The 121,896-nt window shown below is 51.7% G+C and overlaps 1 protein-coding gene across 35 annotated transcripts; it reads right to left on the bottom strand.

The window, feature by feature from the left end:
• Positions 1-2,273: 2,273 nt before the first annotated feature.
• Positions 2,274-118,157, bottom strand: EHMT1 (euchromatic histone lysine methyltransferase 1). 35 transcript variants are annotated; one of them, XM_040531917.1, is made up of 29 exons: positions 98,778-98,913; positions 98,520-98,628; positions 64,269-64,356; positions 53,615-54,171; positions 50,937-50,978; positions 43,605-43,863; positions 42,127-42,263; positions 41,060-41,248; positions 40,339-40,419; positions 38,154-38,274; positions 36,363-36,494; positions 34,281-34,426; positions 31,487-31,630; positions 29,724-29,950; positions 28,810-28,974; positions 28,218-28,300; positions 26,860-26,966; positions 24,835-24,957; positions 22,742-22,843; positions 21,936-22,040; positions 19,114-19,268; positions 18,176-18,343; positions 17,651-17,795; positions 16,580-16,657; positions 15,305-15,420; positions 12,902-12,988; positions 8,412-8,490; positions 5,131-5,306; positions 2,274-3,821 (listed from the first exon to the last, which is right to left on the bottom strand). In XM_040531917.1, exons 3-29 carry the CDS (start codon positions 64,312-64,314, stop codon positions 3,638-3,640), a joined length of 3,954 nt encoding a protein of 1,317 aa, XP_040387851.1. In that variant the 5' UTR covers positions 64,315-64,356; positions 98,520-98,628; positions 98,778-98,913; the 3' UTR covers positions 2,274-3,637. The 35 variants fall into 35 exon arrangements, with proteins under 35 accessions (XP_040387851.1, XP_040387846.1, XP_040387860.1 ...); XM_040531912.1 differs by lacking the exons at positions 98,520-98,628; positions 98,778-98,913 and adding an exon at positions 118,067-118,157; XM_040531926.1 differs by lacking the exons at positions 98,520-98,628; positions 98,778-98,913 and adding an exon at positions 118,067-118,155 and having other exon boundaries at positions 43,686-43,863.
• Between the last annotated feature and the right edge of the window lie 3,739 nt (positions 118,158-121,896).

Raw genomic sequence — 121,896 nt, 5'->3', positions numbered from 1 at the left:
GTGGAAATTCAAAATTTGGAATTGCTGCAGGAACCCAATAAATCCCCAATAAATCAGACGAGGATGGAACTGGCCCTTCCACATCTCCCTGCCCACAGGCATCGCCGGCTCAGGCCCCAGTGGCGTGACAAAACCAGGAAAAATTCCTACTAAAATCCCAGCCAGTGCTGCCCTGACGGGCATCAAATGCCTGCATTTACCGTGTGGAGCCTTGTGCAGGCTCCGGGACCGGCGGAGCCCCCGAACGCCGGCATTCCCCATGCCCTTCCCCAGGAAGATAACGGATTTGGGGACGTAACACTCAGAGACTGGATTTCTCCAGGGGTTTTCCAGCTCTCACCTTCAATTAAAGCCAATTATTTTCATTATGTTTAATTATACAATATCAGAACGTGTTATTGTAATTAGTGTTGGCCCACAATTAAACGGGCTCCACATTGGGCACGTCGGTGTCTGTGGGGTCCTGCCCGGCTCCCCTGGGAGCTGCGGCCAGCTCCTGCGGCAGCCCTGGAAGTCCAAAACTGCAAACCCAGGATTTCTTGTCCAGCAAAGCCCATGGACGATGCGTTTTATTGACCAACCGCCCTCCAGCCTCCAGACTTTGATGATTTAGGGATTTTTTACCTTTTCCACAAGCAAGCAAAACCGTCCAGAGGAATGGGGATAACGGCGAAGCAGGAGCGTCGGGGGAGGTCGGAGCCACTGGAGACATCCCCAAAGTCTCGGTGCAACGCAGGGAAAAGCACTGTGGGAGCTCCCTCTCCTGGTCCACACCTCGGGAAGGGCTTTTCCACGGGACCTGGGTGCAAGGGAAATGCTGCAAGAAACCCTCATGGTGCATCCTAACCCAACAGCCCCAAACATCCCTGCTCGCTGCTTGGACATGGTGCTTGGCAAAGCCACGTCCCAGGGTGGGGGGCAAAATTTGGGAGGTGAGAAATGGGCACAGCACCACCCCACCTCGCCCCGGGGTGCAGCACTGCTCCATCTCCCATCTAAAGAAGCCCCAAAAGCAGCAACTTTGCAAGCTGAGACTTTCCCAAAGCAGTCAGCAGATGGGGACAGGGACGGGGACAGGGGTGGGGACAGGGGCCCTGTGGGCTCTCCACCCACGGGGCTTTGCACTTCAACGCCTGGAGCAGGTTTGGCAGCAGCCGCTCTGCCCGGCTCCAGGCGGGAGGACGAGGGGACGTCGAAGCTTTGGGGTGACAACGGCTCCTTCTGAAACCTCCCCCCCCCCCCCACCAGCTCCTCCCTGTCCTCAGGTGGAACAAATATTTGACGGATGTTTTTATGAGCCATTGAGTGCGCGTCGCTTGGAGGGCTCAGTACCTTTTGAAGCCGCAGATTTGGGGAGGCAGAGCGCGGTGGCCGTGCTAAGGCACCTGGCGAGCTGCCAGCAGGCTCAGGGGCAGCATCCCATGGACCACGGGGCACCCGGTGGCACCGCAGGATGGCCAAACCTTCCAGAAACAGCCCCGAGAGGCCGCGCAAAGCCTTGGGATTCCTCCCAGCTCCAGGAAACGACCAGGGGGTTGTGAATAAACCAGAAAGTCCCCAAACTTAACCCAAAGCAAAGGCGGGCGCACACTGGCTCCCACCTGAGCTGACGGTGCTGCTGGGGCTCTGCTACCTTGGGCCAGGGCAGGAGGAGGGGGCGGCACTGCCCACCCCCAGGGAGAGCCCAGGATCCCCAACAGCTTGGGATTTCAAGATAACAAAAAATTTAAAAACAAACCAACCAACCAACAAAGCCACCCAGGCAGCTGAGCTTACTTTTTACTGGCTTACTTTTTTACTATCTTTTTTCTGAGAGTATCTTTTTTGTTTTTTCACTCGCTTTCATCTTTTCCCTTTCAGGCCCAAGGATGGGAAATGCAGCCCCAGCGCCAAGGGCTCAGGACCCCCGGCCCCACACTCTGGGACAAGCCCCCACGTGCTGGCAGCGCTGCAGGCAAACAGAGGCCGAACTCATTTTAAAGCACTTTTTTTTTTTTTTTATTGATTTCATTGAAAACAGAACAAGAAAATGATCAGAGCCAAAAGGCTGCTCCTTTAAAACTGTCAAAAACATTAACAGAAAAAAATAATAATAATAAACATGACGGCATTATGAATGTTCTAGAAGAGATGAACAAAAAAAACTGTTACTGCACTAATTACAGTATTTAAAGATATATGCAAAAAAAAAATTAAGATAATGACCTGCCCAGCCACCACACAAAAGGTGATGGCAAATTTATTCACACTACAATACTAACAATTTAAAAAAAGTTTTGTGTTTTTTCCTGCATTTTATACTAAAATCACTTTGTTCTTTTTATACAATTGATAGTTTATATTCACGTGGTGAGCAAAAATCACACCAGAATCAGCACCGTTTTGTTTTGTGGTTTCTTTTTGTTGTTTTGTGTTTTTTTGTGTTTTTTTTGTGTTTTTTTTTGTTTTTTTTTTTCTTTTTTTAATGCTAGTCCCCGATGTTTCAGTAATGGTAAAAAATAAATCAGTTTATTGAAACCTCATAGCATGTGGCTTAAAAATTAATCGAAGGTGCCCAGCGTTGAGCAAAGTGATGGGAACGGACGAGCTGGTGGCATCCGGGATCTTCTCGCTGCGACATGTCCTGTCTGCTGCTCACCCCAGCCGGCAGACGCGAGTCGAGGTTCTCTATAATATATATATCATCCGCTTTATCTTTAAAAAAGAAAACTGATTTTCTTAAGAAGTTAGTGTCTTGTACAATCCCCTTCAACCTTCCCTCTCCACAACTGTTAATGCGGCAGGAGAGGGAGATCCTTCCACCGACGAAGCGAACACTGAAACTGTAACGCGGCCAAGGGCGCAGCCGGGAGCTGGTTCTAACGGAGACAGCCTGAACGGGAGCAGGGCCTGAGGGACGTCTCTGGTCGGCTCGGGAGAGACGGGGACCGAAGGGGGTTAAGTACTGTGGATTTCGTCTCATCAGAAGAGGGAAAAAAAAAAAAAAAGCCGGTGGATTTGGTAACAAGGAGGCATGGGTTAGAAATGCCCTCTAGCTCCAAGGGAAAGGCCCCACCGCAACGTCCTGCGAGATGCGGCAGAAATTCGAGGTGGTTTTTTTAAAAAACAAGAATAAACCCCAAACTAACCAACGAAACCAAGCAGCAGACCCTGCCCCGGGGCTGTGCCAAGACAAGTGGCCGCCAGCACCTCCCTCCCCCTCCCCGCTCCCCCCGGCTTTTAGAAAGAAAGTCCCATCAAGTACTCAAAGTTTATTACAAGTGAACTGGAGATGACTTGGCATGAGCGATCCATTCAATTAACAATATTCGGAGGACGGGCAGCTCTCCCTTGGCTCTGACAACACTTAGCACATTAAGAGACGGAGGCCGGGACAGCTTGCATGGAAAAAAAACGCAACAGCCACCCCTCGGCACGCACTGTAAAAACCAGCAGCTTTCCAGGACCGGGGAGGGGAGAACAACGCCACGGAGGTGGGATTTGCTTTCACTTATTCCTCAAGTAACAGTCGGTGGCACAGCCCTAAGTGTCACGAACCCTTGGCTTTCCTTGAGCGGGTTTTCTCTCTTTAAATGGAAATTCAGACAGTATGTGAATCTATAGGGTTAAAACAAGTCAGTCTCTGGGGAGCGGAGCCTCAAAAGGGGCCGGCTGCTGTGGCAGAGCTGGTGTCGGGGAGCCCGTTTTCCTGCGTGTCCTGGGACGAGGTGCTCGCCTGCCGCTGGGCCAGCGCTGAGCTCGAGTGTTTGCACTTGGGTGAACCGCACTGACAGCTGAAGAACTTGCCTTTGATGTCCCAGAACCTGTCGCCGTAGTCGAAGCTGCAAGAGAGAGACAGAAAACGGGGTCACTGCAATGTGCAATGAAGGAACGATCGGCAGCAAAAGGGGTCGTGCACCTGCACCAGAAGCTGGGGTTGGCAGCACCTGGGGCAATTCAGTGTCAGGGGATGCTGCGCTGCAGGACCCCAGGGACCCTGGGGACACGGCTGGGCAAGCAAACACGGGAGCAGCAGAGCTTTTGGCCCTCTGCAGAGGAAGGTGTTTGAGAGGGAAAAATTCAGGTGCCTAGCTCTGTGCAGAACCTCCCCATCACACCCAGAGACTACCCTGGGCCAAATCCACGGAGTTCTGTTTTCTGTTTCAGTCCCACTGCTGGATAAAGCCACCCAGGGCTTGTTTACTGAGCAGAGCTGACCGCAACACTTCCTAGCCAAAAACACGGGGAAATTCCCACAGTGAAGACCAGAATGGTGAACAAGATGGGGACAGGCAGGCTGTGGGGCCTGTCCCTGGGGGAAACGCTGCAAAAAGGGCCTATGAGGCCTGTTAATACACTGCGTTCATCCTCCCACACGTGGGAAACAGGAGAAGCAGAGGGGTCTGGGCTCTGAGCACAGCCCCACCGTGATGGTGCACATCACCTCTGAACCATCCCTGCCCATGGGGCGCAGACAGAGCCTTCAGCCCCTCTTCTGCTCATCCCTCCGAAGGTCACAATCGAAGAGAAATGCTGTGGGAAGGGGAGTTACTAGGTACCACCAAAATAGCAGAAGAAACGGCAAGAGTACAGAGCAGAGTGACTGATGTCACTTAATTTGGAGGAAACCCTAGTGCTCAAAACACCGGTCAGGACACCTTGTGGGTTTCTGTGCTATCTCAGCACAGCTCCTAGGACTCCAGGGCACACACATGGAGCAACAGCTTCACAAGACCGGCATCTTGGGCCACCACATATTCCTTGGCACAGTCCCGGTGCTTGGCACCAGGGCAGCGTCTGTCCCATCCTGCCAGGACAGAGGCAGCGAAGGAACAGCCTAGGGAGGGCTGCGTTCCTCCCTCCTAAAGGCACCAACCCCAGTGACCTCCCGCTGGAGGAGTTACACTCACTGCTGGCCTGCACAGTGCTCCAAAATCCACGTAGGTGGGAAGCCAGGGACATACTGCAGCAGGCAACGGAGATGTCCAAGAGAGGACCCCCCTCCCTGCCTCCTTCAGACCGACACGCGTGACCAGTGCCAGTACTCTGAACCCTTTTAAACCCACGTGCAATGTGCTCCAGCCCCTGGGCTGAGCTGCGGCTCTTCGGGCAGCTCTGTCCCTCGGGCAGCCACCCCCGGGCGGTACCTACCCGATTTCTTCTCCGGCTTCTATGTGCCTCGTGCTGAAGAAGGCGATCCTGGGAAAGCGGAGGTCCTGATGCGACATGAAGACCCGCACCGGGATGAGGTTTGGCTCGCAGAGGTGGTTTATGAAGCGGCTGATATTGCCGTAGAAACGGGCATCTATGCAGTACACCTCTCCATCCTGGAGGGAGAAAGGTTGCACGTTCTGTTAGGTGATGTTGGGTTTGGTATTATTCCTGCTACTTGCTTAACCAACGACCAAAGTCCTGGCCCGTCCACTGATACTCTGGAGAGCTTCAAGAAGAATGACCAAGACAGGCTCAAAAGGACTAAACGCATCCTTTTACGTTCAACGGTACCCTGAAAATAGTTTTCTGCACAGCACTGTGCCCCAACAAGCCCAAAGACCTTCTAAAAATGCTCCTGACACTGGCTGGCACATCGGCTCTGCACAGAGCTGCTCTGCTGAAGCCCCAGTTTGGTGCGGTGGGGTTTATGCTCTGTGCAGACAAACAACTTATGGGTAAAAGCCACTGGACAGGGGAACAGGCATCTGTTCTGTCCCCTAATTGAATGCAACAGCGAGGAAACACAAAGCCAGAGCCTAGAGAAAATAGTTTTTTGCAGATAAAAGTGAAAGTGAGAACACAAATCCCCTTTCCATAGGGCCCAGACAGCAGTAATATTTTGTTTTCCACGAAAATAAAAGAACCCCCCTCAGGGCTTTTTTATTCCAGCAGAGAATGACTGTGCAAAGCAGCTACTTTAATTACAGGAGCTAATTTCAGTTGCAAAGAGGCCAAAAGCAAAAGGATCCATTAGCAGTGCTCAAACTCCCTTTTGGGCAAGCACCTTGCAATCTTTAATGGATGAGCTGGGTCAGATCATACCGCCCGACTGGTGCAGGAGCCCAGGGAAGATGTCCCAGTGCCTGGAGAGGCGTCACCCCCACGGTCCCACACCACACGGAGTGCTCCAAGCTCTGATTTCAGGCAAAAGTAATTCTCAGCACTGCTTTCATCCACGGAAACGCCACCTTCGTTTGGCAAGGACAACATCACCCACTGCTACCCTGAGTGACTGTCTGGAAAGATCTGAGCTCTCCGCCACACGAAGTCGAGATGTGTTGCTTGAGAACGGAGCCAGCTGCCTTGAGCAGCACAGGCGGCATCCTCACTGCGGCGCTGCTGACGGGGACAAGTCCCAGAGCAAACCGCGTCCCACCTTGCTACAAGTTACACGAGTGTCGGAGTCGCATGGTGGCAGGTAGAGAGGAAAAGCAGAATCATGACCTGCTCGGGCGGATGGGGCTCCTTGTCAACAGAGCAGGCAGACTGTAGGGCCGTGCACAAGTCTGTGTTCGCCTCTTACAAGATCTTCAGTGCTTAAAGAGGAAGGGAATTTTGATTTCAAATGGCTTTCAGTGATTGTCAGCAGAGATGCAAAAGGTTCCCAGTCGGGCACGAGTCCACACGTGGCTTTTTGCTGGCTCGCTCAGCGGCCAGGTGGGGCACCTGGTGCACCTCAGGGCAGCGATCCCACCGGTGTGTCGGTGTCACCAGGAGTGGGGTCAGCAGTTGTGTGGAAAGGCAATTCAGGACACAGTGAACGGGAAGGCTCTGGGGTTTCTCAGAAGGGCGAAGCCCCGGGAAAGCCCTTCTCGCCTGCAGCAGTGCTCAGCTCTGACCGCAGCCTCTCCCAGGTGGAGTGCAGCAGGGCTACGCGCATGCACGGGACTGCAGAAGGTGGGCCTGCCCGTGGGAAGGGGTGGCTTAACCCCAACAGAAAGCAACCACAGCAGCTAAAACTCGGCCTCATCTTTCCCAGAAATAGCATGTCTCTTCCAGCTCTCTAGTACAAAGAAAGCTCCCTCTTTCATCTGTGGAAACCCAGAGAGCACCTATTGTGCTGTCTTCCTCCCTGGAAGCCCCGAAATGGCAGCAAGGCTTGGCTGTTCGATCCCTGCCCTCTGTCAGACACGGGAAGGGACATGACTGCAGGGCCTGGCACGCTGAATGATTCACCTCGCACAAGTGACAACTCAAGAACAAGGACATCAGAAATGATGTCCCCATCCCGTTCTTCCACTTCAGCTCATGCCCCACCCAGGCCACTCCTCCAGGGCACAACGGGACCCCGAGGCTGCCCTCCCAGGGCTTGCACCCGTAGCACGTCTGGGCGCTCGGGAGGCAACGGGACCTGCAGGGCTCTGCCCTGCCCTCCCTGCTCTGCCTCGGGACTCTTTGAGCGATCCCTCACGAGCGGTGCCTGTAACACAGACGCTCCACTCTGAAGACGTGGTCTCTGAAAAAAGACCACATGCTTGCTCCTGTACTTAAGTCTCCCTCCTTGCTTTACAAAGATAAACTCCAGTTGTTCTCCCTCGAGGCTGCCAGCCAGGGGCTAACCTCAAGGCCAGGCAAGGCCCAGGCAGTCTCGTGCTCATGAACGCACAAAGCAGCGTTAAGTCCCCACTGCTCTTTCATTTTTTAATTACAATTTGACCCCTATGTTTTCAGACAGACTACAAGATTCACACTTACCTTTTTTCAGCTGTTGAATGTCTGTCACTTTTTAAAAATAATAATAAAGCCAAACTTCTTTGTCACTAGGTGAGGACAGACACAAGACAAAGGCTATTTTACAACTTTCCTTGGGAGCCACCCCACTCTCCTGAGTCACCAGCTTACCTTTCTCCTCCTCTCCTTTCCCAAGGGAAGTCTGAAGTGACAGCTGCTTAAAAGCTTTAGATCGCACTTTTCAGAACAAGATTTCTGCTATGAGCCCTCTGCAGAGCAGTGCAGGACAACCAGCAGCAGAACAAGCCTCAAGTCCCTGCCAGGGGATCTGACGGATCCCTTTGTAAGTGAATGGCACCTTTTTCAGCCTTCCAGCTCATGCATCAACATCTTTTTATGAAGAGCTTACAGAGCTGCCAATCAACCCTGCCGCAAGCCTGCACACTCCTGTGCACACACCTGCGTACTAACAGCCGTACAGCTGAACTCAGGACGTCCGAAGTTTTAACAGGGGAGCATCTTGCATTAACAGCCCCTGCGGGCAGCACGTAACACGGTGGCCTGGAACTGCTGGGCTCTGTTACCATTTTAATGAACCCTAAAGCCTTACGCCTTATATTCTGAACAAAACCCAGGGCGGAAGCAGCCCTCCTCTTTGCAGGCTTTCAGACCGTGCTGTACATCAAGACAGAGACAAATAATCCCTCTGCTCTTTTGGAGGAGCAAGACCTTGGGCTTGTCTCACGAGGCCCCTTCAGATACAGTACCTTGTTATCAAGGTCGAAGAGGTAGGAGTCCTCTTCACGGACGTCTGCCTCGGAATCGGATATCAGCTCACCAACGTACCTGCAGGCAAACAGCAAGGCAGGAATAAGACACTCATGCAACCATAAGCTTGGTTTCACCACCCCTTTCTGGTAAGAGGGGAAGGAGGAAGGGATGCAGCCCAGCACTGATCACAACCCATAGCCCTAGGGTCATTTCAGATCCACTCAGGCAAAAGGAGCTTTAACAACTGAAAGCAGCTAAAATCTGGCTCCAAGCCCAGTCTTTTCAGGGCAACAGTTTTAATAATAAAAATGGAGTTTTGTTTCCAACTAAATTTACTTTCCCAAGGACTATGTTTTGTTTTGCAATCTCCTTTGTTGGCCAAGATCGAGACATTAATCCAACTCTCCTTATGTTCACTGTCAGACGCACGTCCTGGCTCTCCTGTACAATACTGTAATGTTTGTGTTGTTTACATCCCAGTGTAAAAGGTTTGTTTCTGTTCTTCATTTTCCAGGGTATTTTGGCTGATTACATATGCTACATACCTGTGAAGGTCTTGTTTTAAGAGTCTTAGGTCTAATCTAACCTGTCAGAATCCCTGGAAGGATGTAGGCTTCTTTCTCATCCTTCTCAGACTAGGATAAACCAGAGCTATGATCTCAGTAACAACCACATGTTGTAAAAACAGGCACAAGGTAGCTTTCAGTCAGGCCCTCCAAGCACCACAAAACACATGCTCCTTGGCCTGGCTTGCTGAGAAGGACTAAACATCCATGCCACCTTCCACGCTCTGGCCAGATGCTGGTTTTGATGCAAAATCCCGAGTCACAGCAGCCCCTGCTGCCCCTGTGTTCGCTCATCTGTCTTCCAACCTGTGACACTTCCTGACCTGAGCAGCTTGCCGTCCAAACAAGAGACCCCAGAGGAGAGAAATTGGGCCAGAGGAAGGAATAGAAGAAATCAACGGCACAGTAGATTCTGGTACCAAAGCCTTCCCAGCCATTACCACAACACTACGGAGTTATAAGCTAAGGACTCACAAAACAAATATTCTTCGTATCATCAACAGACGCTTCCATGATCAGCACTCTAACAGCTTTCCTCCGCAGCTTTCAAGGCATTTTAGAAATGTTAACCAACCATATCCACTTCCCCCTGTGGCTCCAGGCAGCATTTAACTCCTGGGCTCGGGAAGAGGAAAGCCACAAAACATTAACCCGGGGCGGACCCACGCGCTCGGTGACAAGGGAGCCTTTGGCTGCCGTTCCCAAATCTGAGCAGCCTGGCAAAGCTGCTCCGCCAGACCAGGAGGCTGCTGCGGCCGTGTGTGCTCCTGTTGTTCGCCCCCACTGCATCTTGTTATTTATTAAGCGCTCCCGCAAGGCTGCAGCATTACTGGAAACCACACACTCACCGGTGACCCGAAGCAATAGGAAGATTATGGCCAGGGAAAGAGAGAAATTGCTGTAGCGTGGCACAGTAGCCAGCAGCAGCTAAGAAACAGCTGAATAATGCTGCACGGAGAGGAACTGCGCTCAGTGACAGCCACTTCAGGTCTACAAGTCAGTGAAACAAAATAAAAACCAATCTAATTAAAAATTGCTGTTTCCATGTTCCTTTACAGACCATTCCTGTAACTCCTCTCCTTTGCAGGACTGCTCACCAATACAAACTGTTCCCTAATTCCCCTGGTCTAAACAAAGACATTTAACATGCTGATGGCAAGTAACTACATCTCAGAGCTGCACGCTGCCACTCCTCGCCACAAGATCAGAGCACACCGTGCAAAAACCACGAGCAACGATGAGTCCCTAGCACAAGCTGCGGCGTTTCCAGGGGGTGTGGGAGATGGGACGGGGCGCCTGGGGCGCCTCTGGCTGAAGGTGTGGCTGCCATACCTGGCTCGATTCAGATAACATCCTATTAGAGCATCATGTTTTGTACAGGAATTAAGTATTTGGAAACCATATAATGGACACACACCAAAAGGAAAACACCAGAACCTTGGAAGAACCTCTGGTTTCTGCATCCCACTAATTCCAAGCCTCTCCAAGGGAAGTCCTTAATCCACCGTGCCACCTCCAGCGTGAGCAGTTACACTACTGAACAAAGAAGCCTGAACAGAGCAGCTTCAAAACAACCCACAGCAACTGTACTAGCAGCAGCAGGTTCTGAGGAGCAGCAAATTCTGGGGTTCAGGAGGAATCTGCATGGAGCACGTGGTGGACTTCCCCAGCTTACAGGCGTGGAAGAGCCCAGAGCGCGCCCCCTCTGCCCTGGAACCCGGCAGGGCAGGCACAGGGCAGCTCTGCCGCATCTCCCTCGCCAGGTTGCTGCTCAGGACCTCGCTGAAGGTACCGAGGGGGCTGGAGGGCAGCAGCAGCAGGGTCTGCAGCAGCTGCTCCCCAGCTGCCACCCCGAGGTGACTGCGGAGGGGCTGGCTGGTCACCGCGCTGGCAGAGCCTTGCTCCCAGCTGCTTCCGAACGCTGCTGAGTGCTTCCTACAGAAGCGAGTGCTGCGTGCTGCCAGAGTCTGCAAGCAGAAACGGGAAGGGAAATCATGTTTTGAGTGGTCACACAGAAAAGCAGAAAGCACAGAGCAGGCTGCAAACTAGTATGTGTGTAAGAAAGGCATTTACACGCAGAAAGAGTCTGCACGGCACCAGAGCCTGGAAGAGTTTTGCAAAATAAAACCATTGGGAGAACTATTCCATGCTCCCCGTGTGGGCATACATGAAAAAATATGGAATAAAAGTCCTTCTCATGCCAATACAATTAGCAACCTTCCAAAGCAGAGGAATAAGCCCAGCACAAATTGACCACCCAGTCAGGGCACTGCTCCAGGCAGCCGATGCAAAATGCAAAATGCTCTTCCACTGAGCTCATCCAGGGAGCTGCTGTGTGCAAGCAGCCCCCGAGCACCGCAGGCACTGGGGCTTCTTGGCCAGAGGTGAGGAAAAGAAGGAACAAAGTCTAAAGGGCTGCACACGCAGAATTAGAGAAGAGGAGATTAGGGCAGCTGGCTTGAGGAAGGGCAATGGAAGAGACTGGAGTTGGTGAGTTGTGCAAATAACGTGTGTGAGAGAGAGTGACGGGGACAAGGAGGAACTTGCATGGGCAAGACGTGAATTAGTTCAGCTGTTTAGTATGCAGCTCATTTAGATAACGAAGAAGATAGTGCCTACCACTGAAACAGCCCCAGCAGCTCCTGGCAAGTGTGGAGGAAGAGTTAAGTGCGACTGTGGTATCTGAACCCCACCAGCTCTGACGCGCTCTCCATTGCGCCTGTCTGTGTTAATTATAATTACACCGCTGCGCAGAGCTGCCCCGTCTCCCCGGGCTGCCTGTTTACCACTGCTTATTTCTCTCGTGGATTAACATTCCAGCAGGATTTGGTAAAGTCGGTGCCTTTATTCTTTAGAAATTTGCTCGCAGGCTCTGGATCATCTCTGGGTGCTTAACCAAAACACAGAGACCTTTGGTACTCAACAGGAAGCCCCACCTGAGGACAGACTTGAAACACTCCCCCACAAACAGCAGAGTTTTAAGAAACTCTGGAGGAAAAAAAAAAAGGGAAAAAAAAAACTCTGGAAAAAAAAAAAAAAAAAAACATTTCAGCATTTGGCAGCTCCTGGATGCCTGGAGTCTGCCTGGATGAAACACTTTGTTGATTTACTGCAGATTTTTCTTTTCCTTTATTTGTTTAAATTCTGCAATAATCTTCATCAATCCCCTGCCCAATCCTATACAGCATCAACAAGTAGCTCTAAAAAACCCTAGCAAGCATTTTCATGAAGGTCAAGAGTCCGGTCTTATTTAGAAGATCTTAGCTCACTAGTACCATAATGAAAAAAACACTTTCCAAAATATTTAATAAAGTACATGTATCACTTTAGAGTCTAAAAACTGTGGGGTTCAGCAGCAGTTTTTTCACTTGACATAAATCTCAACTTTTTTGTTCCCAAGTACTTTTATTGAATCAGGTCCTAAACTTATACTTAACGCCAAGTGCTTTACTGTGCTGCTGAATCAGACTAAAGCCAGAGCTGTGACCCTGGGAAACCTCTTGGGAAGTCAGTACTGAAACAGAAAATGATCCGATTTAAAAGTTGTTCCGAATTCCCACAACCTTAAACATCCCATATATACATCCCATATGAACAGGCGATTCACTTCCAGCATGACCCAAATCTGTTTTTTCCCCATTGCTCAAGTGTCACAGGGATAACAGAGCCCCTGACAACAAGCTCACCACAGATCCCAGCAAGATGCAGAGGGGTAGAGAAAGCTCCACGCTGCAAGGAAAGGGACAAACGGAGCAGGAAATGGGATCAGGAAGCCTCGTAGCGAGGGTGAGCGATTCTGCTCTGTGCCAATTTGATTTGCATGAAAACCTCTCCTCAAAAGAGGAGCGAGTGCAAGCCATGCCAGCCCTTGGGAAGTGACGCGTTTGCGTGAGCTAACAAAAGCTGAGCGAATAACTTACTCGCACACAAAGGTTCCCAGTGGAATGTCTTGCATCGTTCGCACACCCCAGCCCATTTTTTGTGTCCGGTAGAGCTGCAACCGCGTCCTGGAGAAGAAGAAACAAAACCGTATCAATGGCAGCACTGAGCAGAAAGGCAACAGATTTTTTTTTGCAGAGGGAAGAACAAAAAAAAATTGCAACCTTCAATCAGCAGCAACTCAACGACGGTTTTGGTGTTTGATCCACCAGTTCTCACGCTGGTGCCACTACGTGCGTGCTCCGCTCCCAGTGCTGCTCCAAGCCGGAGGACAGACACCGGGGGGGCACTGCCTGGGGACCAGGAACGGGTGCCCACCACCCCCTCTCCCTGCCCAGCTGTAGCTGGTGAGGCGCACACCTGGTGCCTGGACGCATTCAGGACTGGGGAGGAGGGCACGGGACTGGACGCTCGGCGTGGTTACACCGCTGAGGACTCGCACGCGGGATCCCAGAATCCCACCACCTGAATTTCTTTCCCTTTCACGCACACACCTGGCGCTTGGGGGAAGGCAGGGAAGCTGGAAAGGGACTTAAGGTTCTGAAGGGAGGGGTGCTGCAGGGGGAGGCAGGGAGCTTACAGTGAATTAAGAGCACCCTGAGCTAAGTGCTCTGATCCCTTTGCCCTCTGCTGAGGCCAGTGCATTTAGCTGCTCCATCATATCCAACTCCCTGGATGAAAGACAAGGAAGAAAACGCTGCAACCTGAAACTTCTTGGTGTAATAGCTGCTCTGTGGAATTTTACTGATGGAGTTTATAGGCAGAGAAACAATGCTGTAAGTCATTCTGCCTCCTGCTCAGCCAGAACTTGAGTTAAGTGCAGGATGAACAATCTCCAGGGCTAGGGAACGCTCTCTCTCCCCCCAAGGGAACCAAACCCCACTCTCAGCAATGCTGTTATCGGAATAAAGAGAAATCCGATGCTCACCTTAACTTCACCCTGTTGCTTTTTCCAGTATTTCTCTCCTCTTCCCCCCACCCATCCCCTCTTTGCACTGTCAGCTCAAACCACGCTTCCTCTCCAGGGCCGATCATTTTCTCGTATTTGTTCACAGCTCCCGGAGCCTTAACCAGGAGCAAAACAGGACGTCAAGAGGACAACTACTCTCATAAACTGGCTATAGCGCTGCATTGCAGGCTCGAGGAAGATCCCCTCTGTGTTGCCTCATTCATCATGGTACGACAGAGCTGAGCTCAGGTTAGGGATCTGCTTACTGGGGCCAATGCCAGCAGCAGTGGGACCACGGCTTCACTCTGAGCTGGGTCAGCCTGCCAGACAGGAACATACGTACTGCCTTGCAGAGTTCACTTGGAGCAAAACTGATAAGGAAACACTGAAAATGAAAGGGGAGCACCCATGTGCCAAGCTGAAGACCAAACAGCAGCAGTTTTACACATTTTCTCTGCAGGGACCTCAAGCACAGCTCTGCCAAGCACCCGACCTCGCCATAGCTTCCCAACAGAGCCACGCTCCCAGGCTCCTGGTTGTGTTTCCAACCCTTCCTGTCTTTCAGAGAAACACCTGAGCGTGCAAGAAAGCAGCAGCATCAGATCTAGCTGTATAGCTCCTAAGTAAACACCCACGTAGACACTGGAGCTCTGGAGTTTGGCAGGGAAAACCACAGAGGAGTAAAGTTCTGTGGAAACGCATCCAGCCTTTTCCTTGCTTATTTTTAATGTTGCAAAATGTCCTTGGAAATACGAAGCCCACAAAAAGTGTTATCAGCACCATAAAAAAAATGCAGAAGTCTTCTTCCAGTGGCATTCCTTAGAAGTTTGTCCCGATACATTCAGTACAGTGGCAAACTTCTCCAAAGCAGAGGCGCAATGCAAAACATTTTAATATTTAGTCTGGCACCAAAGCCATAACAGCCTAATCTGCAGCACTGAAGCCAACAGGTATTCAAATATCCAATTCAGGGGGAGTCAGGCCAATAACTGCGAAACCTTAAGCAGCCAAGTTTGTGCATACTGGCCTGTATCTGTAATGTAAACAGCTAGCTTACAAGTTCTTCTAAATGCAGGCTTTGCGTTTTCTGTTGCCGTTATTTTTTTCAGAGCTCTCTACCTGAGAAGATACATCCAGGCTGCTCATGCACAAGCAATTTGTATGTTTTATGGTCAGGCTGACGAAAGAACAGCGCAGTTCCCACATGACGGGGCAGAGGCAGGGCACAAACCAGTCTGCTGCTGCTTCATTCCCACCGGCAGTGTGGAGGAACCCACTGTGCCTCCCACCGTCACGTGGTGGCACCTGCCCCACCTCTCTTTCACCCCTGGAAGCCCTGGCTTTTGTGGGTTCGCAGGCAGAGCTGAGGCTGGGAGGGCTCTGTGGTTTGGGGGTGTTTTTGCCGTGACAGCTGCGTGTGGATCCTCCTTCTCACCTGAGCCCATTCTGCACCACCCGGTTCCTACAGGTCCGCCAGCACGAGCACGCGTGGTTACACTCAAAGATCAGCGGCGGCTCGGCCATGTTGAACTCAGGCAGGAGTCGGCCGTCCTGAAGAGGAGATGCATTGAAGACTGGGTTAGTTTTCTGTTTCTGTGACCCCTCCAAACCAGAGGCAGGCCCAGAGCAGAATTTCCCCGAGTACAAAATGGGCCAGACAACCCCAGCACGGAGGTATGCCCCGACCTCCCCCAAAATAACCTCAGACCTCAACTTCTGCAGAGGCTTTCCTCCTCCCTGAGAGTGGCACACAAGCCGCTATCACAAACAGCTGACGAACAGCAAAAAAAACACCTAGATTTTTGCTGCCTGGCATCACCCTATGCACCACCAACAAAAAACTATTTTACAGTGCTGTGCAAAAAATGGTGTGCATCATCATTTTGCAGTGCTGGAGGGGAGAAGCAGATGCTTTGTCTATCCCTGGAATAAAGCCTAAACTTCCAGATTATAAGGCCAGTACACCCAAGTTCTAAACCACATTATCTTCCCAAATAACTCTCCCAAAAAAGCTACAATTCAATTATCTACCAACCATATAGGATTAAGAAAGCGATAGAGGCAGTTCATCATATTTAACAAATTTAGCTTTTATGGCTTTAAAGATGTAATCACCTATTAATGTGTAAATAAAATGGCTACAAAGCAAAGAAAGATGCCAATGTTCCCCCTGGGAGAAACTTGCAGAGATTCGCAGAACTTCTGATCTTAGCAGAACCTGTCCAAATATTAACCTCAACACCTCCCTGGAGGATTGAAGCGTACTTACCCAAAACAAACCAAGCTTCTGGCAACGCTGAAGTTAAAACATATTTACTTTGCCTTCATCCAGAAGGATCGTGATAAATAAAGGCAGGCAAAATCCCTCTACTACCCTCCCCCGTTTACATATTACAGCATTTTCTATGTTGCTCTGAGATGGAAGCTGATTTCACGCATGGATTTCTAAATGCTATCACATGGGTATAATTAATGGCTCAGCTGGCATGACAGCAACACAAACAAATAACAACAGAAAAGCTTCCCTGAGTACACATTTTGTTATTATCACATATGCCTCAAAGCTGAGACTGCAACTTTAGGCATTTTAAAGTAAAAATTAGAGGAGCTGTGCAAGAAACTGTTTTTAGGTACTATTAGAAATTCTGAATTTTGCCAAATTCAGCTAGCCAACACTCATCTAACCAGATACGAAGTTCTGCGTCCTCACCTTATCATACCAGCAGCGCATACTGAGTTGGCCACACATGCAGTTACTGGAGGAGCAGTCGTCTATACATACACAATACTGAAAGAGAAGCAAAAGGGGTCAACTCCAAGCCACTCTCATGTAAGTGAAAGAGCAACTTCTGCAGCTGGGCCAGAGAGGAAACCACAAGGCTTCACCTCCTGCCTGTTGCTGGAGTGCCTCCCAAGCACTTCCAAAAGAGGCCCTTGCTGCAGCTCGTTAGCCAGAAAGATAACCAGACTCATCAGTTCAGTGGAATGTTTACTCAGTTCCTTATTTCTAAGTACAATGAACATCAAAGGACTCCGGCTTGCAGAAGAAGATCCATAATGAGCCATGTTACTAACCTTCCTCTGGACCTTATGAGCGGTACTCCACGCTTGAGGACAAGGAAAGCTCTGAGAAGGGACCAGAGCTGGGGATGACACGACGATATTTCTCAGTCCTCCCCTGCTGCATGCCTCTCCCCACACGGGTGCTCCAGCTGGCTGCTTCCCCAGCACACCCCCAGCCAGCGTGGTCCCACCACCGGCTGCTGCACAGCGGGGCTTGGCCTGGGGAAGTTCCCTTCAACCATCCACGAGCTGCACCTGGAGAGGAGTCACCCTCTCTCAACGCTTCCCCTCCTCTGCTTCACAAGCCAGCCTTTTGAGGACATCCAGTATCACAATTAAAGGCCTTGGCCTGGGTGCTGCAGTCACTAGAAGACAGCACGAGGAAGGGCTCCCAACAGCTCACTGCCTCTCCAGAGCCAGAACAGAGGCAATGGATAAAGGGGAGCTGCATCAGGCAGCACCAGACGGCTGATGCTGCAGTGCACAGCCGAACGCAGAGGTTAGAGTAAGTCTAGGAAAGGACAAAAAGCAGAATCCTGTCCCCTAGAGCAAGAGCTGGAATCCAGGACTACAGCTTTAGCTTGGATTTGATGACAACGGTAGGACGAGATATTCCCATTCTGAATGCAAAACCTGTGCTGTGGCGCAGCGCACTGCAACGTCTCTAAGTGCACACACTAGGACAGGAAAAAACACAGGGACACACACAGTCCCTCACCTGTAAATGAGTGATGTTTCTATCGATGTCCATTGGGGATGTGACACAGTTCTGCGAAACGTATTTGTAGTTGCTAGGACAAGGCTCACTGTCCACTGAATTGACGCAGGGAATCGGGATCCTCTCGTAACCCCGGGCAATGTCTCTGTCAGAGGCAGAAAGAATTGTCACAGAATAAAAGCTCCCCCGAACAAGGGGACATTCAAATGACATCCTGGGGCAGAATTACTGTCTTTGATCACTGAGCATTCAAAGCCTGAACGCAATTCAGACTAGAACAGAGTTCATTTCTTTCCACTCTCCCTTATAGATTGTTCTTTGTGCATGCGAATATTTCCATTTGGAAGGATGAATTTACAAGCCCCAATCAGCATGTGTTTAATTCCCGCTAAGCTCAAACTGACCTTCGCACCAGTTTAGAAAGCTAAGCATGCACTTAGAGCCCTTTCTCAAACCAGACCTCCAGCCTCCCCCTCGCCAGGGCTGTATTTCACAACCACCAAGCAAAGCCAGCCAGATTCTCACCTGCTCACTACCTTCTCTATCTGGACGGGCTTGTCAGTCGACGATTCTCTAAGAGTCTTGTTCATCTGTAGAGCCACCCAGACCTGAGAGTTAAGGCTGGAGCACTGGAGTGGAGTCTCACCCTCCTTGTTCTTTAAAGTGACATCCGAGCCACGGGAAAGAAATAGACTGCAAAACAGCAAGAAAGGATAAGCATCCCCCAGAGAAGCTGCGCAAAGGGAAAAGGAACTGAATCACGTCTCCAGCCAGCCCTTACGGGACAAGGTAAAATCTGTAGCAGTGAATAATCACCTGAGTTTTCTTTATTAAGCATGGTTCAGTGAATCCTTCTACACGAAGGCGCTGGCAGAAGCCACAGACTGGAGCTCTGGGCAAATCTTGCCTTGCTCCAGGCATGACAAGCGCCTTGCTGGTAGCCAGCCTGACTTCAGGCAGGCTGGAAACTCTCTCTGGCAGGGAAAGACAAGGGGAGGGAAGAGTAGGATGGAAATGCAAGAGTCCCATGGGAAACTGGTATTGGACTTGGCCCCTGTTTACATTCACCAGCTTTTGGTGAGGACACATACTGAATTTATTCCTAGCAGCGCCTAAACGAAACAAAAGCCCCGTTACTCTACTATGCCACAAAAAAAGCTTTGATCGAGGATGCCCGACCCCTTTGTGCTGAGAAGCCCATGCTGAGCAAAGCCCCTCAAGCCTTCTGCCCAAGACTCCAGGACTACCCCATGTTTTGTGACCTTTTTTACAACAGCTCTGGCAGCAGCTAGTATTTCAGACCCACCATGCCTAGGAGCAGGGCACCAGAGAAACAAGCCCTCCATCCCAAATTTGGTCTGTGTGTAAAAGCCAAAGGCTGTCCCGAGCTTCCAGCCAGCACCCGGGCAGAAAGGAGCGACCAGGGGAAGGGGGAGAAGTGGCGGGGCTGGAGCCGTACTTACACCACACACTCGTAGCGGTTCTCTCTGGCTGCGATGTGCAGGGGGGAGTCTCCGTGAATATTCACCGCGTGTAGATCACACTTAGCAGCCAGCAGTATCTCCGCAATGTCAACGCAGCCAGAGAAAGCAGCCCAGTGCAAACAAATATTTTCCTCCTGGAGGGGAAGAAAACAGAGCAGAGAGGCTGTTTAGCACATTACAATCCTATTGCTTTGGGACTTCACCATCCTCAGCTCTGCACCTGGGGCATTCAACACGTAGTTCCCTTCTCCTCCCCTGCGCTGCTCATTCTGGCTGGGAGTCCCGAGGCAGGCAGGGGAATCTCTGCGGAGACGAGCAGGGAGTTCTCACTCCAGCCGCCTCCACACGCCGAAGACGGGGAGGCCGCACGCAAAGCGGCCCATCGCCTTCCCTGTGCACGCAGACAAATCGTCTGTCTCTAAGCCACAAAACAATCTGGATCAATCCACGAGAGAGGTGACAGACACGAACAAGCACACTGGAAAAGGCTAGAAGCTGAGCTTCCCCAGCCCAGACACGCAGCAAACCTAGCATGTCTCCCAGGGTTATAAAATGAGAGAGAAGAAGCGTCTGCCGACCCAGAGCAGAGCACAAGCTGTAGGGTATATGAAGGTGCTAGAAAGAGAACCAGGAGACACAGGGAAAGCAATCAATCCGACTTCAGGCATCTCTTAAATACTGTATGTACTCATCTCTCACTAGCTGCACTAGAAATAGCTGAACACTCATCTTTTTGATGGAGGTATTTTAAGCGATGATACTGTTTTCTGTTACAGTGCAATTTGCAGCACACTTTAGAGTCCTTCCCCCTGACAGGCTCTAAAGATGCCGAATACAACAGTGCAATGATAGTAATGATCACCGAACTTTTTTTTTTCAATTAAAAATAAAGCACATCTTTTAGTCATTGCAACTTAACTTAGATGTTCTCTAAAACGAGGAGGCTATTAACATACACCAGGGAGTGGGGAGGCCTCTTTCTGCACAGCTTCTGCCTCCCACCATGGGTAAAACATATAGGAAAACTCCTCAGCACAACACACCGATCTACGAAAAAATTAATCCTGTCGACTGCACACCACACGCCGCCGCTCAGACACTTTACAGACACCTAGATTTGCTGCTTCGCACCGGCTACTGCCTAACAGCAGCGTAATTACAATCAAAAGCGTTTCTCGCCAAGGATGATGTTTCCCAGCACAAGCGACAGCGCTTCTTAATGGCTGCAATCAGGAGACTCTGCGCTGGAGGTACTGTAACGGATATGCCATACATACATCTGCTAAGGGGATATTTTTCTTTTAAGTAAATCGTTGACTGAGACGATTTGATTTTCATCATTTAATGTGTGATCTTGTAGCTGGCAGCCAAAGGCTTCTGTGACAGCTCAGACAAGAGACGGTTTTATTCCGAGTCCGTGCTAGGGCTCCGAGGCCATGCAACAACCCAAAAAGCCCCCGCTCCCACCTCGATTCTTGCTCTTAGGAACAGTATCAGGTCTGGACCTGTCTGGAACAATTTCAGTTACCAAGGAAATGGAGACTCCTACTGAGAAGGGACTTTCAGACTGGGGAAGGTGACACCCTGAGGTGTCACGCTGGGGTCATTCTGCGCTCCATGAGACAACCGTGCCTGCACCTACCCCTGCCAGCACCCAACAGGCACTAGAAGACGTATTTGGGAACACAAATACAAAACGGTGCTTATATCCATTGGAACCAGAAAAGCACTAGCAGCCTTGGACAACAAAACGTGTCACCATGAGGTATGCTAGGGAGTGAGCTGACGGCAGGGTAAGTACTTTGCTGTAACCTCTGTGCGTGCAGGAAGCAGTGAAGCCAGTTGCCCCTCAGTTACTAAACTATCTCACGTCTCCTACACACCAAAGCCTGAAGGAGCCCATCACACCCTGGTTCATACCCAAGCTTGCCTTGCAGGCACTTGTGGGGTTTCAATACCCTAAAGAGAGATGGGAAAAAGTAAGGAATACACTAGTAGTAAGGAATACACTAGTAAGAAAAAAAGGAGTTGTGCTGATTAACAAGCTCCGAGCAGAAGCGTGGATGTAGTCTCCTTTTCCCCCTTCAGTCATCTCCCTCTCCTTTTCTCTTTTTAGTTGAAAATCCCCATGAAAACAGCTGACAGACAGACACACGGGGCCCCCAGAGCGCCCACCTGAGGCGCTGAGCAGCGGAGCCCTTTCCACTCAGGCAGGTTTTACAGAGGTGAAGCAGGCCAAGAGCAAGCTCTGGCACGCTGGCACACTCCGTCCACATTGGTGGCTAGGGGTTTGTTGTGCCTAGGAAAAGCCAGACGTGCAATATTTGCTGGCAGAGTGGCTGCAGCATCTGCCCAATCCATCTGCAGAGCACGAGCATGAGCTCGTGCCCCACAAAAGGCACGCAAGATGCCCCCAACACACACTGGCCCATGAACAACAAGGAGCAGTCAAGTCTGGTCCTGAGGGCGATTGTCCCGGCACGGCATCCAGGTGACAGCAGGACAGACCCAGGCAGACCAGAGGCAGTGATGCACAGAGCTAACTACGCCCTGCAGCACCACGTACAGCATCCTTACAGGCTACATCAGAGGAGCCGGAGGAAAAGAACTGTTTGCCTGCTTGTAAGGCTTCTTCTACAGCGTGGAGGAATATTCTCCCACCAGGCACTCGCCTCCACCTGTGTCAAGGGATCACTGTGCCTTCCGGCACTGAGCCTGAAATCTGTGTTCTTGGGCTCATTTAGTTTTTAAGCAGAGACTGTGAATTAATTCTAAAACCGATTGTCCAGGAGGACCCTCACATTGTCTCGAATGTTGATGTCCGACCCCTTCGCCAGCAGCAGCTTCACCAGCTCGATATGCTTGTACTCAGTGGCCCAGATCATCGGCGTCCAGCCTCCGTCGTCCTGGGGAGGGAACGGAAAGGGTGAGGCATGCAGAAGGGGCAGGACTGTCTCCTGCTGACGTTCACATGCGCCCTGGCAGCCACAGCAGGGTGCACTGCCTGGGAGCCACAGACCCCTTCCCTCCCCACGTAAGCCTCACTGCACTCCTTCAGCCTATGCTGCTGCAGGGAAAGGTCCCTCAGGGTCCTGCAGAGCCCGGCAGGATTCGAACCAATCTGCCTCAGCAAACTCCAGTTTATTTGCAGCTCAGCACAATGCCGATGGATCTCAGGAGGTTCAAACCCAGATGACTGTCCAAAAGGCACAATGAATGCCGAGCTTCTGTGAAAGCTCTTGCAAAAGCTCACAGAAGCTCTGCAATGGCGAGTGCTAGGCTAGACCTGTCCCACAGCAAAACCACACTCCCACCCCTCTCCTAGAGGAGCACAGTTGCACCCTTGCGGAACAGGCTCCTCCAGCAAATTCAGGGTCAAGGAGAAATTGCAAATGGAGATACACACAGGAAAAGTTTCCATGAGGTCAGCGGGGCGAAGGTTCCTGCAGCAGGGCAGAAGGAGATGCCCACGGCACTGCCACCCTGTCACCTTTCTCACATCCTCCCCAGCAGCAGGGCTGCCTTCCAGCAACCAGACAGCACGCTGGCAAGACTCTTGGCCCTGCCCGGAGAAGAGCAGCTTCTGCACCTTGCAGAAGGACCTCACCTGGCAGTTGACATCCATCTTCCCGTTGGACAGGAGGTACTGAACAACATCGTAGTGCCCCTTCTTGGCAGCCAAGTGCAGACACGTGGAGCCCTCCGCATCCTGGACACAAGCACAGAACAAGCACTCAGGGAAGACCCCCTGAAAAGTAGTCTTGTTTCAACCCAAAATATTCTGTTTATACTTTTTTTTTTTTTTTTGCTTTTTCTATTAGCACAGGGCTTAACCCAACACCTGGCAGCAGGGCAAAAGGGGCTGAGAGCCTCCACAGTGACCAAGACCCAGCGTGCCCACAGCCATGTACCGAGACAGGGGATAAAAAACATCAGCGATGGTTGAAAGGAGAAATGCTTTTGGGAGCTGAGAATACAGGGTCTGGTGTAGATGGGCAGGCTGGGGCTGTGAGTCATGACGGAGACACTCCCACACCAACACCGAAAATCTCGTCTGGAGTCTGATTTTTATCAGACGCTTACATCCCAAGAGCTTAGCACACAGCAAGGCCTGGAGAGCAGGAAATAAAGAGGAGGAAATGAAAACCTGACGAGCAGAATGATTCCTTCCTACTACAGAGTTTTCTGATGGACGATTTGCCCTGAACAGAGAACGCAGCACAGGGATGGGGAGCAAGGATGGGAAGCCTCGGGTCAGGGACTGTACCGAGGGGGCTCCCTGGGGCAAAGGAGGGGTTTGCACTCTCCCCTAAAAGCCTGACACATCTGAATAACGCCACGGCCTTCCCCTTAAATCAGTATGAGCCAAGTGCAGCTTCTCCACGGAGAAGCTCTCTACAGAGAGCCAGCATGTTCTAATATAGATTTTCTGCAGTTTTGGAGCGGGGCTGGTACCTTCCGTTACCAGGATCAGCAGCTTCAACCCGGGGTCTGAGAAGCCCCCACCCCTCGCCCTGCAGGCCGGGCACGCTGGGGCACCCCCTCACCAGCTACTTCTTGATTCTGCAGTGAAATGGCTGGAGCTGATTTCCAACTGCAACGTTGCCACTTTCAGAAGATGACTTAATTTAGTGCAAGAAACTAATTAACATAATAAACTAGTCTAGACTTCAGACATGATCTCAGGCTTCTAATTTGCTTTTGCAAGCTCAGGATGTTTTCCTTCCCTTTACCTTTAGGAGCAGGAAACCTCTTTCCTCTCTGACATGAATAAATCAGGTGAGAGACATTTAGACTGCTGCAAGGTGCTCGGGACAGCGGCCACCATGAACCCGCATGAGCCTCCCCTGCCCTTTCCCCGTTCCCAGCTCAGAACCAGCCTCCCAAGGAGCCGTTTAAAGGCTCATGACGGACTGCCGTTCTTATCTTGTACAATCCTCCCAGCCTAGCTAGCTCCTTCACGAAAAGAGCACCCCAGCCCTGCCGTACTCCCCAGCAGCAGGACAGGAGCGAGCCAACGGCTGCAGGCTGTAACAATAAGAAGTTCACATGGGGAGGGTTCCCGTGCTCCAAGCAGAATCTGATTTAAGGGTTTGATAAACGATCTGTATATTTTCCAAGATTGCAAAGCAACCAGAGCATGCTAAAGATGAACAGACAGCTGCATTTTATTGTATTTGTTGAAATTAAGGGGTAGAGAGTTTAAAGACGGGGTCCAATTTTGCCACTGCAGCGTGACTGCGAGAAAGCACACATCAGGCCTTTGGAAATCAAAGCTTCCTCTGTCATTTTTGCTGGCTTTGCAAGCACCTAATTACCAACCCATTTTAAAATGTCACCCCCAAAATCTCATTATTAATTGCCTGGAGAGAAGGAAACTCTGAAATCAAACTTCAAATGCACTGCAGTGGGCTTCTGACAGTAATACTCAGTGGTCTCGTATCTAACCAAATACCCCCACATTTGGTGACATGAAGTGATGTAGTAACAACAGCGTTTCCCCACGTGCACAGAGCCATGACACTGCATCATTAAAATAACACCACCACCAACCAGAGCCTTTCCAAGCCTTTGAGCCCCAGGCAAACAAGTCCATTTCCCCTCTTCCTGGGCACTTCCACCCAAGTCTTAAAACCCCTCATGAAAGAAATAACGGGCAGAGGCTTCTTCGGGAGAAAAGGATAAGGAATAAATTGCTACCTTAGGATCTACTAGCGCTCCAGCCTTGATAAGGTATTTCACAGTTTCCAGGTGGTTGTTTTCCGCTGCTTCCATCAGTGGGGTTCTCTGGTCTTCAGAGCAGGTGTCTATATTCGCACCAGCCTGTTAAGAAGCCAAGGCAAATACAAGGACAACTGTAATCATTACTAGTTAGCAGAGGAAGGATGTGGGAGTAGAGATTTAGTAGCAAGTTGTTCCTGAAATTTGGCCATATTAAGCTTGAGGGAAGGAAAAAAAAAAAAAAAACAGGAAAGAAAGCAGTCAAACTTCACCTGTTTCGGAAAGCAGCACACACTGCTTGCCCTCCCTCTCCTGCCTTCTACAGCCACCAACCAGGGCATAAGGAAGCGAACAGCTGCTGTTAAACAACTCTTGTCACTAATGCTTTTTGTCCTGATGCTTCTTGGATAGCCTGGGTAACAATTCTGAAAAAATCAGCACTCTTCTTTTTCCAGAAGCTTTGTTTTCCCTGTTCTATCATTTTCTCCAGACACGATGAACAGGCAGACAGTGCTTCCCAACACCCTAAGCAGTAGGAACAACTTGCTGATTGCAACAGAGGTGGGAGATGTCAAAAATCCTGGAGACTGGCTGTTTCTGTTGAAGTCAACGGTAACATTTCTACAGATGTCTCTAAGAATTCATTAAGTCCAACACACAGTGCCTTGGACCAAAATCATCTTCTTTTCCAGAACTCTACCGTCCCATGCATCTTGCCTGTTTTAACTCTTCGGTTTAGCTCAGTAATCCACCCAATACTTAAAACCAAAAGAAAATTTGGGAAACAGCACAACTCTTGGCAGATCACGCATGCATATATGCACGAAGCTAAGAGCTGCTTACAGCAGCATCCTGCTGACTCAGCTTCACCTGGCACAAGATGGCCCCATTACTTCTAGGTGCTTCCCACTGAATGTATTTGTTTTGCTTACTTTTAAATAGTGAGAGCGACTCAGACCAGAGAAGAGGTATTTTAAGTTTAACACGCTGGGGACAGTCCCAGCCAAACACTGCACTACTGCAATAGCCAGACATCAGGGAACAGACAAAAATGTGAAGGATCCTGGAAACAAACCAGCCCTTCTGATACTTGATTCGAATTGTTTGTAATATCTTGCAAATTTTGCTCCTTTTACTCCTATGAGTCATTCTGTTGTCTTCACTTGCAGTAACTCGAGTGAAGCTGCACCTTCAAACAGCACTGTGCATGCTGAGACGCAACATCTCAGCGGGCTCGTTTTCAAAGACGTGGCATTGACATTTTCTCAAAAGCTTTTTAAGGTTTACTAGTCACAAAGGGTAACCAAAACACAACCAGTCGCTCAGGACGATGTATGCCAGTACTAAAAATGAAAGCTATAGCTCTTTAAAGGCTTCTGTTTTCTTCACATCATATTACAGGGTTACTCTCACTGAACTGCTATGTCTTCCACCATCTTCCCTCACTCAAATTCATCACAGCCTAAATCTCAGGCAACAGGTGAAACTTGCATCTTTCCTCCTCTTCTTTTCACATACTTGACATTTGCACTGCAAAGCAAAACCCTGCTGCAGTTTCTCAGTTTTTGACAGAAGGGAAGACAGGGTCTGCTAGCTCGCAGGCTCTAGAGCCTACCCACCATCCTTACAGAGAGAAACTTGGCAGCAGCTCGCAGCTCTCCCACAGACTGCCAGTGGTCAGCCTGTGCTGGCACATCTGGCAGCGCACTACGCTGCTGGGTGTGCTCAGGCACACGGGCTCCCACCTGCTCCACGGTGCCCTACATCAAAGCTTCACGTGCTCACTGCCCAGACAGCAAAGCTTATCTGGAGAACAGCCTAGAAAGTCAGCTTCAGTCGTGTCATCTGAGTGTTCACACTACTCTCCGCCACTCCTCCTGCAGCAAACCCTGAAAATTAGGAGGTTTTTCACTGCTGATTTTCAAGCGTGCTTTAGCTGTGTGGGGCAGGAGACCAAAAACTACTGAAAATTGCTTGTACAGAAAAACATAAGTGGAGACAGACCTGAATCAGCATATGGCAGATGTCCACGTGGCCAGACTCAGCGGCAGCATGGAGAGGGGTTCTCTTACTCTGATGCTCCATTTTAAAATTAGGGTCAATTCCATCCACTGAAAAACAGAGCAGAGATGCTTTCAACCACAATTCAGAGATTAGAGAAAAGTGTAACAAGAGCGTCCCCAGCCCATTCTCAGCCCTTCTCATGTCTCACTACGCACGCAAGCCAGAAAGCTCTCGGGGTAGTCCCATGGACATTCGATATGCAACAGCCCTCAAACCAGGCGCTTCAGAAACACCATGGAATATAATACCCTTAAGGCACTCCAATTTCTACACAGGCCATCTCCCTCAGATTCACAATTCCCCATCTCTCACTGCAACAAATACCATCAGAACCACACCAGGATAAAAAGGAAAAAAAAATGCTGCTGTTGTAAACAACAGAGTCAGTACTACCCCGCTTTTTTGTCTCAGGACCACTACTAACAGCACTTGCTATTAGCGATCCTCTTTGCATCCCTGTAAGCACAGGCTGCAAAGTGGATGGAGCTCCTCCAACGAACACGAGCTCAGGATCTGGCCAGAGATTCTCACAGCTGTGCAAAGACTGACAGATGATGATGACAGCCAGACAAAGATGTCTGGGCATGATAACATGTTGCATATGATGAGGCCATAGTTAAATATCAATGAATAACGTTTTGGTGCTATTGAAGACACGAACAATGAAGCTAACCCTTGCTAGGAGAAAAAAGAAGAGTCTGATAATGCAAAAGAACAGAGAGCATCCAAAAATGTACTGCAAAGTACTGGAGTGGAAAGGAAATGATCCCAAGTGAAACACTGTGTCTTCACAGGGGCAGATTCCTCTGGAATATTTGTTGGTAAAAACAACCCCAGCCAGATCTAAGTCAGCTGGTGACACAGTTATGCACCCCCAGAGCAAAGCCCCATGTATTGAAGGTCTCTTCCTTTCTGCTCTCTTGCTGATTGGTCTTAATTTAAACACACTCCCATCTTTTTACCTTTCCCCTGGATGCAAATAAACAGTTATCCCACTGCACGGAGAGGCAAAGTTCTGCTGGACTGGAAAAATCACACACAGGTCATATGGGGGCAGAAACAACTTCTCTGGATAAAACCATGTCCAAATGCAGAAGCAAGCTGGGAGCAAGTCCACATTTTCACAGCCATTTCTGATGACACATTACTTGCAAAAGTGGCTTTCTCCTCCAACACCACTCACAAGGGGCAGTGGGGAATATGACGTGCTGCCATGCTGGGAACTGGACTCTGGCAACTGCCTGGCAGGAGCTGGGAGTACTGCCAGACACGCAATATCCTGGGAAAGAGCCACCTACCCAACATAAGCAGGACTTTCTGCAGCTCTCCTTGCCTTGCAGAGAAGTATAACTGCTTTGGATGGAACCGTAACTTCTTGGGTCTGCAGGAGTGGGGAGAGAGGCAGAATTAGTACTCACTGAAGAACATACCCAGCATTTTACCCCAACCCACACCATGGGCATGACAAAGTCTGTCCCTAGAGTACAGCTCGAGTGCCAGGAATAACCAAGAATATAAACACTCCAGAAGGAGGAGATATTCAAACTTTCAGCTCCAACCATAGCCAGCCTTGTTGTAACAACGGCCATACCTATTTTCATGATGCTAATCAAAAATCCTGGATCTTACTACTGTAAATGGGAACTCCTGGTAGTGACAGCTGAAGTTAGAGGGCCAATGAAAAACTAAATCTTCCAGACAAATCACTACGACATTTAGAGCTATAGCTGCTCTCTTGAATCAGTGGTCTGTTGGGACTAACAATTGATTGGAGTGAATAACAACGTGCAAGGTATTAGTGGCATCAAAATCCAGAGAAGCTAAATCTCAGTATTCTCTACATTAAGCAACTCCGCTGGGAACTGGAAGACACAGAGGCCTTTTTCTTACTTTTCTGAGTCCAGGGCAATCAGGGCACTTTCCAGAGTTTCTTTAACTGGTCCCTGGGTCAGGCTAGTAGTAGGCTTTGGAAAAACTGAAGACCCAGCTAAGTCAAACCCCTCAGCAGCCGAACTTTCTGGCTTGTCTTCCTCTGACAATCGTGTTCCAGTGCCACTGAAGAGAAAAACAAGAGACAGCCAAAGCACAACCATTAAAAATATACAACATTACGTGTATCTTATGCCAAAGAAGGGAAGGGAATGGATTCTAAATCGACAGATAGTGTAAGCAAAATTGAAACACAAACCAATATATCTTACAGCCTTTTTGGTAAGAACTTGCCCTGAAAAGTAGTTTCATTGCCCTATGATTACATTTTGATGTACTCTGTGCAATAACAAACAGAAGAACACGAGGCTGAGTGCACTGCCCTGCTCCCGCAAGCCACGAAAGCCATCGGAACAAGATCAGAACACGTGGGAACTCAGAGCACTGCTCTTCACAGGGATGGCTCCGTTCGTATTTGGTTCTGGTTTGATTTTTGATTCTTCATACCTGGCTCCATTGCTGTAAGTCAGCAGCTGAGGCTAGATACACCATATGAATTTCCCTCTCATTCACCAAACCTGGCAACATCAACTCATTTCACTATTATTTCTTTGCTAACAATAAGAGGAAGGAATCGTATTAACTCCTAAACCCTTTCTATCTTCACAGCCTCTGCCCCAGCTCACCCTGTGGTTGCTGGGCTCCTCTCTGGCACAGTGAAGAGCACAGAATACGCTCGTAAATTCCTGTATTGGAGCTTGGCTTATCAGAGCAGGACCAGAAAATGCTTTGCTCTGCCAGGAGGAGCACAAGCATTCAGATGCAAAGCATGGTCTGGCACAAGGGTTGAGGTTGCCACATGCTCCCAAGCTCACCTCCCTGTCGTGGTGTCAGCCCTTCCCTCCACAGCTGCTGGTTTCTGCTGCTCGTAGGTCAGCGACACTGTTGAGGTCGTGTCTGCTTTTGCTATTGTCACCTCCTTTGCCTTGGAGGCCTCCTCCCCGCAGTGTGGGCAGTAGCTCGTGTCGTTGACCTGGGAGGCACAGCTCTTGTGGAAACGGTGGGAGATGCTGCTCTCAGGCTGACACTCCATGAAAGTGCCCTAAAAAAACCACAGAGGAGATATTCACACCTTGGTCACTACATGCCTTACCCCTTCTACATGCTTCATCCGCAGAGCTCTTAAATACTTCATTCATCACCACTCTTGTCCCTTGCGCTTCCAGTACAGTAAGCAAGCACTGCCACTTTAGAAGAGAACAAAACCAAGGTAATGGGAAAAAACTCACTTGGTTAGGAACTGCAAAGCAAGTTTTTAATTGCACTTGGCAAACAGAACCAGAAAGTCCCATTTTCCAGCTCTTTCCTCTAACACTTGTAAGTTCTTGCTTACGTTTCTAGAAGTGCCAGTGTACTGTAAGGATGCCCCCAAAACTGGAAAAGAAAACTTCAAACCTGTGTGCTGAGCCAGCGTTAAAACTACCTAACAAACCTGCACACGAACCTTTCAAGGAACTACATTAACATAATTAAACCAGCTGTTAATCCCAATGAAACCCAAAGCATGCGACTTCTCTGCTTGGACCAGCCCTGGTTTTATGCTGTTTAACCCCAATAACGTGGCTGACTGCTCATTCAACAGATGTGAGCAACCTTTCCTAAAATTATTTTCTCCTTCCAGCGAAGTCCTCCGAGCTGAACTGATGGTACCCCAGAATTCATCGCTCTATCTTATTACTGCTACCTAAAGCCCTACCGTGCTGTGTTACTAGTGACTGATAACCCAGACAAACACTCCCAGGTTCTCCTTTATGAACTATGACATGTCACTCAGAGATGCAAGAGCATTTAAGGAAAGGTTAGCCGAAGCCCACTCTTCTCCTGAATTCCTGGTCCTCCCAAGAAATCTAATTAACTTTATTTCAGCTTTGCAAAATGTCTTTGAGGGTTTTGAGGATTTTATCTTTTAAATGATCTTTGACTCAGCATGAAAACTCAGGATGGCTCCATTTATTACACTTCCTATAATGTTGAGACTACTGTAGCATCTTTCATTGAGTTATCTTAAAGAACTCTAACATCAGACAATTACGCTGCCCCATCACCCCAGGATGCCCCCAACTGGTGTTTTACCAACAGGGAAATAGGACACTGACATCTTAAAGGACTGGACCAATGCTATTAAAAGCCTCAGTGGCAGAGGTGGCAGAAGCAGCTGGAGATCTCAAACACTGCCTTGTTCAGGTACCATCACTCAGGTTCTCCACCTAAGCCTTCATGAGGGGGCTGGGGGACAGAACCACTTCTTGTGTACGCAGACTCATTTACAAACCAGGCCAATACCGTTTTTGATGTGATTGAGTGTACAGAGGAAGAAAGAACCCTTCTTCCAAAAAATTCCTAAGGCGAGAGACTTCCACCCCTTCGGTAACACCCCTCGGGGTCTCCAGGAAGTTAAAGGTGACAATTGCAGCTACCCTCACACACGTTGCTGTTGAAAACACCATCTGACGTGCTGTGGAACGAGGTGGAGCTTATGCCAGGAAGTCAGTAAACCCCTTTAGGTACATCTCCACCTTCAGCTCTTCCAGCTACTGCGACACGTACCCCGTTCCCTAGATTGAGAGCACGGACTTACTGCAGTGCAAAAGTATCCACAGCCAGGGCAACACTGGTGTTTCACCATCCTCCCTCTATGGTCCTCACACAGCACCAAAAGCTGGACTTTGTTAGACGGGCGCATCAGTTCATACTTAACCACACTGTTTGTGCATCGGCCCAGCTGGAACAGGAGAAATTAAAGGAAATGAAATTACTGGAGACCAAAACACTCTCTGTGCTTGTGCGGAGGAAGATTTTGCACACTGCCTTGATGAGCCCTGGCTTTTTCACAGTAATTCAGATGTGTGCCAGATAGCATTAGCAGTGCAGCAGGAAGCTGTGAAAGCTGCTCTCACAGGAAGAAATGCATCATTTACTAACTAACATGCATGTGGACCAGAGTCGTTCGTTCCTTGCAAGAAAAATCGTAACTGGAAATACGCACCAGCCAAGCAGCCACAGAAGGGGCAGTCCCAGGGGCCTGACTCACACAACACACGCTCTTGTTTTGCCAGGAAGAGCGGGTGTCGGTGACCAAGAGAACAAGACCATACGCACTAAATCTTGTTACTGTTCAAAAGTATAAGTCACAGGAAGATAAAGGGAAAAATAATTGCTCTTCGTTGCCAGCTAAGTTATCGTCTGTACTGGTTCCAGCACTGGCCCCTGCCCAGACCACAGGGATGAACAGCCAGGCTTTCATGAGAGCTCAGCTAAAGTCAGATTTCGAGCATGTTTTCCAAAATATTTTACCAACGTACAACTCTGGGCTTACAAGCTGTCTTCTCTTATACCACACCTTGTTCTGTTAATGACAGCAGGCTCCATAGCTGGCGCTTTTCCCACCGGAGTTACTCACTCTGCTGTGTCAGAAGGACCGGTGCTTCCTCCCTTCTGCTACCCCGGTGCACACGTCTATGACATTTTCACATCCTAGTTACCACCTGCCAGCATGATGTGACAGGGTTTGGGTTCTCTAACTTCCTCTAATAATAACCTTGCTTACCCCAGATGTTTGGCAGAAGACATTTCAGAACTAGAAATATAAACATGCAAGGCTCTTACAAGGAAACATCCCTACCGAAATCTGGGCACGGTTTATTGTGTACTGCCACCATGACCAGACGGGTCGGTAAGGAACACAGTGCGTGCTCATCACTAACAGACTGTCTACCTGAGGATTGATTTGCTGCTTTTTCTCAGCAAAACTAGACTTCTCCTTTTTTTTAAACTACACTTCTCCTACAATCAACATCCCTACAGAAAAAAAGAACAGGTTTTAACCTGAGCTCATGTTTCCCCCTTAGCATCTCAGCCAGCTTACCCAGCTTGCAGCTGCAATGTCTACCTGTGGTTGTGACACCTTGGCAGAGCGACCACTGCTAACACACAGACCCCAGGGGCCGCAGGACAGCACTGTTCCATTGATTTTTACTTAAGAGGGGAGGAAACTTGATTAAGACGGGAAAAGCTGCACTGTCTCTGCAAGGAAGTCCCTGCGTTATTGTGTCACACTATATTATTTGTTAGAAAAGTCTAAAAAGTACAAAATGATTAATTGCTATTTTCCAGCCATTAGAGAGTGCAGAACGCTGCTCATAACTATTTATAACATTATCCAAGGACACGACAGTCTTAAGAACCCACTATTCATACATATAATATCCTTACAACATCTATGAGTCACTTATCCCATTATGAAAAAGAATCTTACATAAAGCATGGCCTTTGTTATTCCTTTCTCTGATTTATCTGGGGAAAGAACTGTCAAACAACCATAGAAACTCTTCTGTATACTTTGTGTTTATTTAGAAACGCTGGAGCCCCCCTCTCTCCCATAAATCTCCAGGGCATTCTCTCCTTAATCCTAATCAACTTTGTCATGCTATTGAAATTCCTTTCTCTACAGGTACTAGCACATACTAACAGTAGTAGAGCTGGGCTGTAAATTTGATTACCCCTTCCTCCCTCCATCCTGGGATCCTCGAGGAGAACCAGGAGTACTCTGACTCCTTGTTCTACTACCAGTAAGTGTCAGAGCACTGCAGCATGGCTGCAGTTCAGCTGAAACTTCCAAGAAACCCAAGTGCCTCCCGGAAAAAGGAGCATCTACTGGGTTTGTTTCCGTCCCGCAGTCTTACTTTTCAGACAGTGGGAGGGAGTCACTTCTGCCACTTACTTCCAAGCCTCCTGGAACCACCAGAGCCCAACCAGCCCAGCTGTGATGACAGAGAGGCATCAGGTGCAACCGTTTCCAGCCAGCCAGACCTGGAGGCTGCGCGGGGCTTCCAGGACATAGGAAGCTTTGTAACAGAAGCCTCTTGGGGGGAGGAGGAAAGAGGAGGGCCAGGGGAGACTGAGCTGGTGGACAGCATGCCAAGTTCCAGAAACTCAAGAGCTGGCCACGGAAAGGTTTGCATCAGCTCCTTCGTAGTCAAGGGAAACCAGCTCCAAGCTTCCCCTGATTGGATTCTCTCACTTTGATGCATGCTGATGTATTTTAGCCCACTTGGCCTGAGGTGTGTCTGTTACATCAACTCGCTCCAGCTACACAGGCCAGGACAAGCAGGAGATCCACCCAGCACCTCTCCAGTTAGCCCTGCAGACTGCACCTGCTCCCTTTCGAGTGGCTTTACCCCAAATGTGTGATAAATGCAGAGTGTTGGAGTGAGATGTTTGCCCTGCCATTCCGGCACACCAGCAGGCTCCCAATCTAGCAGGCTGCGGAGCCTCTGCGTGACCCTGACGCATGCTCCTGGCACGGCTTTGTTTTCTTTCTGTCTCTGTCCTCAGCAGAAAACTCTGCGAGAAGCTGAAAGACAGGCTCCTACCTCGTTATCCACGCTCTCTGTGGCCATGCACTGGTTGTTGGCTAGCGTGGTGATCTCTCTGCTTTTGGGGGTTTCCATTCGACAGCTACAGAGGGGGACTTCCTGGAGACCATCCACTTCCATTGCTTCAGGGCCGTTGGAAAGACCTAGGGTACAGAAGACCAGTAAACGAACTCTGAAGTCACCTTCCAGGAGAAAGGATGCAGCCGTCTTATCAATACCACCCATGTCCTGTAGCATCTTCCCACTCCACACCCTGAAACGCTTTGAAGGCATCATCTAAACCCTGTAGAACAGACCCCTTCTTACACCAGATGGAGTTTGCAGAAGCACACCGTACTTTTCCAAGTCCAGCCACGCTACAGATGACAGTGCTGAATTCAGGACAGTAAGTTAAGAACAGCTTATTCTGAGAAAACCCCAACACGTAAAGCAACGACGAGGTACAGATTTTTATCAGTCTGTCTCTCCTCCACACCTACTCCACAACGCTGTGCTCTGGCACCAGAAAATTTGTAGGAAACCACCTGGAGTTGGAAATTTGTATAGTTAGTGGAGTGATAAATAGGGAAGATCAGGAAAGCACAAACTTCTATTTGCAGGAGCTTATTACACAGACGGGAAAACACAATTCCTGGGACTATTTGGTCTCAGCCAACCAAAAATTATTTTTTTTGGAAAGAGAACAAGCCCGAGAAAAGAAAACAGCAAAATGGTCAGATGTTCTTGCTTTCTCCTCATTTCTTTCTTTCAGATTTTTAACATTTCCAAGCCTCTACAAAGGTGGATAAAGGCTGTGAAGGGGACACAGGGCCGGGTATGGGGACACAGTGTGAATGTTCTTGTGGCCCCTCTGAATTCAGCTCAGTGACTTGGTTACCTGCGACTGCAAAACACTGATCTAATGACACAGGGCTTACTTTTTGTCCTGCACACCTACTTTAATCCTGCATAGTTGTAACATCTCTTGCAAGGTTTTAAACCCTCAAATATTTACCTGCGGTTCACCCTGAAGTGTCCCAAGGTTCCTCTACCCAAGCCTGCTATGGGTTTGAGTCCCAGTCAGAAGGAAGCGTGCTGCTATTTATTCTTCAAAGGACAGTTATTTTGCTGCACAATTTCAGAAACTAACACCACTCCTGAGGGAGATTCCTCTGTAGCTGTCCTGGCAAAAGCAGCGCTCCCCCCTGTTCCTGCCCGTGGCTGCGGCCCTATCAGCTGAGCAGAAACTCCTTTCATCTTGTAAGGAGTTTCCTTTGGCTGACAAGTTGCACGACCAAGCCCTGAGAGGGGATATTTCAAGACATGTAAGCAGAAGGAAAGGCCTTGTAGTTTTCATGTAAAATCCTGCCCAGATATTAAACGTTCAAGAGCTTTTTCTATGACCACAAATCACAAAGCTCATTCCTCGCCTTCCAAGCTGTCACTTTCATGATCTTTTTGACATCCAGAGGCTCCGGTGAAAGCATCCCTTGTCCATCCTGACCCTCCCTTGGTGGTAAACACTCCCACCCATTCTTTGACGTGCCTCTATCAAAAGAGCCAGACAACCTTTGAAAGCAAAAGAGCAGCAGGGGACGGGCAGACAGATCGAGGCCAGCGAGGACGTGCTGGAGCCCAGGTTCAGCACTGGGAACAGCGGCTGCTCGACCCGGGGCCGAGCATCCAGACACCCCCAGCCACCGCTCCCCTGCTTTGCTCCCCAGCCACCAAGGCCGGTCCCCTCCCCACGGTCCCGGGGCTGAACGAGGGGATACGGCGGGCACCTAAATGAGGGGATTTGGGGAGAGGCTAAATATGCATTGCCCAAGGACAGGAGAGGGGGACAGACAGACTGACGCCTCCCTCCTCAGCAGGGTTCTCAAGCCACTCAACTCCACCGCTCCCACCCCAAGCCGGCTCCCGGGGCGAGGACACCCTTACACCCTTGCCCAGCGGCCGGGTGCCTCTCCGGCGAGGCCGCCTTTCGGCTCGGGGTGCTGGCAGCCACCAGGGGGCATCCGGGGCTCCGCTCGCTGCTCGGGCTGAGCCAGCGAACAAAGACCAACATGGGCCATGGCCGGCGTCGGAGCCCGCACTCACCTTCCGCCTGCGAGGAGAGAATTCCCTTCACCCGGAGATCCAAGGAATCCAGAGACACCTCCATGTACTCCATGCTGTTGTCCTGGCCTGACCCCTCTCTGCCTCCCAAAGATGATTTATAGGCTTCAGCACCTAGATTAAAACACGTATATTTACACAGCTAAAAAATAAATAAAAAAATGCGTGCGTGTGGAAAGGCCATATTTAACCACGCAGGCTGGCTGCAGGCTCCTCAGAGGGGCTGGGAGCACAGATGCACATAGAATTATGAAAATGTGACATCTGGGCATATATGGCACAATCGATCTCTCATCTCTTATCTCCTTCCCTGTCTGATCCGACAGATTTTCCACTTCCACTTAGGTAGGTAACAAAGAAAACAAGAAATGAGACCAGTAAGTTCTGCCTCTGAAAGGCACATCTGCCTGCTGCCGTACTGCAACAGCAGCAGAAGCTTAAATGGCACGAGGAAGGGACGAAACCAGGGCTCGGCGCATTCTCCTGTCTCCAACCTGCTGCCAAGGGCTCCAGGTACACTCCGGCCAGGCAGAGCGAGCCGGTGACAAGGCGCAGGGTGAGGAAGACGAGACAGGTGACATTCAGCTTCACGGGAGTGGAAAACATAAAAGCCAAGTCCTGGCTCTAGGCGAACAAAGTGGCTGCTGGAAAGGGATCGCGTGGGGGATCCCTCGCGGCCTTCGTGGGAATTGTCATCTCTTCGCATTCCCTTGGCTTCAGCTCTCTCTCCTGGTTTGCTTCTCCCACCCAGGCTTGGCCAAGAGACTTGTGTTAGCCTGAAAGACTGGCTGCCACCTTTATTTAAGGGACGGAAAAGCAGTCTGCATCTGAAATGAAGAATTACCTATTTGCTGTGAAAGGGATCAATGGCCCCCACTTCCTTTTTAGAAGGGGTTTGCCTCAGGAGGAACAGGAGCACAGTCAGATGAGTGACAAATGCCAGGCACAGCCCAGAGGCTGAAACGTGGTCATTTAGAAAGGAGGCACCAACAAATCTGATGATAAAAAGTGGTCTGTTTGCAAAGAATTAACAAACACAGAATAAACTCTTTGATGGCTATGGATGTGTGAAGCCTTAATAAAGACGCTGAAGGCACAACTTCACTTCAGAGAATGAACATTTTTTTTAAACCTGTCTTGGTACTTTTCCTGAAGATGAAGAATCAGATCCAGCCTGCATCCCCACTCTCCCCATCCCACAGTTTTCAGAAGACAAAGGGCACTGAAAACTTCTCTGGAGTGCTGGGTATCTTCTGAGTGCCAGGTCAAACCAGAATGGCCGCCTGCACTACATCCACACCATGAGATGGGCCAGAGGTTGCTAAATTACACGGCGTGGTGCTTTCAGAATAAGCAACAGCCTGCGCACCGCCTTCAGCTAGACAAACATCCACAAAAAGCAACAGAGCATCACTCTGGGACGGCTCTTTCTTTTCCTTCTGCATCTAACCAAGCCCCCCAAGGTCACAGTTTCCATGAACCATGCGGTCTTTGTTTGATGTTCTGAAATAAGGGGAGCACATGAACAAAAAAACATTTCTCCAGCATGCCAAGGATAAAGTCGCCTTGTATTTAAACTGCTGTAAAAGCGTGGACGTGAGCCTCACATGAGCGTGAGTAAGATACAAGCTCAGACCCTGGTTCACCATGCAGCCTACCCTCAAAAGGATCAAAGAGCTCTGCCTACAGCCCCTGCCTTACGGGCCTCAGGTCCTTACCCCCACCTGGAAGGCTACTTTCTGTGCAATTAAAGAACAAAACACAATCAGTTACCTAGTACACTGCCTTGTTTCTTTTTATTCCTCCGTCTCCTCTTGCGGGTGGGTTTCAGCCATGGGCTGTCCGTCTTTCCTTTCCTCTTCAGCAGCTTCTTCTTGATGCTGGACTCCGAGCTCTGAATAACCAGAGAGGCCACGGGCATGTCAGGCATGTTGGTACCAGCATCCCAGCAGTCCTTTGCACCCATGTGGAAGAGCCCCCACACAGCTTGAGTTGTGTGAAAAGGCCTTAAGGACTGGGGGTTTGAAATCAAGTGGTGCAAAGATGCCTTTATAGCGCCGAAAAGGAAACACAGGCACACATGTGGGTGTATTTCCTGTCATTTCAATAGTGCATGCTTCACTTTCTCTTCCATGTAGGCTCTTACGCCACACTCATCACAGGAGTAGCTGAGCACCTCTGTGCAGCAGGGTAAGTATGCAGTTACACGCACACTTTTAGCTTCTCCCCAGAGAAGTTTTTTTCAAACTAAAATGTTCACATTGCCCCACGGTTGTGCTAGAAAAAAAAAAAAAAAAAAGCCTGTCTTGTACCTAAAAGAGCCAGCTTAACAGGGTTGGGACAGACCTTGGGGAGTTTAACCCTACAACAGCAGACGGGCCCCCTCCCTGAGCAAGGTACTGGGTATCACGTCAGCACAGCCTAATCATGCAGCAATCTTCAGGCATGTATGAATCTAGACAGGGTTTGGGGTTATTGTATGTTTGTTTTAAATGCACGAAATACAGTTGCCTGGGGTGGGTTTTCAAAGTCAACATCAGAACAGGGAACCGGGCACCCCAACCCTGTAACCCAGTGTTACAAGCTCCAGCCATAAAATTCGTGTTCAGACTGAAACAGCCGGCTCCTGAGAGCTAACCGTCTCCCACCGAAGCCTATAAAAAAGCCGCTGCTGCCTTCAACGGAGGCTGGATCAGGCCCTACCTTCATGGCCTACTTCAACAGGAAACCGGTGCTGCACCGTGAGTAGAGCCGGGCAAAGGTGGTGCTGAGCGCTGGCTCCCGGGCAGCTCCGCGGCGCTGTCTGCACTGCCCTGAGGATAACCGTGCCCGAGCACGGGCTCGCCTCTGCCTCGCCACGTGGCTTACAGCGGTTGCGTCACACCGCTCGTGGGTGAGAGGTTTGCGTTTGAGCCAGTCCCTGTCTGGGTTGCTGACTGACTCACCAGATATGAGCACAGCAAAAACCACAGTCTAGGATGTGTAGATATGACTCGGGTGTTCAGACTTGAATGCAAGCTCAACCCTTGGCTTGAGCCAGCACTGCAAACATGCCTTGGCTGCCCTGTGAAAGGCACAGGCCACACAGTCCCTCCTGCCTAGTCCTCTCTGGCTCTCGGAGCGTCAGAGAAGAAGGAACAAGATTCTTCAGAGTTTCACTAATTCATCTGGTATAGTTACTTCTACCTTCAGCCCAAACCATCAAGACAATGAAGTCAATAATTTTCTCAAGGTGACTGAAGAAGTGGGGTGCCTTAAATGCTGGCTCCTCAACTTGAGATGCTGCGAAAAGGGAGCACAATTCTTAAAGTAAAAGGGAGGGTGGGGAGACAGACAACCAGTGAACAGCAATTTCAAAAACAAGAAAGTATCAGGTTACCTTCACCAGCCATCTGAAAAACAAGAAGTAAAAATCACCAACGGCTGGTGAAAATCTTGCTTTAGCACTGTCTGTCTGTGTGCTGTTTGTACACCTCCCCGGTAAGGGCTGCCAGCTCATGTGGTAGTGAGGTGACATGTCAGATAGACGTGAATTTGGGCAGTGGCTGGCCCAACGGATTTGTGAAGAACTCCACCTGGACTCTGAAAATGCAGGCTGAGCTTCAGCTTGTTAAGAAAACACTGCCGGCTCCCACCACTTGCCAAGTCTGCCTCCAAAGAATGTAAGCACCCTTAAATATTTCTACTAACATTCAAACGATTAAAAGCAGTCAACACCTTGTTGAAAACAACAAATAAAAGCCCATTAATTAGCATCAGAAAGCAATTAATTGTATCACAGATCATGGTTAAGCACCTTGTGGAAAACAATACTGTGTGTGTGGGTGGCTCCAGCGAGTGAGTTTTGTCAAAGAGACCTGAAACTACACTGCTGCTCTCTCTTTCTGGCAGCACTGCAAAGGGGAAATTATTATCAGCAGGACAAAGGCTTTCAGATGCATTTAGCAGCCCGGCTTACCAAGTCAGACTCATCTCCATCTTCCTCCTCCTCCACAGACTCTCCAGACTCTTGCTCCTCCTCAGACTCGCCATCATCCATCTGCAGCCACCATTTGCCCAAGAACAGAAAGAGTCAGTCACGTCAGGCCCCCCAGAGCACAGCACCCCCCATCACCCTGCCGCCCATGTGTGCACTAACACCGTTTCCTCTCCAGGACAAGACCTCCAAGGCTGTTAATGCACATCATGGTTCACCCATCAGGATGGTACAAGAGAAAAAAAACAAAAAAAAAAAAACATCCAACTCCAGAAGAAAGTTTTCGAACCAAATATTTCTCTGATTATCCAGAAACAGCCTCATACCTACACTACGCAGCGTGATTTGGGAGAAGTTAACTAAACCAATTTTAGTGCTTTACCGGCCTGTAACAAGCAAGGGTAGGAAGACATCTCTTACTGGTTTGGTGAGTAACATAACTAAGCGTCGTGGGGGTCCTGCACATGCACCAGACCACAGAGCATTACACAGCAAAGCTGAAACAGGAGGGTAGGTGAGGGACTCTCACGGGGGAAAGAGGGAGCAGGAAGTGGTCATCAAAAGCCTCACTTCCACCGCTGAGCTTTCTGCCACCTTGCAGACTAAAAAATCCTAGAAATTGCCTCAACTGACGCCACTCCTATCCCATGGGTGTAAGCAGTGTCCCGTCCCGCTCTAAGTCCTGCACGGGGCATGTGAATACCTTTCTGGCATTGTCTGCATCAGACGCGCTGTCTTTAGAGGTCCTGTTATCATCTGCAGGAAATGCAGCTGCCTGTTCTGCTCCGTGATCATCCTCCTCTTCTAACTCATCAGAGTCTTCCTCTTCAGAGTCTACATCTATGCTTTCCCCATTCACATGAGGGCTGACATCACCTAGGTCCTTTTCACTCTGGAAGTTGTCCAAGCACATGAGCCACAAAGACAACATCAATTCATAGCACAGAGCAGCTGAACCCATCCCAGACCGCCTCTGTGTTAGAAGGCTTACAGCTGCCAGGGGAAAGCTGGCTTGATGTCCCTCCAGAGCTCTTAAACGCTGCCAGCAAAGCCAGCCCCAGCGCCTGCCATGTGCCACCTAACCCTGTCAATCTGGGGAACGAGACACCACGAGGAGTCATTCTAGCCTCATGTGGCTGCACGAGGCGTTACGGGGAGGGCTGCTGGTCAGAAGCTTTCGGCCAGCCCACGCAGCCTCATTTAAACATGGAAGGGCAGCTCCGCCGCGGAATACCAAGGGTGCAACGAAGGTTTCTAGGGAATGCAAAGGGACGTTAAACCAGAGTGAGGAATTTTTTACCCCGCTCCATGAAACCGTAGTGCTCAAAGACCAAAACTTCAGGGCCCAAACTGCAGCAAAAGCAGAAGCTGATCAGGAGGGAATCCTAGTCTAAGGTCTGTTTTTAAGTAACTGCTTGTTTTGCCTTCCAGCCTCAAGCAACGCTAGGCAGCAACCTTGAGGACTCCAAAACAGAAAGGTTACCGCACAGCGTAGGCTTGAAAACTCTCCAGTTCCACAGCACTCACAGGACAGAAAGGAAACATTCACTGGAAATGTTTAAGAGCTGGTATCTGAACAGCCACCCTCAAAAAGCCATTTTCAAAGCAGCGAGGCTGCTGCGAGCAGGATGCTGTCACCAGAGAGATGCAGACTCAGAACAGAAGATGCTGGCGACAGCGAGCCAGCATGTTCCCACACCTACCCATGGGGTTGGTGTGCCAGGACAAGGGGCCAGGACAAGTGCCCAGAAGGCTCAGCGCACCCCTCACCTTGGCACCCGCAGAGGAATGAGTTATGCTCTTAAACATCTCAATCATTGTTCTCTGTTTTAACACTTTGGTCTTTTTCTTGGGAACCAGGCTATAGGTTCCCATTCTCCGTTTTTTCTTCCGAGATACTGCAGCAGCTGCAAAAAAAGCAAAATAAACCCAAAGTTCGTTCAGAAATGAAAAGAAGGGGTAGAGAGTGGAGGCTGTAATGTGGGAAACCATATTTGAGGGCATGATCTGAGAAAAAAGGCTTCCCACTCCAACTAATTTGTTTACAATTCAACTAAATGATGACACACGCATACGTGCAAACACACAAAGAGCTTTTTGCCAGTGCTGCAAACTCACCCAAATTCTGAGTATCCTCTCCGTGTTCCTTCTGGCCCCTACATCACCACACATAACATCAAATCCTTAAATTAGCCTCCGTTTGGCAGTGTTGCTGATGCCGTAGGAGGCTGAATAGAATCCAACTTGCTCAAATAGATACTGCAAGGCTAATAATACTGACTTACAACAAAAGCGATGAAATAATAACTAAAGAACACAGAGGGAAAAGGAATCTTAAATAAAGAGCTGTTTGCCGTTTAACCTCATTTCACACCTGCCACGGAAGTTTGTTTGATTCCTTTCACTGCTTTGATCGGGTCTTAATTTGTTGAGTCTCCCTCCTGGCTTTCTAATGAAGCCAGCCATCGCTCCTCTCCTCCTGCTGCTGTCTTCGGTGGATGCGCATCAGAAGCTCGCCTAGCACCGGCTCTTTTAACAGCAGACAGCAGGAACCAGCCAGCTCCGGCACCAGCACCGGCAGCCGTACAGGCTGTTCCTTGCAAACATTTCCTCATCTCTCACTGTGATGAAGTTTCACCAAAAGCTATGAAGAATCCTTTCAAAAACTTTCCGCTAAGCCGAAGCACGTTATTTACACTACTGTACCTCACGGGGAGCAGCTCTCACATTGACAAAGTCCCTCAGAAACAGCTCCAGAGCATCGCAGTGAGGTTTCAGCAGCGATCCCTGGCCTGGCGGTGCCTGTCGCAGCCCGACCACCTCCCCAAGGGGAGCAGAAGCACAAGGTGCCGGACCCTGGCGAGCTCGCCCACCAACCCAAGGCTCAGCCACTTGATCAGAACTACCGCTGCCTTCCACCCCATCCCTCCACAGACCTGCACCTGGTGACCGGGTCCCAGGAAGGACAGCACAGCGCTCCCCAGGGAGCGAGCTTCACTTCCGAGACCACTTCAACAGGGGTCTGCAAGAATAAACCCCGCGTGTGCAACATCCACGGGCGACTACATGGAGTCCAGAGGACACAAGCATCATGCAGTGCCAGGGCCAGCTGCACACAGGTGGACAGATGAAAGGCGCCTGTTAAAACACGGCCCCCAGCTACAGCCCTACTGGTGCCAGCAGGCAAGGAAACCCTCAAGGATATTCAGCACTGAGAAGGACTAACAGGGGTGTCAGTCCTTGCTAACCTGCCTCAGCCCACGCACTCGGACTCACACACACGTTTGGGAGGCGGGTGCTGCCAGGGATTTTAACTCTGTCCTTTTTACCCGTCTGCGACTTCGTGGTGGCCACATAGCTCTGGTTCTGAGGTAGTGACTGGTGAAGGCCCGGGAGAGAGGGCAAGGGCAACGGCTTCCCAAACTCCAGGACATTTTTGCTGCCTTCCTCCTTTGATTCTTTTTGATCTCTGCTGTCTCTCCCATCTTTGGGGTCTTTACTTGCATGCTGAAAAACAAAATGAAGTTACACTGAGCCTCTGTATTAAAAGAAATTAGGAAGACAAATTTAATTCCTTTCTTTCTAGCATAATCACCTGCATTTGACCATGCACTCAAAGCAAAAGCACTCGGCCCCTCCTCTAGCAAACAACGTTACTTTGCCTAAAGACTGCAAAACACACTCAGGCTGCTGCTCCTTCACTTGGTGAAGGCTGTTCCCTGCGAAGGTGAAGGACTGCATCGCAGAGACGGCAGCTCTCTGCACAGCGCAGATGACAAGTACCAGACACTGTTTACGCAGGCGTTTGGTTGGCTCTGGAGAAGACGAACAAATGCAACACAGACGCCCATTCCCTGAAACACATCCGGAGCGTGGCTGGCACACCCCTGCAGGTACCAGGATCTGAGCCTTGCAGGGATGATGTGGAGGAGCGGGCAGCACGGGAAGGGACCCGTCCTGGCCACCACCTGGCACGCTACTAAAGGCTCAGCAAAGCCACGGGCTCACACCCGCTAGCCGAGCACAGAGCGAAACACGGGCAAGGAAGGACTGGCCTGACACCGCACGTCCATCCACAGCACTGCCCTAGCCAAGACCTGCCCAAGCTTCCCCTGAATTAGGGAGGCCAGCTCGGGCAGGGCCAGTCTGGCTGCTGCAACACAAAACGCAGAGCAAGTTATAAGCTCCTGTGGCGAGCTGGCTAAGGCTCGAGAGGCTTCTGGAGTTGTTTCCACACCCCACATCACCGCAGGCTCCCAGGCCCCAGGGCAGCTTGCACACGCTCTGATCTGAGCTCACACTCAAACAAAGCAGCCAGGATGGCCACGGCTGCGTGTCCACCGGGCACCCAACAGCAGCCAGGGGTAAGCGCTGCCACTCCTTTGCCATTTCACACTGCATTTGTCCTCCTCTGTACTTAACAGATGACCTATAGCCGCATCCATGTCCCTCCATACGTCTGTCCACGCAAGTGTCAAGCAGGAGGCAGGTTTGGAGGAGGTGCTCCAGAAAACCAAGGGCAGGGTTAGCAGATGACAAGCACTGCGATGGCAATGCTGTAGTGCTGCTCCTCCTGCAGGAAAACGCTTCTCCTATGGGACTTCTGAAGAAACAGCCGAAATACCAAAACAGAAAGAGGAAGCCACGCAAAAGAAAAGGAAGAAAAGAAGCAGCAAGCAATAAAACCACTTTTTACAGTCCAGGTTCATATAGGTACTCCTAGACACTGCTTTCAAGTAACGCGTGACCTTGTGAACAAATGGGGAAGCGACTGATGCTCCTAATCATGGCTCTGCCACGTGCGCACTGCTGGCAGAGAGCAAGGGATTGCTCACAGACAGCAGAGCTGTAACGATCATCAAAAAGGGCCTGAATAAAGAGGCCATCAAAGTTCCAATGATTCCTGCATCAAGCCCATAACTTCTGGCTGAATTACCACGGCTTTTCTTGAAAGGCATCTAGTCCTGGATTAATGATTTCAGAGACGACAAACCCACCATATCCTTTGATATGCTGTCCCAATGCTTAACTGCTCTCACTGTCAAATAATTAAATGCATTACCCTTTTCCCACTAAATTAAAAACCCTGTATCATCAGAAACTCTCGCTCCAAGAAGACACTTATAGACCATGATCATGTAAATTTTTTCTAAACTTTCTCTTCAGTAAGTTTAAAAGAATGAGCAAGTTAAGTGCCTGTAGGATCATTTTCTGGACATTGGATCACTCCTGAGACTGCTCCCAGTTGTTCTGCCCCTTACAACGAGTACGTCAGGAGTGCTGGGCACAGCGTGCCAATAATAGTCTCAACAATACTATTTATACCTCTTCAAAGTCCCTAAGTTTATAGATCGAAAGGTTAACGTTAACTCTTGGATACAGGATTATTCTGAGAATTCCCAAGTCCCCCGGAACATCCACTGCTTTCCGTATTTAACTTAAAATTAGAAAAATGAGCTTGGGAGAGGCAGATCTGATGCGGAGCTGCCTGCAGCTAAAGAAGCGTACACAAGAGCCGCACTCTTTGTCCTTTAAGAGCAGGTTCTTGCAGCTGGTCTCAGAAGCCTGCTGTTACTCCCAAACATTAAGAATTCACATCCAAACCACACCAGACTGCTTGGCAGAACACAAGCAAGTTTTAAATGAAAAAGTAGCATGTTATTAGCTTGGGGTTTTTCTCTCTCCCTGTAATTAGAATATGGAAATAAATTACGCATCTTCAACGGGGCTGCGTGACAACTGTTCAATGCGACTTTTTCGTGGCGATTCTGGTAAAACAGTTCTAAAAACCAAATTAAGCCTTGTGAGATCTGCATCATTACTTGGAGCCATATGCAGCAACACGACAGAACGAGAATTGCTGCAGGGAGGTGACCAGATCTCTCAGGAAGCCTGACAGCACAGGAAGCTGAGCAGGCCAGCAGTAAAACACACATTATATACATGTTTTATATAGATACAAATCAGATCCTAGATCTAAGGATTGTAATACAAAAGGTCAGCAAAGATTTGAATGCATTCATGCTCAGTTCATACTCAGCTTTCTCACCATCTTTCTTCGTTCTTCACTAGATGGAACAGCTGTATCTTTGCTGTTCTCATTAAATTTTCACCTTCCAGCACAAGTATTAAGAGTGTTTAGCGGATTCAACTTTATTCTTTCCCTGTTTCTAAAGGCTCTGAATTCTGCCAGTTCCCTAGCTCCAGCCTGTAGGTACAGTCCCTCCCGGTCTCTTACACCAAGCCCTTAACGCTGCTCTGCTCTGTCTGCTCCAGATTTAAACACTCCCAGAAAAGAAGCTTTGCTAATCTAGCGCTGCTCTGCTGGGAAATCTCTTCTTCCTTAAAACCACATCAGGCTGGCGGACAGCGGGTTCAGCGGGCCCTTCCTTGTTCTGTGTCCTTCACTGGCATTTACACCCCGGCCCCTCGCAGCAGAGGAGAGCTGCAAGGTGCAAATAAAAGAGGCGAAGGCAGAAGACAGACCCTGGGCCTGGGGGCGGGGACGCTGGGCTACTGGGGGCACAGCAGAGTCCCTTCAAAGCAAAACAGAAGCAAAATATTACAGCGATCCACTGAAAGGCAAAGCTCACAGGTCTGCCTGCATGCCCCCAGCACGACCAGAGGACTTCTGCAACTGCTCCGACACGGTTTCTGCTAGGGAAAGGCTGTCGGAGGCAACCCCCGGGTGAAGGTTTCCCCTGCAGAACAGGGGGACAAGGCAGAGCAGCTCCTGCTGGCCCAGCCCGGGGCTGGCAAGCCCCAGCTCCAGCCCCACGAGCTACTTGGTCACCGCCACAGCTGATTGCAATTAGCGCTCCTGCCATGTGCTGCTTTCTTCCACTGTCACGACGGACGGACGGACGGGTTCCCCCCACCCTCCCTGCTCCTAGCACGAGGCAGAGCACCAAGCAGGGATCCGTAAAACTGCTTGCAGCCCAGCAGCCACCCAAGCCAACTCCTGCCTCTTGGCTTAGAGCTTCTCTTACCTTTTCCCAGCCTGGCAGAGGAGGTGAGAGTGAGGCTAACGCCAGCCGAGTACAAACACGGGGGCTGCAAAGAGCACCTCAGTAAGCCCCACCGAGCTGATCGCAGTCAGCATCTCCTCATCCAGTTTGCCAGGACAAATCCTAACATGCTCCTGCTTCGACTGCTGAAGATCCTGGCTCCTCCTCTTCGTGTCTCCCTGCCTAAGGGTGGAAAACGCCCGGCTGGCCGCCCTGCAGCCTGCACCAGCAGCGAGCGTGCCAGCAAAGCGATGCCTGGCTTCCAGGGGCTGCTGGGCACCGCCTGACCTGCCGAGAGCACCAACGCGGGCGCGCACGCTTCCAGATGCATTTTTAGCAAAATAAACCACCATGCTCAGAAACTGGATGAAGATCAGCTGCTTTCACTTAAACCAACGAGCGCTCGAGAGCAGAGGTGCCTTCACCTAACCCCCGCGTGGGCTCCACTGCAGACAGCCGCACTCCAGGCAAGAAACACGATTGCTGACACTAAACTTACTCCATTGCTCTGTTATCCCTGCCCAATAAGGCTGTGGTGTTTTTCTTATTTTTCCCCAATTACACTGAATTTTTTAACGGGTGAGCGGAGTTCTGCTCTCAGCTTCCCATCACCTCTCAGAGGACAGTGGCAGGCAGCCCCAGGCCACAGTTTGATCTCCATGGTCCCCACGCTGTCGGAGGCACCACACGTGTGTATGCCACCAACGGGCAAGAAAGGACCAAAAACGAGAAGGAAAGAAACTGGGAGTGTTGCTACCGCCTGTGTTTCTTGCAGCTTCTCACGTGGCGTCAGCCGATCCCGTGCAACAGGCTGTGAAGTCGCTATTTCTTGCTGGGCATTGCAAGGGATAGGCAAGAAACAGCAGCAGCTACCCCAGGGCTCAGGGCAACGTTTCCAGAGATGTTTGTGTCTGGAAACAAAACAAAAAAAAAAAGGGACCACAAATATATTTGACGTCACTGTGAGAAAAACGGTCAAGAAATCTGCTTAAATTGGGACAAGAACACATCATTTTGTGTGTTGATGAAAATCACATCCAAGTGATTTCTACATTGTAATGTGATCAACCACGTTTCTATCACTGGCGCAGAAATCCCCTCCAGCAGTCGGGAGAAGTTACTAAAAACGGCAAAGATGGAATATCCTGCTTTGTCTTCCATAGAAGCAGAAAAAAAAAAAATCAAGAACAAACAAAACCTTCCTAATTAAAGCCCGTGTCGCTTCGACTGACCGCACGCGGCATTCTTCCCACAGCCCCGCAAATTAGGAGCTCTTTCGTTCCCGAAGCGAGCGAGCAGCGACCGAGGAGGAGCTGGGCTGGGAGCACAGCCTCGTGCTGCTGCAACGCCACCGGCGCGCTCCCCAGGCTGCCGCTCGCGCTCGGCACCCAGCGCCTGCCCCTGCGTGCCCGTGGGAGCTGTCGTATTTCCCCCCCCGTCAGGGCTTTCATCTCCAGCACGGCACGAGCTTGCAGACAAAGCCAAATAGCTGGAGGACTACACCCAGCACCGCTGCCACCGGGCAGCGAGGCAGCTGTCAGGGCGCGAGCGCCTCTGCATCCGTCAGCGGAGGGGAACGAGCCGCGCACCCACGCGCTGCTTTTGAACTCCGCAAAGCACCGGCGTCCCAGGGGCTCTAACAGCCCGGGGACGATGTTTAAGCAAGAAACACCGGTGCCCGCTATAAAAAATGTCTCACAAGCAGATGACAGCGCCTGGAAGAGCTGTGGCAGCGCCGCTTTCCGTTCCCTCCACCGGTGCTGCAGAGTCGCAGTTTTCAGTACGGAGTCTTACAGCCGCTGCTGGGGAATCCTGACGGCTGCCTAAGCATCGCCGTGGAGCACCAAGAACATCGATCAGACAAAATGCACGACCGATCCACCCCGTAGCGCCCTTTCACCTGCAGGTTGAGCACGCACCCACTGGAAGCGCGACCCCGCTGTGACTTGACCGCGACGGCACCGATCTGCGCGCGGTCACTGCTGAACATCGCGCTGGTTCGGGCTGCCAGGCGAGCCGTGCTTCAGCGTTCAGCGTAGCTGTTTGCAATCCAAGCCACAAAACCTGCTTTTTTTTTCCCCCTAATTTAATGATTACTTCAACGGACAGGTGCTGTGCAGAGGTGTGGACGCCGCTGTGCCAGAGGACACAGACCCGTCGGTCAGAACACCACGGGGCAGCTCAGAGCGGTTTCGACAGCAGGTCTGCCGACAGAAATAGGTCTGCTGGGGACGTGGGAAGGGGACGGTTATTGCCGTGGGCCGTGGGCAGCAGCGGGCAGCCAGCACCAGCCAGCAGTGCAGGCACAGCACCAGCACTTCCAGCGGAATACGAGGCGAAAGCACTGCACGAATTCACTTTCTAGCTCCCCACAGCATCCCATCTAAGTAACAAGTCCTACGCCAGCGGTAGCCTGCGGCCTCTTCACCCCTAAAAGATTCCCCGCACGGGACATTTGACCACGGCCAGGCTCACACGCCTGGACCTCACACCTCCAGCACGTCCACACAGCCCTGAGCACCAGGAGAGGACCTTCCATGGGAGCTCTTTCCAGGTCCAGAAGAGCCAACAGCAGCTCTTCAAATCAGATGGAGAGCGTTATTTCACTGTGCCCCTTTACTCTTCTTTTTCTTTTTTTTTTTTTTTAAACCATCTCTCAAGGAGACAATACCCCAACACCATCTCGGTTAGGACCTGCCCTTTGTTTAGAGGGTTGGAGCCTGCTGAGCAGTCCCAGATGCTTGCAGACCACCAGCTGCCACCTGCCTGGCCCCGAGAGAAGAGGTTCTGAGGCCAGGAGCCCTGCTGGCAGCCCACAGCCCACGTCAGCGCAGCGCTGCTGGGCACGGACACAGAAAACCAGGCCTTACAACGACAGCAACACCTGTGTGCACGCAGAGAGCAAGCAGCCGACCAGCCCCAGGATCAGCCCCAGAAGTGGCAGACAGCAGAAATACCCCCATAAGCCCAGCAGCTTCTGCTCCGTGCTCCTCCTTCCTGCCTAGGCCCCCAGTTGAACTGGTACCCACATTTTGGGCTCACGTTGTGAAACAGATTAATTTCACTCTTTCTTCTGGGAGCTCAGTCCCCCCGACCTGGTTCTCCACACAGCACAGGAAAAATACCACCAAAGACGCACCTCTGGCTACGGCCTCAAGGTCACCACGCGAAGACTGGGAACAGAACCTGGGATTCCCAGCTCAGCTGCTCCTCCTATCTCAAGAGAGAACTACGGGATGCTTTCACCGCCTAGATCCTTTATTCATTCCTCCCAGACACGTCTCAGTGAAGATAAACGCAGCAACTGCAGTTTCTGAGCAGGAGGGGCCTCCGCAAAGCTCAGGACACACACGCACACTTCCCTTTCAGTCTGCTGTCTCATCCTGGAAACTTTTGCTTTCTTAACAGAGTTGTAAATGGATTGAGAAGGAATGGAAGAAATTCGTCCAAAGGTGCAGTTTGTGCTAGCGCACCAACTGATCAGAAGGGGGGCAGAGCCAATGCTTCAACCCCTTCTGAGATCTCTGTTCTAAAACCCCCTTAACATGCGACAACATCAATTAAAATTGTCACCTGTTTCAGATTCAGCTTCGATCCCAGTTCAGGAAGCAAATCCTAAACAGAGAAAAAGCTGGTTAAATTCGTGAGAAAATTATTTGCTTCCTTTCAAAGACCAATCTGCATGTGCAGAAAAGGCGACTGAGGTCCCCTGGCAGCTATCAGGTTGAAGAAAACAATTTTTTGGCCCCAGTGGGTTTCTACATGAGCCGGGGGGAACAAATGTTTATGCTTTGCAGGCACTAAAACACCTTTTCCCTCCTCTCCTTCTCTTAGGCAGCACGTCTGCAAGAGAAGTCTACCAAGAAAAGAGCAATGCTCTCAAAAATTAACGAAGAAAACTCACGTGTCCTGTAACATGAAATTCTGGGTGGTTTCCACAACTTACTTCCTGCAATACACCCACCTGCTCTCGTAGTGTTTTTGAAGGGGAAAAGGTGTGAATGTGGAGGCTGCTGCATGGAAAGTTATTGCAGCGCCGTGCTGATGAGCCCCTTGTAAGCTGCTCAACAGAGAAATAATCGGGACGGAAAAATGACAGTGAGGAAGGACTCTGCTACTCAAAAGAAAATAATACATAAATTCAAAAGACAATGAGGGAAAAATTAGGGACTAATTATCGGGAAGGCTGAACAAAGCAGCTGTTCTATCGTCTTGCAGAAATGAGATCAAATCTTGGAGAGCAGTGGGTTCAGATGCAGAGGCTTGAGTGGGAAACATGTGAACAGCCTCTTCTCACCACCTCCTTGTGAACTTTGTTTCTTTCCCTATTTTAACCCCACGGAAAATGGCTGGGGCTGCAGAGGACGGGCTCTGCACTTGTTATAGCGGCCGAAGAACTGCAGGCTTTGGCTTTTGAGGCCGCTGCTGCTGTGCGAGCAAATAGCGATCACCACCACAACCACAGCACCTCGTGTAACGGAGCGATGCCAAAACACTCACCAACGTTGCACGCAACCTTCTAGAGAGAGGCCTTAAAGCCCAAGGGGTTGCATAAAAATATTCTTTTGATGTATCATAAAACATGAATGATGAAAACACTCCTTCCTAACCTAGCTGTCGTCTTTTAGAAGGGAATTGCCTCTTTCAAATGCTCAGCCCCACGAGATCTCTCCCTGTCAAATTCCACCAGGGTCTGGGGGTTTGCCCTGCCTCATTTAAGTGCACAACAGGCTGCTGGAGGAAAGCTGCGAGGCCATTTCAGTTGCAAAGCCTTGTTCGGATGAGGAAGCCTTACGCAGGACTTTCATCAGGCTGCGTGTGCTGCGTCGAGGCCTCCCCAGCCGCTAGCCAAAAAACACAGCAGGGGCGCGCGAGCCAGAGAATTCAAATGCAATCAGGGGAAGTCAGAGGGGAAATTAGTGGTTTGGGAGAATGGTTGGGAAATCATGGCAGGCGTGGTTTCTGCCCTGCTCTCGAGGCTGCGTGCCCACGAGGTTTGCAGGCTCGATGTGCTCTTTGGACTCCCACCTGCTTCCGGAGTCCCAGGTGGTGCGGCAGCCGAGGGCACCTTTCTCCATCTGTGTCTGGCTAGGTGCCACCAACCTTTTTTTGTTGTTGTTCCCCCTTCCCCTGCTCCAGACCACAGCGATTCACAGCTCTTGAGACCTTTACATCGTACTACTGCTGTGCTGCAACATGTGGGTGACATCTGAGGATAATTTGCCTTTTGCTTGTCCACAAGATGCTGGTAGCTAACAGCAATGCGTTACAGCCGCTTTTACAGAGCTGCAGCAGCTTCCCATTTATTTCTGGGCGTCACTCAGGCTGCCAAGAAGGGCTCGCAGCAATCCTCTCCTTGACCTAGGTACATGATGGTCTCTCTCCATCGTTAGACACAGCGTGATGGAAGGATCTAGCTCATCGTAGCTAAATATAAAGTGTCACAGGGCTGGAGACCAAGTGCTCGCAGTAGAGATCTGCTTGTTCCCAGCATCTGTTCCCTACCTCCCTACCTTTGACCAAAAAAGAACAACTTGGCCAACGTTTACGACAAAGAAAGGCCCATTTCTGCTCACCCCCGCTATTACTTGCGGGCACCAGATGACTTCAAATCTCCTTTTGCCTCCTAAACAACAGACAGATGTCTCTTTTATTAAGTGATGGTAAATCCACCCCCAAGGGTTGTGGAGGGAAGGTTTCTGAACAAGGTGCGTTACTGTAGGCAACACATACAGAGGGAGAAAACATCATCTGGTTTACTACTTTAATGATAAGCAATGCAATCAAGTTGCCTAACATATCAGCTTCTTGACAGCTTCCAAGCTTAGGAGAAGCCTCAAGTTAACACGCTATGCTTAATTTCCTTTGGGTCAAACTTATAAAAAATCTAATTTGCTTCACAAGCAGCTCTGGATTTCAGCAAATGGCTGATGAGCAATACAGCCAAGAGAGAAAGGCCATTTAGTGTCTCTCATAGATCTGCTGGAGAAGGTAATTGGTCAATTATATATTTAGCAACACAATGGGGAAGAGAGGTGATTGTGGCCGTGCGACTATTTTAACACCTCTGTCTCTCTGCAGCAAGAGAAAAAATAAAAATAGAAAAATAAAAAGAATAACAAAATCAATCCTCTCAGTGGGACACCTCGGAATTACACGCGCTCCCATGCAGCAAGGTATCCCTCTCACGCGCCCAGAGAAAGCCAAGACCGATCGCAGCAGCAGCGCTGACTTCTGGGCATATACATTACCAGGCTAGGGGTGGGTTTAGGCATTGTCTTCCGTGCTCTGTGGACCTTGACTTCAGTGTTAGCAGCGGTGGCTTTTTTAGCATCCATGTCCTTACTGCCCTCCCCAAGCTTGGCTGGCATCGTGGCTTGCATCTGAGAAAAGGTGCCCACAGTCCTCCCTTTGCTTGCTCCTCCTGGAAGGGTTTTTGCAGCATGGCCGGTGAGAGAAGCAAAGGTGCTGGTAGTCCTTAGAGGTTGCTCCTGTGCCATCTGCTTGGTTAGAATATATCCATTGCTCCCTGTTACAGAAGTCTGCGTGAAGTCATTAGCTTTCATATGGTTTTGCTTCCCAGTCTCACCATCTCGTTCCGAAATGCCATTTTCTGCTATCCTATTTAATTTAGTACTAGAGTCCTGCTGGCTCACTTTCGTATTGTCCTGAGTGTTTTTTGCTGGGTTTGGGTGGCTACCAGCTTCGCTGTGCTCACAGGAACCGTTGGTTTCACCGTCTACAGCCATTTTTGGTTCCCCCACTTGCTTTTCTGTAGCACTTTCATCTGCAGCCATGGCATTGAACCCTGGAGAAAGAGGGAGGGTAAGGAGAAGGGAGGAGAAAGAAAAGGGTCACAAGGGTCATCGAAACACACTTAGAGCGGCTAACAGAGAGGAAATGGCTCCCCAAAACACTGCCTGCTACATATATCCATTCAGGCTGCCTACTTACCTACCTGACTGGCTTGGCTGGATCCTCAGGTGGGGAAAAGTGGGGCAGCTCAGCTGAAAGCAGGGCACTCAATCTGACTTGCCTCAGCTGCCGATGTGGCCCTCTATTCCCAACTATGGATTTTTCAAGGTAAATATTATCTTTAGCTTTTCTAATAACTACATTTATTGGACCATATGTCAACACCTCACACGTCAAACAAAACGCTGCCCCATCTTGCACTCGCATCTCTGGCAAGGCTCTTCACAGTACCAGACTGACACAAGGAAGGCTTGCTGGTGGAGCTGGTCGGGGACGCTTCTGTGGCACAGGCACAGCTCAGGGGCCACAAGGAACGACTCCCTCGCAGACACAGCTCGGCAGGCACCATTGCCCACCCAAAACCACTCTTTCACAGGAAGCAGCAGCACAGGAGCAGGATTCCCAGTGTCATTTCAGAGGCAACAGCCGGATTAAACGCAGGGGTGAAGCACGTTAAATGCAATTCTAGCCTAAAACAATTACATGATTAAAATGTAGCAAGATCTTTGCAGATTAAAAGCTCGCTCGCAGATAAAACTGGAGTGTCCATGCAAAGAGGTTTTTTTCTCCCTTCCAAATATGCCCACACTCCCCCTCCAATACTTTTGTCCCACCAGATTTCAGGCCCGAGCTGACAGAATCCAAGTATGAACACCATGTACTTGCAGAAAGGTTTCCAGCATGACAAACTAGCAGCTCCCCAGGCAACCAGGGATGATAACAATTCACTGGCATGTTCAGTAAAATGATTAAATCAACCTGCTGTTAGGGATTCCTCGTATTGTTTTCCTTCCAGAGGCCAGACAGTTATGAAAAGCATCAGAAGTACCACCAGCTAGAGCTTTGTCCGGGTGGGCCGTCAGAGCAGGCAGGACTGATTTACAGCCAGCTCGAATCAAAGTTATTTTAGCCCACAGCAGAGCCCAGAAGTCAAACCGAAGGCCAGCTCTGCACGCCAGACCAGCAAGCTGGTATCAGCATCTCGCTCCACGCTGCTCTTGAAGCCCAAACACTCACGGAGGTCAATATCCTGAGCATCTCTGCTGATCTGGTAAATACCTTACGCAAGGCTGAAGCATGAAGAGGAGCCCAGATTCTGGATCTTGGGATGTCAAATCCGACACTCCCGGGCTCCTGGTTTGAAGCCACGCTGTGCCAGACTTTGCTGCGTGCCTCCGAGTGTACGGGCAGATCAAGGCAAACACCAGCAGGGCTGGGGGAGTCCAGAGCAGCAGCACTGCACCGCTGCTTCCACTTTTCCCTTTTAAATGCATCCATTCAGTCCATTTTCTTACCCTTGGGTTGACCTCAAAGATCTGTTTTGATACCAATTCCTGTACAAACAGCACTCACAGATGTCACCTCTAAAACCAATGCATTCTAGTACCTGAAACTACTATATTAGTCCCCAAACCTGCTTTTAGGCGCTCATCTGGGACTCGAAGACAAACATTTCCAACATCAGCTTCAGAGCCTTGACTCAGTTAATACATTCAGACCATCCAATCCAACCTCCAGCTCAAAGCACAGCCAACACTGAACTGCAGCCAGGTGCTCAGAGCTGGCCCAGGTGGGTCTCCATGACCTCCTTCAGCCCTCGACCTGCCCAGCCTCACCCTAACCACAGATTAAGTGGAGACAGTCTCGACCCTGCCTTGTAAAACTCTGCCCCCTGTTTTGGGCACTAAACACCTTACTGTAAGGTGTCTTCGAAGCCTGACAATGTTTGGTAGCTCCTCCCTGAGGTTCAATGTGGGCAATGTGTGCTGAGGGGACGCTTGTGCTATGCAGACCGTTCCCCACCAAACCCAACCAGGCTGCCATCATCTCCCATGTGGGCGCTGCAAGGCAGAGCTGGGTGAGCTCTGAAGAGAGCAGGGGCACAACCCCTCCGGCACGCAGGAATTTAGCGGCTCTCCAAGCATGACTCCAAGTCAGCAGCCCTGTCTGCTGCCATCTCACGGCTCCCAGACCACCTTCCGTGTACTGAAAGCTCTGATAAGACGCACAAGGGTTTGCTTTGGGTAGCGACGACTCTGATTAGGAGAAGGTAAAGTGCTTCTATGTGTTCTTTCACTGTTATTTGTCTATTCGAGAAATCTTGGGCAGGGGCAGCAAACAGCTGTGCACTTACTCTTTCAACCCTTATTTCTCATCCTGTATCAAGTGCCTTTAGAAGACCACGCTAGTGCCATTTAAACAATTCTTTCAGCAAAGTCAGCACCAAAACAAAGCAAAAAATGGGCTCCCTAATCACAGCTGGAGGTTTCTAGTGCTCAGCAGCAGGCACCTGGCTGAGTGAGGCCTTCAGTATTTGTTGATTCAAAGGCTGTGCACTCCCACCAGAACAGTCAAATAACTTCAGTGGCTGAGCATTTGATAAACTGAATAAGCAGAGTGCTAAAATTGCTCTACCTGCCAGGAAGGCAACCAAAACAAGCTAAATTAGAGCACTGCCCTAGGGAAAAGAATAACTGCATTACCCCTGAAAGCGTCACGGACTTTATGAATCCATGAGGCTAAAATTAAAATCCCACAGACAGCCTACCCCTCACACTCTTATTAAGTGTCCAAAACGCAATCTGACTGACTGTGGCAGTGCCATAAATCTCTACAAACAGACACCACACCTCCAAATCTGCATTACTAGAAACTTGACAAAACAAAGACATGAAATTTCACCATCCCTAAAGCCGCACAGAAGCGGAGAACTTGACAGCAGTTGGCAGGGGTATCGGCATGGTTTAAGAGGACCACGCACACACGCTGCCCTGCCGTAAAGGACTGCAGGGCAAAGCAAGGCCACACCGCTTCCAGCCCCAGCCCAGGCCAGCCATGCCGGCCGCACGGCAGCGGCAGCTACCACAGGCCTCGGGCAGGCCTGCCCTGCGGCTGCTGGGCTGGGGAAGGTCGGCCCCTTCCTCCTGCTCCCTGTTCTGGCAGCACTGAAACAATTTCATGACTTGGTTACTTCAGGATAACGCTGTTTCCTACAGACTGAGCCCGCATGGTGCCCAGCTCCGTGAGCCCACCAGCTTGGGCCGGCCTCCAGGAGATCAACCCAGGGCCTCACCCGGGCATCGGCCTACAGCCGCCCCCACTAACAACCGGCTCGTCAGGAGCTATGCTGCTAATTAATATGTGCTAACCCAGTCAGGTCACACAGCCAGAGCAGCCGTGTGGTGACAGGGACACAAGGAGCCCGGGGCTCCGGCCTCAGCTCCCCAGGCACGTTCGCACGTCTGACCACAGCCAGCAAGTCTTGGGCACGCGCTTCCAGCAGCGCATGTCTGCAGGCGCTGCCGAACAGACGTAATTCAACTTGTATTTACATTTCTGCTGAACGGGGGCCTACAGAAGGGGATGGGAACACGAACTACAGAGAGCAGGAATCTCACCTGGGATAAATGCTGGATAAAAGCCTACAGGAGCTCTTCAACAGCACCACGCAGCCGAAGAAATGCTCGTTCCTTACGAGAGCTTTTCATCTCCCCTTTTCTCATTTTCCAAAAAAAGGTTTAATTGCAAACCTGCTAAAATCTTGTTGTCAAATATACCTCATGGCAATGAGTCCCATGGGTCAATCACAAGTTTTTCTTGAAATGAAGGCTTCAACTGAAGCCTTTTCTGCTCATGCTGGGAATGCAAGTGAATAAAAACCTAAAATCGATTACTTCTCTAAAACTTTACAACTTGACCACACTCATTTTGTTCTAAACAGACCAAGACTACATTTCATCTGTATTCTCCTCTCTCTCCAACTCCCTCTTTGTTCTTTAACCAAAACTGAAAGACAGAAAGACACAGCCCATTTCCCCAGATGTGTAACCTCCGCTTCTAGAAGCATCCTGGTATCTCCAGAGATGCCTTATGCACACCCCATGCCATATTCAGCAGTAAAAGCCAGTCACATTGTCTACAATGCCCCCTGCACCCCAATACAAGCATTCCCAATTCATTTTAAATCAGCAAGGTGTGGGACTGGTAACACTCCCAGAGGTTGACCTGTTCGGCCACGCACTCACCCGCGAGGTGTCAGAAGTTGATACCAAGCTGAAGCAAAGTTCAGTCAATGTGCACCTTCTAGGAGTTAGCTACGTTTTAGTAACAGAAGGAATTCAAGGCTTAGAAAAGTATGCAGATATATGACCCCTGCAATTCCACAAGCAAAGAATAATCAGTAATATATTTAAATGGGCGCTCTGAATTAACAGCTCATTGAGCGCAATGAGGAGTTCACACCCTCCCACCTCCACAGGCTCACACAGACCCTTTGCAGCAGCTTCCGTCTGAAGCTTTCTTCTCAATATCAAACACAGCTACTCAAAATTAAATTAAGACTCCGCTGAAGAGAGCAGAATCTTGAGAAAGGAGAGGAGAGGCTAAGACAGACAGGCTGAGGACATTTCATCTAAACTGAGATGTCTAAAATATCTCGAAAGCTGGGGTGCCACTAAGCCACCATTGTCACCAACAGAGAGAAGAAAGCTCAGATAGCACGGTCTGACTTAACTGTAGACATCTGTCTTCGGGTAAATCACCGCCTGGATGCATCTACCACATGTAAGCAGAAATGAGGTGGACTAGTTCAGAATTAGAACGGTAAAATAAAAATACCTGAATTAGGCAAAACGAAAACCATCTCTGAAATCCCAGCCCAGACTCCTCTCCGCTGCCTTCGCCTGCCATCCGTCCATCCGGCAGAGCCAGGCTTGGCTCCTGTCCTGCCCCGGACCCAGCCGGTGCCAGCGCCTGCCCTCAAGCACAGCAGGACAGATGCTTGGCCACCGGCAGCCGGAGGGAACTGAATCACCACTGCAGGTACGGCAGGGGACTGGTACCCACCAGAAACTTCCCCTGTGCAAGAAGCCAGGTGACCGGCTCAAAGCTCTGTAGTAACCTCAGAACCCTCCAAAAAAAAATAAAAGTCTTAAATATGTTTTTTAAACTTATATCTCTGCTCAGTGAGACAAAACAAGAAAAATATGCAAGTGTTATGAGCATTACTCCAAGCCAAACTGCAGTCATTGCTAGGTTTGAGGGGAAAAGAAAAAAGATCCTACAAGTGAATGCAAAATTATCTGATCTGGAACTTTAACACATTTTCCTGAGCGTCTTGGTACTGAGCACCGGTGGAGGCGAGACACACGGCTGCTCACATCCTGTGAGGTATTTCCAATGCGCTTCTTGCGTGCTCACAGTGGAACGAGGGCAGGGCAGCCTTCAGGTGCTGCAGGGGCAGTGCCACGCTGAGCGAAGCACAGGCAGGACTTAAATGAAAACTCATGATTTGGAACTCCAGTAGGTGACAGTGAGTAGGTGATAGGTGAGTACTGCAAACATTTATATTTATAATACACACATTTCACAGATTTTTATCCTAAGCACCTGCAGGTCACCTTTAAAACACCACAGATAGCACAGGCATTTATCCGATATCCAACTGTCCTGCTGGAAAAAATTTTCAAAAGCGAGAAACACACCTACTTGCTCCTTGGGTTGCAGTTCCTCCCGCTCCTTCCTTCTCAAAGTGAAACAAAATTGTGAAGCAGAGAAAAGCCCAGCTGAAATAAAAAGGTTGCCGAAAAGATGCGAGCTGAAAGAGTACAGACCAGTAAGAAATGGGAGATTGAGATCCTGTGCTCCATTGGAAAGGAAAACCCCACCTCTATCACTCAAGCCAAAAAGCTGAGTGTTTTGAAGCCAAGAAATGAAGAGAATTATAAGTTTCAGGCCAAAGTTCCTCTCTGGAGTGAGTTATTGATGGTCTGGTGTTTTTTTTCCCCGTTTACATCTGTGCAGGCAGATGACATCCATCTGAGAGCTTGGCTCTGTATTTCCATGATGCAAGTGCCACCCCTCCTACTGTCCTGGAGTACACAGGCACCTGTGGGAGCCCGCCTCCCATCTCCTGCACGACCTACCAATAGCCCAAACAGGGAAAAACAACAGCAAAAAAATGTCTTCTGCTATGTGCTCCACACTGAGCTTACACAGGTTGAATAAATGGGATTCAGCTTCTTGCCGATGAGCCACCCACGAATACTGGTGGACTGAAGGCTGTTTAATGTCCTGCATGAAATTAATTTGTTCCTTTGCTCTGGGATGGGGTCCACAGTGTCTTGCGGCCGCGAGGCCCCAACCTGGCCATGCCCGGTGATCGCAGTGCTCCCGCTCCCCGCAGCTGCAGACCCGAGCATGGCGAGCACCTGACGGGCTGTCAGGGCTTGGGTGAACACGTGGAGTGCCTAATGAGCATCGTTTTGTTTTATCTGCTCTCCTGGCTGCCGGTCTCAGCAGGGAATCCCAGTGCTGAGCAGGTCAAGGCAAGGAGATTATTCTTTTCCTCCTTTTAGAGCAGCCATCTCTACACCTGGGAATGCAAAGGTTGCAGCGGCTCAGTGGAGAGCAGCACGTTCCTCACCCTCGGCAGCTTCCTATCTGCAGTAAGAGGGAGAGGAAAAAAAAAAAAAAAAAAGAAGAAAGAAAAAAGGCCCCTCCAGGAATTTAAAACCCTGATGCTCTCTAAAAGCAGTTTTAAGTTTATTTGAGAGCAAAGTGACTGTGCATGTCTCATCCAGCAGCGCTGCTCTTGTAAGGAGCTGCCTCGGGTGAAGTCTGGGAAAGGCTGAGCGTAATGGAGAACTTCGTTACCGGCTGCCCTCCCTCCCTGCTCGCCCTGCTGCAGCTGGAGTGGGGCTTCCCACCTCTGTGGCTGAGGAATAAAAGGAGCAGTTGGCCTTGAAAACTCCAGCAAGACGCGCCACGGAGTTGGGAGCTACAGACTTCAGGAGAACTGAAATCCCTTGCAATTCTTTCAATTCAATTCTTTAACTAGTTTCTGAGTCAGACTACATACAGTACAGTCTAATAAAACTGTTTCTGCTCATCTCTTCCAACTCCCTGCCCCTTTTCCCTGTCAAAGGGGAAGAGAGACCTAAACTTTTACCCACACATAAAACCAAACTGCAATGTTTCCCCACGGATGACAAAACGCAGTCTCATCCACAGCTTTTTTTCCTATGCGCATCGAGCAATTTTACACAGAAGGAGACATTAAGCCTAATGAGCAGCTTAACCTGAGCTTTACACAGCCTGGGAATCAATCCCAGAATCAGAAATTAAAGCACCAGGAACACCTGAAGATCTCGTTCCTACAGATGTATGTTAAATTTATAGTTCAATTACTTCTCTTCTTCGGTGCCAGGATGAGGCTAGCAGAGGACGTGCCAGCTGACAGCAACGGCGCATTGCTGCAATACCTTTCCCTCGAGTAACAAAGAAGGAAACACCACGACTGCATCCCAGCTCCAGTTCCCCCCTGGAGCCCCGACCTCCAGGCTGCTCCCCAAGCACCCCCCGAGGGCTCGTTCCCATGCAGCCACGTCCAAGCCACCCCAAAAGGCAGGCTGGCACGCCGAGGGTGGCCGAGATAGGGGGCACAGGGCCTCACAACGCCCGACTGCAAACTGGGCAGTTCAGCTATCGCTGCACAAGCGTTGGAGCCTTCCCTGCAAGAGAAGACCTTCAGGGACAGTGGCGGTGCCAGACAGCAGCTCGCAGAATCATAAAGCCACCGAAGGGTTTGGGCTGGCAGCTGCAGGCGCTGCTGCAGCAGGGCCAACGTGCCTTGCTTGTGGGGCAGGCTGCTAAATCTCATTTAAAGTTGCAAGCTACCTGAATTCCCTGGCACAGAGAGAACAGAACTTTGTATGTAGATGTGTAACGGACACAAAAAAGCCATTTGGTGAGGCAGCAGCGAAGCTGAGACACATGCTGCCACAGTTCGAATGGGGACCTGATACCAACCTCAGTATCGGTACCGTTCTGAGTCAAGGGAGAGTAAAAAGAGGGTTAAACACAGCAATTCACACTAAATCTTTAACCCAACCAGCAGCTTTAGTCAGCCTTTGGGTCTGAAGTTCCAGCCTCTGGAAGTTTTAGATCTCAGATTCAATATCCACAGATACCCTGCCAAGGGAATTTTCCCAAAGGGAACAAAACCCAGGACAGATCGAGCTTCGTGTTACAGGCGACAGTTCCTACCAAACAAAAATTGATCTGCTCAGCCTAAACCAGGACCCGGAAGCACCAGTAGCCTTGTGGGGATGCCCAGTTCCAGGCATCCTCCTCTGCAGAGGAGAGAGAAGCTTAAAAGACAAATCTCAGGCGGTGGGGTCCTCATCCAGCCCGCACAGCCCATCTCCACCAACTGCTTCCACCCCGCAGTTCGGAAACTGGGCTCAAAGAAAACGTTTCATTCCAACTTGCAAGTCTGCTGTAATGACTTCATGTTCACATCACACTCCGAAATGTAAATTCCTATGCAAACGCTGAACGCTGTTATTAGCGGGCTTTCGCACCGTTAGCTAATTGAACCCCTATGATGATCACAGCTGGTTAACGAAGGTCGGCTAAGAACAATGCATACAGCGCAGTGACCAAGCAAACCATTGTCTTTTACACGTGTGGTATGTTTGGGAAGAAAAAGGACACGATCCGACTGTTACCACAAGAATGGAAACTATGCAGTTCAGAATTCAGGACCCTTTCTGCCCTGCTAACAGAACCGTACAGCAAGCTGAAGTGCCTGAAAGTTGAGCACCTTGTGAAGTCTCAAGACTGCTCCTGCACAGGGAGGGTTCCCAGCTTCTTTTTCACACACAGTCATTTGCTTTTAGTCAAAATCAGTCAAGACATACAAGGCATAAAGTTTCTCTCTTCCAACCCTCATCCTGCTTTTTCACCTCCCTAGACTCTTGACACTTACCTTGAGATCATCCTAGAGCTAAATAAACTCGCATGATGCTCCTGAGCCAAGCAAGGCAAGGGATCAAAGCTCGAGTCTCTGGCCAGAGCAACGCACCCCCACACCGACATCTCAGACTTCGTTTCTGGTCTTCCCAGATCAGAGGTCCACGCGTGGCTGGCGTCAGCAGCAACTCTCACGTGCTTCCAGTTAATACGCAAACACCGTGGCCACATCTGACAGAGCATTCAATATTTTGCTTGTTCTGAGCTTTACTTTCTAACCAGAGCAACTTGACAAAACATTATGCTGGACAGAAGAGAACAAAAAGGCGGTGCCGTACTCACACAGGTCTAAAATAAGTACAAAACTTTGTTTCTAGCTAAGGCTGGGTATTTTGATGGGGTCGGTCCAGTGCTATTCTAGCGTTCTCTTATGGAGAGGAGAACAAAAATAACACCAAATCCCTACAGATCAATGAGAAGTAGATACTCAAGGAATAACGGAGCCACGAAAAGGGGGGAAAAAAGATAGAGGGTTGTGTGTTTCTTTTCTCCCTAATCCCATTGACATTTATTAAGCCCTCAGATCTGTGTGTGTGCCTCTCACACACAGCCACATAGGAAAGACTTCACCAAACTAACACACGCACTGCAGCCTGCAAAGTAAAAGCAAGCAGAGACAGCGCAGAAGCCACGAAGCAACCCTCAAGGGCACGAGGTGCCGAGAGTCTCCCCCCACCAGCCATCCTGCAGCGACTGGTGCCTCTGGGGCAACAGAGAAACTCAAAGGAAAACAGAAAGTTAACGTTAATAGAGAGGAGAAGGGCTAGGTCATCGTGTGGCTCAGCGTTCAGTTAAAACCAGCCACACAGAGGAGGTTCAAAGCAACTCAAGCCTCCTTTGCGTTTCACAGCCACACCAAAGCAGAAGTGAAAATCAGATATAAGTCCGTAGGTGGGTGGAGATGGACGGACTGCAAAGCAACTTTGCATCCGCTGGGGAAAAGCCCTGCTCAGGGTGACACAGGAGGAGAACAGAGCCACTCTTTTCGTGAGAGCGCATCCGAGACCCCTGGGGCACAGAGCACATCTCCGAGCCCCAGCTCTCGTTCCCAGCTCGCCACGTGCCGACCCCAGGAGCCAGGCTGAGGTCTGGCCCCCCGCCCAGGCAGGTGCTCACCTTCCTCCTTGTTGTTGGTGATGTCTTTCAGCAGCTCAGTCTTCATGCAGGCGTCTTTCCTTGTCTCTCCCTTATTCAGCACTGTTCGCTAAGGGTGGGGAGAGAAGGGACGGGGGAGAAAAAGAGATTTCGAGGTTTAGCTCCGTGTCCATACACACGCTGCGTTTAAGCCAACAGACGGTCATGGACATATCCTGTTTATAGCATGGGCAAACTCATTCTGCCAAATAACGCTGCCAGGAAACTGCCAAGGCGCAGGTCAAAGATAAAGGGCTGGAAGGCCTGTCCCAGCCGAGCCCAGCCCGCCCCAGGGGCAGCGGGGCCGGACCTGCGCTCGGCCGAGACTTCGGGTCCCCGGTTAAGAGGCAGCCGGGCAGTTCTGAACGCAAAGGGTCTGGGAACCCAGCCCAGGGTGTCTGCACACTGAAAAGGTCACGAACGGCATCCCGAGGAAGTGACCCTCACTCCCCCAGACCGCTTCAGTCGTGGGTGGGAGGAGGCAGATGGACCGCGTTTCTCACCGCGCACCATTTATCCACCAGCAGGCCGAAGTACGCGCCTGTACCTCTGCTTGCTGTAGTTCGGTCACACGTAACTCACAAAGTGCAGGCCGCCAGTGAGCTACACCTAATCCTACATCCATGTTTATTAAAGCTCATGAGCTCACTTTTTAATTCCATAGAAAGCAATTTTTCTTTTTTTTCCCCCCTTTTCTTTTTGTGCAGAAAGGGAACAGCTGCTCTCTCCTCCGCCTTTCACACGCCTGGCGTCGCGTTGCCGGATCAGGTTTGCAGCCCTAATACCTCTCCTGTTGCCTTTTTCTTGGGGGGGGGGGGGGGGGGGGGGGGGGGGCGGGGGTGACCAGACAAAAAAGCTACCAAAACAAAGGAAAAAGGTATTAAATAAAACAAAACAAAACACAGACTAGAAGAGGTCCTTTGCCACAGCTCTCTGGTTCAGCAGACGAGCCCGGGGAAGGCGCGATGCCAGCCCCGGGGCCGGGTGAGGCCGCCAAGGGCTCGCTGCGTGCGGCGCAGGAGGAGAATAAGCCCCGGTCAAGCCAACTGTCGTAGGCCGGCACAGAGAGCAGATGGTGCCTGCAGCCATGCAAATCGAAAGGTTTAAGGCGCGCTGAGCGATAAAGGGGGAAAAGAAAAACAAAACACAACAAAAACAACGAGCCTGCCCATCTCCCGCCAAGCAAGCAGGAGATAAGAAATACGCAGGAAGGCCCATCGGCCTCCAAAGCACCGCCAGGCAAACCGGGCCCTGCAGCGAGCCCTTCCCCAGCACCATTTGCTGCTTGAAGCTACCGGGGGGACGGGCCTTGGGGTCGCCAGCAGGAGCCAGCGCGTGATTTTTGCCTGCGCGTGAGCCCAGGGGCCGGCCGTGCTGCAGCGCGGGCTCTTCGCCAGGGGGATCCCGGGCGGGCAGCGAGAGCCCTGCAAGGGGAGCTCAGGGCACCCGCGGGGCGCACGGAGCTGGCACCGCGAAGGATCGCTCCTCTCGCGAGCAGGAAGCTGTGGGCGGCCGGCACCGGGGCTAACACCGCACGTGGCCACGGCAGGAGGAGCTCGGGCAACAAGCACGCGGCCTTCAGGCTTTAACAGAGAGACAAAAACCGAGCTCAGGGTGTAAGCATTTGAAACCTCGGCTCAGCCAAAGGATCGGACAGCCTGACACAAAGCACGCTTCCAACAGCTTCCATCGAGAACCGGCCACGGAAGCACAGCCTCACGCTTGGGCACAGGTCAGCCGTTCTTTGCTAAGCCAGTGACACACGTCCTTGCTGCGAGCATCGACAAGTAAATCCTTCCTCTCCTCCGCCCAGACTTCTTGTAAACTGGGAACAACTCCGCTTCCCTGCCGGATTTACCCTGGTGCAAGAGCAACGTGAGGAGCCGTGACAGGCCGCAGCGCTGTCGGGAGCTCAGACCCGCAGCTCACCCGTGGGCACGAGCAGCCGGCCCTGGCCAAAAAGATGGAGCCTCAGCTCATCTCGCGGGGAGCAGCCGGCCCTCCCGACCCTTGTTACAACAAAGAGAGGTCTGGGCATCCCCGCTATTGGACTGACTCCTACTGAAAGCCTCGGGGTTTCCAGCAGGCCGTTCTCATCCATCTGAATCTTTGTTTTCCAAGCAGCATCCCCGCTCCACCCAGGATTCACGCTCTCCCTTCCACGGGGACGTTGCTGCTGCTTGGACCACGAGGCCCGAAGAAAAGCCGCTGCAGGAACCCCGGAGCGGAGCAGACCTCGGCAGCTACGGAACACGCTCCCTCCTCTCTGCAATGAAGAGGAGCGCGGAGCTGCCCCGGATCCCGGCCAGCGGCGGGAGCTCTCGAAGCAGCGTTCCCAGCGCCGAGAGGCGCCAGGGAGAAGCCATCGCTTCTTCACGTTGGAGTAACAGAGCTGGGTGCCGAGGCAAGGCCACCCGAGGTGGCTTCCGAGGGGCTCTGTAGGGCAGAGCCCCAGCCAAGCGGCCCTGGCCAGCAGCAGCTTTACAACCTCCAGGCACCGCTCTGGATCAAATCAGAACCCAGCAGCGCGGCGCACGACGCTACTGCGCCTTCGCAGCCCTGCGGGGGGGAAAAAAAAAAAAAAAAAAAAAAAAAAAGAAAATGAGGCCAATAAAAAAAAGATGGCTGTGGATTTGGAAGCATTCTCACCAAAAGGAGGCTACAGAAAACCACTGCAAAGCCCTCGAAGCCTCTTCCCCAAGGCCAGGCGCTCTCCCACCCGTGCTCCATCACCCACGGCGGGCGGGAGGCAGCACCCATGGGTGCCCGCCGCCCGCCGGCCCACGGCAGAGCTGCCCATCCATTCCCACCGGCCCACGGCTCCACCCAGCCGAGTCAGCAGCAACTTCGCTGCAAGTGTCAATACCTCCATGTTTGGGTGGCTTGCTTTTCCCCCCTTAAATTCAGAGCAAACTTCCCCTTCTGCTCACACCCCATGGCCCAATCCGTCGGCTCCTGATTGGCAGGGAAATCCTATACCCACCCTCCCCGCCAGAAGTGTCGGCTCTTGCAGCAGTCCCAACAAAAGCCAACTGCCAAGCTCGGGCTGCTTCACAATAAAAGTCTCGCACTCTCCTTTTTTTTTTTTTTTTATTTTTTTTTTTCCCCCCTTTTCCTGCAGCCGGCTGCCTCCGTTCCCCGGCTGACCCCGGGCTGATTGTTAACCTCCAGCCACTGGAGAGCCTCCCCAAAGGTTACGTGCCACGACCAACGAAGCGTTATTCCCCCTACCACGACCTTTTATTTGTAGGTTTTGAAGGAAAGAAAAATGGCTGCGTCTTAAGAAAGGTGTTTGAAAGGGCTTTAGAAGCCACGAGGACCCAAGCAGAGAAGCAAGCGCTGTTTTTAGTCTTTCTTCTCCAGCTCTGCTTGCAAAAAATAAGGCTCCCCTTCCTCCACGAGGTCTTTGGAGGGGATGGAAGAGAGGTCAGACCGAGGAAAGGGTCTGCAGCGCTCCCAGGCAGGCAACTACAAACGACACTGGTGCCTTTAAAACAAAAAACAACAACAAAAAGAGCAGAGCTGGGAAGCACAGAAAGAGCCTTCTCATCTCAGCCTCCTCCTTGGCATTTTCAGCAGCCATCCGCGTGCCCTTCGCAAGGGTCCGAGCAGGCTTTACAGCCAAAGACAAAACACGCACAGCAAAGCCCCAGCACACTGCAGCTTACCAAGCCCAAGAGAGCAGCTGGCTGCATCGTGACCCAGGGCTCTCTGACAGCAGACCAGGAAGGAGCGGAGGTGGATGTGCTAAGATGCCTACCTTCACCAGAGTCCCTTTTTTCTTTTTTTTTTTTTTTTTTTTTTGTTTCCCTTAAAAACCAACCTCCTAGGAACCTGAAACTTTGCAGCAACGTTGTTCTGATCTGAGGCAGGCAGTTAATGCAGGTCGCCCTGAGAGAAGGCTGCCAGCAGGACGACCGACCCCTCTCCAGCTCCGCCGCACAGAACCACGTGCGGGAGCACCAACGCACCGGGCGAGAGGGACGGCGCCGACCCCGCAAGCCCTGGGGCCTGGAAGCCCCAGACCAAGAGGCCGGCACCCAGGGGACACCGACCCCCCAGGGGTGACGCCGCCAGCACACGGGTCCCCACGAGCCACAGACCCCGCCAGCTCCCACCCGCCAGCCACCGGGCAGGACTTCACCCCCAGCACGGCGGCGAGGTCTGCGGAACGCACTGCAGCACGAAAGGGAGGCAAAGCTCCCGAGAAATGATGCAACTCCAGCAGCAGCACATCCCCGTTCACTCTCGTTTTTCCCTCCCGAAAGAAAACCAACAAACCCAACTTGCTCATAGTAACCTTTGCCTTAAAGAGAAGGCAAGCGTTTTGCAGCTAGTTACATGGGAAACAATGATTAAGAAAACACTCGTGGAAAGACAGCGCTTCTCTTGTAGGCAGGAGGAGATGGCTGATTTCACACTCCAGCACTACTCAGGTCCTGCCGTGCATGGGCAAGGTCTGGGATCACCGCTCGTGGGGGACGCTGACCGCAGGCCCGTCATTAGAAGCAGCAGGAGAAGCATTTGATTTGGAGCAGGACGGAAACGTAACGCCAATGTACCTGGCCTACAAAGCGGTCACCAGTCTCAAAGCTCCTTTTCCAGGTTAAGGCCACTTCCTTATAAGCCTCGTGCAATCATGTGAACATGGAATTTTATCAGCAGCTCACAACAAGCACTCCTCTCAGCCCGAAGTTTGTCCCCAAATCAAACAAGACCTGCAGTTCTTTTGTCTCCCGAATCCCTCCCGTCCAGGCTCTTCCTAAAAGGACAGAAACATTTCCTTCTCTGCCCCCATGGCTCCCTCCTACTCCAGCCGCGCAAATCAACTCCCCAGACAGGGGGAAGGGTAGAAACGAGGCGCAAGTCCCTGCATGCAAAAGCTGGGAACAAGGAGACACTTGCATGAAAGGCAACAGGACCTCGTATCGCACAAGGCAGCCCACAATGGTGCTCAGGCTTCTGGCAGGGGGGTTTGCAGAGCCCGAGCTCCACGGAGCTCCTGCAGCGGCGAGGCCATGAGCAGGACAGAAGCTCTGGCACGGCCGCAGCGACGCCGTCTCGCTGCTTCCATGCTGGGAAGCGTTGCGCCCATCTAACTGTGCCCCAGTAGAGTTAAAACCAGTACGACTTGTATGTGCAGACAAGTGTAAATCCAGAGCAGACAAAGACATCTCCTCCTTCCACTGGCTGAGGTTAGCAAGAAGTACACCTGCTGCCTGCCTTCTCTTAGCACCAGGGAGGGGCAGCAGGGAACCCTAAAACGGAGCCAAAGATTCCTCGTCCTCTCTAGCAGAAGCAAACCAGCCATTTCAGAAACACCAAGTCGCCAGGAAGGCTCAGCAAGGATGAAACCATAGCACCAAGAAGAGCCTGGAGCGAGCAGTCTGCAGCACCCTGGCACACTGGGGCGCAGCAGTCACCCCATCAACAGCACCCAGGCACCTCTTCGGCCTCCACGCTCCTCTTCCTCCCTCCCCCAAACCACCGCAGCCAGAGGAGCAGCTCCCTCGCCCCTGCCCGGCCCGGGGACGCCGGGCGAAGGGGCTGCTGCTCCAGGCCGGAGCCGAAGGAGGTGGCCCCAGCCCAGGCGCTTCCTTGGGAAGGCCCTCACCCCGCGCACACCACCTCTTCCGTGCCACCTGCAGCCACAGCGACGCCTGCGAGCCGGGAAAGCAGACAGGGAGAGGAAAAAAAGGCAAAAAACAACACAAAAGTTGCACCCTAGGGCCTGTCCCTCTAATAGCTACAGCAAAACCTCACCAAGGCTTTACTCTCCTGGAGGGTGAGAAAGGCACGCAGCGCTGCCCAGCACCCGAAGTCCTAGAGGTGGCAGCTCCTCACCACCTCGCCTCCATGGCCTACGGGCTTCGTCCTTCGTGGGGCTTTTTTTCTGCTCTGTCATTAAGAGTGGAGCCTGGTCTTTTCCTTCAATCCCAAGAATTGCACTGAATTAGATCATCTTTCTCGGCTCACCTCCCCCTACAGGCAGCTCCCGAGCATGCTCAGCTCGGCCTGGCGCTGCCATTTCATAACTGCATTGTTTACAGACGCACACTGACCTGCCATTTTTTGACAGTAAGAGAGGAGCTGGTGTTTGCAACCACGGTCGCTCACAGCCCCTGCTCCTCGCCACCGCCGGGGCGCAGGCGGGCTCCTGCCTCGCAATAAAAATCCAATTTGGAGAAGGGAAATTGCAAAGTGTGGAAAGTCGCAGGCTATTGTTCTTGTTGTTGTTTTTCGCCTTGATTTAGGTCAAAATCCACCTGCTCTGAACGCGCAGTCTAGGAGGAAGAAGTTAACCCCTCTCTGGGGCGAGGGGAGCACAGGTCTCGTCCAGCTCAGTGCAGAATGCCAGCCATGATTTCAGCTTCTTCGAATCACAACTGTGCTTCGATGTCACCTAAAAATATAATGCTCAGCACGGTCTGCCATCCTCCGTCAAGCCTTCCTCTGAGAAAGAAAGGGTTGGAAATATGGTATTTCCCTTGAATAAACAAGTTGGCTTAGTCCCAGCACATACAGTTTTCTCCTTTAAATGCAAACCAGAGTATTTTTGCAGGCACACAGGAAAATGAGGAGAGGAGGAGGGGAAAAGTTCCTCATTTAACACCAAGAGCTCCATGAAAAGCCTTGTAAGGTTGCTCCCAGTCCCTCTCTGTTCCAGTCCTCTCCCCGTCTGTGCTTATCACACTTCCCAGGTGAAAGCAGCTCTGAGTTATGCTGGAGAGAAAATGCCAGAAGAGCTGGAGGTTTCCTCATCCTTGGAACAAGGACAATTTGTGCAAAGCTTCCTTTACAAGAGGCACTGTGCTGCTCCGACACAGTATGGCAGCGTTGCAGGGAAGACGCTCGCACGTCAGATCTTCTTAACCCCCACCGCCTCTCCCCTTCTCCACCACTTCCACCAGGCTTCCCCCTCCTGAGGGGACTGAAGGGAAAAAGTATAATTACCAGCTTTGGGGGAAGCAAGCTCGTATTTTGGATCCCAGAATATTTTTAAGACCTTGCTCTGTATTTTTTTCCCTACCAATATTATTTTTTTTCCCTTTTTTTTTTTTTTAAACACACATTCCAATTAACCTTATACAGTGCATGAGCTTCTCTCCCGCTGCTTTACTGACTACTGTAAACCCCGCCAGGCAGAGCTGTGCTGCCCGTCCTCCTCCGCTGCCCCCCTCCAGGTCCAACGCCACCAGAGAGCAGAGCCAGACATTTCCTACGCCGCAGAACAGACCAAGGACTTCAAACAGGCACCGGGAGGGGAGGAGGGACGGACGGACGGATGAATCTGCAGAGGGCCGAGACGGGACGTCAGGGGAGATCACGTTACGGCTGCTGGGGTCTCCTCTGCGAAGAGGGTTTGATTTCAAAACTCATTTAATTTACAGTAGTTGAAAAGAACCGGCTGAAAGTGGTAGTTAAGGGTTATAAATTCAAGATTTGCTTCCAAATCACTGACACTGCAGTTCGCTGCAGGAACATATGGTCCTCCGAGCCTCGAGAGCAGGGAGCGCACGCTGCCAGAGCCCCAAGTCTTTGGGCTGAACCAAAAGCAAGAGATTTCTCCCATTGCAGGGCGGTCGCTGCAGCACTTCCTTGTCCTTTAACAGCTCCAGGAGCAGGATGGGCAGAAGGAAAAAATTAAGGGGAAAAAGAGAAAAGCACAACAAAAAGCCGCACCAGGAATCGAGTCATCCATCCCTCCCCCAGCCATCCACAAACCAGCTGGCCATGACAGCGAAGCTCCTTAAATGTCCTTGTTTACCTGAACGAAATAGCTCCCTGCCATTGTACAAGCAGCACACGATCCAGAGATGGCACCGGGCGGAGGAGGTGGCTCCAGCACCCCCGTGCACACCCCGCAGCAGGATCCGGCCCCCGCGCTGGAGGGGAGCGGTGGCTGCGGCATGGCCCGCGCCGAGGATGCCTGGGCAGCCCGGCCGGATCCTGAGCCCCCCCCGCCAGGCCTACAGGGAGACGTTTGGATAACTGGGGGGCTGACCAGCTGAAAATACATCCCATAGGAAAATCCAAAATCTTCTTGCAAAGAGGGGTGATAAAAAAATAAGGTGAAGGGTGGGAGAAGGGCGTTGTTTTTTTTTCCCAGAGGTGACCACCACGGGTGGGCAAAGAAAGCGCCTGGGCTCGGGAGGCCTCATGGTTATTTTGAAAGGCTGGTGGAGGCTGCTGATGTTGGAGTTAAACGAACTTCAAAGTTGGTTCAGTAGGCAAAGGGGAAATAAAAAAAGTAAAAATAAAAGGCCCATTTTTAGGGCTATTAACCCTTACTGAAGGGCAGCATGGAAGTCCAGACCTGGGCTTGCTCTCCTCCCTCCAAAAAGTAGGTCAGGCTTTCCAGCACGGTTTTGCCAACACTTTCAGAAGGCACCAGCCAGCGGTACCGGAGCACGAGGTGCTTTCGGCAGTCAGTCACGTAGCCTCTGGTGGTGTGGCTCCTCGGCCTTCACCCCGCCAGCACAGCGGCTCTCCGGGGCACGAGCCAACCAGGCCACTTCCAGGCCTTCGCTTGTCGCTTCTAGCAAGAAACCTTTCCTCATGACTTCTTCCAACGCCCTTTCCTTCCACACGTTAAACAACAACCGGGGAGCATGCTGCTAGTTGAAAGGAGACAGGCTAGATGCTCAGAGGAGGCACCGTCGCCTCCCGCGGGCCCCCTCACACCCACAGGCGTGCTCCTGAATGCCGAGCCCCACAGCAGGGCCGGCACCGCCATGCCCGGGGCTCTCCTCACGCAGGCTCGGAGCCGGGTGGCTGCCCCAGGCCCGCCCAGCACACCAGAAAGCATCTGCGTTTAACACAAACAGCAAAAAAATGCCAACATGGCAGGGCCAGGGGGCTGAATTTTAGCTAAATAAGCTGCAGGCCTGGGCCTCCTGCCATGAGACCAACCACGGACGTTTCATTTTAATCAGCTGCTTGGATTGCAAGCTACCACCAAAAGAAGGGGGGGAGGGGGAGGAGGGAACACCCAAAAATTTGTTTTTTTCCTGGTAAAATAATATTTGTTCTTCCCACCAGCCTCAGCAGAGAGCTGTAGGCCTGGCTGGACCCAACTGAGGGCTTCCAGCCCTGATCCAGCAGCCGGGGTCCTCTCCTTCTCTCCTTCCCCTTGGAGCAGCCCAGAGACCCCAGCCTCCCTCCTCTCCTCTTGCCCACGGCTGCTGCAAGCAGGGAGGGCTGCTGGTAGAACCAAATTTTCCAGAGACTTCATGCTTTTAAAATAAATAAATAAATAAATAAATAAGCACCAAAAAAATTTTAAAAAAAATGATACCCCCAAACAAGCCTCCCCACTCCAGAAGACAAATAAAAGACTGCTTGGATACAAAGCCCAAGCTTTCCCAGAGCCAGGTAATTCCGGATGTACGTGCAAGGCCATGGAACAGAACAAAGTCACAATCATAACAACACAAAAGAGCAGTCAAAGGCTGACAAGGCAGGCTCCAGGCTGCTCCCCAAACCGCCCCTGCGCCCTGCCCCACGTGGCTGCCTTCCTGCCGCGCTCCCTCCCTCGCACGGGGCAGGAAAAAAAGAAAGAATTGACAAAAAATAATCCAGCCATGATTATCTGAACTGTCTTCCTCCTCTCCGAGGCTTCTCCTTTCCCACCTGGCGCCAGGCTGCCTGCGGCCACAACCGGAGGGAAGCTGCTATTTATGAGGCATGGGAGATGGACACTGCGAGCTACTGTACCTGCAGACATCTGTGGTCTTCTCCTGGGGAAGACTCAAAGAGTTGCATATTCCAGATCCTCATGAGCAGTGATTCAGTTTCTGCTCATGTGATAAAAGCTCCCTCTACAGAGTGAGCATGCCCAGAGGAGACCATTTCACTGCTCCCTCCAAGCTGCAGCCATTTCACAGAGAACCTGCAGGCTCCAGCGTCCATTGGAGCGGCGATCAGCCCGGGCATCCCGGGGACGCCCCGGTAATGCAGATCATCTGTCAACTTTCTGACAGGGTGCCAGGCCTCAAACTGATCGCTCGCCTGAAAAAAAAAAAGCCTTTTAAGCCCAGAATGTGTTCAGTTTCAGTGGCCTTCAAGAGTAGCCCTTGCCCACAAAAAAAAAGGGAAGGGGAGCAGGGATGGGGAGGGATGCTGCATGGCTTGGGGACATCCCTGTGCTGATTTCGTTTTGCTTAATCAGGTGTCTGTCCTGCGAGGAGGGGGATGAAGGCACACGGGTTAAACTGGTTAAGTGTGCAGTGTCCAACTGCAAGTGAATTTGAGATGTGATCTGCTGAGCTGAAGGGGTGCTGGTTTCCACTGCGGGGATTTATAATACAACATGACCTGGTACAACCAACCTTAAAAGCGTATCACAGGCACAGTCATTAAAAAGAGAGGGGAAAACATAATGAAGAGATAGTGAGTGCACTGTGAGGTGCAGTAGCTCTGAGCTCAGCCTATGTCAAACCATATGATACAGCTGGCCCAGCCAGCTAGATAAAAGAAGGAAATTTTAGCTTCAAAATAAAAGTTGTTTGTCTCTGTTCCTCTGAACAATTAAGCACAAACTCTTGGCAACCTTCGTAGCTGCTCAAGCTCCCGGTAAAACGTGCAGGAACATCTGCGAGCAGAGCTGGGCTGGGAGGGAGGCGAGCGCCCGGCCGGCCCTGGCGGGGAGGCAGCGCAGCGGGGTGCCCGCGGCCCCCTGGGACCGCCCGCCCGGCAGGGGGAGGGCGGCCATGGCGAGGAGAGGCGAGGAGGAAGAGGAAGCTCAGAAACGGGCTGTGGCACCTCCCGGCTGCTCTTGGCCAAAGCAAAGCAATTCCTCCATGAAATCAGAGCACAGAGGACAATTGTCTTTAAGGCTAAGTGTTAAAGTGAAGACGAGCTTGGCGTAGTGCGTTGCAGTGGGCTTGGGGGGGAGGGGGCAGGGAACAGGCTGCACAGTGGGAGGAAAAGCCACAGAAACCATGGAGAGGTTTCGAGAAGCCCAGTGATTTTATTTGCCTTGCACCTTGCATGAAAAGCAGGCATTCAAACCGACGCCTTCAGCACAAGCATGAAGCCATCGGCTGCTCTGCTCTACCCATCCCCTGCTCTGCTCTGCTGAGCATCGCCAGCGTGTCCTGCTGTTGCGTTATCGCAGCCTGGAAGCATCAACAAGCCACGTTTTCCCCAGACCAAGCAACTACTTCACCACTGTGTCCATGCACATTTGCAAAGCGGCAACAGTTAAAGCAGCAGAAGAGCCTGCCGTGGGTCTGCCTCGGCTGCAATGACATTATTTTTCTCTCTGCACTCTGGAGAAGTTTCACTCCTAAACAGTTAAAGCACACAAGGCTGAATTGAGATGACTGAAATTCGTAGAGAATGAATATTCGGGATGACAGTACAAAGCAAGGATCTCTCACCCACTGGGTTTTTGTTTGATGTAAATTTTAAGTTTTAATATACATAAAATGAGATTTTGCTGGCCTTTCTATCAATCACTGAAAGGTAGAGAAGTAACTAATTTAAGACAATCCCAAAAAGCCCAAAACAAAAGCAGACTGGAGCTGTATTACCCACTGCATCGAGAGATTACTGTAGTTCAAACCAAAGATGGCTGCGTCGATGTGTCACCCTTCCTTGCAGCATGAAATTACCAAGCTTTCATCAAAAACACAGAAACAGAAACGAAGATATTACTAAGTGCAAAGTCAGCGAGCTACCACCATCCACATCCCTTTGCAGAGAGCAAAGGAGGCCGGAGACCCACGCTGCAGCGCTCGGTCCTCCTGCACGCCCAGGGCCGTGGCGCTCCCCACTGCATCTCAGCGCTAGAGATGTTTTCACTGCCGAGGTTAAAAATATACTGAGAGCAGAAGCAACCGGAGACACTTTTCACATCTCATGTTCATCCTTGAAAGCATTAAAGACATTAAAAAAAATTCAAAAAAGAAAGAAAGAGGAAGCGGCTCAGGCTAGTGCAGATGCTTCAACAACCAACCCAAGCCAAACAAGGGATCCGCATCACCCCAGCACCTCCTGCCCCAGCCCTATCTCCCCACGTTGCAGAGCTCTGGGCTCCCTCCTAACAAGTCCCTGCAGGACACACAACCTTCCTTCGCCCCACGACACACGGGTGGCATGTCGGGAGGGATGAGCAGTTTAACCGTTCAGGGACCGTATGCAGAAGCCCGCTGGACTGCGCTCCCCTCTCCTGGAAAATGAAATCCGTCTCCAAAATGGCTGGGGAAGGGGGGTTGCTCACACAACAGCCACACCCCACAAAGCTTTCCCCTTAATTTACCCCAAGCAGCTCCCCCTTTATTTACCCCAGCAGTTTCCCCACCTAAGCATGCCCACGGGGGGGGACAGTGCAGCCCTCCCCATTTCAAACCACGTCCTACCAGGGACCAGCGGAGTACCCGGTATTCTGACACCGAGCCTCCCTGGCCTTGGTTCTCCCATGGAAAGCTTGAAAATCCCTTTCAGAAATCTCACGTTTCCAAGAGGAAGGCAGCAGCACAACACAAAGGACACTGGGTTCCTCGGGGCTTTTGCTTAATTACACCATTACACACGGCATTTTCACAGCTCCCTTGCAGTGGAAACACAAGTGGGAGGCAAGGGGAGATGTTGCTTTTCTCTAGGAAGAACAATATTTAGCTCCGCAAAATGCAGGGGTTTCTCCTCGTTTCCATCAGGCTCCTCTCTCGCTTCAGACCCTCCACTTGCTCAGATCCAAAGCTCACTTTCAGCCTCCTCAGAAGCGATCCCATAAACACAACGAAACAAACCACCACCTCTCGAGGGGCTTTCAGTGTAAGAAGAGCATTTCTGCTTGAATCCTGATTTGCTTCTGCCTTGCTAAGAACCGCTCCTCAGCTCAGCCACAAGCTCTTAAAATGCCTCCTTGCCTCCTCAGTGATTATTTACAACATTTCCTTGCCAGAATGCCCATTCCCAAGACACAGCAAGTGTCCTCAGCATCCTCCAGGAGAACCGAAATGCCCACATCCAGGCTCAGGTAACAGCTCTGAAGGAGCAGTCACTCATTAATGCACACTTCTGGAATCACAATTTTCTCCACCTTTTGAAACCTCTTTTTTTTTTTTCTCCCAAAAAACATTTTCAAGCCACCTCCTTCCCTCCTGCTTTTAGTTTTAGAAAACTGCCTTTAGCTAATAAGAAACATTAAATGTTCCCTGGGACGCTGTGTTGAATACATCACACACACCAAAAGAAGGAAAAAAAGAAAAAAAAAAAAGATGCTGTTGCGGCAGATGTTGAGATGTAAGCTCTCTGGAAGACGTTGCTATGTTTTGATAAGAATATGCAGTGAGTATTTCATTTATAGGGCAATCCTAGAACTTTATTTAGAAGCATATTGGCCAGACAGCTGTAATTCAGAGCATACCGTAGTCCTAACAGTTCCCAATTATAAACTGCCTCAGCTTTAACTGATAGTAACCACGGCTCCTTCTGTTCTGGAAATGTGAAAACACCATTCCTCTCCTTCATTCAGCTCTTGCACACCAAGAGCTCCCACCACAACAAAAACAGCCTTGCTCGAGAACGGTACTAAACAGCATCCCTTGCACACCCCATCTCACCATTTGCTCAACGGACAAACGGTTTATGGGGTTATTTTGGGGCCAGGAGGTGGGGTGGGAGCAGCACAAAGCCATCCTGCTTATTAGCAGTCTTCTGCCTGCTTTCCTGGCAGTGAAAATGGCCGCTCGCTTCCAGCCTCGCTTGTGCTGCAACGCTCAGCTCAAACACCAGGGCTCGGTGCGGATCCTGCCCACGAGCCTCACGTGTTCAGCGGTTCCCTGTTCTTTGACCTCACACCTATTTTTTTTTTCAGCATTAGGGCATTCACGTGAAAACAAGAGAGCTCTTCACTGGCAGAGAATCGGTGCTTCATGGCGCTTTTCGCTCTCCCCCAAAATCGCGAGTACCGCAGTCGACGGCTCTACGAGCGATTCTGCCGACATCACGCGTTTCTGCGAGGAGCAGAAGGAGCAGATGAACTCCTTAAACACAAAGCTCCTGCCTTCATGCAAATATCGCTAGTTAAGAAGAGCGGAGAAATAAAGCAAGCATGACGTGTGTACAGAATTGGCTCTGAAGAGGCTGCTTTTCAGCAGCTGCCATAAGGTGGCAGTGGGTCTTTAAGGCTACCTTACACCTTCCGCACAAGCACAATAGGAAATTATCACACCAGTGGTTTTCAGCATCTGAAACTGTTTAATCAAATTTCCTCATCAAGGGAGCCAGACCATACATGAAAACTTGGGCCCAAGATCGTTTCAGTGCCAGAGTCACACGAGGAGAAAAAGCCACCGGGATCAATTTGGAAAAGCTGTAAATGCAGCCCCGATCCGAGCCAAAGGAAATCAAAACCTTTTACTTTCAGCGTACAATTACAATGCCGTTTATTTTACATAAACACTTCTCTTTGTGCATTCATCCAACCACAAACAAGCCAGCATCCATTAAAAAATAGCGAAGCTCGCATCGCCGGGAAGCTGGGACTCGAGCTGGCTTTCTGCAGGGACTGCACAACCAACGCCTTCGAGCTCGGCGCAGAGCTGCCCCACGGCCCAGGTCACGCAGAGGCTGGATCCTGCCCTGCCCCATCTCTTGCAGCTCAGAGAAGGAGGTGGAAGCGTTGGGTATGCCAGAAATGCAGAACTGGGCAGCAAATATGCAAGTAACTTTAGGTGGCAAAGGGACCCATCACACAGATTGACCTAAGTCTGCGAGACCATCACCCGGGAGGGAGCAGTAACACAAAGATGTACTTATTGCTCTTCATCATGAGCTGAACTGCGTGATGAAAAGCAGCATGAGTGGCCCTGAAGAGCAAGCCACCCTGCTCACAGCATGCAGGCTGAAGACTGTAACCTCAGAGATTCCTGCTAGTGAAAGTTAACCACGGAAACTTTGCAATACCAAAGTCTTCCTGAGGCCCTGACACAGCAAGCCTTACCTTTAGAATCACGGAATATCCCGAGTTGGAAGGGACCCACAAGGATCATCGAGTCCAAAGGGACCCACAAGGATCATCGAGTCGACCTTTGCTCAGACCTGACCGACGCCACCGTGGACACCCAACAGCACCGTTCCCAGGGGGCGCAGAGGCGGCCAGCCCCTCCTGCCCCACACAAAGCCCCATCTCCCCTGCCCCTCGCTGACACAAGCCTGGGAGCCTGCCCGAGTGTCCCAGTGTCACCACGGGGCCTGCTTGTGGCGCAGGAGGGGTCAACCAGCTCAGCAGCACGGAGCTGCTGGTGCCTTCCATCTGTGAGAGCCGGCAAGCGCACGCACGCTGCACGAGCCCAGCCTCGCACACGCTCCCATTCCTTCCCCAGACTCACCGGCCAACACATGAAACCCAGAAAGCAACGCACAGAAAAAATCATCATCATCATCATCATCATCATCCCAGCCAAAGGAACAGACACTCATATTCCTTCCTTCCCTTGCAAATCTGTAAGGGCCGATTTGGCAAGGTTTGTTTGCAACCCTTGGAATGCAAAACAAGACCGAGGACGGGAGCTGGAGTTTGACATTCCTTCGCCCTCCCACGATCAGGGACGAACCTGGCCTCGGAGCGCAGAGCAGGTCGGTGCCCTGCGAGGCCTCCCATTAATAACAATTAGCACCTGAGCGGTGGGGCCGCGCTCGCACAACTTCCATGGGGAAGGCGCAGCCCAGCAGGTCCCCGCCGCCCTGGCTGCCAGCCCTGCCCCTCGGGGCACCACCCTGCTCGCCAGGCCCCTGCTTGATAGAGGGCAGCCAAGGTCAGGGTTTTCAAATCCTCCCCGCTGATCCGCGGGAAGCAGCACGAAGCCGGCCGGTGGCAGTGGTTGAACTGTGCTGCGCCTGAATCGCTGCCCAGAGCCGCGCTCCCGGAGCCACCGCGGCCCCGGGCAGGGCAAGGGCACGCAGCCGCCCTACCTGGGCGCCGCGGCCGCGTCCTCCCACGTCCCGACTGCAGGCCAATTCCTCCTCCAGCCACAAATCCATCTATCTATCTCCCTCTATGGGTGCAGCTTCCACCCCGGAGCATGCTCAGTGCGGGCTGATCTTCAGCCATTTCAGAGCTTAGATGAAATGTGAGCGTAAGGAAGCGTCATTAGCAGAAGGGGGGAGAAGAAAAAAGAAAAACGAAAGGGAAGGTGAGGGATTCACGGGGATCCAGGAGACCTTCCTGCTCCCACCAGCCAGGCCAGGCTCTGGCTGCAGGGCTCGCAGGAGGGATGAGGCTGCGAGCATCTCGCTTCAGAACAAAGGCAAGGCAAGTCCTGGCTCAGGCAAGCCTTGTGCAGAAAGTAGTAGTGCCTACAGACTCTTGAGCCAGCATATTTTTCACTCTGGGCCTTCCACAAATTAGTGTTTTTCACAAAATGCCATTAATATTTCCCCCTCAACAGGCTTCATCTGACGCTTTCAGCTTGCAGTGCAAATAGCGCTTCCCGTCCGTCCTACAGCTAAACCCACAGCTCCCCATCCCATGTAACCTGGACAATTTCAACTCCATTTACAAGAAACTCAAAAAGCACGCCAGAAGAAGGGGGAAAAGCCTACAGCACATACACATCATGCTGTGCTTTCCTAAGAACATGAATTTTAAGAGGTTTGGTTTTAGCCCTGAAACTCCTCCACCGCTACATTTTGTCTCTCTAATACAACGGGAGTTTCACAGCAGAATACGTAGAGAATTTTTTTTCTCCTCTCCAGTCTTCCAAACAACAAAATACGCAAAGACAAAAGATGGCTCCTGCAGAAGTCAAGCTTTGCAGGCCAGGGCAAAAACTGGCCACTAATCCCACGCAGGTTTTAATGCGTGCCCCAACCCTCCTGTTGGGCCCAAGCCAAAGCCAACTCGGGGTGTTCAAATCCGTGAATTGTCTCTGCACAATGCCGAGCGATCCTCGCTTCCTGCGCGCTCATGGCCAATATTCCTGTCGTGGACGTATAGGGTCTGCTTCGGAGCCGCCGGTTTGCTGCTCCAAAGGAAGATTAACAAATAATAATAATAATAATCAAAACCTTAATCAACGCTGCACTTCAGAAAAAAATCACGGTGATAGATGAACGCCAAAAACGGGCTCTTTGCCTGAAGTATGCTTCCAAGGTAATCACAAAAATACTAAGAGATTCTGTAAAATGCAGTAAGCCAAGTTAAATGTCTGATTGTCAGCAGCGCCCAGCACACTCATGTCAGACGCACTATGCAAACAGCTCTGCATTTTGTTCTCCCAGTTGAGAGAGAGCTCTCTTCCCCGTTAAACTCCAGCTGAACACCAAGCTGGAGCTTTTTAGCAATCATTCATGATAGCAAAGTCCTGGCATTCACATTTGACTTCTGGATGCAAGGCAGCCTTCCACGCCAAGCGCTGGCAAGTTGCGTTTTACAAAAACATTTTTAGAGCACAAAGCATTTGGTAAAGTGACCCAGGATGAACCACGGTAATTTGGAATAAAGCGTGCGTGCTTAGCTGCCCCCGGGCCCCCACCTCTGCTGCAGCATTTCAGCAAAGCACCAGGGCTCAGCCCTGCAGGAGCATTGGGTCCCTCGGTGCCCCTTCTCTGGGGACACTCGTTAGGGACACCATTTCCAGAGCAGGATGCCACCCTCCCTGCACCGCACTGGGAACGCCGAGGTACCACACCGTGCATTAAGCACAGACTGGCAAACGCAGCCGACAAATTCTATTCTCGTCCTCTCGCCTGCCTTTAAATTGGAGGTGGTTTAAAAATAATATTCAGACCATAGGATCCTGAGGCATGTCTGCTGAATCTAGCAGTGTTTGCATCTAGCACAGCTCAAGCATGTCAAGTTTGTTTCCTTGGAAACAAAGGCCAATTTGCAAGCGTTGCTTTCTTCCTTCATTTTTTTCCCCTTAAATATAATGAAGACATACCTGCAGCTGTTGTTGATACAAAGGAATTAAAGCTGATTCACGTACCAACAAAGTCCATAAGAGAATTATTAATACATTTCACTAATGAACAATTGGCTTGCTGCACTAAGGGAAAACCACAGTTCATCACTATTTAAAAATCCCTTTTTCCCTTCAATAGATGCACACTCAAGGCACGGCATTTATAGTCTCCTTGGGGAGAGGGAGGAAAAAAAAGGAAAGCCAGATTCATTTGCTTACCCTAGGCTAGGTACACGGGTTCCAGCGGAGGAACAATCTAAGAGGGAAATCCTGTATTGCTCCTAACACCGCTCCGAAAGCTGCAGCAGCAGTGCTCAGAGCACACCTGCTTAACACAGGCTGAAGAGCCAGCACAAGCTCAATAAAGAGGAAAGCAGTAACATCTCCTAGATGTGTTCGGCCAGTTTTAAGCCCAACTTTTTCTCAGCAAGGGCATGCATTAGGGCTTAAGTGGGGAGTCAGCTTTTCCGCGCAGCCGTAACTCTTCTCCCAGACAGAGCCTGCTCACATCAGAGGTCCTCACGCTGAAGGCAGTAAATCCCGCGGCGATGACACACAACCTCTGTGTGGGCAAGAAGGGAGGGAGGGCAAAAAGTGTCAGAGGTGCGCTATCCACAGCCTGCTTTGCAAAGGCACCTGCACCTTCCAGAGCCTTCATTGGGAATCACAGGTGCTCAGCACCTTTCAAAAACCTGTCAGATAAAGAGTAACATGGACACACATGAGGACAGTAAATAAAATTATGGCTCCTTGAACACGCTGTCCCGGAGGCTGACCTGGCACAGAGCTCGCTTCCCAGCACGCCAGGGCTCCAGCTGCAATCTCAGCTTGGGGACCCGAACGTCCGAGGGAGCAGAGCCTGGCTCTTCAGCTGCACCAACAGGAGCTGGTGGAGCAAGAGCAGTCTCCTTCCCCCACATCAAGGACAAAGCCTCGCGATTCCCTGCCCCTGGAGGCCCAGTTTCACCACCAGAGCCATCAGCACCCACCACCAACCCCAGATGCTCCAGCACTTCTGAAGGTCAGGGCTCGGACTCCAACGCACCCCGTCCGCCAAGGAGGCTCCAAACTTGCAAATGCCTCTTCACTGACAGTGAAGCCTTGGTAGGACCAACCACTGCACTCAGCTGTAGACAAAAAGCACCAAAAACTACCTCCAAAATGTCAGGCAGAACTGCTCAGTGTCTCACCCGAGAGCCTGAGAACCGAACCTCCACTACCCTGCCCTTCAGTGCGGGTGAACAGCACCCAACAGCAGCAACACGCTTCCATCCCTGCTGCAATCGAGCAATCCTAGAAGCAAATCCCCCACTCTGCAAATGGGAGCACCCTATACCGAGTATAGGTAGGTATTCAAATTACTCAGTTTTATCCCAACCCATGCCACAGTCTTAGGGCTTTGTGCTGTAGCCACCACAAATTCTGGGGGAAGAGCAAGGAAAATGATCTAGCTCTTTCCAATCAAAAGCAGAACATATACTGAAAAAAAAGCACCTAAACACCACCATGTACAAAAGAACCAGGCAGATGCACCGTGATTTGCTTAAATATATTGTAACAATATAAATAGTTATGGCTTCTTTATAAAGGAATCCATAACAAGAGATGTGAGTAGTAGATAATATGACTGTCTCCATTTTACAGATGGAAAAACTGAGGCTTGGAGAAGTAACTGCTAAAAGTTGCTGGAGTGGTCCTACATACATGTATGGGACAGAGGAACGTGGGAAAGGTGACCTGGACCCGAGGGCCTGCTCTGCTGCTCTCCTGCCGAGTCGCATCGGGTGGCTGAGCTGGGGCAAGATCCAAAGGAGGTGTTGGGACAGCCAGCGCGGGACAGCTTCACCTTGCGCCTCAGTGAAGTTCGGGCATTTTAAGCTCCTCTGAAAATCTCATCTTCCATTATTTAAAAATAAAATAAATTGATTAAAACAAAATGCATCAATGTAATAACAAATGTCTCAGTATTTTCTCCCTCTGTATCAGATTCCCTGTAACGAATATGATTTTCGGAGGGGAGGGGAAATATTTATCCGAACCAGCAAGCTTTCAACCCTGAGAAGCTCTCCATGCCCACTGCTGAGGTCCAAAGCAGGAGGGTGCCATGGGGGCGACTCCGTGACAGCAGGACGCAGCCCAGAGTCACGCAGGAGGGAGGTCAGATCCGAACTGAGCAAGGGGAGCAATAAATTCAGATTAGTCACTTCGCAGAAATTTCCTGTCAGATAAGTGGGTGCACGTCAAAGCATCCGAGGCAAGGACAACGAGCTCACTTAGCTATTTTTTTATGCAGATGTGTTCAACACCTGGCAAACGTTTAGGTGACAACACTGTATGGAAACCAACGCCGACATGGATACAGGGCGAGGGTACACCACTTACTAGCAAACTGAAGACTTGCTTCCCTTCCCTTCTCTTCCCCTCCAGCCTGGCAGGCGCTGCCGCGCTGCTCGCAGACATCCGAGGGCACGGAGCCAGCGCCTGGGGCCCCACGTATTCCTGGAGATTTCCGAACACAGATTTAAATTCGGGAAGATAGTCACAGGATTTATTTTAATGCCCAAATCATTAAACCATCCTCTTTGATTGGGTTCCCAGAGCTGCACTGATAAAGACTTGCTGTATTACAGCAAACACATGCGAGGCTGAGACTCATAGCTCAGCTCGAAGACTGATGAGCTCACTCTGATACTTTCCCACATGAAAGCTCTGTAGAAAGAGCAAATTTCAAATCAAGAACCGCTCACTGATCTCGGGTGGCCAGCTTGGACAGCGCCTTTCAAGCCTGCATCTCCTACAGCAAGGTGCAGCACTCGGTGCACTTGACAATAAAGCACCAGTTTCACATCAAAAATTAAATCACTATTGCAAAAAAACAAAACAAAACAAAACAAAAAACTCCTTCCAATTCTCCCACCTTTTCCCTCCACATATAACATGCTTATTTGCCTCTCAGGGAGGCATCACTGTGTTAACATTTTAAATTAAAGTGCCCGCAATAGAGCAGAGCACTAGAAGAAAAGCGCCCGCACCAGACGCCGCAGCAATGCGAGCAGCTCGCAGAGCCCCGAGCCAGGGGAAGGGGAAAGCTGAAGGTTGCAAAACGGCTGCAGCCCAGCCCCGGGCTGCCCGCTCTTGGCCACTGCAGCCAAAACGTTCTGGAGGCAAAGCAGAAGGCAGCAGGCTACTGGGGAGAACTTTTGCACACTTCTATTACAGGGGGAAAGGGCTTCAGCCCTGCCCCTGCTCTGCACAAAGCTCAGGCTCTGCCTCCTGCTGTGCGATCTGCATCCAAAGCCCCACAGACCCCTGGAAGCTTCTCCTCCGCTCTCGTGTCCCGGAGAAGAGGCAAGCAGAACTGCTGCTGCTCCGCGTTGGCAGCACACCAAAAAATAGTGCACAGGCAACAGGAGAAGACAAATCCTGAGTTTTTTCCCCTTCTGAGACAGGAAGCCAAACATCGGCCGTCGGCAGCCGCCTGCTCGCTCTCAGGCCTCGGTGAAACAAACTTGAGGACGGCCGAGGTCAGCCGGCTCCTCCAGCGCTCTGCCCAACATTTTCTCTGCGGCATCGGCCCTGCTGCTGGCCCCGAGCAGCGCACCCACACAGCTCCTTCCCCTCTGCCTCTGGAAGGGGGTGAAATGCCCGGTCGGCCCCAGGTGAGGGCCGTGCCAGCTGAGATGGCCACAAGGGGAACATCCCCTGGGTGTTGCCATCATCACGGCAATATTTTTGGTATTCCCCTTTCGTTACATGCCTCGGATATCAGTGTGAGAACCTGCACGGGGATATGCAAGGGCCAAGACGGTGGCACGCCTGCAGCACCGCTATTTTTTCCTTTTTCTAAATCCTTCTGTATAAGGAGCAGAGTAAAGGACCAGTTGTAAAGCAACCCGAGATGCTTGCCATTTCAAACCGTATTTAACACCCTTCTTCCTCTCTGCAGTGAGCAGAGCCTTGCAGAATTCCTGCAGTGCCCCACCTATCCCCCTTCCCACTTAAACGCACCCGTTCCCAAGGAGTTTGAACGGATGCCATAAAGCAAAGTTTAACTTTAAACTATAAAAATGCAAAACAGGCTGCACCCGTTGCGATACGCAGACGAAAGGAAGAGAAACGTGGTTCATAAAAACCACAGTAAATGCAAATTCTCCTGCAGCAGTGTAGCTCACATGGACCTACCCATGGATAAGTGCCAGGCTGGACCGCTCGCGTGGCAAGGCAACCTGCAGGGAGGGATGTGAGCGTGTGGGAGCTCCTGCATGGGTCTAAACAACAGAGGGAGGACACCGACACCGATGTAGGACACCAGTGTGTATATAAAGTGACCGAACCCAGTAGCCTGAGGGATCCATTTATGTTTGTCAGGTGCTCACACCTCATTTCTGATCCCTGTAACGCTGCCCTGCACTGCCAGTTAACCTCAGCTTCAGGAGTCCGTCAGACTCCTCGGGAAGGAGGACGGTTGCTGCCATCGTTTTGCTTCACAAGGGCCATGTCCCGGCAGCTCCCGCCCCGATGATTTGCGCAGCTGCAGTACAGCGGGCTGCTCAAAGAACCGCGGCCATCTCAGCCTGCGTCCCACCGAAAAAACTCACCAAGTGTTTTGTCCCGCAATTATATAACGCACTGCTAGAGGTGAAAGCCGAGCTTTTTGGTAAGAAGCAAGCTCCACTGAGCTCACGCCTTCAGACTGGCGATGCCTGCTGGTGACACAATTCATTTTTCTCTCCATGTGTAGTTAATTAAGTGCAGCATCTGCCTGCACTGCAAAAGCCAATGCGCTTCTGTATTAAAAGGGCTACCTTAAGGTAGGTTGCATGGAGGTTGAAATTTTATCACCTTGTAAGCATATAAAATACCAAGTTGACTTCAATTAGCCAAATAAAAACATGCTTTGCCTCCGCCAGGCTGCAGGAGCAGCCACCCACCTGGATGCCAGCACAGCGCTTTCGGCGTCGTGGACAGCGCGCGACTGCGGCACAGCCACAGAAGACACACGTGTCAGGGCCGTACCTTGGGACACGCGACCAACACGAGCTCTTTGTTCGTTATCTGTGTCCGGCTGATCTACCTTCTCTTCGCAGTTACCCACCTGCAGGGGTCTGGGGGGAGGCCTCCAAAATCAGAACCCGCAGAGCACTGCCTTCCCCAGCCTCTCTTAAGCAACAAGAATTGGAGCCCCTCTGCCATGCCCGTGGAGAGAAGTGGGGCCAGCTCTTCCCATTCATCACTCCATCGTGATTCAGGGGCTTGGGGGAATTTTTTAATCATTTTTTAAACACCAGCATAAAGGACAAAGCTGCTACAGAGACAGTGATCGGAACTTGCCTCCAAATCCCTCATTTTGTTTTCCATCTTCAACCACTTTCCATCTTCCTACATATTCCTACACCTACATACTGAGGTGTCTTTCCTCAGTTACTTTGGGATCAGGGATTTTTCTGTTTTCAGCTGTTCGCAAACACACGTGCCCATGTCTGCATGTTTCAAAGTTTCACTGTCTGTGTCATTTTTTTTCCTTCTGTTTTGAACTCTATTCCCCTATTTGTAATTCCCATTTTTAATTTCTCCTCCGTTTCTGATTTATTCTCCATCCTACTGCTCCTGTTCTAGTCCTCCCACTATCCTCTCAAGGCAGGCTGCACAACACCAGCCCTGTCCTCACCTCTGCTGAAGTTAATCTGTGCTACGGGGTCCCTACAGCAAAGCTGCAAAGCCAAGAGAGGCACAACGGGATGCGCGAGCAAGCAGCCAGATGTCCTCCCAAGGACCTCATCAAGACTGGGACCTCCGTCAGGCTCCGAGGGCACAGCCAGGGGGTGGCCAAGGAAGGGGTCGATGCTCGTTTCTCTTCCGACTCCAGATCTCTGCCTCCCCTCCCCAGCAGGCCCACTGGCTTTGCAGGGAAAGTTTATGGTGACGGCCTCCGCTACGTTATGCCTTATATTGCCACTTGCTTTCTTCTACCTTGAATCGTTAACAATCCCCATTTATCATCACACAATTATTATTCTCTACATTAAAATAATTAAGAAAATTGCACTAAGCTTCAGGTTTTAAGAGAGACAAACTACCCCACAGGAAAGCACGCACTTTTTCTTCCTTTTTAGCAGATGAAGTAAAGCACAGCTGACTTTTGAGCCCGCCAAGCTGCCATTCTGCCCTTTTTACATCTCACGCAAAGAGGCGATGTACTCCGGAGCCACAGCAGCACGATCCCGCTGCCTACTGCTTTGCAGCGAGGTATCCTTTTAATACAGCGCAATTAAAAAGGCCTCAAAACATTTTTAACCTTAAATGATAAAAAAGGCTAAAATACAGAACAACTTATGAAATGTGTCAAATTTAAAAAAGAACAGTTCCCAGCTGCCCAGCAATGATGCCTCCCACCTGCTACACAACACGAATGTATTCCCCAGCGCCACAGTGCCTTTGCACATCCACGGCGGCGAAGCCCTGCCAAAGTAAAGCACAAGGGGCCTGGCCTCACCACGAGGCAATGAAGAATTAGGAGAAATTAATAGGCACAAGCAAGATGCCATGCCAAGGCAAACCTCAGCCTCCCCTGCACCCCAAGGAGGCTCTAAGGGATCAGCATCCTCATGGCGTGTCCAGGACACGCGTGGCTCCTTGGTGGAGCCAGGAGAGCAGGGATGGGTTTTAAGCGCTCTCGATCATTCCTCGGAAATAAAATTAAAAAAAAAAATTACTCATTGAGCTATTAGAATGTGCAAACATTTTGCCTCGTGTTCCGACTGCCACATTTAATATTTCAAGCAACATCCAGGCCAATATTGTTGCTTAATTTAACATAACTGGATCCTGAATGCATTTCTAACAGATTAAACCACAGAAATATCCACATGTTTTAATGAGGATTTGGCACTCCTCAGAGCCAAACAGATTTTAGCAATATTTTTGGACTACAAATTCTTTCATTTGAAAAAATTTGAAAAGAAAGCCCACTGGTAATGTATCTGCATTCCCTACATTTCAAGTTTTTGGGGATTTAAGTGCAAATTGGAAAACCTAAATATTTAGTGCCATTCTAATTCAAGCAACATCTGGACAATTTTCTTCGCCTCGTAAAAGATTCCAGCCAGCCCCGCGGAGGCTCAGCGCATGGCGCTCATGCAGAATGGCTCCTTCTCCATTCGCATGCCTCAGTCAGATCCTGTAGTTTCTATGCCAACGAGCATTTGTAACTCTTTAAAAAGCACATTTGGAAGTGGGGGGAGAAGAAAGATTTAAAATGTGATAAAGATTTTTTGTTTGGGGTGGGATTTTTTTTTTTTGGTTTGGTTTGTTCCCTCTGCCCCATCTTAATCATTTTTATTTTTTTTTGAGGAAACCTCAACAAGGTCCAATAACCATCACCTCTCCAGTGGCAGCTTTTCCACCTGCTTCAGAATAAAGCAGTACTCAGTAAAAGAAGCAGAAAGTTTGGTCAGTTAACCCAACACATAAATATATACATATAAACAGACACATATATTTATATATGCGTATATTTATATACATATATATATTTATAGAGATCTCTCTCCAGAAAGAATCAATGCCAACCATCCACCGGCACCTCTCCCACCAGCAGCTCCGCAGCCCCGGCCCCAGCCCCACCATGATAACCGAGCACAGCCAGACGAACCCGTGGCCCCATCCCTGCCACAACCAGCAGGGCCCATACCCGTCTCCCAGTCTCAAGTGAAAACACCAGAAATCAGGCCCAAGCCATCCCCCCAAAGCCCACGGGCTGAGCTTTAACCAGGTTTTGTGGCACCACCTCCCCTCCTCCCCACCCCTGCCCTCGCAGCTGGCTCCAATTTCAGACTTGACGCTTGAGCTGGGAGCCGGGGTGCTCGAGGTGCACGGAGACAAAACCACAGCCGTGAGACAGCAAAGTAAAACATCTGAAGCAAACAATATGGCCTCGCTCGTACCTTTCCTTTTGTTTTTGTCCTTTCACACAGACATGGCCTCCCAAGCATGTGGTCGCCACAAACTCCTCTCCCACCCGCAGCTCAGGCCCGGCGCTGGGCCCGGCAGCCCCAGAGGACGGCAGGCGGGGTGGCGCATGGCTGCTCCCCGCACCAACCGTTTGCTCACAGGCCCAGTGTTAGTGACCCCACGTCTGTGAGCTCCCTCACTCCACCCTGTGCACGTCTGACACAGGGCCTGATGCTCTGGGCTGTGAGGATGGCGAGGCTGCTGACAGAGCCACGGAATCATTCACGATGGAAAGGCCGTTCAGGACCACCAAGCCCAACCATCAGACTGACCCACCAGTCCCATTGCTGGGCCATGTCCCTTGGTGACACCTTCACGTCCCTTAAATACCTCACGGGGTGGGGACTCCGCCACTGCCCCATGAAGCCTGTTCTGGTGCTCAACCACCCTCTCCATGAAGGAATTCTTCCCAATGACCAATCTAAACCTCCCTGGTGCAACTTAAGACCATTTCCTCACATTCTACGAATTATCACCTGAGAAGAGACCAGCACCCTCCCCACTGCAGCCTCCTTTCAGGTGGATCATGTCCTGGAGGAACATGAAAGGACTCTTGCCACTGATGCCACGCAACACTCAATCCCAACCACAGGACCAAGAGAAGACGTTCTCAAGGACATGCATATGGCAAACTTCTCGTCCTTCAGCTAGGCTGTGGGCATGCAGAGGGGAGCCTTGGGCACCCGCAGCCCAAGCAGAGGGGAGGCTCAGGCTGGGTGTTAGGAAAAGGTTCTTCACCGAGAGGTGGTCGGGCACTGGAACAGGCTGTCCAGGGATAAGGTCATGGCACCGAGCCTGGCGGAGCTCAAGGAGTATTTGGACAAGGCTCCAAGACATAGGGTCTGGGTTTTGGGTGGTCCTGAGTGGAGCCAGGGGTTGGACTCAATCATCCTTGTGGGTCCCTTCCAACTCAGGCCATTCTGTGGTTCTGTGACTCTATGAAAGTGCTCACTCACTGCTCCTCTGGCAGGGCAATGGCTCATCCCCTCCACGAGTGCCATAGGGCATAACACAGCCGATGTCAGCAATAACCAGCTGGATGATAGGAAAGGTTACATCCAAAAAACACTTAGTTGGAACAGGCCGGCAGGTCATTGGCACACAAAAAGCCTTGAGAACGAGTGAGGTGCTGTGCAGAACAAAGCCGTGAACGCCCATTTGTTCCACCCTTTGGTGTACTGCCCGGCCAGTTCCCGTCCTCTCACCGCCCTTGCCACCAATCACACAGCCTCTGCCGTTTCACAACCCTCCTGACAGACACGCCAGCAAGCACAGCGCTCTTTTACAAAAACTCAATGTGACTGTAGTTCAGACTCTTCCTCCACACTGTGCATACATAGCAAATGCTTCCCGGAGAACAGGACCATAACCGGTCAGTGATTTACACCCACTGCAGCAAACTAGATGGAAACCTGCACAAGCTGGACATGCTGCTCCATCGGTGACTTTAGCAATGGATCCTAAAATGCCAAAATCAACAGCAGCTTTCTATGGAGAGGAGATGGCCACCCACGTTCTGTGACTGGAATAACTTCTTCCATGCCGTGCACAATGACCCAAGCACACTGTCAGCAAGCAATAATCGTCCCTATCAGCTCAAGAATAAAGAGAAGGGGCTGGTTTCCTGCTGCAGCCCCCCCAGGACTTCTGCACAGGAAGCGAAGGGGTCACTGGTGTGTGAGCACAGGGAGCGATCCTGAATCAATCCATGGCAGAATCAAAGTTTGTCGGGAGTGGCATTAATGAATTCCCCTGCCAGGTTTGTGATGGTTAAAGGCAAACAGAAGATTGGTGGGAGAGGCACAGCAGGTGGACCTTCAGGAGCATACCCACATGCCCAGTCTGGTGGTCCCCAAGCTCGCACTGTGGCCAAGAGGCTCCCGCCCTCCCTCCCCGCTGCTAAGGCTGGGAGCTGAGCATCACCACATCCCCACCGCCCTCCAGCTGGGTGCCACACAAAGATCACGGACATAACAAACTCCTACCCTGCTCTCCTCCATGGATCACACCCTGCTCCTTTGGAGCAATTTCACATAAGGGAAGGGGCAAACATGACAGACATGAGGAATTTATTGCTGTAGGGTTTCTTGTGCTGAAACAGCCCTGAAACTGTCCCTAGTTCCTGCACTGAGCCGAGGAAAGCCAGGGCCATGCTCAGGTCTGGTGCCAGTCCCTGGTCCCCACCTCTGCTGTGCCCTGCAGGGACAACGAAGGGGACATCACGACAGGGCAACAAACCCTCCCTGTCACACCAGATGTTAAAGCACCTCGCACCTTCTCTTCACCTTCCCCCAGCACAATCGCCCATCGATCCCCAAGCCAACATTTTTAGCTGTTTCCCAAAGCCTGTCGGAAGGAAACCGAGGAGCCAGCCGGAGGGCAGCCTCAGTGTCCCCCTCACTCTGGACCAAGCCCGGGCTGTGCCAGGGCTGTGCCACCACCTCTGCCCACAGCTGGCAAGGGCATGGATGCATGGCTGGGAGAAAAAAATAAATGTGCCAGGAGATAAAATATGAAATTCCCTTCCTCAACCAACGCACCTACAAAAGCTCTAATTTAGCTCTCGGGTGCATCACTGCGTATTCCATCACTTCTGAGCCTTTTAAGGAAGCGCTCCAGCATCTTCCCAAATTAACCAGGTAACGCTCTGCGGTCGGACAAAGTTAAAAATAACCAAGAGTGGGGGCTCAGCGAGAAGCTCCTGCAGGGAAAACCTCGTCCCATCACGGCTGCAAGGAAACAGGCCCTTGTCCATCTGCGGGCACTGAAAGGCAGCGAAGCCACCTCCCTGGCAAATGCACAACGAAACCCAAGGACAACGCTCCCCATTAATGCCGGATAATTATAGGGCTTCAATTGCAGGCAGTCCATATATTGCAAGCAAAATCCTACATAAGACTTGCACTATCTACCACAGCAGGCTTGACCCCATTTTAATACGCAGAAGAAAAAAAAAAAGAGAAAAAAAAAAAACTCATAATCCTACAGAACACAGAGCAAATAGCACTCTCTGGGACTACTTGAATACCACCCTATTAAAATACAAACATGTTCCTACAGTAGCTCACTGATTTTAAATATTCACCATCTTTTCATTTCAGGTATTAAGCACTTTGCCTGGCAACTGTCTGAAGGGCAAATCATTATGGAAATAGGAAGACAATTAATTTTCTTTTATTCTGGAAGAGGATTATTGGAATAAATAAAATAATCAGCTTAGACAAAAACACAATTCGCAACTTATGAAAAACAGAGGACTTTTTTTTTCCATTCTTATTTGCAAAGGAAAGATATTCTTGGATGGAGTTTGCAAGGCAAGAGCAGAAGTTTTGGAACTAAATAACCTTGGACTGCTAACTCACAACCCCCTGTGTGCCATCAACAGGAGGAAGGCTGTCATTTCAGACACCTTCAGAGCCACTTCTTTATGTCTGCTGTTATTTAGCAGCTTCAAACACCAGAAAAAAAAAAAAAAAAAAAAGATGCCAAGGCTAATTCTCCTTTTGCACAGGTGTAGGAGCCCCCAGCTACAGGCAGCCCTTATCTGAGCAGGAAAGGCTTCACGGCAGCATCACACCAACACCGGCAGCCACAGACCAGGCAGTGACAACAGCATTTTAGGGTCCCCTCCCACCCATGCCTCTGCACCCAGTAAATCCACATCAAGTCCACTGAAATTAATGGATTTATCTGAATTTCAGACACTGAAGGGGGTATTAGAAGGGGTTTCAAAATCAAGCAGAGGAGGGCTGTATGCTAATGCTTGCAGATGAGTTCCAAGGAGAGAGGTCTCATCAGTGCCGCTATCTGATGGCAGCTCAGCATCACCACTAACATGGCTGAAGGAGTATCGGATACCCTGTGACCTGCATGCATGCCTGCAGATGTGAATTAAGTCAGAGATAATGCATTTAACTCCCAAACCCAGCGGTAGAAATGAATAAAAGGACAAGGCAGCCTTCAGGTGCATGTTAGCATGAGATGCAGTTGTTATTCACTGAGAAATGTTGGGATACCTGGTAAGAAGCGTACCGTTGTTTCTGAAAGCCTTCTCCAACAAGCAGTGTGAGGTATAAAAATAGCGTGGAACCTTTGGTTCAAGGTTGCTACAGCCTCGAAGAAGATAGAGAGGTAATTGATGGAGGCACAGATTCCTGGGAACACTAAGGACTGTAAAAGTACTGAGAAATCAAATTGATGATCTGGAAAATAAGACAAGATTAAGAACAATCAGGTTAGTGGGGGCTCCTGAAGGAGCAGACGCAGGAAAAAGCAGACTCGTGGCTCACAGTGGATTGTGGAGGAGGTTAGGGATGAATAATTTCTGATGTCGGTTGCACATCCCGGCGAGCCGGGTCCCCAGCTGGGACCAGCAAGCAGCACCATGCACTGCTGGTGAATGGGCTGCCTCACACCTTGCACAAATCCAAGCCTGGATCCGGGCTCCCAGCACCGTGCCCCCACTCCCTGGCTTTCTAAAGCAGCCTCTGCACAGCCCCAGGTGCCCATGGGCACGTGGCAGCAGCTGGAGAAGGCAGCAGCTGGATGAGCTCCTGCAGGCACCGGCACCGCAGGGCGCAGCCCTCTCCTCTGTTTGCTTTTTAGCTGCAAGCCTCTGCGGCAGCAAGTAGGTCACGGGCGAGACAGCGCTCGAAGCATCACCTGCTGTTCACTTCCTCTTCTTTTAGGAGCCACCAAGGCGCTTCCATCCCTGCACTGCCACCCTTGGGACCCAGCACGGCCCCGCCATCCCTCCTGTCCTCTCCTCCTCTGGCTGTGGCAGTGCAGTGAGGGGCTGCCTCCCTGCCCCGCTGCACCCCGTATCTCCTGGCCACCAGGCACACGGCCCTACAGCAGGGTTTTCACTGCAGACCATATTTTTCCAAGCACAACAGAGAAATCATAAGCATGTTGCATTGCTCCTCCAGCACTCCGAAGCCTGAACATATGCCTTCCGCGCTGATCAATTCATTAAGCTTCATCCACCATGGGAATGGGGTTATCCTACTAATTTCACAGCCAGGTTAAGAAATGCTGCTCCTTCCCCTGAGCCTGCCACTTCACTTACAACAACCCCCAGGGATAAAGGGGTGGGAATCCTCTGCTCCCAGCTGATCAGGTCCCCTCTCCAGGCAGGGCTCCCCAGGCACAGATCTCCGTGCCCGGCAAGGAGATGCTGCGCAGACCTTCCCCGCTTCACCCGGGACATGCGCAGGGCATGAAGCAGCAAGGAGGCTGCACAAGGTGCAAAGGAAGCCGAAACGCGGCCGTACCCTGGATTTGGAAGTGGCTGGGAAGGCAGGAGGTAAAACTGCTCGTCCAAAGTGAGCCTCGGTAAGGCACAAACACAGAGGTGCTGAGCTGCTTGGCAGAGAGAGGATCCATCACAGCAACTAATTACAAGGCTGATACCACAACGTCTGGTTTTAAAGTCGTTACCAATTGACTGCAGGTTGGCTGAAGCAGTTAGAATGAAGAGAAGCAAAGGCAACAGGCTTTGAAGTGGTCATTATTTGATTATTAGAGACTGGGACTTGGTGCGACGTATCACCCAGCAGTAACTTTCTCCTTCCTGCGATCGCTGCGGTTGTGCCAAGCTTCTTCAGACACGCCTGTGAGATTCAGTCCCATTTTCTTGTGCCAAACACTGGCCTTGGCTGCTACCGAAGTCCCAAATTCGTGTTTCAGTTCCTCCACTGAGCAAGGTCATGCCAATGGAAAAGAGACACAACTGGCCACATGGGCAGGTTTTTTCACAGAAATCCAGGACATTCAGGCAACGAACCCCAAAATGCCACGTTTCACATCTCAATAAAAGCCGCACGGATGCACCCCCTGCATGCACGGCAATCCAGGCAGCCCCATCTGGGGTCCACACGATCAAAACTCCCCAGGTACTATTTGGGGCTGGGCTGACGTTCCCGTTCTGCCTGGAGTACTTCAGCTCAGCCCGAGCACTGGCCAGCACCTCCCACAGACACCCCCTGTCCCCAAGGGTGCTGCTTCTGCCGGCCCCACAGCTCGTGGCAGTGCCCGTACCACCCGCATGGTGCTAGGCTGGTGGCTGCTCCCTGTGGAGCTCCAGATCGCATCTGCAAAGTTTTAAACTGGACGGAAATTAAATGTGGATGTAGCTTCTCTTTTTTTTTTTCCCCTTCAGACTTCGCTGCCGCAGGGCCTGCCGGAGCTGAAGGTCTTCTTGGCAGAGCAGAGGAGCACTGCTTCGAGCCGGAGGCACAGCACCCCCGGGACACTGAAAGCTTCCTAAGAGCTGCACTCCTTCTAGGGGCTCCCTCTGAAAACAGCTCCTTTTCCCTATTTTCCTCCAAAACAAGAAGAGGAGGAAGGCTCTACTCTTTGGCTTTGAGCCACAAGGCATGCCATAAGGGAACAGTGCCACGTTTCTCCTTTCGCTAAACTTCTTCCCTGTTTCCTGGTGCCCACGCTGGGTGACCTTGCACCAGGCAAGCAAATAGGGCCGTACCAGAGACCAGAGGAAGGAGTTTAAAGCCCTGGTGCCACCCAGGCACTTGGTCCTGTGCTTGTACAGCAGGCCCCCACCTACACACCTCGGGTTAATGAAGTAGTTTTGTTACATTCTGCTCAGAAGTAAGTTTTAAGGTTTATTTCCATGTTCTTGCTTTCCCCTTTTTGAAAACGTTATTTCCCAGCCCTTCAACCAAGCACGCTTCCACCAGGATGTCACTGCTTTCCTCACAACTCAAAATCCCTTCTCCTGGTGATAATTATGTCACTGGCGTAAGGTAAAAGGCCACACCAGAAAACACCAAACCACAGAGGAACACGTAGCACCGCCGACCCCTGCAGAACCTCGGTGCTCCGAGAGGACGAGTCTTTGTCCTCACGACTTCCGAAACGCTGTTCTGAAAGCAGCGACCCTCCCCATAGATATTTATATTGCTATATCTCTATCATTTTCCTCACACCCATCAGAATGAAGATATAATTAACTCATCCTCAATAGAAATTACAATGATTTTGAAACAGCAAGAAACAATCTATTTGCATTTGGTAGCTAATTATTCCCCCTACGCGCACACCCATCAATGTTCCCTAAAACCATCCTCAGAGGGCAGACAATCTGTGCTAGCCACAGCTTCTGGAAAGGAGGGGAAAAGGAGGAACTGAGCGAAAAACCTCAACACTGGGTGGGCAATATTTCCTTGGAACACACAGCATCCCTAGCGCAGCAAAGCCCAGGGCAGGACAGCCCTCCTGAACTCATCCGACAGCTTCACCATCCGCCTGCGAGCTGACAGCCACCACAGGATGAACCCGGGGGGAGCTGCTGACATCTGCACAATTATTGAGTTATTATTCCCCTCTTCACACCACGCCAAGGAAGCGCCGTGCCATTCTCCAAGGCACAGCACCGCGTGCAGATCCTGCTGCTGTCGGACACGAAGGTAACACCGGGTGATGCAGGAATGACCATCACAGCCATGCAATACCCAGATTTTTGGTAGCACAAGGGTTGCACCCTGTATTACTCACTGCTCGAAGGAGGCAGGGTGTGCCCTCCTTTGAGTAGGTCTCCAGGATTGATCCCGAACACCTCGAGCTTCAAGGGAAGGGATTTCCTCCAGCGAGGTGCTCAACACCCAGAACTACGCCTGTGCACCCCCTAAAGCCAGGCGTGTTTTGCCAACAGTTCACCTCGACCTCCTCCTCACCCAGCAGGATTAGTTTGAGGTTTCTAAGTGAAGACCCGAGCCGTGGTTAGGGAGCTCTACCAGCTCCAGCACCATACTGGAGCAGCCCCAAACACACCAAGCCAGGAGGGTACCACTGCCAGGAGCCCGCAGGCTGGCTCTACATCGCTTGCACTTCAAGAATTTGGCCGAAGCAGACGTAGGACACCAGGCAGGTCCCGTCCTCCTCCGACCTGGTGTTCGCTCACCAGGAACCCTCCTCCCCCTGGGCATTGAGCGCTCAGTTCCGCGGGGTGCAGCCACGAGCTGCCGCACTTACCTCACCCTCAGGACCACGTATCCTTTACAGCAAAGCCAAAATTGCTCAACGGTTGGGTTTTTTGCCCCCATCTGACACAGGTTTGCAGCCCCCTCAGGCATGGAGAGGAGTGGGGAGCATGTTAAAAAAAAAAAAAAAAGAAAAAAAAAAGACTTTTTCCAATCAAAGCTAATCCCTTTACGCATCTCCTCTCCAACAGACGCAGGATGCACCAAGCAGCACTGGGTCCTGATAACCCCTCTGAAGGACTGGGTGTTTCCAGCCACCAACGCCGCCCATCGTGCAGCAGGCCTCACCTCAAACCATCAGGCCTCACCTCAAATCATCGTTTAACTCAGCACCGGGTCGGCCGGGAGCCTGCCCCCGCTCTAGGAAGGCAGCCGGGGCCTCGGCTTGGCCTTGCACTGCAAGAGGATTGCTTTGGCCTGGAGGGAAAAAAGAAACCACGACATGAAGGTCACCCACAAAATCATTACACAGCTCCCTCTTCCCCGGCTCTCCTAGAGAAAATCCTTACCAAACCCTCAACCTTAAAGGAGAAACACAAAAAGATATGTACGTTAATCCCATATACCTCCGTCAATTTTTTTCCTCGTGTCTTTAGAGCAGTTGTTTACTGCAGCCAACTGCAGAGAAATTACAGTAGCTTAACTCTCCAACTCCCTCTAAAGGATTAATCTTCCAGTGAGCATGCTCACGCGAGATCTTTTTTCAGCAGTTGCATCCATTTCATGAAATGAGGGCTGCTGCAGACATGAGGAAATGCCATTTCAGGACGACAGGCAACGGTAACCAGCCCCAAAAGCCAGCACTCATCCCCTGCTGGGGTTCCAGGAGGGCTCCGTGCCCAACCCTCCACCTCCGGGCGCTTTCGAGCTTTCACATCCCGGTGCCCTCTGGGGAAGGGGGGGCGGTGGCTTCTCTGCCAGACCCCTTTTAAACGCCCGATCTTGACTTCTCTCTACAAGCTGGTGGACAATTTGTCCACGGCGTCCCAGGGCACAAGCAGCCTCTCCTCCCTGGAGCTCTGCCTTTTGTAGCACTTGTTGGCCATCTCTGCTTTTTTGGAAAGTAAGGGAGATAATTTAGGGCACGGGGGAGGGAGAAGCGTTCAGATGAAAAGGAACAGCTTGAAAAATCCCGTTCTCAACTGCAGCACAGGAGACAGCAGAGCCCGAGATACATTTAACTCCATAGATTAAGGACCCATGCAAATGAGGATTTGCGAGTAGACGACAAATCCAGTACCTAAACTAGGCTGCCCAGGTAATCTTGTCCACTCATTCCCAGACCACTGGGGGTTATAATTAAACTGCCCCACTGGGGGTATTTCCCCCTCACCCCAAACAGTGCACAGTGAAGCAGAGCTTTCCTGGTGGAAACAAAGCTCCAAAATTAAAGACAGATATTTCTATTTTAGGAAGAGCTGCTTCCATTTTCAGCTGCTTCCCCCATTAAAAGGCGTTCCCTTTCCCATTTATCAGCTTCACATCTGCTCCCTCCCTGCTCCCCCTGCCCCAGGACAGCCTCTGTGCCCAGCTCCGCAGGGACCAGACCACAGCCCCTGAGCACCAGCGAAAACCGGAGCAGGATGAAGCCAAAAGCTCGACGTTGCATCCCAACCCACGCCAGGCTTCACCCACGTCCTTACAAAGACCTAAACGTGTTTGGGTTTTATTTATTTTTTTAAAGTCTTGAATGCCTTTGATGCCATGAGTCCCCTGTTATGTTTTCAGCCCTACACGTGAACCACGAACAAGAGAAGATGTCACGATAGTGTTAAATAAGGGCTACGTCTGCCTTTTAAAATGAATGCTCACCATAGCGACCGTCTCTATAAGGGATGATAAAACGTACTGGTGACACTGGATATTTTGTTCTGTTGTCACCTAACTAGATTCACCCACAGAAAGGACATCTCTGTTATCATGCATTAAAATAGACGCTTTGTTTTATTTATAAAGCATCCAAACTGGTTGGTTTGGATGTGTCACAGCACAAGGCTGCTCGTCCACCCCTCCCTGCCCCATCCTCTGGGGACTTTAATGAAAGATGCCTTCACTCATCCTGTGCACCCTCCTCGCCTCCCACTCAGCTCAGGTGGTGCTCAGGCTGCTCCAGCTTCCTGGAGAAAGGTTTGGAGCCCCGCTGGGACCTGTCCCTGAAAATCCCTGCAAAGAAAAATCCCAGGCTCTAAGGCAGGCAGACGTGAAAGCCTTGATGCAGGAAGATTATGTTCTGCATTTCCTCCTCCACCGTGGGATTACACCCAAACACGAAGTTGGGATGTGAGATATGGAGTTACCCTGACCTGTCATTCCCCATTTGGAAACGAGTCATACTCCCCGAGCTCAGACTTTGAAGACTGACTGCTATTGATTCTTCTTCAAGCCAACAGCCCAAGCTGGCAATCAGTCAATAATAAGCAATTACTCGACAGCCTCTTATCTCCAGATGCCAGCCCAGACAGCTCGATTCATAGAGGCAGCAGGTCAATAAATCAAAGCTGCTCTCAATTTTTAAATATCATCATTTCAAAACCCACCCGGCCTTCAACCTGGCTGAAAAAGCAGCCGGGACAGAGAGCTCCCTGCAGCACAGGACGGTGGCGTGTGACTAATTTACCGAGTGGCAGACAGGACGCCATGTGGTGACATCCACCTCTGACACTCCTCGTTTGTCAAGAGGAGCATGAAAGTTCCAGCTGGATGAAGAGGAGAGGGGGAAGCAAGCCCTTTTCCTTCAGGCAGGTGCCTGCAGGGAAGCAGCAGAGCCGGGCAGCCTTCCTCAGGTGCTCCCCATCCCCGGCCTCGGCTCACCTGGACTCTCCTTGCCGTTTGCCGGGAGCATCCCAAACACCACCGTAAACACGTTTAACTGGGACAGCAGGTTTCATCCCAAGAAAGGCACTTCTTTCTAGTCTGCTCTTCCACAGACTAAGCATGATACATACAAGTGCATGAGCCCAAGTCTCCTCTCGTGCACTTGAGTGTGAGCCAGAAGCGATGCTGTCACATCCAGTGGTGCCACCGCAGTGCCTTGCCGAAATCTCACGTAGACATTTTGTGCTCCCAGTGCAGATTGCCTTTAAAGAGCCAATTGTTTGAAAAGAACTAAGAATCACCTATATAACTTGCAGGAGACCATGCATCCGGACCACGAGGCTGATGCAAGGGGAACCTTCTGTCTGGTACTGCAGAACCTAGAAGCTCTGAGAACTTCACTGCTTAGCCCCAAGTTCTCATGTAAGTCATGGGAAAGGCCCTGAAGTACCAACAAAACAGAGCAATGCTCAATAAGTAACTCTGCTTCTGTTGCTAGAAGAGGAAGGTGACCTACAGGATGCTGTATTCTCCACATTGGGTATTAACTGCTGACACAGGAGGTACACGAGGCACAAGCACAGTAAATCCAAGACCCTCAGAGCCTGTGAAGACAACACTTGCAGAAAGGCTGCCAGAGGTCTGAACAATACCAAGTGCATAATGCAATCAAGAGAAGAATAAGGCACGACTTGGGAACGTGGTATCTCCGAGTACGGGGGACTGGCAGCCCCAAAGCACGCAGAGGGCAGAGGCTTCTCACTTCGTTTGGCCCCAGGAAGGAACGCATTTGGACAACATCACGACCAAACCGTGCAGGCTGAGAATCACCAATCAAGCTAGCTCGCAAGAAAACAAGAGATGATGCTGAGCCTGAGCCCCAGAGGAGAAGGGTGACCCTCTTGGGAGCAGGATCAGCCCATGGCTGGCACTCACCAGGTGGGCCAGGCTCCCGCGGGAGCCTCCCAAGGTTTTCATCTTTAGCTACTGGCAGCGTGCTTGCTTCTTTGGTTCAGCGGTGGCCGGGACAGCAGGAAGCTGTGGGAATGCATGCCCAAAATCTGAAAAGGATTTTTCCTCTTCTTCTTACCCACAGAGCACCTGCAGGTGGCTTTTACACTGTCAGCCTCGCATACGACATCGTGGCAAAGCATCGAAGAGCACTCAGAAAAAAGAAGTGTTAACTCACAAGGCCGCATCACTGTCACCGTTTATAGTACAGCCACAAAATGCCAAACCAGCTGACAGGATCCCACAAACCGCACTGCAGAGTGACAGCAGGCTCCTAAGCCTTACAGCCTACCGGAACAATTTTCACACCCCACCTGCATTTCCCTACTACAAAACACTCCTCCTCTCCCCCACGGATGGACAAACGGACGGCAGGTTGGTGCATCCACGCTGAGAGGACCACGCAGTGGCAGCACAGCCCTGGAGAGAAGCCTAAAAAGCTCCTGGAGATGTTGGCTACTGCAATAGGTACTTTTTTCCCCAAAAGTAGAGGCCATTCTGCCTGGCTTTGCTAGATGCACGGCCACAGTCTAACCCATGCTGTCAGCATCCAAAATAATACAGCAATTAACAAACCATAAGCAAGGCAGCAACAGAAGAGCATTCCTGATCTTTTCTGATAAAAGCAATGGCAGCTGCAAAACGAGGAGGCATCAGGACCTGTCACCCACGCCCCCATCTCAAGGCACGACCATTTCATTCAGAAGTTGATGCTGACCTGTTGTGCTCGGCTTCCTTTTTGCAGCACCACGTTGTCTTCGCCCCAGGACCCTGCTGCTCGGGGCTGAAAGTGCTGGGACAGCAGCAAAGTCTAGAAACTGAGAACAGCAGGGTGCCACGGCCCCACCAAGCATGTCATCTCAGCAAGAGAAGAACACAAAATGGGACTGAGACACCTCCCGTAGGGCAGGGAGCTGCCATCCCCACCACTTCTGGTGGGCAGAGCGATCACTCAGCCAGTCCGTCACCGCAGCGAGAAATGACAGCGGCGCCCCGTGGCTCCTCGCTATCAGGAGCCCCGTGCCAGAGCGAGGCTTTGCTCCTCCTGACGAGCCTTCATTTCATGCCCAGCACGGAGGTGCCGTTACGCCCCGAGACCTTACTGCTGGCTTTGGGCAGCGACAGGAACCAGAGGACAGATGTTCCTGCAAGGCCAGAGTCGATCCCTACCCGCATGCTCAGCACCTGGTCAGTTACATCTCACTGAACAAACCCAATTTGCATTAAATTCCAGAGGTTCATTGGGCAGGGAAGACAAAATTAGATCCTTAACAGGACCTCAGCATAGTCCAGTCATCTCATCTGCATGGCCCGCACGGTTGCAATGAACGTGGGTGCTTCATAACGTAATCCTCTGAGCAGACAGATTCCGGGACTTCCCTCTGGCCCTTCCAGCACCTTCAAGATGAAGGCACTGCACCAAAGATGTGTGCGGGGTGCTCGAACTGAAAGTATTACCCAACAGCGGGCTGCTTCTGTGTGATGGAGGCTCCTGTTCGCTGCAGCATCAGCTTCGATACTGGAGAACCTCGGAAGAGCTCGGAAGATCCCTGTACTGCAGTTCACATGGATTCGTTTCGCCCCACGCTGTTCACAAGGATCAAGCTAATCCTGATTTGTCTCCCAAAATAAACAAACGTGGTTTAAGGTGATTCTTTCTCATTCAGAAGTGTTAGCAGAAACTGTCCCTCCATGCCTGGTCTTCCTATCACCTACATCAGAAGTTACAACCTCTGATCTGACAGGCACCTCCAGAAGGCTCTGAAAAGTAGCCAAGAAAAGCAAGCCACTTTTAGGAGCCATATTTGTTGCACAGATATTTACGCCCTGCTGGCACAGGATTAAAAACCACTCAGACAAACCAAGCAGAAGTAGCAGAAAGGAAGTCCTGGAAGCGTCTGGCTTTAAATATAAAAGGCAAAAATTAGTAATTTTTTTTTCAGAGCTTAAGCAAATGGTTTCATGAAGCTGACAAAGACAGAAATTCCCGTGCTGGTTTATGAAAACGAGCGTGATGGCTAACAAAGGCAGTGCCAGCTTCAAGGAAGTAAGGCTCAAAGCCTGGCTGAGCTGGCCATGCCTCATGTTCGTAACACCCGTGCTGTGACCCTGTACAGGTTACAAGACACACCAAGAATAAAATGAACATAATTTTTCCCCTCTCTGGATTAACCTTCAAAGGTGGAGAAGTTACCTGCACTGCTGAGGACGGCAGCGCCAAGAGGCTGCCGTGCCCTGGAACCAGATGGCCAAGCCCCGCGCTCCCAAGCCTGCCGTAACGCGCAGGGAACTTGGCGAGATCCCAGACCTTGGTTAGACAAGGATTTTCCTGCACCTTGATCCAACGGCATCACAAGGATCTGGACACATCCTTCTGGAGCAGGCAGGTACCGATGCCCAGCTGCCTCCCAGCGCACCGGCTCACCACGGCAGAAGCACCGCCTGCACCCCATTGCTGGCCCCGCTCGGTGATGGACCCGTCCTGCAGCATGCCGAGACAGCGGGCAGTGGGACAGGGTCCAGCACCCCCTCGTCTGGGATCCACATTCCAGTTTTTCATTTGCATGTTTCCAAAATAGCTTGTTCCCCATTTGACCCATTAAAACAAAAAACAAAACAAAAAAACCACAATACACACACAAAGAGAAATACAAACCCATGGAATGACAAGGACTGAAACAATATCATGTAAAAAAGCCAACTAATTCAAGGATCTGATTACTGACCCAGCCACAATTTCTGTGTCTTTTTAGCTACCCCTGCTAGAGGCAGCCTTTACAGCATGAGACTGCTGCTGGGACAGCTCAAGGCACGTCCAGAGTTATGCCAACAACCGTGCTTCTATCAACACGACCTTGCTCCGCACGCATGACGTGCAGCACAGCCACACGCGCAGCAGTGTAAACGTGCTCACACCCACGTGGCCGAGCCCAATGTCCTCACGTAAATCAGCCGTACCCATACAGAACTGCTAACTTCACCTGTCTTTTAACGGGGATCTGTACAGGTTCAGTCTGTATGTAAATGAACTCTCACAGTACAATCTTAATTAACAGCCGCAGCTTTCAATGTGCAAAGCAACCATCAAGATCTCCAGTCAATGGTTACTTCTACAAATCCAACAGCTCCCAAAACCAGCAGCTGCTGTCTACGGGAGCCCACCACCAGCTCCTGCCTCCTGCCCTGCTGAGGGCTGTGACACGCTTGTTTGCCGGAGCCCTCGCCAAGAGGTCCGGATCCCACGGCAGGAGCGTGCTTCACCCACGGGGCTTTTTGCCAGCAAAATGGCACCCACACTCGAGCAGCACAACGCAGCTGCACAGCCCCAGCCCTGGATGGAGGCACGGCCCCTGCCTGCCCTACACCTGGGGCACAGGGGTACAGCCTACGTCCAAGGAGCAGCCAGCACCCTGCCGCTCCGTCACTGAGAACAGCTCTTCCCGTAACTCTGAATACTACGGCACATTACTAATTATTACTCAGATGTGTAAATGTTTGCAAGATCAAAACCTACCTGTCTGTGCACAGCACGTAATTACAGAGCAGAGCACTGCCGCACGCGCTTCTGTTCCTCCTCCACCCCACTCGGACCCGCAGCGCACCGCGAGGAGAGGCACCCTGGGCTCGCTCCCACCTCGAGCTGCCTTTCAACAACCAACCAACGGCACACACCGCTCAGAACCACGGAATCGTTTAGGTTGGAAGAGACCTCCAAGATCACCTCGTCCAACCATTCGGCACGCCCGCGGGGCATCACGCTGGGCTGCCAGGACAGGAAGGGGCTCTTACGAGATTTTGGCCTCTACGTCCCTGGAGAAGCTGATACTGCCACATGAGGATCTACTAGAAAAGACAAAGATTTTAATGACTCCTCCCATTAACTACAAAGATTTTAACGACTCCTCCCACTCGCTGCCCGGCCCAGGAGGCAGCGGCACGAGGCAGTGCTCCCAGGTCAGGAAGGACAGATGTGCTTTCTGTTCTTTCCACCACAGACGTGCTTCCTGTGCTTCCTATCGCAGTGCAGCTGGTGAGGTAAGGGAGGGGACAGAACCCAGAAAATGGCAGTGGCTGCGGACGGTTAGCTCTGCAACCAAGCTGTGGAGAACAGCACCTGAGTTCACATGATGAATAACAAAACCTTCGATTCAAGTATTCCCAGAGAAAGAAACAGGGAAGCGACCGTGTTCCTGGAGATTCGTTTGCAGAGGTGGCCTGCATCCAGCAGTCCCTGGAAGAGCGATGTGCTGAGACGTTTGCCTGAAAACCCACAGCCTGGTTGTGCTGCAGGCTGGGGCTGGAAGCCCTCTGCTCCTGCCCTCACTGCTCGGGCGATGCAACGCTCAGGGATGCTCACAGACAACAGAAAACGTAGCTCACGTTGGCTAAACCTTTGCAAAGCTCTGGTAATGCAGTGCAAAACCAGTCCTGGTTGGTTTTCCTTCCATGCAATTTAACTTGCAGTACTCGGTAGAACACACTCCTTCCCACTCCTGTGCCCAGTGCCGAACAAAAGCGAACCCACTGCAGAAGGAGGTTTAAGTGGGATTTAGGATACGCCTTGAACTTCTGATGGCAGTCCACTAAGGAGTGGATCCTGCCCAGGCTGAGCAAGAGACTGCAACCACATGGTTTTGTCACGCACAGAATAAAAGGAAGTATTGTGAATTCATGCCAAAATATCAAGGGCTTTTCCTCATTCTAAATAAATAAATAAATAAAAATAAAGCAGCTGAAAAAAAACAAGAAAGCGGAGTTTTTCCTTGCGCTTTTGCAAGGTCAGACGCAGCCGTGCCAGCCGGCGGCGGGGAGGAACCTGCAGGGACAGGCACTCCGGGGCCGTGCCAGCCGCGGCGGGGACAAAAACGGGGACTGCGCACCCGTGTGTGCCCTCTGTCCTCTCCCCACTCACCTGCACTGCACGCCTAGGCCTGGATCTCCAGCTGCCACTGCTGTGCTCCTTGAAAACCACATTAAAAAAAAAAACCCAGATGTGAACAAACATACAGGAAAGTTCACCCAAGTGCCACTTTCTTTTCATTTCCTAGCATGGCCAGAGAATGGCTCTGTAGCAGATGCCATAACTGCATAGATTTGTTTGGGTTTAGGACACCGTTACAAGTTCTTATCACAAATAAGTTCTCGTCACCTTCAAAGCTATCTGCAACCCAAGCCAACTACTCCTCAGTATCTCTGCAAGAAATACTAGGCTGGAATAGGCAGGGCCTATTCCTAATTTAGGAAGGTATTAAGAGGACATGAGAAAATTATGGATCGCATTTTCCAGATTTTTATGGATCACATTTTTCCAGTCCATTGTTGTTACCTGAAATCCAAAGGAGAGGTGCTGGAGTTGTACTTGCTTTATTCACAAATGCTTCATGTGTTACAGAGGTTTTTTAAGTTTTCCATTTCTCTTAATCAGGGTCAGCCATGACCTCAAGGAAGGAAGCCAGGAACCAGAACCCAGAACCAGAGCTTGTAAAATAGGGAAAATTTTGACCTGTGTTACTTGCCATCTCTTACCCAGTGAAGATTACATGTACAGCTCAAAATTTACACTCACCATTTCTACACCACTCCCAGTCAAAGGCTTCTAACACCAAGTCACCCACATAGCTGTGCACCCTTGCCTCCATCTCACAGCTGGGAACAGCATCACCGGGAGCCGCACGCCCAGCGAGGTGCCCCAGCTGTCCCAGGGACACGGGCTGGCGAGCAGCAGGGGCTGGGGAGCTGAGCACCGCATTTGGTCGGAGCCTCTGCTCCCCCCGGGGGTCACCCCCAGCACGAGAGGGTCGAGGGAGGCTTCGGGCTAGGAGGCCACCCCACAGACCCAGTGAGAAAGCAGCACACGCAGACGCACACCAGAGCTCCGCAGGCCCCAGTGGCTTCCGAGCACACGGCCCCAAACTGATGGGAATTCGCCCATCCCAAGGCACCAGCACACCCCTGCACCCCAAAGCCCTGCGGGGCTGCAGACGGCAAGGACAGACCGTGGTTGTGGTAGAGGAAGCACCGCAAAGGTGGTGCCAGGCCAATTAGCACCGTTTGGACTCGCTGGCACTTAACAAGGCTACCGAGTCGTTCGGGGCGCAGTGGCGCTGCAGCAGGGACACGTCCCAAAGCTCAGCAGCAGACCCCGCCAGCCAGCCTTGCTTGGACAGTTCTTTGACTCCCTTTGTCTGAAGTGCTGACGGCCCAGTGCCTGGGTACACGGGAGCAATGTGCTCTCCCGAGGCTGACGGCAAACCTCCCCCCTCCCGTTTCTGTGGTTCTGGATCGGCTCCCAGGACCCTTTTAATGTAATACTCTATTTCGGTCTGCGTAGTCTTACGGAGGGTCAATGTTGCAAACTCTTCTGGCACGTAATTCCTATTATCTGCCTGCACTAATGCTGCATACGGAGCATTTACAGGTCCTCAGCTCTCTATTTGTATGGCTCCCCATTCCCCAGCCCCAGGCAGCAACGAAGCCGGGCATCTGCTAAGCAAGAGGGAAAAAAGAAAACAAAACCCAGAGATTTACCTTACTTCAGTATTCAACAGCACCGTCAGTTTTTCCAATGCTCCCGTTTTGCACATTGCACACCACGCACTCCAGAAACTCTGGGAAACAAGCTGCTTCTGTCCTGTGCTTGCAAAGCACCATCTATACTTACAGAGCAATAAAAATTAGCTTAATTAATAATACATCAGCAAGAAAACGTTCATGAGCACCCAGCAGGGAAAAGGACTGCTGCCTAATCTCCTTGTGCGGACTCCTTGCTTTGGCAGCAATCAGCAACTGCATCGGCGTTCCCGTCCCAGCACAAGGAAGAATCTGACTCATCCGGGACCGCGCAGCAGCCAGGGGTTGCCTGTCACAATTTACATTTCTCTTTAAAAGCAGACACTGTTGCATCAGGAGCGGCTCTTGGCAGCCCCACACCGACTTCCACTCAGGGAGTTTTTGTCATTTAAAAAAGAATTTTGACTATCTCTGGGCATCCGATGTGTAAATACCCATAGGCGGAAGGGCCTCCTGCAGTTGGCTCTTTGGCCACGTCTGCAAAAAACACGTGGTCCTGCTGCCAGAGCCTGCACGGGCTTCAAGCTGCCGACACAACCGGACCACAAGCACACCGGGGGGAGCGGCACGGAGCCTCCCTGCCCCAGGAATATTCTCACTGAGAACACCCGAGCCCTCTCCCAGGGGCCTGCCTGCCCTCGCCGTGCCCAGTCCAGCCCAGCAGGCAGCCAGGCTGGGCATGTTTTGAGGCAAGATGCTGGAAATCCCCTCTCCCAGCTGTTCCTGCCTCCCAGGGCAGGAGGCTGAGCTGGCAGAAGCTGTGAGCAGGAGCCCAGGGCACGCAGCTGCCAGCACAGCCGTGCCACCGGAGCGCATCCACGCCGGCACGTGGCCACAGCGCATCCTCATCAAGGGCTCTGCAGCGCAGGGAGGTTTCCTTCTGCCGATGGAAAAGCCACTGTCTCTGCCTTTCATTGTGAAGAAGGTTGGAAACAAAGGTCCAGCGAGGAAAGGCAGGTGGGCTGCTAAAACTGGCCGAGCCTCAGAGCCGACGTGGCCGCCCGCTCCCGACCACCCCATGCCCTTGTCCTCCATGGCCCAGCCACGCCGGGTGCTGTCCTTAGGGCCGCTGCAAGGCTGGCCGGGGCGAGCAGGATCCGTGCCACACGGCAGAACCCTGGGCAAACGGCAGCAGCAATGTAACACACACCTTGGATCGGCATGCAGCAGCAGCAGGGCATCTGCAGCAGTTGGTAACATCCGAGTCTGCTGGCACATGGGAGCGGGAGGAGATAAAATATGTCTCTGAAGAGCCTCTGTGAGGTGAATCCGCAGGCATGGATTGGAGATGATATCAAAGCAAGCAGCTTTTAAGAAAAGCCATAAGCAATTAAAACCAACGTGCTATCAACATACAGCTTCGTGAGAAGAGGCGCTAAACTGTTAGAAACCCAACTGCGTAACCACATCACCCGTACGAGGGGTGCTTCCAGTAGGGATGAGGACTATAAAAGCACAACGTAATTCCAAAAACCTGGGAGTCAGGTGCAGAGTGTGCGGCAGACAACCTAAATCCCAAAAAGCAGGGGAAATACAGCTTGCAGTAACTGGAAAACACAGTGGAAATAACCAAGGCAGAATACGATCCACCCTCGCTGATCTTTTGAAACGACGCAAGCCGGAGGCTGTGCTAACCTCTCTCCACTGTAAATTCTTACAAGTCAAAGCAGACACATCTCCAGCCAACGTGCTCGGTAGCAGTTTGTTTGCTCACTGGTGGCGTCTCCCTGGCAAAGGGGGAAGTTGATTAAAAGACAGCAGGGCTCCTCACCTCGCCTCTCCACACGCGCTGGAAGCTACAGGATCTGGCACCACAGCAAGAGTAAATATTACGTCTCATCCGAAGGCCATCCTTAAAGGAGTATTCTTCATTTATCCTCAAAGTTTGGCAGAGATGATTGTCTGCAGATCCTATAGGACATCTGCTTATAAACAATCACCTCCACGTATTAAAGAGGTAGTAAAGCACTAGATTAAAATGATGCATCCTAAGAGTACTAAAAAATACACATCCTACAGACCACGAGGCTTTCAAGCATATGGGATTCACAGATCCTTAACACGTAGAACACAGACAAGCTGACAAAAGCTATTACATGCAAGTTTGCAATAAAAACCACCTAATGTTTGGTTACCAGTTCAGCAGCTGTCTGGTGACTTTTGCAAAGCCTCCTGGATGTTGATTTCATTTATCAAATATTAATCGTGCTCCTCAATTAACAAAACATTCAGACTCGTGCTTTATGTGCTTGTAATCTGGAGTTTTATGTTCAAACTTACAGGCCAGTAGGATATGAGATGGAATCCTATAAACCAGCTAGCAGCCCGTGCTCTCCTGAACACCGGTATGGGCTGTTTTACATCGACAAAACCCCAGTTGATGGGGTGTAAATTTGCTGCCTACCCCCTTTGACATAAGAAATGCACCTTGGACATAAGAAACCTTCCCTCAGTTCTGCGGCACGGCACGGATCTGAAGCCAGAGGTGTTTGGGCAGCTGCGTGCACGAGGCACCACCGAACGTCACCTCCCAATAACCACCTCCCCGTGCACCTTCCCAACTCAGCAGCTGGACGAACTGCACGATTTCGGAAACCCTTTCATCCTTTCCAAGTCCTCTACCACATGCACGTTGAATTTCCCACTTCTTGACACAATATTATGGTTTTTGAGAGGACCTGACTATAGCTTCCGAATGCCTTCGGTCAGCAGTATGAAACATCCCCAATTTCTGCTGAAATTGGTTAAAACATCTGGGTAATTTGCCTTCTGGCTTTGAGCCCTTGGGAGAAATTACCTATTAAAGCTTCCTCCGAAACTGCAAAGACTAGAAACAACTGGAGAGGAAGAAGGCAGCTGAGATTCTCGAGAACCCAGGAGCTCATGCTTAAAAAGAAAGAAAAGAGAAAAAACAAACAAACAAAAAACCGCAATGTTTCACAGCGCTCAGGGCTGTGTTCAAGGCATCAGCAGATCCTGGTCAACAGTCCTAGTGAGACCAGGGCTCCCTTTGGCCAGCCAACATGCTGAAACACGTCTGTTCACATCTACGCTCAAGTTCTGAGATGAATTAGAAAGCCGAAGTAGCACTCTGAACGACACACGGACTTTTTCTCTTAACCGAAGCAAGGCCAAAGTACAGAATATTCCACTTCAGCCCCCCGGGCTGCAAAGCTCTCTTCATGGCGATGCTCGGGCTCTTTCCTCAGGCCCTGTGGGTGGCAAAAGCCGTCAGTCACCCTGGCTGTTCTCAGAAGAAATAAGCTCCACGTCCCTCCTCGTTTTAAGAAGATGAGCACGAGCAGGCACGTTTTCCTGCAGAATCATGAGCCTGCTGGACTTGGCTCAAATACTTCGTCCCACATCACAGGTAAGGGATTGCTGTAGTCTTTAGGCTTCACTGTTATTTCCACTTACCTCAACTTGCTCAGCTCTCCAGCTCCCTGCTGCTGGTTTTGAATTCTTAGTGACAGCAGCTCGTAACCATCTCCTGGCTCATGCACTGGCCCTTCTGACCCAAGAAGCTCTAATCTCTTTGGATATTTTCATCCCTGTTTGCATAATTTTGCATTTCCCTGTAACAAATGGGATACGTCACTTACCTGGCTTTATTTTGAGTTTAGCCATGTCGGCCTGGTTATCTCGCTCTCTATTTACTTCCTTCCCAGCTGTGCCACCTGCAGATTTCCTCCCTTTCCCTGCGCTCAGCAGGATGATGAGCCGTATGCAAACAGAAGTGGACCTGAATTTTCTGCTCTACCAGTCCATCCCACTCACTGCCTCCCTGTCCTGAGCTGACACTGCTCACCACTGCCTCCGAGAGCTCTCCCTCGAGAAGGGGATATGACACTGAAAAGGATGGATTTAATATTTGATAGCGCACCTCCAGACCCAGGCCAGTCCCTTCCGCACCCGGGCAGCTCAGCCCCGCACCGTGTCGGCTCACCTTGCTCGGCAGCTGGCTGCTCGACATGCCGGGCTGCATTTTTGAACAGCGACTGCTGCGTGGAGCCAAACCAGCTGAAACGCAAACTCGGGCAATACTGCCTGGTGGGAGACGGCCAGACAGTGGCGAGGATCAGGTGGGAAACAGGAATCCTCTTGGAAGAGCGCTTCCTGCTCGGAAAGCGGATGGATACATGGCACGTCCTTGGTACTTTGCCTATGCTAGAAATTTTTAATTAAAAGCAGGAAAGCCTTTCTATTTTAGACACAGTGATACTAGCGTCAAGAGCTTTTATAAGCAGTTTATTCTGGGTTTATATGTATTTCACAGAGCTTGGCAGCCAAGCTAAGCCAGCAAACTCTTCCCCTCCCTGTCGGATTTACTTTGCCACTTGAGCCAGGCCCCATCCGTCACGGCGCGAGGTGCCTGCCCACGGGCGGAGTGGGACAGCTCCCACATCTTCTCCCTAGCCCGACCCCAGGGCACAGACAGCTCGGTGAGCCTTCAGACAGACACGGAGGGGGAATCTCCAGCAAAGCACAGCTTGGGGCACTCAAAGGGTCCCCCGAACCCCTTGCAGTCCTGCATAAAGCATGCCCCCAGAACAGGAGCCAGGCCAGCAGAGCCTGGGGAAACATAACCCCCCTCCCCAGGGGATCCGGCCTCACCGAAAGGAGCAGGAACTGTCCCTGCAAGCCCTTCTCTCAATGCGGGTGGCGGAGCAGAGGTGGCAGCGCCTCTTGCTCACCCTCCTGTAAAACCTCTGCCTCTGTGGGAACAACCCCCTGCCACCTCCTCCTTTTCTGGGCCCCAGAGGCCCAAAACACACAGCAGCAGTGTGCTGCTTCAGCGCTTTGCGAGGGAAAGGCAAGAGGACCGCAGGCTGCTTCCAACCCCCCCACAGCCCCGCTACTGGAGCAGAGAGGCCATGAGGTGGCATTGCCCCAGCTCCAGGAGATCACAAAACGCCAGGACAAGTCACACAGAGCGAGGCCCCAGACAAGCGTTTCAGAGCAGGGACAGTGCAACAGCCTCAGCCCCTCGTCGTTCTGATATCGGCTGCTCTCAGGCACACGTGGAAGTGCAAAACCCCAGGGTACGGGCGCTGCACTCACTGCTACGGGGTGCTGGTGCCGGTCGCGGGGCGAGCACCCACCCCGCTACCTGCCTGCGCGGCTCGGAGCGGCCCCGCCATGGAAGAGCTGCTTTCCTTCTTGTTGTTCTGCTGCTAATTGCATCTCTGCGAGGCCTTCTGCTGACACAGCTATGGCGGAGGGGAGAGCAACTTCTTCGCAGTTGCAGACAGACAACTAAGTGTGCAAAACTTCTCAAATGTATCCCAAGCCTCTGCTTCAGAAAGCAAAAAGAGCTACCCTGGTCTAAAATCACCTCTACACTAATAGAGCTACGTCCACAGCAAGGACTTTTATTAGTCTTACTACTTCAGCAAAGAAAAAGAAACATCATCCTTTCTAGCCAGCATAATTACACTGGAAGGGCTCTTTCAAAGTACAAACCAGGCCTTTGATTCTGCCTTGACTCGACAAACTGTTCTTCAGACGCTTCCTTCAGTCACGTTGGCTCAGCCACATCGGCTTAGCCTCAAACGAGCCCTTCAGTTGTTTTCTTAAAACTTCAGAAGTCGCATTTGCCCGTTCTGTTGTTATTTAAAGTTTGTGCCCATGGAAGGAAAGGACGGTTTCCCAAGCAGCCTCTGTCAGCTAGCTCAGCACAGCCCAAGTACCGCTGGGAGAACTCCCGCTAGGGAAGGAGATGTTAGCAGCTATTTGGGGTGGTAAAACTTCGTCAGGGGCCAAGGCACGGTGCAATTTTAACATATTAGCAAAGTAACCCTAAGGTAAAAGCCTCTACAGCAGTTACAAACTTTCCTGCCCTTACCGGGGGCTTAGTGTCAGAAGCAGGGAAGGAACTCCTCTCCGCCAACAAATCGCTGCTAAAATGTTTCAGGCCGTGTTAAAGCTGACCCAACTGAAACACACACATTTATCCTGTGTGGGGGTCTCACATCAACATCGTATCATCATCCCCACTGCCCTAACGAGACCGCAGACAACTTCCGTCCAGCAGCCAAAGGCATGCAGGCTCCCCGGCAGCTCACAAAGGAGAAAAAGAAGACAGGGTTTAAAGTGCACCGAGTTTTCCTGAGGCGCCTCACTGACACAGACTCCGTGCTGAAGGCAGCGGCCCTGGGAAAGCAAAGCAGAGCCCTCTCCTCGCCTGTGACACCAGCTGGCAGGAGTAAATGAGAGAGGAGGAAGGGCAGGGCAGGCCTGAAAGAAGCCCTGGATTTCGCGTCACCTGCGAAACAGAAAGCGGGAAACCGAAGAAATCGTCTGCGTGCTGGCTGCTCAAAGGCACTGCTCATTAGGTCCTGGCTTTTCCTATTATCACTCCTGCACTCGGTGGCCTATTACAGCAACCTCCTTCCAGCCAGGGACCCATGAATAGGAAGCTCTTTGACATGAGTGAATGTTGCCCCTTAATCCAGTAGGGAGTTCATTGCACAGGCGGAGGACTGCCTACAGCGTGCTCCCAGCACCAGCTGGCTAAGGGGATGAGAGCAAGGATCAAAGCCGGGGTGAAGCCGCAGCATCGCGAGCCTGATTTTCAAAACCGCTCGGGCTGGCGAGCCCTCGCCTTCAAAACATGGGGAGCGGCCAGGTGCTGAACTCACCGAAGATCTGCTCTCAGCTCAGGGTGCTGAACAGTGGGGAAATCTGTCCTCTATGTGGCTTGCACGCCGTCTCTTCGCTTTAAAGATCAAAGCTGCATCTCCAGAAAAAAAGATGTTACAGATCTGAACAGATCGGAAAAAAAAAAAAAATGATGAAAAATGCAGTGTAACTTCTGAGAACCACTTCATTCAAAGCCACACACACACCTTGCTTCCTGCTCAGCATGCAGGCACCGGCCTTCCTGAGGTTAGCACGAGCCTGAGGAAAAACATCGTGGCTTGAAGTCTGCGTTTTCAAGCTCACACCGAATGATCGTTTCGGGAAACACACAGTCAGATGATTCTCTTTATACTAGAACTGACACGCACTGGAGTAGCAGCGTCAAACTCAATGAACTTGTGCTACCATAAAACTTGCTGAGCAAGGTAAACTCAATCCCTCAAACTTTAATTTTAGTCCTGCATTCAGCGTAGGTCTAAAACATGTAAAAGCACCAAACCAGACGGGATACGAGAGACCTGCCAAAGGAAGTCAGCAGCAGAACCAGTCTCCGCAGCGGTGCGGTCAGTGACTGCAGCTCAGCCACTCACCTGGCAGCTCAGCCGTGAGGCGGCCACAAGACACCGCCACTGCAGCTCTCCTCTGAGAGCAGGTGAAGCCTTGGTGCTCGCAGAGCTTCTCCCTCACGCCCCAGCCCCGCGGTTTGGCCAGGAGCTGGTCTGTCCCGCAAGGTTTTATCTTCAGCCCACGGGCTGCCGGAGCTCTGCCCGCAGAGGCTGGCACGGGGGCTCGCTGCAGGCACACAGCGGGGCCCTTCCAGCCCCCCAGTGCCCCCAGCTCCAGGCTCACATCTTCCCCCAGGACCGCGCCTCTGCGCCCCTCGCCACCGAGTCAAACAGCCCCTCGCTTCTGCTCCGTCTCACACTGCAGCCGTGGGACGCCAGTCCTTGCTTTCCCCTGCACAGAGCACCTAGTGCAGGCTCTAAATCCCAGCTGGATTTACAGCGACCAACTTCCTCCCCTCTGGCCTCAGAGGGGTATAAGCAAAGCCAGATCTGGCCCCAGATTTAACTCAACGTAAGGGGGAGGGGAGGAATTAAACTCCAAACGAGTCACCGTTCCCTCCCCATAAGCCACGGCAACATCTGTGGGTATTAAGCCTGGCCCTAAGAGCAACACTTCCTAACGCTCCCCACGCAGCAGACCCAGCCGGGACTCCTGGGAGATGCCCCCTAACAAGAGGTGGATGTCTGCGTTTTTAAGACAAACCTGGGCATTAGGAGCTGCGGAGCTACGGGCCCAGTCCTGCCCCGGCTGTGGCCGTGCATCGTCCTGCAAGCAGCCCACTGAGGGAGCTGAAGGCGACACCAGGCCACGGAGCAACGGGACCACCCGCGGGCTCGTTCTTCTACCGCACCACAGCACTCGCGCCTGGCCATCGCCAGAGCCCAAAGCGAGGCAGCGGGACCAGGCCCTGCGACGCGGTTGTGACGGAACCGAGAGCAGAAGGAAAAAAGGCTCGGACAAAACTCGGCCAAGGGGAGCCTTGCTCCTTTAATAAACGCACACCGTCCTTGTGGCGCTTCCCAGAGAACGGCTGCCGCCGGCACGGCCGCGTCCAGGCAGGGCCCCCAGCCGCAGCACGGCCCTTGGAGTGCGGTGTCCGAGTCCTACAGCCGTTAGGGCTGGAGGAGACCTTGACGGTTTTCTGGTCCAACCACCCCCTACCCCCACTGCCACCCCCGAACCCTGTCCCCAAGCCCCACGTCCAACCTTTCCCTGAACACCCCCAGGGACGGTGCCTCCGCCGCCTCCTCAGCAACCCGTCCCAGTGCCCGACCGCTCTTTCCGAGCGGAAATGGCTCCTCAGCTCCAACCTGAGCCTCCCCTGGTGCAACTCGAGGCCGTTCTTGGTTGGGACAGGGCCGGGCGAGGAGCAGCCGAGCTGCCGGGGGGGGGGTGCCCGCCGTGTCCCGTGCCGGGCCGCCGGCCGCTGTGTGGCCGTGCCACCAGCGTGTGCCTGTGCCACCGACACGTGGCCGTGCCCTCGTGCGGCAGCCCCGGGGCTTTGTGCGAGCGGGCGGGCGGGAGGCACCGCGCATCTCCGCACGGCACCGCTCGGCACCGCGCAGCCCCGCGGCCCAGCACCGGGCCCGGCGGCCCCGCACGGGTCCCACGCCCCCTGCCGAAGCGCAGGGCCCGGGGCCGGTGACCGCCGGGTCACCCGGGGGCTCGGAGCATCCCCGTGCCGGCAGCCCCGAGGCCGTTCGGGCCCGGGGGCCGCAGCCGAGGCCGGGCCCGGGACCCTGCATGGCAGCGGCTGCCCCCGCCCCGCCGCCCCGGCCCCTGCATGGCGCCCAGCAGCGGCCCGCCCGCCGCCGGGCCCCGCCGGGCCCCGGACCCTGGATGGCGCCGCGCCAGCGCCGCCCCGAGCCCGGCCGGCGGAGGGGGGAGGAGGGGGGCGGCCCCGGACCGTGCATGGCGCCGGCGCCGCTCCCCGCGGCCGCTGCCGTCGGGGGGGGAACCCCGGACCCTGCATGGCCCATACCACCGCCCGGCCGCGGAGGGGTGTTACTTATACAGAGTCCCGGGCCGCCCCCCCCCCCCCGCACACAATGGCAGCGGCGCCCACATTCTTCCCCCCGGAGGGGCCGGACCGAACCACGGCGCGGCGGGGGCACGGCCCCCTCCCGGCCCGCGGCACGAGGCGGCCGGCGCCGGGCCGTACCACTGCGCCCCCCCTCCCCCCCCCCCGGCCGCCTTCCCCCAACCCCCCCCCCCCCCGCCCGGGCAGATGGACGCCGCCGCCCGCACTCACCTCGGCATCCGCTGTGGCCATGGCCGGAGCCCCGGAGCGTAGCCCCGCCCCCGCGGCGGCTCCTCGCGCCCCGGCTCCGCCCCGCTCCCCTCGTTCTTCTCAATGGAGACGCTCCGCCCGGCAGGGCGCGTGCGCGCAGCGGCATGGCGGCCCCCAGCGCGGCGCCGGTGCCGTACGGCGACATGGCGGCGCCCATGGGGAGGGGGCCGTACGGCTGGGGGCGGGATGGGGACGGGGTAGGATGAGGACGGGATGGGGACGGGGACAGGAATGGGGTGGGACGGGGACAGGGCGGGGGGGGCAGCAATGGGGGTGAGATGGGGACAGGGACAGCAATGGGGGTGGGACGGGGAAGGGGGGCGGTAATGGGGACAGGGACAGGAACGGGGACGGGATGGGGACAAGGTGGGAGAGGGATAGGATGGGGACAGGGACAGGAACGGGTGGGATGGAGGCAGGGACAGCAACAGGGGTGGGGATGAGGGGGAGGGGGACAGGACGGAGGGAGAGCAATTGGGGTGAAATGGGGACAGGATGGGATGGGGACGGGATGGGGACACGGACAGGAATGGGGGTAGGATGGGGACGGGGTGGGACAGGGACAGTATGGTGACAGGAACAGGAACAGGGGTGGGATGGGGACAGGATGGGGACAGGGACGGGAATGGATGGGATGGAGACAGGGGCAGCAACGGGGGTGGGATGGGGACAGGGTAGGATGGGGACACAGGAAGGGGGGTAGGATGGGGACAGGGTGGGATGGGGACAGGATGGGGACAAGGACAAGAACAAGGGTGGGATGGGGACAGGAACAAGGGTGAGGTGGGGATGGGGATAGAACAGGACAGGGACAGGAACAGGAACAGGGATGGTGACCTCAACCACCAGGTGCTGGCACTGTCTGGTGGGCACGGACAGGAGGGGAGCGATGCGGCCACCCCACAGGCGCCATGTCCAAAGCAGGGGCTCCAGCACTGCCAGCGGGTCCCCAACACGTCCTGGTCCCCACCAGGGCAAGCGGGGACACTTCTTGCCCTTGCCCTCGTTAAGATAACGATCCACGTGGAAACAAAGCGCTCAGCAGAGGGGGGGACTTGGGGACACAGCGACAAACCCGGAGCCAGGGCTGCGCCGTGCCGGGTCCCCTCAGTGCCACCACCTCGGCGGCCCTGGGGAGCACAGGGGAGGTCTGAGCGTTACCCGCGGCACCGCGCCCAGCTGGGCGCAGCGCACCACCGCTGGCCTCGTTTAGCAGACATCAGCGTTTCCCAGCCTGGGTGCCCAGCAGTGCCACCGGGGCTGCCCGCAGCCAGATACCAGCGTTATGCCACGGCGTCGCCCCCCGGGGAGCGGCCCCTCGGGCACCTCGTCCCATGCCCGCGGTCTTTCGGCTGCGTGGCGGGGCCGTGAGCACCCGTGGCGGCGGTGGCCATCTCCCCTCGTGGCCACCTCCCCTCACGGCCGCGTCCCCTCAGGCCGGCCCCCCGCGCCAGGGCGCTCGCAGCCGCTGCCTGAGGCACACCGGAGGGGCCGGGGCCCAGCCCGGCCTCCGAGCGCTGCCCGGTGCCGGCCGCTGCTGCCCCCGCCCGGCCGCGCCGCGCCGCGCTTACAACGAGGGGCGCGGCGGGGGGAGCCCGGCCCGGGGGGAGCCGGCACCGTCCCGGGGAGGCCGAGCCCCCGCAGGCCGCAGGGCCCCGCTCGGAGCCAGCCCGGGCCTCCTGGGGCAGGGGGGGGGAGCGGTTCCCCCCGGCCGGGCCTTGCCCGGGGCTGGGGAGGGGGCCCCGAGCCCCTGAGGTGCGAGCGGGGGCCCCCGAAAGGCCCCGCACAAGTTCCCCCCCACCCCCACCCCCCAGCAACGGCAGACGTGGCCTTACAAAAGGAGAACTTTATTTACGTTTTCTGCCCTTTACATTTGGTGGTTAAAAACCCCCGGACAAAAACACTCCCCCGACACCGTGGTAAACATGTAAAACTCTTCGTTTGTATTTAAAACCGCGTAATAAATCGCACAGAAGTATTCGGTTGTACAGAGCCGTCAGAAATGTTGCCATATAAAACCCCGAGGTCTGTAAGGAGAACCCCGACAGGAATTACAGCCACGAGCGGCGGTACGAGGAAGGGCGCACGTGTTGGGCGTTCGACCCCACCAGTCCCTCCCGGGGAGGAGGGATGGGACGTGGTCCTGTTGCAGACAGTCGGAAATAAATTAAAATACAGAAATAAAAACCAAACAGCCCCCAGAGCACCCTTCATCTTGTGTCTTAGAAAACTTCCTTCCCCAGGCGCTAGCAGAAAATATTTCTACAAAACTACCGAAAGTTCAGTGGAAAGCTGAAAAAGAACCCAACGTCCACCGAAAAGAACTGGAGGAGGCGTCGAGGCAAAGCCCTTGCGGCCCTCCCGCCGCTGCACGCCCCGTTAGCTCAGCTCAGCGCCCGGCTCCCTGATGCGTCCCCTGAAACACAGCCCCGGCAGGACAGGAGCCGGCCGAGAGGCTGCAGACAAAGGGAGGCAGCAGAGCAGCAGCGTGGTGGGGGAAGCGCGCCCGGAGCCAGCGGACAGCTTGATGAAGACGGATGAGAGCGGGGCAGAGGCAGCGGCCTCCCCCCGGCCCCATCGCACACACGCGGGGAAGCAGCAGGTGCCAAAGCGGAGCTCGGTGGGACACAAACAGCGCTGAGAAAGCCAAAACTATGGAGGCTGCACATGTGGAGAGCGGGACGAGGACGAAGACATACAGGACAAAAAAGCGGCAGCATTAGGAAGGAGTGAAGATATTTTTGGTATTTTCCATTGAATGCTGAGTTTGGAAACAATTATCTCACAAGCTTTGCTCACACCCCACCATTTCCCCTCCCCATTTCAAACAAAACGAACAAACAATTGCTTAAAAAAATTGAGCCAGAAATTTAAATGAATTCCTACGTACTAACGTTTTCTACCCAGAGCTGGGTTCAGAAGCCAGGCTTTTCTGGTCTTTATTGTAGAAAAAAGAAATTCCCAACTCCTCTTCAGAAAGAAAGAGGAGTCAGGAATGAGGGGCCTCCAGGAGCTCCCTGCGACTTGAAGAGGTTGAAACCAGAGAGGCTGCAGAGAAGAGGCAGCAGCGAGGCAGAGGACAGGAGGGACGGAGCTCTCACCCCTTCCAGAGGGGCACATGCACCCAGCGATTGCTTTTCTGCCCCAAAAAGTACTGCTCAAAGTACTCACAGACCCTGAGGACCCTGCTGCCACAGCACTCGGTCACAACTGCGGGTAGCTTTAGGAAGAGGAGGACTCTTCCTCCTGCAGTCCTGGACCATTGTCCATGAAACACGAACAAGGCTCTTTGCATCAAGCTTCAACCCCTGCCGCAGGGCTGGGACGGGAATGTTGGAAACCACAGCGCTTCGCCAGTAATTTCTGTGCATTTGCACAAGAGCACGGCTCTCACAAAGTCAGGGTGCCACCCTAGGGTGCCACCCTCCTGCAGCCTGGCCAGAGCTGGCTCACAGGACTCAGGGAGGCTTCTCCCTGCAGTAGCTGCGCGTGCCCAGCCCTAGCACCCAAAAGCAGCAGCAGCCCCCAGGGCCTTGCCCAACTCCATCCTGTGCCCTCCAAACCCGCAGGCACACCTCCCCAGGGCAGCGTGCCGCCTGCTCCTTGCTTTGCAAAGGGGCCACCACGGAAAGCAAGAGGTGCTGAAGGACCAGCCAGCTGCTAGCAAATATAAGTCAGGTGAGCAAGCTCGGCAGCCAAGCTCGAGGCCCTGCCCATCAAGAACGCTTCTCATGCCAGGCACAGACCACCAGGCAAAGGGGAGAGTCCTAAATAATAAAAGCTGGGCAGAA

The sequence above is a fragment of the Cygnus olor genome, chromosome 19 (assembly GCF_009769625.2).
Source record: "Cygnus olor isolate bCygOlo1 chromosome 19, bCygOlo1.pri.v2, whole genome shotgun sequence".
NCBI classification, from domain to species: Eukaryota; Metazoa; Chordata; class Aves; order Anseriformes; family Anatidae; genus Cygnus; species Cygnus olor.
This window is presented reverse-complemented; position numbering and strand designations above follow the sequence as displayed.

Excerpts from the sequence above, each read along its gene's own strand:
- EHMT1 (XM_040531910.1), bottom strand. The coding sequence starts at position 74,066 with ATGAGGATCTGGAATATGCAACTCTTTGAGTCTTCCCCAGGAGAAGAC. Across the intron at positions 19,269-21,935 it reads ACATCAACATTCGAGACAAT|GAGGAAAATATTTGTTTGCA; the intron begins GTGAGGGTCCTC and ends CTTCCCCTCCAG. Across the intron at positions 16,658-17,650 it reads GAAACATCACTCATTTACAG|TATTGTGTATGTATAGACGA; the intron begins GTGAGGGACTGT and ends CTTCTCTTTCAG.